The sequence below is a fragment of the Aquarana catesbeiana genome, linkage group LG01, assembly GCF_042186555.1.
Source record: "Aquarana catesbeiana isolate 2022-GZ linkage group LG01, ASM4218655v1, whole genome shotgun sequence".
NCBI lineage: Eukaryota > Metazoa > Chordata > Amphibia > Anura > Ranidae > Aquarana > Aquarana catesbeiana.
In genome coordinates, this window is record NC_133324.1 from 991,658,881 (window position 1) to 991,764,976 (window position 106,096).

General features: G+C 54.1%; 1 protein-coding gene across 1 annotated transcript; it reads left to right on the forward strand.

The window, feature by feature from the left end:
• Positions 1-2,153: 2,153 nt before the first annotated feature.
• Positions 2,154-102,296, forward strand: LOC141124071 (rho guanine nucleotide exchange factor 39-like; the record flags this gene model as incomplete). Its single annotated transcript, XM_073612174.1, is given in 7 exon segments — positions 2,154-2,225; positions 16,975-17,127; positions 40,485-40,579; positions 43,380-43,500; positions 66,840-66,958; positions 91,965-92,035; positions 102,168-102,296. Coding segments are annotated over 6 exon segments (667 nt in total), but the record flags the coding sequence as incomplete, so codon positions are not given.
• Between the last annotated feature and the right edge of the window lie 3,800 nt (positions 102,297-106,096).

Here is a 106,096-nt window from a genome sequence, read left to right on the forward strand (position 1 = left end):
GTCCGGAGAAGTCTGGTGGAATGTACGATAATCGGAACGTTAGTACAGAGCTTTTGAGAGCTGATCATGACAATTTTTCGTATGATAGCAGATTGTATGATTTCTGTTTAATCGGTACAGTTGTCGTCTGAAAATACATTAAAACACACGACATCACTTCCTATATTTGTTCTGTTGTGCGAGAATTTTCCTAACTTTAGTAAATTTTTCATATTTGATATTTGACTAGAATGCAAAAAAACCTGACGATCGCATGTCCGATATTCGGATGATGTGTACATTAAGAAAATGTCAGGAAAGACCTACGAGAACAGCAGAACTTTATTTGGGGCAATCAGAGGCACAAATGATGTTCAGTGTATACCGAGTCCGATAATTGTGAACACGGCGACATCCCCCGATATAAGAGGGGTGCACTCATGTGACCAGAGGAGTTTACTTCACCTATACAGTGTATAGGTGAGATATATATATATATATACAGTGTATAGGTGAGATATATATATATATACAGTGTATAGGTGAGATATATATATATATATACAGTGTATAGGTGAGATATATATATATATACAGTGTATAGGTGAGATATATATATATATACAGTGTATAGGTGAGATATATATATATATACAGTGTATAGGTGAGATATATATATATATATACAGTGTATAGGTGAGATATATATATATATACAGTGTATAGGTGATCTATATATATATATACAGTGTATAGGTGAGATATATATATATATACAGTGTATAGGTGAGATATATATATATATACAGTGTATAGGTGATCTATATATATATATACAGTGTATAGGTGATCTATATATATATATACAGTGTATAGGTGAGATATATATATATATACAGTGTATAGGTGAGATATATATATATATACAGTGTATAGGTGAGATATATATATATATACAGTGTATAGGTGAGATATATATATATATACAGTGTATAGGTGATCTATATATATATATACAGTGTATAGGTGAGATATATATATATATACAGTGTATAGGTGAGATATATATATATATACAGTGTATAGGTGATCTATATATATATATACAGTGTATAGGTGATCTATATATATATATACAGTGTATAGGTGAGATATATATATATATACAGTGTATAGGTGAGATATATATATATATACAGTGTATAGGTGATCTATATATATATATACAGTGTATAGGTGATCTATATATATATATACAGTGTATAGGTGAGATATATATATATATACAGTGTATAGGTGATCTATATATATATATACAGTGTATAGGTGAGATATATATATATATACAGTGTATAGGTGAGATATATATATATATACAGTGTATAGGTGATCTATATATATATATACAGTGTATAGGTGATCTATATATATATATACAGTGTATAGGTGAGATATATATATATATACAGTGTATAGGTGAGATATATATATATATACAGTGTATAGGTGAGATATATATATATATACAGTGTATAGGTGAGATATATATATATATACAGTGTATAGGTGATCTATATATATATATACAGTGTATAGGTGAGATATATATATATATACAGTGTATAGGTGAGATATATATATATATACAGTGTATAGGTGATCTATATATATATATACAGTGTATAGGTGATCTATATATATATATACAGTGTATAGGTGAGATATATATATATATACAGTGTATAGGTGAGATATATATATATATACAGTGTATAGGTGATCTATATATATATATACAGTGTATAGGTGATCTATATATATATATACAGTGTATAGGTGAGATATATATATATATACAGTGTATAGGTGAGATATATATATATATACAGTGTATAGGTGAGATATATATATATACAGTGTATAGGTGAGATATATATATATACAGTGTATAGGTGATCTATATATATATATATACAGTGTATAGGTGATCTATATATATATATACAGTGTATAGGTGATCTATATATATATATACAGTGTATAGGTGAGATATATATATATATATATATATATATATATATATATATACACAGTGGAGGATCTCTCCGGTAGGGGTCGCTGTGTCTCTCTGTCTCTCGGGTTGTAGTTCTCCTCCCGGTCGGAGGTGTCGCTGTGGAGAAGATTTCTGATATTTCTGATCACGTGACGGAGCCGGAAGTGATTTGATCGGAGCGGCGGGAAGATCGGTGAGTGAAGATCGGAGAGAGATCGGAGGAGAGGAGGGGGCGGGGAGAGATCGGAGGAGGGGGCGGGGAGAGATCGGAGGAGGGGGCGGGGAGAGATCGGAGAAGAGGAGGGGGCGGGGAGAGATCGGAGGAGGGGGCGGGGAGAGATCGGAGGAGGGGGCGGGGTGACTCCTCTGTGTGCGAAGATCTGAGATGAGGAGGAAATGAGAAGACTGCGAGTCTATAGAGGGCGGAGATATCACTGCCCCGCCCCCTTCACCCTCACAGCCCCGCCCCCTTCACCCTCACAGCCCCGCCCCCTTCACCCTAACAGCGCCTTCTCTTCCCATCACACCCCTCCCCTTCTCATTACAGCTCCTCCCCTTCACAGCCACACCCCTTCTCATTACAGCTCCTCCCCTTCACAGCCACACCCCTTCTCATTACAGCTCCTCCCCTTCACAGCCACGCCCCTTCTCATTACAGCTCCTCCCCTTCACAGCCACGCCCCTTCTCATTACAGCTCCTCCCCTTCTCATTACAGCTCCTCCCCTTCACAGCCACACCCCTTCTCATTACAGCTCCTCCCCTTCACAGCCACGCCCCTTCTCATTACAGCTCCTCCCCTTCACAGCCACACCCCTTCTCATTACAGCTCCTCCCCTTCACAGCCACGCCCCTTCTCATTACAGCTCCTCCCCTTCTCATAACAGCGCCTCCCCTTCACAGCCACGCCCCTTCTCATTACAGCCCCTCCCCTTCACAGCCACGCCCCTTCTCATTACAGCTCCTCCCCTTCTCATAACAGCTCCTCCCCTTCACAGCCACGCCCCTTCTCATTAAAGCCCCTCCCCTTCTCATTACAGCTCCTCCCCTTCACAGCCACACCCCTTCTCATTACAGCTCCTCCCCTTCACAGCCACGCCCCTTCTCACTAAAGCTCCTCCCCTTCTCATTACAGCTCCTCCCCTTCACAGCCACGCCCCTTCTCATTACAGCTCCTCCCCTTCACATTACAGCTCCACAGCCACGCCCCTTCTCATTAAAGCTCCTCCCCTTCTCATTACAGCTCCTCCCCTTCTCATAACAGCGCCTCCCCTTCACAGCCACGCCCCTTCTCATTACAGCTCCTCCCCTTCACAGCCACGCCCCTTCTCATTACAGCTCCTCCCCTTCTCATAACAGCTCCTCCCCTTCACAGCCACGCCCCTTCTCATTAAAGCCCCTCCCCTTCTCATTACAGCTCCTCCCCTTCACAGCCACACCCCTTCTCATTACAGCTCCTCCCCTTCACAGCCACGCCCCTTCTCACTAAAGCTCCTCCCCTTCTCATTACAGCTCCTCCCCTTCACAGCCACGCCCCTTCTCATTACAGCTCCTCCCCTTCACATTACAGCTCCACAGCCACGCCCCTTCTCATTAAAGCTCCTCCCCTTCTCATTACAGCTCCTCCCCTTCTCATAACAGCGCCTCCCCTTCACAGCCACGCCCCTTCTCATTACAGCTCCTCCCCTTCACAGCCACGCCCCTTCTCATTACAGCTCCTCCCCTTCTCATAACAGCTCCTCCCCTTCACAGCCACGCCCCTTCTCATTAAAGCCCCTCCCCTTCTCATTACAGCTCCTCCCCTTCACAGCCACACCCCTTCTCATTACAGCTCCTCCCCTTCACAGCCACGCCCCTTCTCACTAAAGCTCCTCCCCTTCTCATTACAGCTCCTCCCCTTCACAGCCACGCCCCTTCTCATTACAGCTCCTCCCCTTCACATTACAGCTCCACAGCCACGCCCCTTCTCATTAAAGCTCCTCCCCTTCTGATTACAGCTCCTCCCCTTCACAGCCACACCCCTTCTCATTACAGCTCCTCCCCTTCACAGCCACACCCCTTCTCATTACAGCTCCTCCCCTTCTCATTACAGCTCCTCCCCTTCACAGCCACACCCCTTCTCATTACAGCTCCTCCCCTTCTCATTACAGCTCCTCCCTTTCACAGCCACGCCCCTTCTCATTAAAGCTCCTCCCCTTCTCATTACAGCACCTCCCTTTCACAGCCACACCCCTTCTCATTACAGCTCCTCCCTTTCACAGCCACGCCCCTTCTCATTAAAGCTCCTCCCCTTCTCATTACAGCTCCTCCCCTTCACAGCCACACCCCTTCTCATTACAGCTCCTCCCCTTCTCATTACAGCTCCTCCCCTTCACAGCCACGCCCCTTCTCATTACAGCTCCTCCCCTTCACATTACAGCTCCACAGCCACACCCCTTCTCATTAAAGCCCCTCCCTTTCTCATTACAGCACCTCCCTTTCACAGCCACGCCCCTTCTCATTAAAGCTCCTCCCCTTCACATTACAGCTCCTCCCCTTCACAGCCACGCCCCTTCTCATTACAGCTCATCCCCTTCACAGCCACGCCCCCTTCTCATAACAACTCCTCCCCTTCACAGCCACGCCCCTTCTCATTACAGCACCTCCCTTTCACAGCTCCTCCCCTTCACATTACAGCTCCTCCCCTTCACAGCCACGCCCCTTCTTATTACAGCTCCTCCCCTTCACAGCCATGCCCCTTCTCATTAAAGCCCCTCCCCTTCTCATTACAGCACCTCCCTTTCACAGCCACACCCCTTCTCATTACAGCTCCTCCCCTTCACAGCCACGCCCCTTCTCATTACAGCTCATCCCCTTCACAGCCACACCCCTTCTCATTACAGCTCCTCCCCTTCACAGCCACGCCCCTTCTCATTAAAGCCCCTCCCCTTCTCATTACAGCTCATCCCCTTCACAGCCACACCCCTTCTCATTACAGCTCCTCCCCTTCACAGCCACGCCCCTTCTCACTAAAGCTCCTCCCCTTCTCATTACAGCTCCTCCCCTTCACAGCCACGCCCCTTCTCATTACAGCTCCTCCCCTTCACATTACAGCTCCACAGCCACGCCCCTTCTCATTAAAGCTCCTCCCCTTCTGATTACAGTTCCTCCCCTTCACAGCCACACCCCTTCTCATTACAGCTCCTCCCCTTCACAGCCACACCCCTTCTCATTACAGCTCCTCCCCTTCTCATTACAGCTCCTCCCCTTCACAGCCACACCCCTTCTCATTACAGCTCCTCCCCTTCACAGCCACACCCCTTCTCATTACAGCTCCTCCCCTTCTCATTACAGCTCCTCCCCTTCACAGCCACACCCCTTCTCATTAAAGCCCCTCCCTTTCTCATTACAGCACCTCCCTTTCACAGCCACGCCCCTTCTCATTAAAGCTCCTCCCCTTCACATTACAGCTCCTCCCCTTCACAGCCACGCCCCTTCTCATTACAGCTCATCCCCTTCACAGCCACGCCCCCTTCTCATAACAACTCCTCCCCTTCACAGCCACGCCCCTTCTCATTACAGCACCTCCCTTTCACAGCTCCTCCCCTTCACATTACAGCTCCTCCCCTTCACAGCCACGCCCCTTCTTATTACAGCTCCTCCCCTTCACAGCCATGCCCCTTCTCATTAAAGCCCCTCCCCTTCTCATTACAGCACCTCCCTTTCACAGCCACACCCCTTCTCATTACAGCTCCTCCCCTTCACAGCCACGCCCCTTCTCATTACAGCTCATCCCCTTCACAGCCACACCCCTTCTCATTACAGCTCCTCCCCTTCACAGCCACACCCCTTCTCATTACAGCCACACCCCTTCTCATTACAGCTCCTCCCCTTCACAGCCACACCCCTTCTCATTACAGCTCCTCCCCTTCTCATTACAGCTCCTCCCCTTCACAGCCACACCCCTTCTCATTACAGCACCTCCCTTTCACAGCCACGCCCCTTCTCATTAAAGCTCCTCCCCTTCTCATTACAGTTCCTCCCCTTCACAGCCACACCCCTTCTCATTACAGCTCCTCCCCTTCTCATTACAGCTCCTCCCCTTCACAGCCACGCCCCTTCTCATTACAGCTCCTCCCTTTCACAGCCACACCCCTTCTCATTACAGCTCCTCCCCTTCACAGCCACACCCCTTCTCATTACAGCTCCTCCCCTTCTCATTACAGCTCCTCCCCTTCACATTACAGCTCCTCCCCTTCACAGCCATGCCCCTTCTCATTAAAGCCCCTCCCCTTCTCATTACAGCACCTCCCTTTCACAGCCACACCCCTTCTCATTACAGCTCCTCCCCTTCAGAGGCCACACCCCTTCTCATTACAGCACCTCCCTTTCACAGCCACACCCCTTCTCATTACAGCTCCTCCCCTTCACAGCCACACCCCTTCTCATTACAGCTCCTCCCCTTCTCATTACAGCTCCTCCCCTTCACATTACAGCTCCTCCCCTTCACAGCCATGCCCCTTCTCATTAAAGCCCCTCCCCTTCTCATTACAGCACCTCCCTTTCACAGCCACACCCCTTCTCATTACAGCTCCTCCCCTTCACAGCCACACCCCTTCTCATTACAGCTCCTCCCTTTCACAGCCACGCCCCTTCTCATTAAAGCTCCTCCCCTTCTCATTACAGCTCCTCCCCTTCACAGCCACACCCCTTCTCATTACAGCACCTCCCTTTCACAGCCACGCCCCTTCTCATTAAAGCTCCTCCCCTTCTGATTACAGCTCCTCCCCTTCACATTACAGCTCTTCCCCTTCACAGCCACGCCCCTTCTCATTACAGCTCCTCACCTTCTCATTACAGCTCCTCCCCTTCACAGCCACACCCCTTCTCATTACAGCTCCTCCCCTTCTCATTACAGCTCCTCCCCTTCAGAGGCCACACCCCTTCTCATTACAGCACCTCCCTTTCACAGCCACACCCCTTCTCATTACAGCTCCTCTCTTTCTCATTACAGCTCCTCCCCTTCACAGCCACGCCCCTTCTCATTAAAGCCCCTCCCCTTCTCATTACAGCTCCTCCCCTTTACAGCCACACCCCTTCACATTACAGCTCCTCCCCTTCACAGCCACGCCCCTTCTCATTACAGCTCATCCCCTTCACAGCCACACCCCTTCTCATTACAGCTCCTCCCCTTCACAGCCACACCCCTTCTCATTACAGCTCCTCCCCTTCACAGCCACACCCCTTCTCATTACAGCACCTCCCTTTCACAGCCACACCCCTTCTCATTACAGCTCCTCCCCTTCACAGCCACACCCCTTCTCATTACAGCTCCTCCCCTTCTCATTACAGCCCCTCCCCTTCACAGCCATGCCCCTTCTCATTAAAGCCCCTCCCCTTCTCATTACAGCTCCTCCCCTTCACAGCCACACCCCTTCTCATTACAGCTCCTCCCCTTCACAGCCCCACCCCTTCTCATTACAGCTCCTCCCCTTCACATTACAGCTCCTCCCCTTCACAGCCACGCCCCTTCCCACTAAAGCTCCTCCCCTTCTCATTACAGCCCCTCCCCTTCACAACCACGCCCCATTCTCATAACAGCCCCTCCCCTTCACAACCACAACCCCTTCTCATTACAGCCCCGCCCCCTTCACCCTCACAGCCCCGCCCCCTTGACCCTAACAGCGCCTTCTATTCCTATCACACCCCTCCCCTTCTCATTACAGCTCCTCCCCTTCACAGCCACGCCCCTATTTATTACAGTTCCTCCCCTTCACAGCCACGCCCCCTTCTCATACCAGCTCCTCGTCATCACAGCCACGACCCCTTCTCATTAAAGCTCCTCCCCTTCTGATTACAGCTCCTCCCCTTCACAGCCACACCCCTTCTCATTACAGCTCCTCCCCTTCACAGCCACGCCCCTTCTCATTACAGCTCCTCCCCTTCACATTACAGCTCCACAGCCACACCCCTTCTCATTAAAGCCCCTCCCTTTCTCATTACAGCACCTCCCTTTCACAGCCACACCCCTTCTCATTACAGCTCCTCCCCTTCACAGCCACGCCCCTTCTCATTACAGCTCATCCCCTTCACAGCCACACCCCTTCTCATTACAGCTCCTCCCCTTCACAGCCACACCCCTTCTCATTACAGCCACACCCCTTCTCATTACAGCTCCTCCCCTTCACAGCCACACCCCTTCTCATTACAGCTCCTCCCCTTCTCATTACAGCTCCTCCCCTTCACAGCCACACCCCTTCTCATTACAGCACCTCCCTTTCACAGCCACGCCCCTTCTCATTACAGCTCCTCCCCTTCACAGCCACACCCCTTCTCATTACAGCTCCTCCCTTTCACAGCCACACCCCTTCTCATTACAGCTCCTCCCCTTCACAGCCACACCCCTTCTCTTTACAGCTCCTCCCCTTCTCATTACAGCTCCTCCCCTTCACAGCCACACCCCTTCTCATTACAGCACCTCCCTTTCACAGCCACGCCCCTTCTCATTAAAGCTCCTCCCCTTCTGATTACAGCTCCTCCCCTTCACATTACAGCTCTTCCCCTTCACAGCCACGCCCCTTCTCATTACAGCTCCTCACCTTCTCATTACAGCTCCTCCCCTTCACAGCCACACCCCTTCTCATTAAAGCCCCTCCCCTTCTCATTACAGCTCCTCCCCTTCACAGCCACACCCCTTCTCATTACAGCTCCTCCCCTTCACAGCCACGCCCCTTCTCATTACAGCTCCTCCCCTTCTCATAACAGCGCCTCCCCTTCACAGCCACGCCCCTTCTCATTACAGCCCCTCCCCTTCACAGCCACGCCCCTTCTCATTACAGCTCCTCCCCTTCTCATAACAGCTCCTCCCCTTCACAGCCACGCCCCTTCTCATTAAAGCCCCTCCCCTTCTCATTACAGCTCCTCCCCTTCACAGCCACACCCCTTCTCATTACAGCTCCTCCCCTTCACAGCCACGCCCCTTCTCACTAAAGCTCCTCCCCTTCTCATTACAGCTCCTCCCCTTCACAGCCACGCCCCTTCTCACTACAGCTCCTCCCCTTCACATTACAGCTCCACAGCCACGCCCCTTCTCATTACAGCTCCTCCCCTTCTCATTACAGCTCCTCCCCTTCACAGCCACACCCCTTCTCATTACAGCTCCTCCCCTTCACAGCCACACCCCTTCTCATTACAGCTCCTCCCCTTCTCATTACAGCTCCTCCCCTTCACAGCCACACCCCTTCTCATTACAGCTCCTCCCCTTCTCATTACAGCTCCTCCCTTTCACAGCCACGCCCCTTCTCATTAAAGCTCCTCCCCTTCTCATTACAGCACCTCCCTTTCACAGCCACACCCCTTCTCATTACAGCTCCTCCCTTTCACAGCCACGCCCCTTCTCATTAAAGCTCCTCCCCTTCTCATTACAGCTCCTCCCCTTCACAGCCACACCCCTTCTCATTACAGCTCCTCCCCTTCTCATTACAGCTCCTCCCCTTCACAGCCACGCCCCTTCTCATTACAGCTCCTCCCCTTCACATTACAGCTCCACAGCCACACCCCTTCTCATTAAAGCCCCTCCCTTTCTCATTACAGCACCTCCCTTTCACAGCCACGCCCCTTCTCATTAAAGCTCCTCCCCTTCACATTACAGCTCCTCCCCTTCACAGCCACGCCCCTTCTCATTACAGCTCATCCCCTTCACAGCCACGCCCCCTTCTCATAACAACTCCTCCCCTTCACAGCCACGCCCCTTCTCATTACAGCACCTCCCTTTCACAGCTCCTCCCCTTCACATTACAGCTCCTCCCCTTCACAGCCACGCCCCTTCTTATTACAGCTCCTCCCCTTCACAGCCATGCCCCTTCTCATTAAAGCCCCTCCCCTTCTCATTACAGCACCTCCCTTTCACAGCCACACCCCTTCTCATTACAGCTCCTCCCCTTCACAGCCACGCCCCTTCTCATTACAGCTCATCCCCTTCACAGCCACACCCCTTCTCATTACAGCTCCTCCCCTTCACAGCCACGCCCCTTCTCATTAAAGCCCCTCCCCTTCTCATTACAGCTCATCCCCTTCACAGCCACACCCCTTCTCATTACAGCTCCTCCCCTTCACAGCCACGCCCCTTCTCATTACAGCTCCTCCCCTTCACATTACAGCTCCACAGCCACGCCCCTTCTCATTAAAGCTCCTCCCCTTCACAGCCACACCCCTTCTCATTACAGCTCCTCCCCTTCACAGCCACACCCCTTCTCATTACAGCTCCTCCCCTTCTCATTACAGCTCCTCCCCTTCACAGCCACACCCCTTCTCATTACAGCTCCTCCCCTTCACAGCCACACCCCTTCTCATTACAGCTCCTCCCCTTCTCATTACAGCTCCTCCCCTTCACAGCCACACCCCTTCTCATTACAGCTCCTCCCCTTCTCATTACAGCTCCTCCCTTTCACAGCCACGCCCCTTCTCATTAAAGCTCCTCCCCTTCTCATTACAGCACCTCCCTTTCACAGCCACACCCCTTCTCATTACAGCTCCTCCCTTTCACAGCCACGCCCCTTCTCATTAAAGCTCCTCCTCTTCTCATTACAGCTCCTCCCCTTCACAGCCACACCCCTTCTCATTACAGCTCCTCCCCTTCTCATTACAGCTCCTCCCCTTCACAGCCACGCCCCTTCTCATTACAGCTCCTCCCCTTCACATTACAGCTCCACAGCCACACCCCTTCTCATTAAAGCCCCTCCCTTTCTCATTACAGCACCTCCCTTTCACAGCCACGCCCCTTCTCATTAAAGCTCCTCCCCTTCACATTACAGCTCCTCCCCTTCACAGCCACGCCCCTTCTCATTACAGCTCATCCCCTTCACAGCCACGCCCCCTTCTCATAACAACTCCTCCCCTTCACAGCCACGCCCCTTCTCATTACAGCACCTCCCTTTCACAGCTCCTCCCCTTCACATTACAGCTCCTCCCCTTCACAGCCACGCCCCTTCTTATTACAGCTCCTCCCCTTCACAGCCATGCCCCTTCTCATTAAAGCCCCTCCCCTTCTCATTACAGCACCTCCCTTTCACAGCCACACCCCTTCTCATTACAGCACCTCCCTTTCACAGCCACGCCCCTTCTCATTAAAGCTCCTCCCCTTCACATTACAGCTCCTCCCCTTCACAGCCACGCCCCTTCTCATTACAGCTCATCCCCTTCACAGCCACGCCCCCTTCTCATAACAACTCCTCCCCTTCACAGCCACACCCCTTCTCATTACAGCCACACCCCTTCTCATTACAGCTCCTCCCCTTCACAGCCACACCCCTTCTCATTACAGCTCCTCCCCTTCTCATTACAGCTCCTCCCCTTCACAGCCACACCCCTTCTCATTACAGCACCTCCCTTTCACAGCCACGCCCCTTCTCATTAAAGCTCCTCCCCTTCTCATTACAGTTCCTCCCCTTCACAGCCACACCCCTTCTCATTACAGCTCCTCCCCTTCTCATTACAGCTCCTCCCTTTCACAGCCACACCCCTTCTCATTACAGCTCCTCCCCTTCACAGCCACACCCCTTCTCATTACAGCTCCTCCCTTTCACAGCCACGCCCCTTCTCATTAAAGCTCCTCCCCTTCTCATTACAGCTCCTCCCCTTCACAGCCACACCCCTTCTCATTACAGCACCTCCCTTTCACAGCCACGCCCCTTCTCATTAAAGCTCCTCCCCTTCTGATTACAGCTCCTCCCCTTCACATTACAGCTCTTCCCCTTCACAGCCACGCCCCTTCTCATTACAGCTCCTCACCTTCTCATTACAGCTCCTCCCCTTCACAGCCACACCCCTTCTCATTACAGCTCCTCCCCTTCTCATTACAGCTCCTCCCCTTCAGAGGCCACACCCCTTCTCATTACAGCACCTCCCTTTCACAGCCACACCCCTTCTCATTACAGCTCCTCTCTTTCTCATTACAGCTCCTCCCCTTCACAGCCACGCCCCTTCTCATTAAAGCCCCTCCCCTTCTCATTACAGCTCCTCCCCTTTACAGCCACACCCCTTCACATTACAGCTCCTCCCCTTCACAGCCACGCCCCTTCTCATTACAGCTCATCCCCTTCACAGCCACACCCCTTCTCATTACAGCTCCTCCCCTTCACAGCCACACCCCTTCTCATTACAGCTCCTCCCCTTCACAGCCACACCCCTTCTCATTACAGCACCTCCCTTTCACAGCCACACCCCTTCTCATTACAGCTCCTCCCCTTCACAGCCACACCCCTTCTCATTACAGCTCCTCCTCTTCTCATTACAGCCCCTCCCCTTCACAGCCATGCCCCTTCTCATTAAAGCCCCTCCCCTTCTCATTACAGCTCCTCCCCTTCACAGCCACACCCCTTCTCATTACAGCTCCTCCCCTTCACAGCCCCACCCCTTCTCATTACAGCTCCTCCCCTTCACATTACAGCTCCTCCCCTTCACAGCCACGCCCCTTCCCACTAAAGCTCCTCCCCTTCTCATTACAGCCCCTCCCCTTCACAACCACGCCCCATTCTCATAACAGCCCCTCCCCTTCACAACCACAACCCCTTCTCATTACAGCCCCGCCCCCTTCACCCTCACAGCCCCGCCCCCTTGACCCTAACAGCGCCTTCTATTCCTATCACACCCCTCCCCTTCTCATTACAGCTCCTCCCCTTCACAGCCACGCCCCTATTTATTACAGTTCCTCCCCTTCACAGCCACGCCCCCTTCTCATACCAGCTCCTCGTCATCACAGCCACGACCCCTTCTCATTACAGCTCCTCCCCTTTACAGCCACGCCCCTTCTCATTACAGCACCTCCCCTTCACAGCCACGCCTCTTCTCATTAAAGCTCCTCCCCTTCTGATTACAGCTCCTCCCCTTCACAGCCACACCCCTTCTCATTACAGCTCCTCCCCTTCACAGCCACGCCCCTTCTCATTACAGCTCCTCCCCTTCACATTACAGCTCCACAGCCACACCCCTTCTCATTAAAGCCCCTCCCTTTCTCATTACAGCACCTCCCTTTCACAGCCACACCCCTTCTCATTACAGCTCCTCCCCTTCACAGCCACGCCCCTTCTCATTACAGCTCATCCCCTTCACAGCCACACCCCTTCTCATTACAGCTCCTCCCCTTCACAGCCACACCCCTTCTCATTACAGCCACGCCCCTTCTCATTACAGCTCCTCCCCTTCACAGCCACACCCCTTCTCATTACAGCTCCTCCCTTTCACAGCCACACCCCTTCTCATTACAGCTCCTCCCCTTCACAGCCACACCCCTTCTCTTTACAGCTCCTCCCCTTCTCATTACAGCTCCTCCCTTTCACAGCCACACCCCTTCTCATTACAGCTCCTCCCCTTCAGAGGCCACACCCCTTCTCATTACAGCACCTTCCTTTCACAGCCACACCCCTTCTCATTACAGCTCCTCCCCTTCTCATTACAGCTCCTCCCTTTCACAGCCACGCCCCTTCTCATTAAAGCTCCTCCCCTTCTCATTACAGCTCCTCCCCTTCACAGCCACACCCCTTCTCATTACAGCTCCTCCCCTTCTCATTATAGCTCCTCCCCTTCACAGCCACACCCCTTCTCATTACAGCTCCTCCCCTTCACAGCCACACCCCTTCTCATTACAGCACCTCCCTTTCACAGCCACACCCCTTCTCATTACAGCTCCTCCCCTTCACAGCCACACCCCTTCTCATTACAGCTCCTCCCCTTCTCATTACAGCTCCTCCCCTTCACATTACAGCTCCTCCCCTTCACAGCCACGCCCCTTCCCACTAAAGCTCCTCCCCTTCTCATTACAGCCCCTCCCCTTCAGAACCACGCCCCATTCTCATAACAGCCCCTCCCCTTCACAACCACAACCCCTTCTCATTACAGCCCCGCCCCCTTCACCCTCACAGCCCCGCCCCCTTGACCCTAACAGCGCCTTCTATTCCTATCACACCCCTCCCCTTCTCATTACAGCTCCTCCCCTTCACAGCCACGCCCCTATTTATTACAGTTCCTCCCCTTCACAGCCACGCCCCCTTCTCATACCAGCTCCTCTTCATCACAGCCACGACCCCTTCTCATTACAGCTCCTCCCCTTTTCAACCACGCCCCCTTCTCATTAGAGCTCCTCCCCTTCACAACCACGCCCCATTCTCATAACAGCCCCTCCCCTTCACAACCACGCCCCATTCTCATAACAGCCCCTCCCCTTCACAACCACGACCCCTTCTCATTACAGCCCCGCCCCCTTCACCCTCACAGCCCCGCCCCCTTGACCCTAACAGCGCCTTCTCTTCCCATCACACCCCTCCCCTTCTCATTACAGCTCCTCCCCTTCACAACCACCCCCCTATTCATTACAGTTCCTCCCCTTCACAGCCACGCCCCCTTCTCATAACAACTCCTCCCCTTCACAGCCATGCCCCTTCTCATAATAGCTCCTCCCCTTCACAGGCACGCCCCTATTCATTACAGTTACTCCCCTTCACAGCCATGCCCCCTTTTCATAACAACTCCTCCCCTTCACAGCCATGCCCCTTCTCATAATAGCTCCTCCCCTTCACAACCACGCCCCTATTCATTACAGTTCCTCCCCTTCAAAGCCACGCCCCCTTTTCATAACAACTCCTCCCCTTCACAGCCACGCCCCCTTCTCATAACAGCTCCTCCCCATCACAGCCACGACCCCTTCTCATTACAGCTCCTCCCCTTCTCATTACAGCCCCGCCCCCTTGACCCTAACAGCGCCTTCTCTTCCCATCACACCCCTCCCCTTCTCATTACAGCTCCTCCCCTTCACAGCCACGCCCCTATTCATTACAGTTCCTCCCCTTCACAACCACGACCCCTTCTCATTACAGCACCGCCCCCTTGACCCTAACAGCGCCTTCTCTTCCCATCACACCCCTCCCCTATTCATTACAGTTCCTCCCCTTCACAGCCACGCCCCCTTCCCATAACAACTCCTCCCCATCACAGCCACGACCCCTTCTCATTACAGCTCCTCCCCTTAACAGCCACGCCCCCTTCTGGGTACAGCTCCTCCCCTTAACAGCCACGCCCCCTTCTGGGTCCAGCTCCTCTCCTTCACAGCCACGCCCCCTTCTCATAACAACTCCTCCCCATCACAGCCACGACCCCTTCTCATTACAGCCCCTCCCCTTCACAGCCACGCCCTTTCTCATTACAGCTCCTCAACTTCTCATTACAGCCCCTCCCCTTCACAACCACGCCCCATTCTCATAACAGCCCCTCCCCTTCACAGCCACGACCCCTTCTCATTACAGCCCCTCCCCTTCACAACAATGCCCCATTCTCATAACAGCCCCTCCCCTTCACAGCCACGCCCCTTCTAACAGCTCCTCACCTTCACAACCACGCCCCCTTCTCATTACAGCTCCTCCCCTTCACAACCACACCCCCTTCTGGGTACAGCTCCTCCCCTTCACAACCACGCCCCATCCTCATAACAGCCCCTCCCCTTCACAACCACGCCCCATCCTCATAACAGCCCCTCCCCTTCACAGCCACGCCCCTTCTCCTAACAGCTCCTCACCTTCACAATCACGCCCCCTTCTTGTTACAGCTCCTCCCCTTCACAACAACGCCCCCTTCTGGGTACAGCTTCTCCCCTTCACAACCATGCCCCTTTTTGGGTACAGCTCCTCCCCTTCACAGCCATGCCCCATTCTCATAACAGCTCCTCCCCTTCACAGCTACGCCCCTATGCATTACAGCTCCTCCCCTTCACGACCACGCCCCCTTCTCATAACAGCTCCTCCCCTTCACAGCTACGCCCCTATGCATTACAGCTCCTCCCCTTTCACAACCACGCCCCCTTCTCATAACAGCTCCTCCCCTTCACAGCTACGCCCCTATTCATAACAGCTCCTCCCTTTACAGCCACGCCGCTTGTTAGAGCTCCTTCCCTTCACATCCACACCCCTTCTCATTACAGCTCCTCCCCTTCTCATTACAGCCCCTTCACAACCACGCCCCCTTCTCATAACAGCTCCTCCCCTTCACAGCCACGCCTCTTCTCAGTACAGCTCCTCCCCTTCACAGCCACTCCCCTTTCTCCTAACAGCTCCTCCCCTTCACAACCACGCCCCCTTCTCGTTACAGCTCCTCCCCTTCACAACCACGCCCCCTTCTGGGTACAGCTCCTCCCCTTCACAGCCATGCCCCCTTCTCATAACAGCTCCTCCCCTTCACAGCCACGCCCCTACTCATTATAGCTCCTCTTTACAACCACGCCCCTTCACATAACAGCTCCTCCCCTTCACAGCCACGCCTCTTCTCCTTACAGCTTCTCCCCTTCACAACCACGCCCCCTTCTGGGTACAGCTCCGCCCCTTCAAAGCCATGCCCCTTCTCATAACAACTCCTCCCATTCACAGCCACGCCCCTACTCATTACAGCTCCTCCCCTTCATAGACACGCCCCTTCTCATTACAGCCCCTCCCCTTCACACCCTCCCCTTCTCATTACAGCACCTTCACAACCACACCCCATTCTTATTACAGCTCCTCCCCTTCACAGCCACGCCCCTACTGATTACAGCTCCTTCCCTTCACAGCCACACCCCCTTCTCATAACAGCTCCTCCCCTTCACAGCCATGCCCCCTTCTTGTTACAGCCCCTCCCGTTCACAACCACGCCCCCTTCTGGGTACAGCACCTCCCCTTCACAGTCACGCCCCCTTCTGGGTACAGCTCCTCCCCTTCACAGCCACGCCCCTTCTCATAACCGCTCCTCCCCTTAAAACCACGCCCCCTTCTCAGTACAGCTCTCCCCTTCACAGCCATGCCCCCTTCTCATTACAGCTCCTCCCCCTTCACATTAGATTTGGTAATGGGGGGAACTGAACCATCCGGTATTATGATGGGCGGTGCTCGGTGTTCCGGTAGCCAATCATTGTAGAGATTCTCCTGATTGTTGTTTTCCTTGTATTCAGGTCAGGTGACCTCCGGGTGGGATGGAGGCGGGGCGGACAGAAAACACGGTGGAGGGTCAGCGGCAGCGCTGGGAGAGGAAGAGGAGCCGCACCGCCCGAGATCTACTGATGACAGAGCAGCAATACTTGGAACAGCTGGAACTGATCAACAAGGTGAGACCCCATATTCTTCATGTATGAGATTGGGGTCCCCTCCTCATAGACACTGGGGTCCCCATCATAGAGACTGGGGTCCTCCCATCATAGAGCCTGGGGTCCCCTCCTCATAGACACTGGGGTCCCCTCTTCATAGAGACTGGGGTCCCCCCCGTCAGAGACGGAGACCGGGGTCCCCCATCATAGAGACCGGGGTCCCCTCATCATAGAGACCGGGGTCCCCTCATCATAGAGACTGGGGTCCCCCATCATAGAGACCGGGGTCCCCTCCTCATAGAGACCGGGGTCCCTCCATCATAGAGACTGGGGTCTCCTTCTCATGGAGACCGGGGTCCCTCCATCATAGAGACCGGGGTCCCCCATCATAGAGACTGGGGTCTCCTTCTCATGGAGACCGGGGTCCCTCCATCATAGAGACTGGGGTCCCTCCATCATAGAGACTGGGGTCTCCTTCTCATGGAGACCGGGGTCCCTCCATCATAGAGACTGGGGTCTCCTTCTCATGGAGACCGGGGTCCCCTCTTAATAGAGACTGGGGTCCCCTCTTCAGAGACTGGGGTCTCCTCCTCATAGACACTGGGGTCCCCTCTTCATAGAGACCGGGGTCTCCCCATCATAGAGACCGGGGTCTCCCCATCATAGAGACCGGGGTCCCCCCAGCATAGAGACTGGGGTCCCCTCTTCATAGAGACCGGGGTCTCCTCCTCATACAGACCGGGGTCCCCTCATAGAGACTGGGGTCCCCTCTTCATAGAGACCAGGGTCCCCTGATCATAAAGACCGGGGTCCCCCCATCATAAAGACCGGGGTCCCCCCATCATAGAGACTGGGGTCTCCTCCTCATAGAGACCGGGGTCCCCCCATCATAGAGACTGGGGTCCCCCCATCATAGAGACCGAAGTCCCCCCATCATAGAGACCGGGGTCCCCTCTTCATAGAGTCCGGGGTCCCCTCTTCATAGAGCCTGGGGTCCCCTCTTCATAGAGACCGGGGTCCCCTTTTCATAGAGACCAGGGTCCCCCCATCATAGAGACCGGGGTCCCCCCATCATAGAGACTGGGGTCTCCTCCTCATAGAGACTGGGGTCTCCTCCTCATAGACACTGGGGTCCCCTCTTCATACAAACTGGGGTCTCCTCCTCATAGAGACTGGGGTCCCCCCATCATAGAGACCGAAGTCCCCCCATCATAGAGCCTGGGGTCCCCTCTTCATAGAGACTGGGGTCCCCTCTTCATAGAGACTGGGGTCCCCTCCTCATAGACACTGGGGTCCCCCCATCATAGAGACCGGGGTCCCCCCATCATAGAGACCAGGGTCCCCTCTTCATAGAGACTGGGGTCCCCTCCTCATAGAGACCGGGGTCCCCTCATCATAGAGACCGGGGTCCCCTCATCATAGAGACTGGGGTCCCCTCCTCATAGAGACCGGGGTCCCCTCATCATAGAGACCGGGGTCCCCCCATCATAGAGACTGGGGTCCTCCCATCATAGAGACTGGGGTCCCCTCTTCATAGAGACTGGGGTCCCCCCATCATAGAGACTGGGGTCCCCTCTTCATAGAGACTGGGGTCTCCTCCTCATAGACGGAGACTGGGGTCCCCTCCTCATAGAGACTGGGGTCCCCCCATCATAGAGACCGGGGTCCCCTCCTGATAGAGACTGGGGTCCCCCATCATAGAGACTGGGGTCCCCTCTTCATAGAGACTGGGGTCCCCTCTTCATAGAGACTGGGGTCCCCCCATCATAGAGACCGGGGTCCCCTCTTCATAGAGACTGGGGTCCCCCCATCATAGAGACCGGGGTCCCCTCTTCATAGACGGAGACTTGTGTCCCCCCATCATAGAGACTGGGGTCCCCTCTTCATAGAGACCGGGGTCCCCCCATCATAGAGATTGGGGTCCTCCCATCATAGAAACTGGGGTCCCCCATCATAGAGACTGGGGTCCCCTCTTCATAGAGACTGGGGTCCCCCCATCATAGAGACCGGGGTCCCCTCTTCATAGAGACTGGGGTCCCCCCATCATAGAGACTGGGGTCCCCTCTTCATAGAGACTTGTGTCCCCCCATCATAGAGACTGGGGTCCCCTCTTCATAGAGACCGGGGTCCCCCCATCATAGAGATTGGGGTCCTCCCATCATAGAAACTGGGGTCCCCCATCATAGAGACTGGGGTCCCCTCTTCATAGAGACTGGGGTCCCCCCATCATAGAGACCGGGGTCCCCTCTTCATAGAGACTGGGGTCCCCCCATCATAGAGACTGGGGTCCCCTCTTCATAGAGACTTGTGTCCCCCCATCATAGAGACTGGGGTCCCCTCTTCATAGAGACTGGGGTCCCCTCATCATAGAGACTGGGGTCCTCTCTTCATAGAGACTGGGGTCCTCTCTTCATAGAGACTGGGGTCCCCTCTTCATAGAGACTGGGGTCCTCTCTTCATAGAGACTGGGGTCTCCTCCTCATAGACGGAGACTGGGGTCCCCCCATCATAGAGACTGGGGTCCCCTCTTCATAGAGACTGGGGTCCCCCCATCATAGAGACCGGGGTCCCCTCTTCATAGAGACTGGAGTCCCCCCATCATAGAGACTGGGGTCCCCCCATCATAGACGGAGACTGGGGTCCCCCCATCATAGAGACTGGGGTCCCCTCATCATAGAGACTGGGGTCCCCTCTTCATAGAGACTGTGGTCCCCCATCATAGAGACTGGGGTCCCCTCATCATAGAGACTGGGGTCCCCTCTTCATAGAGACTGGGGTCCTCTCTTCATAGAGACTGGGGTCCCCCCATCATAGAGACTGGGGTCCCCCCATCATAGAGACTGGGGTCCCCTCATCATAGAGACTTGGGTCCTCTCTTCATAGAGACTGGGGTCCCCCCATCATAGAGACTGGGGTCCCCCCATCATAGAGACCAGGGTCCCCTCTTCATAGAGACTGGAGTCCCCCCATCATAGAGACTGGAGTCCCCCCATCATAGAGACTGGAGTCCCCCCATCATAGAGACTGGGGTCCCCCCATCATAGAGACCGGGGTCCCCCCATCATAGAGACTGGGGTCCTCTCTTCATAGAGACTGGGGTCTCCTCCTCATAGATGGAGACTGGGGTCCCCTCATAGATGGAGACTGGGGTCCCCTCATAGATGGAGACTGGGGTCCCCTCATAGATGGAGACTGGGGTCCCCTCATTGATGGAGACTGGGGTCCCCTCATAGACGGAGACTGTGGTCCCCTCTTCATAGAGACTGGGGTCCCCTCTTCATAGAGACTGGGGTCCCCTCCTCATAGAGACCGGGGTCCCCCCATCATAGAGACCGGGGTCCCCCATCATAAAGACCGGGGTCCCCCCATCATAAAGACCGGGGTCCCCCCATCATAGAGACCGGGGTCCCCCCATCATAGAGACCGGGGTCCTCTCTTCATAGAGACTGGGGTCCCCTCTTCATAGAGACTGGGGTCCTCTCTTCATAGAGACTGGGGTCTTCTCCTCATAGACGGAGACTGGGGTCCCCTCATCATAGACGGAGACTGGGGTCCCCTCCTCATAGACGGAGACTGGGGTCTCCTCCTCATAGACGAAGACTGGGGTCTCCTCCTCATAGACGAAGACTGGGGTCTCCTCCTCATAGACGGAGACTGGGGTCCCCTCGTCATAGACGGAGAGTGGGGTCCCCTCCTCATAGACGGAGACTGGGGTCCCCTCATCATAGATGGAGACTGGGGTCCCCTCCTCATAGACGGAGACTGGGGTCCCCTCCTCATAGACGGAGACTGGGGTCCCCTCCTCATAGACGGAGACTGGGGTCCCCTCCTCATAGACGGAGACTGGGGTCCCCTCCTCATAGATGGAAAGTGGGGTCCCCTCCTCATAGACGAAGACTGGGGTCTCCTCCTCATAGACGGAGACTGGGGTCCCCTCCTCATAGACGGAGACTGGGGTCCCCTCGTCATAGATGGAGACTGGGGTCCCCTCGTCATAGATGGAGACTGGGGTCTCCTCATAGATGGAGACTGGGGTCCCCTCATAGACGGAGACTGGGGTCCCCTCTTCATAGAGACTGGGGTCCCCCCATCATAGAGACTGGGGTCCCCTCGTCATAGAGACTGGGGTCTCCTCATAGAGACTGGGGTCCCCTCTTCATAGGGACTGGGGTCCCCTCATCATAGAGACTGGGGTCCCCTCATCATAGAGACCGGGGTCCCCCCATCATAGAGACTGGGGTCCTCTCTTCATAGAGACTGGGGTCCCCCCATCATAGAGACTGGGGTCCCCTCTTCATAGAGACTGGGGTCCCCTCGTCATAGAGACTGGGGTCCCCTCGTCATTGACGGAGACTGGGGTCCCCTCGTCATAGACGGAGACTGGGGTCCCCTCGTCATAGATGGAGACTGGGGTCCCCTCGTCATAGACGGAGACTGGGGTCTCCTCCTCATAGACGGAGACTGGGGTCTCCTCCTCATAGACGGAGACTGGGGTCTCCTCCTCATAGATGGAGAGTGGGGTCCCCTCCTCATAGACGAAGACTGGGGTCTCCTCCTCATAGATGGAGAGTGGGATCCCCTCTTCATAGACGGAGACTGGGGTCTTCTCCTCATAGACGGAGACTGGGGTCCCCTCATCATAGACGGAGACTGGGGTCCCCTCATCATAGACGGAGAGTGGGGTCCCATCCTCATAGACGGAGACTGGGGTCTCCTCCTCATAGACGGAGACTGGGGTCTCCTCCTCATAGATGGAGAGTGGGGTCCCCTCCTCATAGACGGAGACTGGGGTCTCCTCATAGATGGAGAGTGGGGTCCCCTCGTCATAGACGGAGACTGGGGTCTCCTCCTCAGAGATGGAGATTGGAGTCCCCTCGTCATAGACGGAGACCGGGGTCCCCTCGTCATAGATGGAGACCGGGGTCCCCTCATCATAGACGGAGACTGGGGTCCCCTCCTCATAGATGGAGACTGGGGTCCCCTCCTCATAGATGGAGACTGGGGTCCCTCCTCATAGATGGAGACTGGGGTCTCCTCCTCATAGACGGAAAGTGGGGTCCCCTTGTCATAGACGGATGTTGGGATCCCCTGGAGGAGTTCTGTACACAGTTGGTATACAGACAGAAGTCAGGTTTTAGGCATCCTCTGCAAGAAATAGGTCATTTTTGGTAAGATACTCTATAAGGGTTAATGACTTAGGATGCCGACTCTTTTCTCATCAGAACCCTGACATTCCATTACCATTCATAATCAGTCATGTACATCAACTAACAGGAGATCGATTGAAATCCCTGTACATTGATCACCTAGAGGGAGGTCCACCATTACTACAACCTTAAAGGGTGACGAGAAGCTCACCTGGAAGAACCTTCTCCCCTGTCATCCATATTGAAGTAAATACCCAGCTGAGGGCTCATCCTACAATACTGGAACCTTACAAACCAGAGTCCCACTCAACTGCCAGATGATCGACTCACCGCGCCGCAAAACCCCCCCGTCCCTTCATCACCACCGTCCCCTCATCACCCCCGTCCCTTCATCACCACCGTCCCCTCATCACCCCCGTCCCTTCATCACCACCGTCCCCTCATCACCCCCGTCCCTTCATCACCCCCGTCCCTTCATCACCCCCGTCCCTTCATCACCACCGTCCCTTCATCACCCCCGTCCCCTCATCACCACCGTCCCTTCATCACCCCCGTCCCTTCATCACCCCGGTCCCCTCATCACCCCCCTCCCTTCATCACCCCCGTCCCTTCATCACCACCGTCCCTTCATCACCCCCGTCCCTTCATCACCACCGTCCCTTCATCACCACCGTCCCTTCATCACCCCCGTCCCTTCATCACCACCGTCCCTTCATCACCCCCGTCCCTTCATCACCACCATCCCTCCATCAACTTCTCCGTTCATGAGACCTCTGCAGGTCCTTCACAGTTATTCTCTTACTTTCACCCCCTTCAGAAATCTATGCTGTGCTGCTCAGACTCCCGTCTCGGGTAAGACTCCCGTCTCGGGTAAGACTCCCGTCTCGGGTAAGACTCCCGTCTCGGGTAAGACGCCCCTCTCGGGTAAGACGCCCCTCTCGGGTAAGACTCCCCTCCTCGGGTAAGACTCCCGTCTCGGGTAAGACGCCCCTCTCGGGTAAGACGCCCCTCTCGGGTAAGACGCCCCTCTCGGGTAAGACTCCCCTCTCGGGTAAGACGCCCGTCTCGGGTAAGACTCCCCTCTCGGGTAAGACTCCCCTCTCGGGTAAGACTCCCCTCTCGGGTAAGACTCCCCTCTCGGGTAAGACGCCCGTCTCAAGTAATACGCCCGTCGCGGGTAAGACTCCCCTCTCGGGTAAGACTCCCCTCTCGGGTAAGACTCCCCTCTCGGGTAAGACTCCCATCTCGGGTAAGACGCCCCTCTCGGGTAAGACTCCCGTCTCGGGTAAGACTCCCGTCTCGGGTAAGATGCCCATCTCGGGTAAAACGCCCCTCTCGGGTAAGACGCCCGTCTCGGGTAAGACGCCCGTTTCGGGTAAGACGCCCGTCTCGGGTAAGACGCCCCTCTCTGGTAAGACTCCCCTCTCTGGTAAGACGCCCGTCTCGGGTAAGACGCCCGTCTCGGGTAAGACGCCCGTCTCGGGTAAGACTCCCCTCTCGGGTAAGACGCCCGTCTCGGGTAAGACTCCCCTCTCGGGTAAGACGCCCCTCTCTGGTAAGACGCCCCTCTCTGGTAAGACGCCCGTCTCGGGTAAGACTCCCGTCTCGGGTAAGACTCCCGTCTCGGGTAAGACGCCCCTCTCGGGTAAGACTCCCCTCCTCGGGTAAGACTCCCGTCTCGGGTAAGACGCCCCTCTCGGGTAAGACGCCCATCTCGGGTAAGACGCCCCTCTCGGGTAAGACGCCCCTCTCGGGTAAGACTCCCCTCTCGGGTAAGACGCCCGTCTCGGGTAAGACTCCCCTCTCGGGTAAGACTCCCCTCTCGGGTAAGACGCCCGTCTCAAGTAATACGCCCGTCGCGGGTAAGACTCCCCTCTCGGGTAAGACTCCCCTCTCGGGTAAGACTCCCCTCTCGGGTAAGACTCCCATCTCGGGTAAGATGCCCATCTCGGGTAAGACGCCCCTCTCGGGTAAGACTCCCGTCTCGGGTAAGACTCCCATCTCGGGTAAGACGCCCATCTCGGGTAAAACGCCCCTCTCGGGTAAGACGCCCGTCTCGGGTAAGACGCCCGTCTCGGGTAAGACGCCCGTCTCGGGTAAGACGCCCGTCTCGGGTAAGACGCCCCTCTCTGGTAAGACTCCCCTCTCTGGTAAGACGCCCGTCTCGGGTAAGACTCCCCTCTCGGGTAAGACGCCCGTCTCGGGTAAGACTCCCCTCTCGGGTAAGACTCCCCTCTCGGGTAAGACGCCCCTCTCGGGTAAGACTCCCCTCTCGGGTAAGACTCCCGTCTCGGGTAAGACGCCCCTCTCGGGTAAAACGCCCCTCTCGGGTAAGACGCCCGTCTCGGGTAAGACGCCCCTCTCGGGTAAGACGCCCCTCTCTGGTAAGACTCCCCTCTCTGGTAAGACGCCCGTCTCGGGTAAGACGCCCGTCTCGGGTAAGACTCCCCTCTCGGGTAAGACGCCCCTCTCGGGTAAGACGCCCCTCTCGGGTAAGACGCCCCTCTCGGGTAAGACGCCCCTCTCTGGTAAGACGCCCCTCTCTGGTAAGACGCCCCTCTCTGGTAAGACGCCCCTCTCTGGTAAGACTCCCCTCTCGGGTAAGACGCCCCTCTCTGGTAAGACTCCCCTCTCGGGTAAGACGCCCCTCTCGGGTAAGACTCCCCTTTAGGGTAAGACACCCCTCTCGGGTAAGACTCCCGTCTCGGGTAAGACTCCCCTCTCTGTTAAGACTCCCGTCTCGGGTAAGACGCCCATCCCTGGTAAGACGCCCCTCTCGGGTAAAACGCCCCTCTCGGGTAAGACGCCCATCTCGGGTAAGACGCCCCTCTCGGGTAAGACTCCCGTCTCGGGTAAGACTCCCGTCTCGGGTAAGACTCCCATCTCGGGTAAGACGCCCATCCCTGGTAAGACGCCCCTCTCGGGTAAAACGCCCCTCTCGGGTAAGACGCCCCTCTCGGGTAAGACTCCCCTCCTCGGGTAAGACTCCCGTCTCGGGTAAGACTCCCGTCTCGGGTAAGACGCCCCTCTCGGGTAAGACGCCCCTCTCGGGTAAGACGCCCGTCTCGGGTAAGACTCCCCTCTCGGGTAAGACTCCCCTCTCGGGTAAGACGCCCGTCTCAAGTAATACGCCCGTCGCGGGTAAGACTCCCCTCTCGGGTAAGACTCCCCTCTCGGGTAAGACTCCCATCTCGGGTAAGACGCCCCTCTCGGGTAAGACTCCCGTCTCGGGTAAGACTCCCATCTCGGGTAAGACGCCCATCTCGGGTAAAACGCCCCTCTCGGGTAAGACGCCCGTCTCGGGTAAGACGCCCGTCTCGGGTAAGACGCCCGTCTCGGGTAAGACGCCCCTCTCTGGTAAGACGCCCCTCTCTGGTAAGACGCCCGTCTCGGGTAAGACGCCCCTCTCGGGTAAAACGCCCATCTCGGATAAGACGCCCCTCTCGAGTAAGACACCCCTCTCCGGTAAGACTCCCCTCTCGGGTAAGACTCCCGTCTCGGGTAAGACTCCCATCTCGGGTAAGACGCCCATCTCAGGTAAAACGCCCCTCTCGGGTAAGACGCCCCTCTCGGGTAAGACGCCCCTCTCTGGTAAGACTCCCCTCTCGGGTAAGACGCCCGTCTCGGGTAAGACGCCCGTCTCGGGTAAGACTCCCGTCTCGGGTAAGACGCCCGTCTCGGGTAAGACGCCCGTCTCGGGTAAGACGCCCGTCTCGGGTAAGACGCCCCTCTCTGGTAAGACGCCCCTCTCTGGTAAGACGCCCCTCTCTGGTAAGACTCCCCTCTCGGGTAAGACGCCCCTCTCGGGTAAGACTCCCCTTTAGGGTAAGACGCCCTTCTCGGGTAAGACTCCCGTCTCGGGTAAGACTCCCCTCTCTGGTAAGACTCCCGTCTCGGGTAAGACGCCCATCCCTGGTAAGACGCCCCTCTCGGGTAAAACGCCCCTCTCGGGTAAGACGTCCATCTCGGGTAAGACGCCCCTCTCGGGTAAGACTCCCGTCTCGGGTAAGACTCCCATCTCGGGTAAGACGCCCATCTCGGGTAAAACGCCCCTCTCGGGTAAGACGCCCGTCTCGGGTAAGACGCCCGTCTCGGGTAAGACGCCCGTCTCGGGTAAGACGCCCCTCTCTGGTAAGACTCCCCTCTCTGGTAAGACGCCCGTCTCGGGTAAGACGCCCCTCTCGGGTAAGACTCCCCTCCTCGGGTAAGACTCCCGTCTCGGGTAAGACGCCCCTCTCGGGTAAGACGCCCATCTCGGGTAAGACGCCCCTCTCGGGTAAGACGCCCCTCTCGGGTAAGACTCCCCTCTCGGGTAAGACGCCCGTCTCGGGTAAGACTCCCCTCTCGGGTAAGACTCCCCTCTCGGGTAAGACGCCCGTCTCAAGTAATACGCCCGTCGCGGGTAAGACTCCCCTCTCGGGTAAGACTCCCCTCTCGGGTAAGACTCCCCTCTCGGGTAAGACTCCCATCTCGGGTAAGATGCCCATCTCGGGTAAGACGCCCCTCTCGGGTAAGACTCCCGTCTCGGGTAAGACTCCCATCTCGGGTAAGACGCCCATCTCGGGTAAAACGCCCCTCTCGGGTAAGACGCCCGTCTCGGGTAAGACGCCCGTCTCGGGTAAGACGCCCGTCTCGGGTAAGACGCCCGTCTCGGGTAAGACGCCCGTCTCGGGTAAGACGCCCCTCTCTGGTAAGACTCCCCTCTCGGGTAAGACGCCCGTCTCGGGTAAGACTCCCCTCTCGGGTAAGACGCCCGTCTCGGGTAAGACTCCCCTCTCGGGTAAGACGCCCCTCTCGGGTAAGACTCCCCTCTCGGGTAAGACTCCCGTCTCGGGTAAGACGCCCATCTCGGGTAAGACGCCCATCTCGGGTAAGACGCCCGTCTCGGGTAAGACGCCCCTCTCGGGTAAGACGCCCCTCTCGGGTAAGACGCCCCTCTCTGGTAAGACTCCCCTCTCTGGTAAGACGCCCGTCTCGGGTAAGACGCCTGTCTCGGGTAAGACTCCCCTCTCGGGTAAGACGCCCCTCTCGGGTAAGACGCCCCTCTCGGGTAAGACGCCCCTCTCTGGTAAGACGCCCCTCTCTGGTAAGACTCCCCTCTCGGGTAAGACGCCCCTCTCTGGTAAGACTCCCCTCTCGGGTAAGACGCCCCTCTCGGGTAAGACTCCCCTTTAGGGTAAGACACCCCTCTCGGGTAAGACTCCCGTCTCGGGTAAGACTCCCCTCTCTGTTAAGACTCCCGTCTCGGGTAAGACGCCCATCCCTGGTAAGACGCCCCTCTCGGGTAAAACGCCCCTCTCGGGTAAGACGCCCATCTCGGGTAAGACGCCCCTCTCGGGTAAGACTCCCGTCTCGGGTAAGACTCCCATCTCGGGTAAGACGCCCATCCCTGGTAAGACGCCCCTCTCGGGTAAAACGCCCCTCTCGGGTAAGACGCCCCTCTCGGGTAAGACTCCCCTCCTCGGGTAAGACTCCCGTCTCGGGTAAGACTCCCGTCTCGGGTAAGACGCCCCTCTCGGGTAAGACGCCCCTCTCGGGTAAGACGCCCGTCTCGGGTAAGACTCCCCTCTCGGGTAAGACTCCCCTCTCGGGTAAGACGCCCGTCTCAAGTAATACGCCCGTCGCGGGTAAGACTCCCCTCTCGGGTAAGACTCCCATCTCGGGTAAGACGCCCCTCTCGGGTAAGACTCCCGTCTCGGGTAAGACTCCCATCTCGGGTAAGACGCCCATCTCGGGTAAAACGCCCCTCTCGGGTAAGACGCCCGTCTCGGGTAAGACGCCCGTCTCGGGTAAGACGCCCCTCTCTGGTAAGACTCCCCTCTCTGGTAAGACGCCCGTCTCGGGTAAGACGCCCCTCTCGGGTAAAACGCCCATCTCGGATAAGACGCCCCTCTCGAGTAAGACACCCCTCTCGGGTAAGACTCCCCTCTCGGGTAAGACTCCCGTCTCGGGTAAGACTCCCATCTCGGGTAAGACGCCCATCTCGGGTAAAACGCCCCTCTCGGGTAAGACGCCCCTCTCGGGTAAGACGCCCCTCTCTGGTAAGACTCCCCTCTCGGGTAAGACGCCCGTCTCGGGTAAGACGCCCGTCTCGGGTAAGACGCCCGTCTCGGGTAAGACTCCCGTCTCGGGTAAGACGCCCGTCTCGGGTAAGACGCCCGTCTCGGGTAAGACGCCCGTCTCGGGTAAGACGCCCCTCTCTGGTAAGACGCCCCTCTCTGGTAAGACGCCCCTCTCTGGTAAGACTCCCCTCTCGGGTAAGACGCCCCTCTCGGGTAAGACTCCCCTTTAGGGTAAGACGCCCTTCTCGGGTAAGACTCCCGTCTCGGGTAAGACTCCCCTCTCTGGTAAGACTCCCGTCTCGGGTAAGACGCCCATCCCTGGTAAGACGCCCCTCTCGGGTAAAACGCCCCTCTCGGGTAAGACGTCCATCTCGGGTAAGACGCCCCTCTCGGGTAAGACTCCCGTCTCGGGTAAGACTCCCATCTCGGGTAAGACGCCCATCCCTGGTAAGACGCCCCTCTCGGGTAAAACGCCCCTCTCGGGTAAGACGTCCATCTCGGGTAAGACGCCCCTCTCTGGTAAGACTCCCCTCTCTGGTAAGACGCCCGTCTCGGGTAAGACGCCCGTCTCGGGTAAGACGCCCGTCTCGGGTAAGACGCCCGTCTCGGGTAAGACTCCCCTCTCGGGTAAGACGCCCCTCTCTGGTAAGACGCCCCTCTCTGGTAAGACTCCCCTCTCGGGTAAGACTCCCCTCTCGGGTAAGACGCCCCTCTCGGGTAAGACTCCCCTTTAGGGTAGGACGCCCCTCTCGGGTAAGACTCCCGTCTCGGGTAAGACTCCCCTCTCTGGTAAGACTCCCCTCTCTGGTAAGACTCCCGTCTCGGGTAAGACGCCCATCCCTGGTAAGACGCCCCTCTCGGGTAAGACGCCCCTCTCGGGTAAGACTCCCCTCTCGGGTAAGACTCCCCTCGGGTAAGACTCCCCTCTCGGGTAAGACTCCCCTCGGGTAAGACTCCCCTCTCGGGTAAGACTCCCCTTTAGGGTAAGACGCCCCTCTCTGGTAAGACTCCCGTCTCGGGTAAGACTCCCCTCTCTGGTAAGACTCCCCTCTCTGGTAAGACTCCCCTCTCTGGTAAGACGCCCCTCTCTGGTAAGACGCCCCTCTCGGGTAAGACTCCCCTCTCGGGTAAGACTCCCCTCTCGGGTAAGACGCCCCTCTCGGGTAAGACGCCCCTCTCGGGTAAGACTCCCCTCGGATAAGACGCCCCTCTTGGGTTGAACGCAGCTTCGTAAAATTATCTATTCTGGACTGAAGCACCCTCTAGCTTTTAGAATTCCTTTTCTTAATCGTACATCACGGGACACAGAGCCATAGTAGTTACTATGTGGGTTATAGTCCACCTTCAGGTGATGGACACTGGCACACCCTAACACAGGAAGTCCACTCCCTATATAACCCCTCCTACTACTGGGAGTACCTCGGTTTCTTTCTCGAACATCACGGGACACAGAGCCACAGTAATTACTGATGGGTTATATAGGTATCACTGGTGATTGGACACTGGCATACCCTATCAGGAAGTTCAACCCCCTATATAATCCCTCCCCCTTGCAGGGATACCTCAGTTTTTACGCCAGTGTCTTAGGTGTTGGACGTGTAAAGATGTCCTGTGCTGAGCTCCAAAGGGAATATCCTAAGATCCTATACTGGGGCAAGCCAGGCGAACCGGATCCATTCAAAGTGTCTTTTCATGGCCGAATTGAATGGTACCCGGGCCTCGTGTCCGAAGAAACGAGGTTTTACCCGTAATGCTTCTCTTTTTAGAGAGCTGGACCCCGCAGATCAGAAAATGGCTTTAAACTTCCTAATTTCTGGCGAGGTGCTTTACGGTCCCAGAACTGTTGGATCCCCCTACTGATGGGGGCCCCAGTCTCTGACGGTTTTTCAAACGGAGCCCACCGTGAGAGGTGAAGATTGGGTCTGTGTAAACAGCACCCTGCGGCTGGATAAGGTAAGAGGAGATTCCACAGAATTTTTGAGTTCTAGTGGCTTTTCTCCTTTAAGGTAAATGCATGCTATGCCTATTGTGACCACCGGGGGCTGCCAAGAGCACAAACCTACACATGCTGACTGACTGTCTCAGGTGTTCAGTGCTGATTATGTCCCAGCGTCTCAAGCAAGCTGCAAACAGGTAAGGTGGAAAGGGGGATTTCTCATGTTTGAATGTTCCCCCCCAGGCTAGAGAGGGGCCACAGGGGTCTAGAAAGTGGTTATACCACCCGGGCTCTGCGGCCTAATGGCCACCATCTCTGAATCTAGCCGTTCAGGCAGATCTTGTTACCAGCCTCCCTCCTTCCCCCCCCCCCATCCCCAGCCTTTCTCCAGAAGCATGACAGGAGAGTCGGCCAGCGCGGGAAGCGCTCGTTTTTTTCAAAACTCGAGGGGGGGGGGGGTTGGCGGTAGAGGAGGGAGCGGGACGTCAGCACAGAGTGTTTAGACTCCCACTCAGGCCAGCTGCAGGCTATTAGAGGCACTCTGTACAGGTGCACTCAGCCTTCTGAGAGACACAGAGCTGACTGTCACATGTAAGGTGGGACACAGGCATTCTCCTAGGCAGCATTTACTGAAGTAACACCAGACTGAGCATTGGGTAGCAAGGCTTTTAGCCAGACTACATCGCTCAGCGGGCAGTGTTCATTTATATACCTCACACCTTGTTGCTTTGCACTATGGGTAGAAGAGGTTCAAGCACCCCAGGAACCAGAGACACTAGGGGATCTCGTTCAGGTTCTGAGGGCCCCCTGTCGGCAGCATCCTCCCCCCTAAAGATGGGCCAGGCACGGCTAGCCGGGGAGAGCCATCGGGGTCAGGGGCTACACCTGCTTCTGGCACTTCAGCCCCTGTATATATTACACAAGAGGTTTTTTCCTCAACCATTAATGGTCTAGAGGAAAGATTAATGGCCGTGATTACGTCTTCACTCAGTGGAAGAAAACGCACTAGGCTTTCCTCTGTTCCCCAAGACCCTCAGACAGAGGAGCCCTGGGATAAAGGAGATGAATCCCTTTCAGAGGATCGGGATGGGACGGATGATTCCTCTTCGGAGGAATCAGGTGGAGAGGGACCCTCTGCGACTTCCCAAGAGGAGAAAGTCTTAGTGCAGATCCTCACTGGATTGGTCCGCTCCACATTTAAGTTGCCCATACCTGAAACTGCTAAAGAATCCTCTTCTGCTTTGGGGTCACTGAAACCTTTCCAAGCAGCACAGGCTTTTCCTGTTCATACTTTACTTGAAAAGCTCATTTATTCTGAGTGGGATCACCCAGACAAACGTTTTTTTCCGCCGAGAAAGTTTTCAACACTTTATCCGATGGAAGAAAAGTTTATTAAAATGTGGGGAATACTGGCTATTGATGCCGCCATTTCCTCCGTAGATAATAGCCTGACTTGTCCTGTAGACAATGCTCAGATGCTCAGAGATCCTGTAGATAAAAGGATGGAATCCCTATTGAAGGATGTTTTCTCCTTAGCAGGATCAGTGGCCCAACCTGCAGTAGCAGCGATTGGAGTCTGTCAATACTTAAGAGACCATGTTAAGCAGGTCATCAAAGTATTACCTGAACAGCAGGCCCAGGGGTTTGCTAACCTTCCAGCGGCCTTATGCTTTGTGATTGACGCCATTAGAGATTCTATCGTGCAAACCTCCCGTCTTTCACTGGGGTTGGTGCATATACGTAGAATCCTATGGTTGAAAAATTGGTCAGCCGAAGCACCATGTAAGAAGCTACTGGCTGGGTTTCCATTTCGTGGTGCAAGGTTGTTTGGAGAGGACTTGGATAACTATATCAAGAGAATCTCTTGTGGGAAAAGCACTCTCTTACCTGTCACGAAGAAGAGTAAGCGTCCCTCTTTCAAACGGACTCTTTCCCCAGCGCCGGGGGCTTCAGCCTCCAGGCAGTCTCGACGGCCACCTCCATCGGGGTCCAGAGACAAGAGTCAACCCCAGGGACAAAAGAAGTCCTGGGGAAAGAAGCCTACTAGGCAAAACACTAAGACCTCTGCATGAGGGGGCGCCCCCGCTCACTTGAGTGGGGGGAAGACTGCGACAGTTCTCAGAGCTCTGGCACGAGGACTTCCAGGACAGATGGGTAGTCTCCACGGTAACCTTAGGGTACAAGCTGGAGTTTCAGGAATTCCCTTCTCCTCGGTTCCTCAGATCAAATGTTCCCAGAGACCCAGAGAAGAAGCAGTCGCTCCTTCTAGCGTTAGAGCGACTTTTGTCGCAGGAGGTCATTATGATAGTTCCCGCAAAGGACCAGGGATTGGGCTTCTATTCCAACCTTTTTACGGTCCAAAAGCCAAATGGGGATGTCAGGCCCATTTTGGACTTAAGAGATCTGAACCGATTCCTAAGGATTCAATCCTTCCGCATGGAATCAATTCGAACAGTAGTTCCCACCCTGCAGGGAGGAGAATTTTTGGCATCAATAGACATCAGAGATGCATATCTGCATGTGCCCATTTTTCCTGCTCATCAGAAGTTTCTGCGCTTCGAGGTAGGAGGGCGCCATTTCCAGTTTGTGGCTCTGCCTTTCGGGATAGCCACTGCACCTCGAGTGTTCACAAAGATCTTGGCTCCTCCTCTGGCCAGATTAAGGGCTCAGGGTATAGCTGTCATAGCATACCTAGACGACCTGCTCTTGATAGACCGGTCGGTAGCCTCTTTGAAGGGAAACTTGAGGACCACGGTCAGGTATCTAGAACATCTGGGTTGGATCCTCAACTTAGAAAAATCTTTACTAAAACCAGTAAGAAGACTGGAGTATTTAGGTCTGATTATAGATACAAGCCAGGAGAAGATATTTCTACCCCAGGCAAAGATCATTGCTTTGAGAGAGCTGATTCTGACAGTAAGGACCAAGAAGGGTCCCTCAGTCCGCCTTTGTATGAGGCTACTAGGGAAGATGGTGTCTTCATTCGAAGCAGTTCCCTATGCTCAGTTTCACTCAAGAATGCTGCAACACAGTATTCTGTCGACCTGGAACAAGAAGGTTCAGGCATTAGACTTTCCGATGCACCTGTCGCATGCGGTGCGTCAGAGCCTCAATTGGTGGCTCATACCCGAAAACCTGCAGAAGGGGAAATCCTTTCTACCGGTTACCTGGACGGTGGTAACAACAGATGCCAGTCTGTCAGGTTGGGGAGCAGTTCTGGAACAGGCTGCGGTCCAAGGGGTATGGTCCAAGACAGAGAGGACCTTACCCATCAACATTCTGGAGATCCGGGCGATACATCTAGCTCTAAAAGCCTGGACTATCAGGCTACAGGGTTGTCCGGTCAGGATCCAGTCCGACAATGCCACAGCAGTGGCTTATGTCAATCATCAGGGAGGCACCCGGAGCCGAGCTGCTCAAAAAGAGGTGAACCAGATCTTAGTCTGGGCAGAGATGCATGTGCCATGCATATCGGCAGTTTTCATCCCGGGAATAGAGAATTGGCAGGCGGACTATCTAAGTTGCCAGCAGTTACTTCCAGGGGAATGGTCTCTGCATCCCGACGTCTTTTGGGCTATATGCCAAAGATGGGGGGTCCCAGATGTAGATCTCTTTGCATCCCGATTCAACAAAAAGACAGACAGATTTGTGGCAAGGACAAAAGATCCTCTTGCATGCGGGACGGATGCGTTGGTGATTCCGTGGCATCAGTTCTCACTGATTTACGCATTCCCGCCTATTCTGCTACTATCACGACTCCTTCGCAGGATCAGGCAGGAAAGGAAGTCGGTACTTCTGGTGGCCCCCGCTTGGCCCAGAAGGACTTGGTATGCAGAAATAGTAAGGATGACGGTAGGTTCCCCGTGGACCCTACCAGGACGCCCAGACCTGTTATCTCAAGGTCCAGTGTTCCATCCTGCCTTACAAACGCTAAATTTGATGGTTTGGCTATTGAGACCCACGTTCTGAAGAGTCGTGGGCTCTCAGGTCCTGTCATATCTACCTTGATTAATGCAAGGAAGCCAGCTTCCAGAATGATTTATCATAGAGTCTGGAAGGCTTATATAACCTGGTGTGAATCCAGAGGTTGGCATCCCAGGAAATATGTCATAGGTAGAATCCTTGATTTTCTACAGATGGGATTAGAGATGAAGCTGGCCTTGAGTACCATCAAGGGCCAGGTCTCTGCTTTATCAGTATTATTTCAGCGGCCACTTGCTTCGCATTCTTTGGTCCGAAACTTTATGCAGGGGGTGATGCGTCTTAATCCTCCGGTTAAAGCGCCCCTAAACCCCTGGGACTTGAATTTGGTCCTGGCTGTGTTACAGAAATGGCCTTTTGAACCAATAAGTCAGATTCCTTTGGTCTTGTTGACAAGGAAATTAATTTTTCTGGTGGCCATCTCTTCTGCTAGAAGAGTATCAGAATTAGCAGCTCTTTCCTGTAAGGAGCCTTATTTGATTATACACAAGGATAGAGTGGTACTACGCCCTCATCCTAGTTTTTACCGAAGGTGGTTTCTGATTTTCATTTAAACCAAGACATTGTTCTACCTTCCTTTTTTCCAGATCCCTGTTCTCCGGAAGAGAGATCTCTACATTCGTTGGATGTAGTAAGAGCAGTTAAGGCCTATCTAGGGGCAACTACTCAGATCCGCAAGACGGATGTTTTGTTTGTGCTGCCAAAGGGTCCCAATAGAGGACAGGCAGCGTCAAAAGCTACCATTTCTAAATGGATTCGACAATTGATCATTCAAGCTTACGGTTTGAAACGGAAGATTCCTCCGTTTCAGATCAGGGCACATTCCACAAGGGCTATTGGTGCTTCTTGGGCAGTGCATCACCGGGCCTCTATGGCTCAGATCTGCAAGGCCGCAACTTGGTCTTCAGTTCATACATTCACCAGATTTTATCAGGTGGATGTGAGAAGGCATGAGGATATCGCCTTTGGGCGTAGTGTGCTGCAGGCAGCGGTACAGGGTCCTCAGGTCTGATTGCACCCTACTTGGTCGTGGTTCCCCCCCCTCAGGTAGCATTGCTCTGGGACATCCCATCAGTAATTACTGTGGCTCTGTGTCCCGTGATGTTCGAGAAAGAAAATAGGATTTTTTAAAACAGCTTACCTGTAAAATCCTTTTCTTTCGAAGGACATCACGGGACACAGAGGTCCCGCCCCTCTTCTAATACACTATATTGCTTGGCTACAAAACTGAGGTATCCCTGCATGGGGGAGGGATTATATAGGGGGTTGAACTTCCTGATTAGGGTGTGACCAGTGTCCAATCACCAGTGATACCTATATAACCCATCAGTGATTACTGTGGCTCTGTGTCCCGTGATGTCCTTCGAAAGAAAAGGATTTTACAGGTAAGCTGTTTTAAAAAATCCTATTTTTTTCGCCAGTGTCTTAGATGTGCTGTGCTGAGCTCCACTTAAAGATTCCTTTGCTGGGGCAGGCCATGCACCCGGATCCATTCAAAGTGCCTTTTCTAGGCCGAATTGAATGGTACCCGGGCCTCGTATCTGAAGAAACAAGGTTTTGCCTGTAACGCTTCTCTTTTTAGAGAGCTGGACCCCGGGATCCAGTGCTTTGGTGTTTTCAGCCATAAAGTTCTACTGGTGGGGTGCTTTACGGGTCCAGGAGTGTGGGTTCCCCGAGGGTCCCCGGTTACTGAAGGTTTGGTAACGGAGCCCACCGTGAGAGGAGAATCATATCCTAACTTGGGTAGAAAACAATATACCTTGCCTATTGGCAGTCTTCATTCCAGGAATAGAGAATTGGCAGGCGGACTACTTGAGTCGCCAACAGTTGCTCCCGGGAGAATGGTCTCTTCACCCCGACATCTTCCTGACAATATGTCAAAAATGGTGAATTCCGGAGGTGGATCTGTTTGCGTCCACGTTCAACAAAAAGATCGACAACTTTGTGTCAGAAACAAAAGATCGGCTGGCATGCGGAACAGATGCCCTGGTATTCCCGTGGAATCAGTTTTCACTGATATATGCATTTCCTCCTGTTCTGCTGCTCCCACGACTTCTTCGCAGGATCTAACAGGAAGGGAAGTCGGTGATTCTTGTGGCCCCGGTGTGGCCCAGGAGATCTTGGTATGCAGAGATCATAAATATGGTAGTAGGGGTCCCATAGACCCTACCACCACGTCCAGACCTTCTCTCACAAGGTCCGGTATTCCATCCTACCTTAAAAACGCTAAATGTAATGGTTTGGCTATTGAGACCCACATTCTGAAGAAGCGTGGGCTGTCAGGTTCAGTGGTGTCTACCTTGGTTAATGCAAGGAAGCCGGCCTCCAGAGTCATATTGTCAGGCCACCTGAGACCAGGTGACAGATGCAATCCGTAGGAGTCAGGAGTGCACCGCTAAGGTAGTGGACCCTAGGACTGACTGCTGCGGATTGAACCCTGGGAGGTTCAGAAAGCAGGTCTACTGGATCACTGACACAGATCCCACTGGGAGCTAGAGCATAGATTCCCCAAGGCATGGAGTCTAAGAGCCAGCAGGTGTTCACCAAAGCCTCTAGTGGTGAGGATGGACTGCGCTGCAGTCTGGCTCCAGGTCGCGGCCCCCAGGGTCTTACAGCTCACGCTCACGATAGACTACAGGAGATAGAGGAAGGAAGCAGCAGGCTGGAACAACAAGGATAGTAAGGGGATAAGGCAAAGTTGGGGCAACTAGCAGACAAGGACAACAGAGTATATGCCAAAGGTTCAGGTTCACAGGCAAATAGGGATAGTCAGGGACACGCCAAAAGGTCAGGGTCACGAGCAAACAGGAATAGTCGAGAACATGCCAAGGTCGGTAACAGAGACAAACGTAGAGCATACGGGAAACAGGAAGCCAAACACACAATGGTTGATCAGCCAGGTTGGCTTGCAATGCCCAGGTTAATATAGTGTTCCTAATTAGAGGCTGAGGTGGAGCTATGCTGAGGGAAGATTATATATGCAGTCAGGTGAAGGTGGCTGGCCTCTAAAGGAACACATGGAGAGAGGTAAGCTGACAGACACACATTACTGCATAACTATGACACATATATTTTAGAGTGTGGAAAGCATATGTCTCCTGGTGTGAATCCAGGGGTTGGCACCCCAGGAAGTATGTCATAGGTAGAATAGTTGACTTTCTACAGATGGGGTTAGAAATGAAGCTGGTCTTGAGTACTATCAAAGGACAGGTTTCGGCCTTGTCAGTATTATTTCAACGACTACTTGCTTCACATTCTTTGGTTCGTAGATTTATTCAGGGGATAACGCGGCTTAATCCTCCGGTTAGGTCACCCCTGAACCCTTGGGACTTGAATTTAGTTCTGTCGGCATTACAGAAACAGCCTTTTGAGCCGATACCACATATTCCCCTGGTCCTCCTGACAAGGAAACAATTTTTTCTGGCAGCCATATCTTCTGCAAGAAGGGTATCAGAGTTGGCTGCTCTTTCTTGTAAAGAGCCATATTTAATTATTTACAAGCATAAGATAGTATGGCGTCCTCATCCTAATTTTCTACCGAAGGTAGTGTCAGGTTTTCATCTAAACCAGGATACATTTTTCCCAGAACCCTGTTCTAAGGAAGAAAAATCACTACATTCTCTGGATGGAGTGAGAGCAGTCAAAGTCTATTTAAGGACGATTGCTCAGATTGGGAAAACGGATGTTTTGTTTGTGTTGCCTGAAGGTCCTAAAAGAGGACAGGCGGCATCGAAATCTACTATTTCTAAATAGATTTGACAAGTAATTATTCAAGCTTATGGTTTAGAGAGGAAAATTCCACCTTTTCAAATTAAAGTGCACTCCACCAGGGCTGTGCTTCTTGGGCAGTGCATCACCAGGCCTCCATGGCTCAAATCTGCAAGGCCTCAACTTGGTCTTCTGTCCATACATTTGCCAGATTCTATCAGGTAGATGTAAAAGGTCATGAGGATATCGCCTTTGGGCACAGTGTACTGCAGGCAGCAGTATAAATCCTCTGATCTCATGGTGCCTTAATTCTGTTGTGTCTCCCTCCCCTCAGTTGGCATTGCTCGGCCCCCAGCCATCCATTGGAGTTCGGCCCCCAGCCATCCATTGGGGCTCGGCCCCCACCCATCTATTGGAGCTCAGCCCCCACCCATCTATTGGAGCTCCGCCCCCAGCCACCCATCGGAGCTCAGCCCCCACCCATCTATTGGAGCTCCGCCCCCAGCCACCCATCGGAGCTCGGTCCCCAGCCACCCATCGGAGCTCGGCCCCCAGCCATCCATTGGAACTTGGCCCCCAGCCATCCATTGGAGCTCGGCCCCCAGCCATCGATTGGAGCTCGGCCCCCAGCCATCGATTGGAGCTAGGCCCCCAGCCACCCATTGGAGCTCGGCCCCCAGCCATCCATTGGAGCTCAGCCCCCAGCCATCCATTGGAGCTCGGCCCCCAGCCACCCATTGGAGCTCGGCCCCCAGCCATCCATTGGAGCTCGGCCCCCAGCCATCCATTGGAGCTCGGCCCCCAGCAATCCATTGGAGCTCGGCCCCCAGCCACCCATCGGAGCTCGGCCCCCAGCCATCCATTGGAACTCGGCCCCCAGCCATCCATTGGAACTTGGCCCCCAGCCATCGATTGGAGCTTGGCCCCCAGCCATCGATTGGAGCTCGGCCCCCAGCCATCCATTGGAGCTCGGCCCCCAGCCATCCATTGGAGCTCGGCCCCCAGCCATCCATTGGAGCTCGGCCCCCAGCCATCCATTGGAGCTCGGCCCCCAGCCATCCATTGGAGCTCGGCCCCCAGCCATCCATTGGAGCTCGGCCCCCAGCCATCCATTGGAGCTCGGCCCCCAGCCATCCATTGGAGCTCGGCCCCCAGCAATCCATTGGAGCTCGGCCCCCAGCCACACATTGGAGCTCGGCCCCCAGCAATCCATTGGAGCTCGGTCCCCAGACACACATTGGAGCTCGGCCCCCAGCCATCCATTGGAACTCGGCCCCCAGCCATCGATTGGAACTCGGCCCCCAGCCATCCTTTGGAGCTCGGCCCCCAGCCATCCATTGGAGCTCGGCCCCCAGCCATCGATTGGAGCTAGGCCCCCAGCCATCGATTGGAGCTCGGCCCCCAGCCACCCATTGGAGCTCGGCCCCCAGCCATCCATTGGAGCTCGGCCCCCAGCCATCCATTGGAGCTCAGACCCCCAGCCATCCATTGGAGCTCGGCCCCCAGCCATCCATTGGAGCTCGGCCCCCAGCCATCCATTGGAGCTCGGCCCCCAGCCATCCATTGGAGCTCAGCCCCCAGCCATCCATTGGAGCTCGGCCCCCAGCAATCCATTGGAGCTCGGCCCCCAGCCACACATTGGAGCTCGGCCCCCAGCTACCTATCGGAGCTCGGTCCCCAGACACACATTGGAGCTCAGCCCCCAGCCATCCATTGAAACTTGGCCCCCAGCCACACATTGGAGTTCAGCCCCCAGCCACACATTGGAGCTCGGCCCCCAGCCACACATTGGAGCTCGGCCCCCAGCCATCCATTGGAACTTTGCCCCCAGCCATCCATTGGAGCTCGGCCCCCAACCATCTATTTGAGCTCAGCCCCCAGACATCCATTGGAGCTCGGCCCCCACCCAACGATTGAAATATGTCCCCCAGCTTTAGTAATGAATAGGGTGAGTGGTGCACATGCTCAGTAGGCTCAGAACACAGATGTGACTTCTCTGTGCCAAGGCAGGCTGCACAGTAGAGGTCTCCAGAGCTGGGATGAAGGTAAGTATTAGGGGTGGGGCTTCCACCAAGGTGGATGGAAAGGACATGTACACCTGATAGTGGGAGCTCGGATCTGATGTGGAGGACATTGTCCCATCATCCTGCAATATATGGAGTGAACATTTAAAGCGGAACTAAACCCATCAATTTACCTGATCTAACAAGGCATAGCATGAATGATAAATGTCACAGTTGCTTGTGCTCTCAACTGAACTATCAAGCCATAAGATGGCTGGCGTCATAGCTGATCACATGTGCAGCACCATGGCAACTGCAGATCAAACAAGATGGCAGCTTCCTTAGTTGTAGAGGAGAGGAGGGTTTAGTTCCACTAGGAAACAGATCTGTGTATAGATGTCACTCACCACGCCGGCACCACCGCGAGGAGCCTTATATTACTCAAAAGTGACAGTTATTTTCAGCCAATGACATCCAAATATGAAAGTTGTTCATCTGATAAAGCTTTGTGAATGAAGCCGGATCTCTCTTTTGCTTCCAGTATTACGATGAGGTCTTCAGAGCGCGCTGCGGAAACCTAAAAATCGCCCAGCAGGGTATATGCGGCACAATTCCCAGCATCCTCCAAGTCCACAGGTAAGAGCCGAGGGGGAGGAGATTGGGTGAGAACAGTTATAGTCGGGGGTTGGACAGGTCATAGGAGGGGGAGGAGATTGGGTGAGAACAGTTATAGTCGGGGGTTGGACAGGCCACAGGAGGAGGAGGAGATTGGGTGAGAACAGTTATAGTCGGGGGTTGGACAGGTCACAGGAGGAGGAGGAGTTTGGGTGAGAACAGTTATAGTAGGGGGTTGGACAGGTCACAGGAGGAGGAGGAGATTGGGTGAGAACAGTTATAGTCGGGGGTTGGACAGGTCACAGGAGGAGGAAGAGATTGGGTGAGAACAGTTATAGTCGGGGGTTGGACAGGTCACAGGAGGAGGAGGAGATTGGGTGAGAACATTTATAGTCGGGGTTGGACAGGTCACAGGAGGAGGAGGAGATTGGGTGAGAACAGTTTTAGTCGGGGATTGGACAGGTCACAGGAGGAGGAGGAGATTGAGTGAGAACAGTTATAGTCGGGGGTTGGACAGGTCACAGGAGGAGGAGGAGGAGATTGGGTGAGAACAGTTATAGTCGGGGGATGGACAGGTCACAGGAGGGGGAGGAGATTGGGTGAGAACAGTTATAGTCGGGGGTTGGACAGGTCACAGGAGGAGATTGGGTGAGAACATTTATAGTCGGGGGTTGGACAGGTCACAGGAGGGGGAGGAGTTTGGGTGAGAACAGTTATAGTCGGGGGTTGGACAGGTTACAGGAGGGGGAGGAGATTGGGTGAGAACAGTTATAGTAGGAGGTTGGACAGGTCACAGGAGGGGGAGGAGATTGGGTGGAGAACAGTAATAGTCGGGGGTTGGACAGGTCACAGGAGGGGGAGGAACTTGGGTGAGAACAGTTATAGTAGGAGGTTGGACAGGTCACAGGAGGGGGAGGAGATTGGGTGGAGAACAGTAATAGTCGGGGGTTGGACAGGTCACAGGAGGGGGAGGAACTTGGGTGAGAACAGTTATAGTAGGAGGTTGGACAGGTCACAGGAGGAGGAGGAGATTGGGTGAGAACAGTTATAGTCGGGGGTTGGACAGGTCACAGGTGGAGGAGGAGCTTGGGTGAGAACAGTTATAGTAGGAGGTTGGACAGGTCACAGGAGGAGGAGGAGATTGGGTGAGAAGTGAACAGTTATAGTAGGGGGTTGGACAGGTCACAGGTGGAGGAGGAGCTTGGGTGAGAACAGTTATAGCAGGAGGTTGGACAGGTCACAGGAGGAGGAGGAGATTGGGTGGAGAACAGTAATAGTCGGGGGTTGGACAGGTCACAGGAGGGGGAGGAGATTAGGTGGAGAACAGTAATAGTCGGGAGTTGGACAGGTCACAGGAGGGGGAGGAACTTGGATGAGAACAGTTATAGTAGGGGGTTGAACAGGTCACAGGTGGAGGAGGAGCTTGGGAGAGAACAGTTATAGTCGGGGGTTGGACAGGTCACAGGTGGAGGAGGAGCTTGGGTGAGAACAGTTATAGTAGGAGGTTGGACAGGTCACAGGAGGAGGAGGAGCTTGGGTGAAAACAGTTATAGTCGGGGGTTGGACAGGTCACAGGAGGGGGAGGAGATTGGGTGAGAACAGTGATAGTCGGGGGTTGGACAGGTCACAGGAGGAGGAGGAGCTTGGATGAGAACAGTTATAGTCGGGGGTTGGACAGGTCACAGGTGGAGGAGGAGCTTGGGTGAGAACAGTTATAGTAGGAGGTTGGACAGGTCACAGGAGGAGGAGGAGCTTGGGTGAAAACAGTTATAGTCGGGGGTTGGACAGGTCACAGGTGGAGGAGGAGCTTGGGTGAGAACAGTTATAGTCGGGGGTTGGACTGGTCACAGGAGGGGGAGGAGATTGGGTGGAGAACAGTTATAGTAGGGGGTTGGACAGGTCACAGGTGGAGGAGGAGATTGGGTGAGAACAGTTATAGTAGGGGGTTGGACAGGTCACAGGAGGGGGAGGAGATTGGGTGAGAACAGTTATAGTAGGGGGTTGGACAGGTCACAGGAGGGGGAGGAGATTGGGTGGGGAAGCAGTGACTCTGTATTATGTTGTAGGTCTCTTCTGATGTCTCTGGTGGGAGGAGGGCGGAGCAGTGACTCTGTGAGGGTGGAGTTGTGACAGTGTGGGGGCGGAGCAGTGACAGTGTGGGGGCGGAGCAGTGACAGTGTGGTGGCAGAGCAGTGACAGTTTAGGGGCGGAGCAGTGACTCTGTATTATGTTGTAGGTCTCTTCTGATGTCTCTGGTGGGAGGAGGGCGGAGCAGTGACTGTGTGGGGGCGGAGCAGTGAATGTGTGGGGGCGTAGCAGTGACTGTATTATGTTGTAGGTCTCTTCTGATGTCTCTGGTGGGAGGAGGGCGGAGCAGTGACAGTTTGGGGGTGGAGCAGTGACAGTTTGGAGGTGGAGCAGTGACAGTATTATGTTGTAGGTCTCTTCTGATGTCTCTGGTGGGAGGAGTGCGGAGCAGTGACTCTGTGAGGGTGGAGCAGTGACAGTTTGGGGGCGGAGCAGTGACAGTGTAGGGTGGAGCAGTGACTGTGTGGGGGCGGAGCAGTGTCTGTGTGGGGGCGAAGCAGTGACTCTGTGAGGGCGGAGCAGTGACAGTATTATGTTGTAGGTCTCTTCTGATGTCTCTGGTGGGAGGAGTGCGGAGCAGTGACTCTGTGAGGGTGGAGCAGTGACAGTTTGGGGGCGGAGCAGTGACTCTGTGGGGGCGGAGCAGTGACTCTGTGAGGGCGGAGCAGTGACAGTGTGGGGGCGGAGCAGTGACTGTGTGGGGGCGGAGCAGTGACTCTGTATTATGTTGTAGGTCTCTTCTGATGTCTCTGGAACGGAACTCGTCTGGCTCTGGATTTGAGAAGTTCTCACAGTATTTGCACCTGTATAAGAAGCACGCGGACTGCATAGACGCCACTCGTTGTGCAGTGCAGGTATTCACCATATAACTTTCCATAACATTAATATATCCCTTCCTAGGGAAGAGGGGGCAGAAAGCCTGCTTCACAATTGTGGGTGATATCTGTGACTGTACAGGTGAGGAGTGATATTTCTGACGTACAGTTGAGGGGGTTGGATCTCTGGTTGTAGAGGGGGTTGGATCTCTGGTTGTAGAGGTGAGGGGGTTGGATCTCTGGTTGTAGAGGTGAGGGGGTTGGATCTCTGGTTGTAGAGGTGAGGGGGTTGGATCTTTGGTTGTAGAGGTGAGGGGGTTGGATCTCTGGTTGTAGAGGTGAGAGGGTTGGATCTCTGGTTGTAGAGGTTGGATCTCTGGTTGTAGAGGTGAAGGGGTTGGATCTCTGGTTGTAGAGGTGAAGGGGTTGGATCTCTGGTTGTAGAGGTGAGAGGGTTGGATCTCTGGTTGTAGAGGTGAGGGGGTTGGATCTCTGGTTGTAGAGGTGAGGGGGTTGGATCTCTGGTTGTAGAGGTGAGGGGGTTGGATCTCTGGTTGTAGAGGTGAGGGGGTTGGATCTCTGGTTGTAGAGGTGAGGGGGTTGGATCTCTGGTTGTAGAGGTGAGGGGGTTGGATCTCTTTTTGTAGAGGTGAGGGGGTTGGATCTCTGGTTGTAGAGGTTGGATCTTTGGTTGTAGAGGTGAGGGGCTTGGATCTCTGGTTGTAGAGTTGAGGGGGTTGGATCTCTGGTTGTAGAGGTGAGGGGGTTGGATCTCTGGTTGTAGAAGTTGGATCTCTGGTTGTAGAGGTGAGGGGATTGGATCTCTGGTTGTAGAGGTGAGGGGGTTGGATCTCTGGTTGTAGAGGTGAGGGGGTTGGATCTCTGGTTGTAGAGGTTGGATCTCTGGTTGTAGAGGTGAAGGGGTTGGATCTCTGGTTGTAGAGGTGAAGGGGTTGGATCTCTGGTTGTAGAGGTAAGGGGGTTGGATCTCTGGTTGTAGAGGTGAGGGGGTTGGATCTCTGGTTGTAGAGGTGAGGGGGTTGGATCTCTGGTTGTAGAGGTGAGAGGGTTGGATCTCTGGTTGTAGAGGTTGGATCTCTGGTTGTAGAGGTGAGGGGGTTGGATCTCTGGTTGTAGAGGTGAGGGGGTTGGATCTCTGGTTGTAGAGGTGAAGGGGTTGGATCTCTGGTTGTAGAGGTGAAGGGGTTGGATCTCTGGTTGTAGAGGTGAGAGGGTTGGATCTCTGGTTGTAGAGGTGAGGGGGTTGGATCTCTGGTTGTAGAGGTGAGAGGGTTGGATCTCTGGTTGTAGAGGTTGGATCTCTGGTTGTAGAGGTGAGGGGGTTGGATCTCTGGTTGTAGAGGTGAGGGGGTTGGATCTCTGGTTGTAGAGGTGAAGGGGTTGGATCTCTGGTTGTAGAGGTGAAGGGGTTGGATCTCTGGTTGTAGAGGTGAGAGGGTTGGATCTCTGGTTGTAGAGGTGAGGGGGTTGGATCTCTGGTTGTAGAGGTTAGGGGGTTGGATCTCTGGTTGTAGAGGTGAGGGGGTTGGATCTCTGGTTGTAGAGGTGAGGGGGTTGGATCTCTTTTTGTAGAGGTGAGGGGGTTGGATCTCTGGTTGTAGAGGTTAGGGGGTTGGATCTCTGGTTGTAGAGGTGAGGGGGTTGGATCTCTGGTTGTAGAGGTGAGGGGGTTGGATCTCTTTTTGTAGAGGTGAGGGGGTTGGATCTCTGGTTGTAGAGGTTGGATCTTTGGTTGTAGAGGTGAGGGGCTTGGATCTCTGGTTGTAGAGTTGAGGGGGTTGGATCTCTGGTTGTAGAGGTGAGAGGGTTGGATCTCTGGTTGTAGAGGTTGGATCTCTGGTTGTAGAGGTGAGGGGATTGGATCTCTGGTTGTAGAGGTGAGGGGGTTGGATCTCTGGTTGTAGAGGTGAGGGGGTTGGATCTCTGGTTGTAGAGGTGAAGGGGTTGGATCTCTGGTTGTAGAGGTGAAGGGGTTGGATCTCTGGTTGTAGAGGTGAGGGGGTTGGATCTCTGGTTGTAAAGGTGAGGGGGTTGGATCTCTGGTTGTAGAGGTGAGGGGGTTGGATCTCTGGTTGTAGAGGTGAGGGGGTTGGATCTCTGGTTGTAGAGGTGAGGGGGTTGAATCTCTGGTTGTAGAGGTGAGGGGGTTGGATCTCTGGTTGTAGAGGTGAGGGGGTTGGATCTCTTTTTGTAGAGGTGAGGGGGTTGGATCTCTGGTTGTAGAGGTTGGATCTCTGGTTGTAGAGGTGAGGGGCTTGGATCTCTGGTTGTAGAGTTGAGGGGGTTGGATGTCTGGTTGTAGAGGTGAGGGGGTTGGATCTCTGGTTGTAGAGGTTGGATCTCTGGTTGTAGAGGTGAGGGGATTGGATCTCTGGTTGTAGAGGTGAGGGGGTTGGATCTCTGGTTGTAGAGGTGAGGGGGTTGGATCTCTGGTTGTAGAGGTTGGATCTCTGGTTGTAGAGGTGAGGGGGTTGGATCTCTGGTTGTAGAGGTGAGGGGGTTGGATCTCTGGTTGTAGAGGTGAGGGGCTTGGATCTCCGGTTGTAGAGGTGAGGGGTTTGGATCTCTAGTTGTAGAGGTGAGGGGCTTGGATCTCTGGTTGTAGAGGTGAGGGGCTTGGATCTCTGGTTGTAGAGGTGAAGGGGTTGGATCTCTGGTTGTAGAGGTGAGGGAGTTGGATCTCTGGTTGTAGAGGTTGGATCTCTGGTTGTAGAGGTGAAGGGGTTGGATCTCTGGTTGTAGAGGTGAAGGGGTTGGATCTCTGGTTGTAGAGGTGAGAGGGTTGGATCTCTGGTTGTAGAGGTGAGGGGGTTGGATCTCTGGTTGTAGAGGTGAGGGGGTTGGATCTCTGGTTGTAGAGGTGAGGGGGTTGGATCCCTGGTTGTAGAGGTGAGGGGGTTGGATCCCTGGTTGTAGAGGTGAGGGGGTTGGATCTCTGGTTGTAGAGGTGAGGGGGTTGGATCTCTGGTTGTAGAGGTGAGGGGGTTGGATCTCTGGTTGTAGAGGTGAGGGGGTTGGATCTCTTTTTTGTAGAGGTGAGGGGGTTGGATCTCTGGTTGTAGAGGTTGGATCTCTGGTTGTAGAGGTGAGGGGCTTGGATCTCTGGTTGTAGAGTTGAGGGGGTTGGATCTCTGGTTGTAGAGGTGAGGGGGTTGGATCTCTGGTTGTAGAGGTTGGATCTCTGGTTGTAGAGGTGAGGGGATTGGAACTCTGGTTGTAGAGGTGAGGGGGTTGGATCTCTGGTTGTAGAGGTGAGGGGGTTGGATCTCTGGTTGTAGAGGTGAGGGGGTTGGATCTCTTTTTGTAGAGGTGAGGGGGTTGGATCTCTGGTTGTAGAGGTTGGATCTCTGGTTGTAGAGGTGAGGGGCTTGGATCTCTGGTTATAGAGTTGAGGGGCTTGGATCTCTGGTTGTAGAGTTGAGGGGGTTGGATCTCTGGTTGTAGAGGTGAGGGGGTTGGATCTCTGGTTGTAGAGGTTGGATCTCTGGTTGTAGAGGGGAGGGGGTTGGATCTCTGGTTGTAGAGGTGAGGGGGTTGGATCTCTTTTTGTAGAGGTGAGGGGGTTGGATCTCTGGTTGTAGAGGTTGGATCTTTGGTTGTAGAGGTGAGGGGCTTGGATCTCTGGTTGTAGAGTTGAGGGGGTTGGATCTCTGGTTGTAGAGGTGAGAGGGTTGGATCTCTGGTTGTAGAGGTTGGATCTCTGGTTGTAGAGGTGAGGGGATTGGATCTCTGGTTGTAGAGGTGAGGGGGTTGGATCTCTGGTTGTAGAGGTGAGGGGGTTGGATCTCTGGTTGTAGAGGTTGGATCTCTGGTTGTAGAGGTGAAGGGGTTGGATCTCTGGTTGTAGAGGTGAAGGGGTTGGATCTCTGGTTGTAGAGGTGAGGGGGTTGGATCTCTGGTTGTAAAGGTGAGGGGGTTGGATCTCTGGTTGTAGAGGTGAGGGGGTTGGATCTCTGGTTGTAGAGGTGAGGGGGTTGGATCTCTGGTTGTAGAGGTGAGGGGGTTGAATCTCTGGTTGTAGAGGTGAGGGGGTTGGATCTCTGGTTGTAGAGGTGAGGGGGTTGGATCTCTTTTTGTAGAGGTGAGGGGGTTGGATCTCTGGTTGTAGAGGTTGGATCTCTGGTTGTAGAGGTGAGGGGCTTGGATCTCTGGTTGTAGAGTTGAGGGGGTTGGATGTCTGGTTGTAGAGGTGAGGGGGTTGGATCTCTGGTTGTAGAGGTTGGATCTCTGGTTGTAGAGGTGAGGGGATTGGATCTCTGGTTGTAGAGGTGAGGGGGTTGGATCTCTGGTTGTAGAGGTGAGGGGGTTGGATCTCTGGTTGTAGAGGTTGGATCTCTGGTTGTAGAGGTGAGGGGGTTGGATCTCTGGTTGTAGAGGTGAGGGGGTTGGATCTCTGGTTGTAGAGGTGAGGGGCTTGGATCTCCGGTTGTAGAGGTGAGGGGTTTGGATCTCTAGTTGTAGAGGTGAGGGGCTTGGATCTCTGGTTGTAGAGGTGAGGGGCTTGGATCTCTGGTTGTAGAGGTGAAGGGGTTGGATCTCTGGTTGTAGAGGTGAGGGAGTTGGATCTCTGGTTGTAGAGGTTGGATCTCTGGTTGTAGAGGTGAAGGGGTTGGATCTCTGGTTGTAGAGGTGAAGGGGTTGGATCTCTGGTTGTAGAGGTGAGAGGGTTGGATCTCTGGTTGTAGAGGTGAGGGGGTTGGATCTCTGGTTGTAGAGGTGAGGGGGTTGGATCTCTGGTTGTAGAGGTGAGGGGGTTGGATCCCTGGTTGTAGAGGTGAGGGGGTTGGATCTCTGGTTGTAGAGGTGAGGGGGTTGGATCTCTGGTTGTAGAGGTGAGGGGGTTGGATCTCTGGTTGTAGAGGTGAGGGGGTTGGATCTCTGGTTGTAGAGGTGAGGGGGTTGGATCTCTTTTTTGTAGAGGTGAGGGGGTTGGATCTCTGGTTGTAGAGGTTGGATCTCTGGTTGTAGAGGTGAGGGGCTTGGATCTCTGGTTGTAGAGTTGAGGGGGTTGGATCTCTGGTTGTAGAGGTGAGGGGGTTGGATCTCTGGTTGTAGAGGTTGGATCTCTGGTTGTAGAGGTGAGGGGATTGGAACTCTGGTTGTAGAGGTGAGGGGGTTGGATCTCTGGTTGTAGAGGTGAGGGGGTTGGATCTCTGGTTGTAGAGGTGAGGGGGTTGGATCTCTTTTTGTAGAGGTGAGGGGGTTGGATCTCTGGTTGTAGAGGTTGGATCTCTGGTTGTAGAGGTGAGGGGCTTGGATCTCTGGTTATAGAGTTGAGGGGCTTGGATCTCTGGTTGTAGAGTTGAGGGGGTTGGATCTCTGGTTGTAGAGGTGAGGGGGTTGGATCTCTGGTTGTAGAGGTTGGATCTCTGGTTGTAGAGGGGAGGGGATTGGATCTCTGGTTGTAGAGGTGAGGGGGTTGGATCTCTGGTTGTAGAGGTGAGGGGGTTGGATCTCTGGTTGTAGAGGTGAGGGGGTTGGATCTCTGGTTGTAGAGGTGAGGGGGTTGGATCTCTGGTTGTAGAGGTGAGGGGCTTGGATCTCTGGTTGTAGAGGTGAGGGGCTTGGATCTCCGGTTGTAGAGGGTGAGGGGTTTGGATCTCTAGTTGTAGAGGTGAAGGGCTTGGATCTCTGGTTGTAGAGGTGAGGGGCTTGGATCTCTGGTTGTAGAGGTGAGGGGGGTTGGATCTCTGGTTGTAGAGGTGAGGGGGTTGGATCTCTGGTTGTAGAGGTGAGGGGGTTGGATCTCTGGTTGTAGAGGTGAGGGGGTTGGATTTCTGATTGTAGAGGTGAGGGGGTTGGATCTCTAGTTGTAGAGGTTGGTTCTCTGGTTGTAGAGGTGAGGGGGTTGGATCTCTGGTTGTAGAGGTGAGGGGGTTAGATCTCTGGTTGTAGAGGTGAGGGGGTTGGATCTCTGGTTGTAGAGGTGAGGGGGTTGGATCTCTGGTTGTAGAGGTGAGGGGGTTGGATCTCTGGTTGTAGAGGTTGGTTCTCTGGTAGTAGGATGAGGGGGTTGGATTTTTGGTTGTAGATGTGAGGGAGTTGGATCTTTGGTTGTAGATGTGAGGGGGTTGGATTTCTGGATGTAGAGGTGAGGGGGTTGGATCTCTGGTTGTAGAGGTGAGGGGGTTGGATCTCTGGTTGTAGAGGTGAGGGGGTTGGATCTCTGATTGTAGAGGTGAGGGGGTTGGATCTCTGGTTGTAGAGGTTGGTTCTCTGGTTGTAGAGGTGAGGGGGTTGGATCTCTGGTTGTAGAGGTGAGGGGGTTGGATCTCTGGTTGTAGAGGTTGGATCTCTGATTGTAGAGGTTGGATCTCTGGTTGTAGAGGTGAGGGGGTTGGATCTCTGGTTGTAGAGGTGAGGGGGTTGGATCTCTGATTGTAGAGGTGAGGGGGTTGGATCTCTGGTTGTAGAGGTTGGATCTCTGGTTGTAGAGGTGAGGGGGTTGGATCTCTTTTTGTAGAGGTGAGGGGGTTGGATCTCTGGTTGTAGAGGTTGGATCTCTGGTTGTAGAGGTGAGGGGCTTGGATCTCTGGTTGTAGAGTTGAGGGGCTTGGATCTCTGGTTGTAGAGTTGAGGGGGTTGGATCTCTGGTTGTAGAGGTGAGGGGGTTGGATCTCTGGTTGTAGAGGTTGGATCTCTGGTTGTAGAGGGGAGGGGATTGGATCTCTGGTTGTAGAGGTGAGGGGGTTGGATCTCTGGTTGTAGAGGTGAGGGGGTTGGATCTCTGGTTGTAAAGGTGAGGGGGTTGGATCTCTGGTTGTAGAGGTGAGGGGCTTGGATCTCCGGTTGTAGAGGTGAGGGGGTTGGATCTCTAGTTGTAGAGGTGAAGGGCTTGGATCTCTGGTTGTAGAGGTGAGGGGCTTGGATCTCTGGTTGTAGAGGTGAGGGGGGTTGGATCTCTGGTTGTAGAGGTGAGGGGGTTGGATCTCTGGTTGTAGAGGTGAGGGGGTTGGATCTCTGGTTGTAGAGGTGAGGGGGTTGGATTTCTGATTGTAGAGGTGAGGGGGTTGGATCTCTAGTTGTAGAGGTTGGTTCTCTGGTTGTAGAGGTGAGGGGGTTGGATCTCTGGTTGTAGAGGTGAGGGGGTTAGATCTCTGGTTGTAGAGGTGAGGGGGTTGGATCTCTGGTTGTAGAGGTGAGGGGGTTGGATCTCTGGTTGTAGAGGTGAGGGGGTTGGATCTCTGGTTGTAGAGGTGAGGGGGTTGGGTCTCTGGTTGTAGAGGTGAGGGGGTTGGATCTCTGGTTGTAGAGGTGTGGGGGGTTGGATCTCTGGTTGTAGAGGTGAGGGGGTTGGATCTCTGGTTGTAGAGGTTGGTTCTCTGGTAGTAGGATGAGGGGGTTGGATTTTTGGTTGTAGATGTGAGGGAGTTGGATCTATGGTTGTAGATGTGAGGGGGTTGGATCTCTGGTTGTAGAGGTGAGGGGGTTGGATTTCTGGATGTAGAGGTGAGGGGGTTGGATCTCTGGTTGTAGAGGTGAGGGGGTTGGATCTCTGGTTGTAGAGGTGAGGGGGTTGGATCTCTGGTTGTAGAGGTGAGGGGGTTGGATCTCTGATTGTAGAGGTGAAGGGGTTGGATCTCTGGTTGTAGAGGTTGGTTCTCTGGTTGTAGAGGTGAGGGGGTTGGATCTCTGGTTGTAGAGGTGAGGGGGTTGGATCTCTGGTTGTAGAGGTTGGATCTCTGGTTGTAGAGGTTGGATCTCTGGTTGTAGAGGTGAGGGGGTTGGATCTCTGGTTGTAGAGGTGAGGGGGTTGGATCTCTGGTTGTAGAGGTTGGATCTCTGGTTGTAGTGTTATGGAAATGATTAAGAGCTCCAATCGAGCTCAAGGTTATCTGCTGCTGTCTCTAATTGGAAAGTGCTGATATGCATGCATATAAAGTAAACACTCTGAGACACGCTCAGCTCCGTTACTTCTTACACTTCTAATTTTATTCAAGGCGGTGCTAATGTTTTATACACACAAATACGTCATTGCTATGTTAGTCTAATAGGTACATCTCATTGGTTGAGAAGAAAAAGAAAATGGAGAATCTTCATAACGAGGTCTGGCTGTCCTTGGTTTTATCTTCAGTTCCGCGTTCTTCTGATGTGTGGGATGTAGGGGGTACCCGCCATCTTGAGAAAATATAGGAACAGAGCTAATCTGTATACTTATATAATGAGTAAGGAGAAAAATATGTATGCACATAAGAAAATAGACATTTTCAGATTACTATTATTATTATTTACATCACATTCCTTCACAATCCCCCCTAAAATGACTATTTTCTCTTTTCTGTCCCTAATACTAAAGGTCCCACTTTGGCCTGGCCCTTCTCCTCAGCAACTCTTTTAGGCTGTATATAGAATTGGGCAGCAACTGTTCACTTCCCTCCTCGATACAGCTGGAGAGGTGCAGTCAGGCGCTATCTATCCCTATAACCCTATAGGATTGTGAGATTATGGACAGGGAGTGACTGTAGAGGAGTGAAGGGTTTGTCATCTTCCATCATAAGGAGGTCCTCTTCTTCTTGGTGGAGAAATGTAGGTGTGCTATTGTCTACAGCCTTGCTCATTAACTTTTTACGAAAGGTAGAATACAGCATACAATCAGGGCTAAAAGAACCAGGATTATTAATACCCTTACCCCTATCTGGACGAGCACCTTCTGCCACCCACTCATCCAGCTAAAGTATTGGTCCCATGGGTCTGCGATACCTGAGTTCTTCTTCAACTCCAGTGACAGATCTTCTAATTTCTTTATAGCTAGAGTAACCTTACCATTTGAGCCAGTATTATCAGGAATGTATGTACAACAGGTTCCCGTTTTTTCCTATGATTTTACAAAACACCTCCTTTCCCAACTAGCACCATGTCTAAGGCCATCCGGTCCTGGAATGTCATGTAGGAAGTGGGGGCTAACTGGTCAGCAATTCCCTGGAGGGCATCTTTAGTGTAATTTACAAATCTCTGTTGGTTATAATATGTGTAGTGTCAGGTCACCTAGAGGCTGGGTGACAGATGCACACCGTTGGGATCAGGAGTGCACCGCAAGGTAGTGGACCCTACGGCTGACTGCTGCGGATTGAACCCTGGGAGGTTCGGGAAGCAGGTCTACTGGATCACTGACACAGATCCCACTGGGAGCTAGAGCATAGATTCCCCAGGGCGCGGAGTCTAAGAGTCAGCAGGTGTTCACCAGAGCCTTTAATGGTAAGGATGGACTGTGCTGCAGTCTGGCTCCAGGTCGCGGCCCCCAGGGTCTCACAGCTCACGCTCACGGTAGACTACAGGAGAAGAGGAAGGAGGCAGCAGGCTGGAACATCAGGGTCACAGGCAAACAGGGATGGTCGGGAACACGCCAAAGTCGGTAACAGGAATCAGAAGTATGAAACACAGCAAGTACACACAGAGGCTAACACACAATGGTTGATCAGCACTGCTGGCTTGCGGTGCACAGGTTAATATAGGGTTCCCTGATAGGGCCTGGGGTGGGGCCATGCTTAGAGGAGAGGTTACAAAAGCAGTCAGGTGAGGGTCAGCTGGTCTCTAGGTATGAACACATGGAGACAGGTATGCTGATCGACAAACTCTATTGCATAACCATGACATGTAGTTAATCCAATCTACATTCTTGCTGACAGTTGTTATGGGGATCAAAGACTCAAAACCAGCTTTTACCTGATCCCTGGCTTTAAACTGATCAGGGACCCCCCTTGTAACCCCTATGACATGTATGTATACATGAGGATCAAAGCTTCCGGAGAGAGCTGCTCGCTTCCTCCTCTGACTGTGTGCTGGGTCAGTGCATGTATCAGGGGTATCTTTGGTTAGGATATGGGGCTTTCTATTTTCATCTTTTTTGTCTAATGCACTCTGTGGTCGCCCGCCCCCACAGAAACTACAACTCTGTCCCCAGTAACTGTCTGTGTGGCATACATATATGTCCTTACCGTCAGGGATATCACTGTACCAATGGCATCACCATGAAGGGTCAAGGTACTATGTCACAGTAATCTAAGGTAAAGGTGGTCACATGTGTACCTGAAGAGTTACACTAAAACGTAATTATGTTATCATTTTTGTGATGGCCACCTCCTGGGCCCCTCCCCCCTAGATCAAACAGAAAAAGGATATGCAGCACCCGAAAACACGCTCTCCTGCAGTGATAAGCGTGCATTCAGGTGTTCTTTCTGGCCAACTTGACTGAGGTGGCTGTGGTCACCAAAACTTGGAATGGACCATCATAACTTGGCTCAAGGATCTCCAGACAGTAGTTGGTGTGTTCCTGTATCTAATTCAGGATCTGGAATGGAAGAAAACACCTGGACATGCATTCAGGTTAATTCTCGTGATAATGTGGTTACATAATTAGTCAACACATCAGACTGTAACTGTAACTGTTGTGGAAAGTAACAACCAAGTCTGGGAGCTGAACCAAACAAAATTTCATAAGGGGATAGAGCATGTTTCCCCCGGGGGTGTGTCTTACACTGAACAGGGCAATAGGCTAACTGTCTGGCCAACTCATGTTAGTCTCTTGGGCCATCTTTAACATCCTGTTTTTAGTGTCCCGTTCATCCTTTCTACCTTCCCGCTACTTTGAGGGTGGTATGGGATGTGTAGTGCCAACTGAACCCCCAGTGCTGCCCAAATCTCTTTAGTAAGGGTTGTTGTTAAGGCTGGTCCCTGATCTCTCAATATCACCTCTGGGACCCCAAATCTACATACTATCTCACTTAGTAGTTTCTTAGCTGTGGTCCTGGCAGTCGTGACCACTTCCACTAGGGCGTATTCGAATCTGCCACTTCTTGGCACTTGAGAATGATCAATTTGCATCCTCTGGAATGGGGTATAGGGCTTTTGCCAGGTGCTTCTTCTGTGCTTTTTCTGTGCATCCTGGGTTACATTTGGTGCAGATAATGCATGATCTGCAGAAGTTGTCGGTCAGTGGAGTAACTCTTGGTGCAACACTTGTTGATAAGAGAGTTCATAAAAGTCTTTGTCAAGTGGGCAGCTCCATGTGTCCATTGCACCACAGCTGGGTACATACTCCTGGGTAGACAAGGCTTGTTGTTGCACTCGAATAGTCCATTTCTGAGAGTTCCTCCTCTCCGTTTCCAGCTTTCCTTCTTATCCGGACTTGCTGTTTCCTGTAGTTCTTTTAGATAAACTCTGTCCACTGGGAAAGTCTGTAAGGTAAGCACGGGGTGGTCTTCTTCTACCACCCTGCTGTCCACTTCCCGTGGACCACCAGCTGTCTGTTTGGTAGCTGAATTGGCTAGATGATTGCCTCAAGCTTCCTTTGAGTTCATTTTGTCGTGTGCTTTACTCAGAATAGTCACTTGGGTTGGGAGAAGCAAGGCATCAATTTTTCACAGGTGTTCCTGCAGCCGTCAGGAATCCTCTGTCCTAGATAACACCATAATCATGGGCAATGCTGAAAGCATATCTTGGCTCTTTTTCCCTCTGTCCATTTACATGCTGTAGTAAGTGCTTACAGCTCTGCCTCCTGTGCAGACATCACCGGTGGTAAGGCTTCAGCTTGTAGAACAGTGTTTTCAGTGGTGACCGCGTGTCCTGTGTGGTCATGGGGTGACAAGTCAAGACTCTACTCCTCCTCCTGCTTTCCCCCCTCGAGAAGTGGAAGAAGGGTGGTAGGGTTCAGTGTTTGACAACTGAATAGAGTAATGCTGTCCAATAGGAGGGAACACAGGAGTCTCAAGTGTCTGGTAGTGGACAAGTGTTTCGGCTGGATCTTGGTTGAATATGGCAACAACGTCATGGGGAGCAAGCAGAACGAGGCAGTGTCCGAGGACCAAGTTCAAAGTTTTGTCAAGCAAGGCTTGTGTAGCAAAGCCAGCTCACAGACACAATAGGGCTCCTCTTACTACCGCATCCAGCCGACAGGAATAATATCCTATGGGGCGTAGGCTGATGCCGTGTGATTGTGTGAGTACACCTGCAGCATGTCCCAGACGTTCGGATACAAAGAGCTTGAGCGTTTTGTCGTAGTCTGGGAGCCCTAGCGCCGGGGGTGGCGCACTTAAAGGCTTCAAACTTTAGATATTTCTTCAGGAGACATCTGGAAGGGTCTGATTGCAGAGCATCAGTAGGAAGGCTTCTGGAATCCATGCTCTGCACTAGGAAATTAGTCCAAGGAAGGCATGAAGGGATTTCTGACCTTGTGGCAGTGGGATGTCAGAGATTACTTGCACCCTGTCTTCAGTGGGGTGTCGTGTCCCATGGGACAAACAGTGTCCAAGGAAAATGACAGGTGTTGAGCACCACTGCAATTTGGGCTTTGAGGTTCTGCAGCCCTGGTTGGCAAGATAGCACAACAGGTTTCTTAGGTGACTTCAACAGGGAGTAAGTCAGCTGCACAAAAGGAGAAGGTCATCAACACGTTGGAAGAGAATCACTTCCGGGTGTTCCTCTTGTCATGTGTCAAGGATGATAGCCATAGCTTTTGCAAACTGGCTTGGAAAGTTCTGTGCCCCTTGTGGCACAACTGTTTAGGTATGTTGCCGTTTCTTTCCGTGGATGAATGCGAAAAGGTACCAGCAGGAGTGGTGAGGGTGGACACTGAAGAAAGCGTTTGTAAGGTCCACCTCTGTGAGGTATTTTGCAGTCAAAGGCATCCACAGCAGGTACCTGGTTCTCCTTTAGGGGTTCTCTTCTTGGGGTTATTGTGGTTTCCGGGGCAATGAAGCGCCCTCTTTTAGCTTGACTGAAACTGGTGGCACCTTTAAGTGACCGTTGTCTTCCGGTCCTGTGGACCATAGGCACGCAGGGATTCTGTCAAGTACTTCCTGCAGTATTGAACTTGAAGTTTTTTCTTCATTAAGTGTCATCAGGAGAGGCAGAGAACACAAGGCAGATGAGTCTTCTAAAGATAGGGGAGTGTGTAACTTCATCCCCCCTTCAGGCGTGTCCTGATTGAGGCCTGTAGTCTGGACAACACATCAGCTCCTAGTAGATTCAAGGGACATGTAGAGGACACCAGAAAAATGGCAAGCAAATCAGGAAGTGGACTGGAGCGGGGCACCCCATCCATTCCTACGCAGGAAACATCAATAGTGGAAAGGAAAGAATTATTAGGCAGATTCACCGCCCTCAACACACTTTTGGCTGCACCCCTGTCAATGAGGAAAGTGGTAGGTTTTTGTCTGGGACATCTTGGGGCTCTGCATTCTTTTCTGAAGTGACCCCGTTTCCCACAGTTGTAACAGGTGATCCTTTCCCTGGTATTGGGCAGTGGTGGTGGACTAGTGTAGGCGGGATCTTCGTCATGGGTTACCATGAGGGGCGTTGTTTTTTTACCTTTTTGATTTTCTATACCTCTGGTCACCAACAATAAATCAGACATTTTCATTGAATGGTATTCAGGGCGGGCCACCATCAGGTCTTTTCTGATATCCTCTCTGAGCCCTGAAACAAAAGCAGTTGATAACATGTGTGTGTGTGCCTTTATGAGTCTAGCATGATACTTCTTCACAGACTCCCCTTTATCTTGGGTAATATCTTGGATTGTGGTGGTCTGATCCGTCAACTTCTCCTTTGCCCAGTCGTGGAGTTGTGCACAGAACTCCACGCCTGAGGTGTAGGAAGTGGCACTTGTCAGGCAGGCATCATTGAAGGCCGTCTGCATGACTGGCCAAAAGACATATCCTGCTTTGATTTGGCATAGGCTGATCAAGTCTCTCCAGGCAGCTGAGTAAGTTTCTTGTATCTGCACTATCCTGTGGTAGAAGGGAATTGGCTGCTTCTCTGGGTCAGGCAGACTTGTCACTAAGGCCGCTGCTTGTGATAGAGTAAAAGCGACACACATCACTGGTGCCCCTTCTGGTAACCGAGACTGTTGTTGGGGCGGGGGCTGGCAACAGGCACTGTTCCTTACGGTTGCCAGCATGTGTTTGAGATCCTCTCGGAACTGAGAGTCTGGAGCCGGATTGGGGGTTAAATCAGTGGGTGGCTTTGCTGCCTGCTGTTGGGCTTCCCACTCAGATGCTTCTTCATCATTAACATATCCGGCCTTGGAATGTGATGCTTCCGTATTGGGGAAGACAGATGTGTGGTACGAACCATCCTGGTTTAAAACAGGGAGGGCTGGGTACAGGCTGTGGTCAAGCTTACTGGGTGTACCAAGATGGCCGCTAGCAGGAAGTGCACTGGGCTGGGTAGAAAGTGAAGGCATGGGTGCACTAAGATGGCCGCCGGGCTTAGTTGTCACAGTGGGTTGTGCTTGGGTGGTGAGAAAGGAGTGGTTGTTAGACGGAGGGCAGTGCCGTCCCTCCCCTCCTTTTGTTTCAAATTCCAACATAGCGTGGTAATTTCACATACTGTATCATCGACTCTGTGATACACATACATAATACAATCGCCATCTTTCTTAACTTCCTTTATCCCATTTTCTTTATCACACAGGATTTTTCTCCCTGTTTCTTCAGCAACATAACTTTCGCCACTTCTTTCAACTTTAACTATTTCAACATCTGCTTCTCTCCTTTTTTGTAATATCACTTTCTTTACAATCACACTTTCTGTTTCTCGGCTAACGGCTTGATAGGAGAATACATACAACCAAGGGGTTAATATTTTTCTCAGCGTTCTTTATCAACAAATTCCTTCAGGTGGGGGCACATACTGCGCTCCAAGTTGCTACTGTTTGCTATAACCCTGTAATGTACGGTTAATCTCAGAACAAGAACAAACACGTCAGGGGTAGTGAGGAGCAACGGCCCGCGACCCAACAGATCCCCCGGGCAGCCCCCCCTCCGACCTTAACCAGTCCCCAACCCCTCTCATACATAGCGAACAGTAAACCACAAATACACTCACGACAGGACATTACACCTGCCACTCTTCGAACTGCAAAATTTCAGCAGGCTCAGATAACCCCAGGGGCAGACATCACCCCCTTAAAACCCAGTTAAAGGCCGTCATTACAGTTACCTCCCAGAGGCCGACAGCACATCTGGGGGTGACACATCTGTAATGCTTTCAGACTGCAACGCCAGCAGCTGAGATTTCCTTTTAAAGATCCGACAAATCCTTGAGTAACCCGTCCTATAACCGACTGCCACAATAACCCATCTCATCCCAGAGGCCGACAACTCTTCTGGAGATGAGAACACACATGTAGCACTTTTAGACTGCTGAGTTTCGTAGCCCAAAGAATGGCAGACAGTGAACAAATACAGTCAGCAGAAACCCATCAGCAGGTTCGTTAAAACAACCTCAGGCGAGGAAATACCTGCCTCTAAGACAGTCTCAGCATACCGACAGAATCCAGCCGTCAACCGAAAGATAAGAGAGTCGTACAGTGGTAAGAATATAAATCAAACTTACCGTACTATTAGGGCTGCGCAAAGACCCCCTCTGTTATCTTTCAATTAATGCCCGAATGCTTGTCGCGGTATGGCTTCGGCTGTAGCCTGAGGTCCCGGGTTTCGGCACCATCTGTTAAGGAAATGATTAAGAGCTCCAATCGAGCCCAAGGTTATCTGCTGCTGTCTCTAATTTGAAAGTGTTGTATGCATATAAAAGTAAACACTCTGAGACACGCTCAGCTCCGTTACTTCTTACACTTCTAATTTATTCAAGGCGGTGTTAATGTTTTATACACACAAATACGTCATTGCTATGTTAGTCTAATAGGTACATCTCATTGGTTAAGATAAAAAAAGAAAATGGAGAATCTTCATAACGAGGTCTGGCTGTCTTTGGTTTTATCTTCAGTTCCGCGTTCTTCTGATGTGTGGGATGCAGGGGGTACCCGCCATCTTGAGAAAATATAGGAACAGAGCAAACCTGTATACTTATATAATGAGTAAGGAGAAAAACATGTATGCACATAAGAAAATAGACATTTTCAGATTACTATTATTATTATCTACATCACATTCCTTCACAGGGAGAAGCAAGGCATCAATCAAGTTTTCACAGGTGTTCCTGCAGCCATCAGGAATCCTCTGTCCTAGATAACACCATTATCATGGGCAATGCTGAAAGCATATCTTGAGTCCATATGAATGTTGGCTCTTTTTCCCTCTGCCCATTTACATGCTGTAGTAAGTGCTTACAGCTCTGCCTCCTGTGCAGACATCACCGGTGGTAAGGCTTCAGCTTGTAGAACAGTGTTTTCAGTGGTGACCGCGTGTCCTGTGTGGTCATGGGGTGACAAGTCAAGACTCTACTTCTCCTCCTCCTTTCCCCCCTCGAGAAGTGGAAGAAGGGTGGTAGGGTTCAGTGTTTGACAACTTAATAGAGTAATGCTGTCCAGTAGGAGGGAACACAGGAGTCTCAAGTGTCTGGTAGTGGACAAGTGTTTCGGCTGGACCTTGGTTGAATATGGCAACAACGTCATGGGGAGCAAGCAGAACGAGGCAGTGTCCGAGGACCAAGTTCAAAGTTTTGTCAAGCAAGGCTTGTGTAGCAAATCCAGCTCGCAGACACAATAGGCCTCCTCTTGCTACCGCATCCAGCCGACAGGAATAATATCCTACGAGGCGTAGGCTGATGCCGTGTGATTGGGTGAGTACACCTGCAGCATGTCCCAGACGTTCGGATACAAAGAGCTTGAGCGTTTTGCCGTAGGCTGGGAGCCCTAGCGCCTGAGATGGCACACTTGAGGGCCTCAAACTTAGATATTTCTTCAGGAGACATCTGGAAGGGTCTGATTGCAGAGCATCAGTAGGAAGGCTTCTGGAATCCATGCTCTGCACTAGGAAATTAGTCCAAGGAAAATGACAGGTGTTGAGCACCACTGCATTTTGAGCTTTGAGGCTCTGCAGCCCTGGTTGGCAAGATAGCACAACAGGCTTTCTGAGGTGACTTCAACAGGGGGTAAGTCAGCTGCACAAAAGGAGAAGGTCATCAACATGTTGGAAGAGTATCATTTCCGGGTGTTCCTCTTGTCATGGATGATAGCCATAGCTTTTGCAAACTGGCTTGGAAAGTTCTGTGCCCCTTGTGGCACAACTGTTTAGGTATGTTGCCGTTTCTTTCCGTGGATGAATGCGAAAAGGTACCAGCAGGAGGGGTGAGGGTGGACACTGAAGAAAGCGTTTGTAAGGTCCACCTCTGTGAGGTATTTTGCAGTCAAAGGCATCCACAGCGGGTACCTGGTTCTCCTTTAGGATTCTCTTCTTGGGGTTATTGTGGTTTCCGGGGCAATGAAGCGCCCTCTTTTAGCTTGACTGAAACTGGTGGCACCTTTAAGTGACCGTTGTCTTCCGGTCCTGTGGACCATAGGCACGCAGGGATTCTGTCAAGTACTTCCTGCAGTATTGAACTTGAAGTTTTTGCTTCATTAAGTGTCATCAGGAGAGGCAGAGAACACAAAGCAGATTAGTCTTCTAAAGATAGGGGAGTATATAACTTCATCCCCCCTTCAGGCGTGTCCTGATTGAGGCCTGTAGTCTGGACAACACATCAGCTTCTAGTAGATTCAAGGGACATGTAGAGGACACCCCAAATCTGGCAAGCAAATCAGGAAGTGGACTGGAGCGGGGCACCCCATCCATTCTTACGCAGGAAACATCAAAAGTGGAAAGGAAAGAATTATTAGGCAGGTTCACCGCCCTCAACACACTTTTGGCTGCACCCCTGTCAATGAGGAAAGTGGTAGGTTTTTTGTCTGGGACATCTTGGGGCTCTGCATTCTTTTCTGAAGTGACCCCGTTTCCCACAGTTGTAACAGGTGATCCTTTCCCTGGTATTGGGCAGTGGTGGTGGACTAGTGTAGGCGGGATCTTCGTCATGGGTTACCATGAGGGGCGTTGGTTTTTTACCTTTTTGATTTTCTATACCTCTGGTCACCAACAATAAATCAGACATTTTCATTGAATGGTATTCAGGGCGGGCCACCATCAGGTCTTTTCTGATATCCTCTCTGAGCCCTGAAACAAAAGCAGTTGATAACATGTGTGTGTGTGCCTTTATGAGTCTAGCATGATACTTCTTCACAGACTCCCCTTTATCTTGGGTAATATCTTGGATTGTGGTGGTCTGATCCGTCAACTTCTCCTTTGCCCAGTCGTGGAGTTGTGCACAGAACTCCACGCCTGAGGTGTAGGAAGTGGCACTTGTCAGGCAGGCATCATTGAAGGCCGTCTGCATGACTGGCCAAAAGACATATCCTGCTTTGATTTGGCATAGGCTGATCAAGTCTCTCCAGGCAGCTGAGTAAGTTTCTTGTATCTGCACTATCCTGTGGTAGAAGGGAATTGGCTGCTTCTCTGGGTCAGGCAGACTTGTCACTAAGGCCGCTGCTTGTGATGGAGTAAAAGCGACATACATCACTGGTGCCCCTTCTGGTAACCGAGACTGTTGTTGGGGCGGGGGCTGGCAAGAGGCACTGTTCCTTACGGTTGCCAGCATGTGTTTGAGATCCTCTTTGAACTGTGAGTCCGGAACTGGATTGGGGGTTAAATCAGTGGGTGGCCTTGCTGCCTGCTGTTGGGCTTCCCACTCAGATGCTTCTTCATCATTAACATATCCGGCCTGGGAATGTGATGCTCCCGTATTGGGGAAGACAGGTGTGTGGTATGAACCATCTTGGTTTAAAACAGGGAGGGCTGGGTACAGGCTGTTTAAGCTTACTGGGTGTACCAAGATGGCCGCCGGCAGGAAGTGCAGTGGGCTGGGTAGAAAGTGAAGGCATGGGTGCACTAAGATGGCCGCTGGGCTGAGTTGTCACAGTGGGTTGTGCTTGGGTGGTGAGAAAGGAGTGGTTGTTAGACGGAGGGCAGTGCTGTCCCTCCCCTCCTTTGTTTCAAGTTCCAACATATCATCAGCTCTGTGATACACATACATAATACAATCGCCATCTTTCTTAACTTCCTTTATCCAATTTTCTTTATCACACAGGATTTTTCTCCCTGTTTCTTCAGCAACATAACTTTCGCCACTTCTTTCAACTTTGTTAACTATTTCAACATCTTATCTCCTCTTCGCTATCACATTCTTTTCTCTCTCTGTTTCTCGGCTAATGGCTTGAGAGGAGAATACATACAACCAAGGGGTTAATATTTTTTCTCAGTGTTCTTATCAACAAATTCCTTCGGTAGGGGCACATAAGACTAATGTACGGTTAATCTCAGAACAAGAACAAACACATCAGGGGTAGTGAGGAGCAACGGCCCGCGACCCAACAGATCCTTCGGGTAGCCTCCTTCTCTGACTTTCACCAGTCCCCAACCCCTCTCATGTATAGCAAACAGTAAACCACAAATACACTCAGGACAGGACATTACACCTGCCACTCTCTGAACCGTAAAGCCTCAGCAGGCTAAGATAACCACAAGGGCAGACCACCCTGCAAAAATAGACCCGTTTATAGACGTTTTTTTCTACAGCTCTACACCAAGAGGCCGACAACTCGTCTTGGGGTGAGACTTCTGTAACACTTTCAGACTGCAAAGCCAGCAGCTGAGATAACCCTCAAAGGTTCATCGAACCCAGAGTAACCTGTCTATAAACGTTTGCCACAAGGGAAACCATCTCATCCCAGAGGCCGAAAGCTCATCTGGAGATGAGACCACACATTCACACATGTAGCACTTTTAGACTGCTGAGTTTCGTAGCCCAAAGAATGGCAGACAGTGAACAAATACAGTCAGCAGAAACCCATTGACAGGTTCGTTAAACAACCTCAGGCGAGGAAATACCTGCCTCTAAGACAGTCTCAGCATACCGACAGAATCCAGCCGTCAACCGAAAGATAAGAAAGTCGTACAGTGGTAAGAATATAAATCAAACTTACCGGTACTGTTAGGGCTGCGCAAACCCCACTCTCATCAATCGATTAACGCCCGAATGCTTGTCGCGGTATAGCTTCGACTGTAGCCTGAGGTCCCGGGTTTCGGCACCATCTGTTATGGAAATGATTAAGAGCTCCAATCGAGCTCAAGGTTATCTGCTGCTGTCTCTAATTTGAAAGTGTTGATATGCATGCATATAAAGTAAACACTCTGAGACACGCTCAGCTCCGTTACTTCTTACACTTCTAATTTATTCAAGGCGGTGCTAATGTTTTATACACACAAATACGCCATTGCTATGTTAGTCTAATAGGTACATCTCATTGGTTCAGAAGAAAAAGAAAATGGAGAATCTTCATAACGAGGTCTGGCTGATCTTGGTTTTATCTTCAGTTCCGCGTTCTTCTGATGTGTGGGATGCAGGGGGTACCCGCCATCTTGAGAAAATATAGGAACAGAGCTAATCTGTATACTTATATAATGAGTAAGGAGAAAAATATGTATGCACGTAAGAAAATAGACATTTTCAGATTATTATTATTATTATTTACATCACATTCCTTCACAGTAGAGGTGAGGGGGGTTGGATCTCTGGTTGTAGAGGTGAGGGGGTTTAATCTCTGGTTGTAGAGGTTGGATCTCTGGTTGTAGAGGTGAGGGGGTTGGATCTCTGGTTGTAGAGGTTGGTTCTCTGGTTGTAGAGGTTGGTTCTCTGGTTGTAGAGGTGAGGGGGTTTAATCTCTGGTTGTAGAGGTTGGATCTCTGGTTGTAGAGGTTGGATCTCTGGTTGTAGAGGTGAGGGGGTTGGATCTCTGGTTGTAGAGGTGAGGGGGTTGGATCTCTGGTTGTAGAGGTGAGGGGGTTGGATCTCTGGTTGTAGAGGTGAGAGGGTTGGATCTCTGGTTGTAGAGGTGAAGGGGTTGGATCTCTGGTTGTAGAGGTTGGATCTCTGGTTGTAGAGGTGAGGGGGTTGGATCTCTGGTTGTAGAGGTGAGGGGGTTAGATCTCTGGTTGTAGAGGTTGGATCTCTGGTTGTAGAGGTAGGGGGGTTGGATCTCTGGTTGTAGAGGTGAGGGCGTTGGATCTCTGGTTGTAGAGGTTGGTTCTCTGGTTGTAGAGGTGAGGGGGTTGGATCTCTGGTTGTAGAGGTGAGGGGGTTGGATCTCTGGTTGTAGAGGTGAGGGGGTTTAATCTCTGGTTGTAGAGGTTGGATCTCTGGTTGTAGAGGTGAGGGGGTTGGATCTCTGGTTGTAGAGGTGAGGGGGTTGGATCTCTGGTTGTACAGGTGAGGGAATTGGATCTCTGGTTGTAGAGGTTGGATCTCTGGTTGTAGAGGTGTGGGGGTTGGATCTCTGGTTGTAGAGGTGAGGGGGGTTGGATCTCTGGTTGTAGAGGTGAGGGGGTTGGATCTTTGGTTGTAGAGGTGAGGGGGTTGGATCTCTGGTTGTAGAGGTGAGGGGGTTGGATCTCTGGTTGTAGAGGTGAGGGGGTTGGATCTCTGGTTGTAGAGGTGAGGGGGTTGGATCTTTGGTTGTAGAGGTGAGGGGGTTGGATCTCTGGTTGTAGAGGTTGGATCTCTGGTTGTAGAGGTGAGGGGGTTGGATCTCTGGTTGTAGAGGTGAGGGGGTTGGATCTCTGGTTTTACAGGTGAGGGGGTTGGATCTCTGGTTGTACAGGTGAGGGGCTTGCATCTTTGGTTGTAGAGGTGAGGGGGTTGGATCTCTGGTTGTAGAAGTGAGGGGGTTGGATCTCTGGTTGTAGAGGTGAGGGGGTTGGATCTCTGGTTGTACAGGTTGGATCTCTGGTTGTAGAGGTGAGGGGGTTGGATCTCTGGTTTTACAGGTTGGATCTCTGGTTGTAGAGGTGAGGGGGTTGGATCTCTGGTTGTAGAGGTTGGTTCTCTGGTTGTAGAGGTAAGGGGGTTGGATCTCTGGTTGTAGAGGTGAGGGGGTTTCATCTCTGGTTGTAGAGGTTGGATCTCTGGTTGTAGAGGTGAGGGGGTTGGATCTCTGGTTGTAGAGGTGAGGGGGTTGGATCTCTGGTTGTAGAGGTTGGTTCTCTGGTTGTAGAGGTGAGGGGGTTGGATCTCTGGTTGTAGAGGTGAGGGGGTTTAATCTCTGGTTGTAGAGGTTGGATCTCTGGTTGTAGAGGTGAGGGGGTTGGATCTCTGGTTGTAGAGGTGAGGGGGTTGGATCTCTGGTTGTAGAGGTGAGGGGGTTGGATCTCTGGTTGTAGAGGAGAGGGGGTTAGATCTCTGGTTGTAGAGGTTGGATCTCTGGTTGTAGAGGTGGGGGGGTTGGATCTCTGGTTGTAGAGGCGAGGGGGTTTAATCTCTGGTTGTAGAGGTGAGGGGGTTGGATCTCTGGTTGTAGAGGTCAGGGGGTTGGATCTCTGGTTGTAGAGGTTGGTTCTCTGGTTGTAGAGGTGAGGGGGTTGGATCTGTGGTTGTAGAGGTGAGGGGGTTTAATCTCTGGTTGTAGAGGTTGGATCTCTGGTTGTAGAGGTGAGGGGGTTGGATCTCTGGTTGTAGAGGTGAGGGGGTTGGATCTCTGGTTGTAGAGGTGAGGGGGTTGGATCTCTGGTTGTAGCGGTTGGATCTCTGGTTGTAGAGGTGAGGGGGTTGGATCTCTGGTTGTAGAGGTGAGGGGGTTGGATCTCTGGTTGTAGAGATGAGAGGGTTGGATCTCTGGTTGTAGAGGTGTGGGGGTTGGATCTCTGGTTGTAGAGGCGAGGGGGTTGGATCTCTGGTTGTAGAGGCGAGGAGGTTGGATCTCTGGTTGTAGAGGTGTGGGGGTTGGATCTCTGGTTGTAGAGGTGAGGGGGGTTGGATCTCTGGTTGTAGAGGTGAGGGGGTTGGATCTCTGGTTGTAGAGGTGAGGGGGTTGGATCTCTGGTTGTAGAGGCGAGGGGGTTGGATCTCTGGTTGTAGAGGTGTGGGGTTGGATCTCTGGTTGTAGAGGTGAGGGGGGTTGGATCTCTGGTTGTAGAGGTGAGGGGGTTGGATCTCTGGTTGTAGAGGTGAGGGGGTTGGATCTTTGGTTGTAGAGGTGAGGGGGTTGGATCTCTGGTTGTAGAGGTGTGGGGGTTGGATCTCTGGTTGTAGAGGCGAGGGGGTTGGATCTCTGGTTGTAGAGGTTGGATCTCTGGTTGTAGAGGCGAGGGGGTTGGATCTCTGGTTGTAGAGGTGAGGGGGGTTGGATCTCTGGTTGTAGAGGTGAGGAGGTTGGATCTCTGGTTGTAGAGGTGAGGGGGTTGGATCTCTGGTTGTAGAGGTTGGATCTCTGGTTGTAGAGGTGAGGGGGGTTGGATCTATGGTTGTAGAGGTGAGGGGGGTTGGATCTCTGGTTGTAGAGGTGAGGGGGTTGGATCTCTGGTTGCAGAGGGGGTTTAATCTCTGGTTTTAGAGATGAGGGGGTGGGGTCTCTGGCTGTACAGGTGTGGGTGGCTTTGTGATGCCAATCCTTGGTTGGACATCTGAAGGTGGTATTTTATGAGGGTATAATGTTCCCTTTCCTGAATGAGAAGTGTGAGTGGGTGCCCGGACAAGCCGGACCCGTATCTCTATGGAAATGCTGGACCCATCGCTCTGGATTCATGTTTTTATTCTAGACCCAGACAAAGAAGAATAAATCTTTTGCGCGATTTAAGAAATTGCAAGAATCGCGTCCAGAATTTCAAGGCCAAACCCTGGAAGAGCTTCTGGAACTTCCTCTTCATCGATTGGTCAGGTAAGTTGTCTTGTGTAAAAGTTCAGAAATGTCTGCTGTCACCACGTGTGAGTGATAAAATCCTACAAACAGACCTCGCACCTGAACCCAGAACTGACTGGACTTGTTGGACCCTAGAGCCCATACCCAATTTTTAAAGATGTTTAAATGGTTTGTTTGGACCTTTCGCCTCCCCCTTCTGCCCCGTGTCACCCCTTTATCCTCTCCCTTCTTCCCCGTGTCACCCCTTTCTCCTCTCCCTTCTTCTCCGTGTCACCCCTTTATCCTCTCCCTTCTTCCCTGTGTCACCCCTTTCTCCTCTCCCTTCTTCCCCATGTCACCGCTTTCTCCTCTCCCTTCTTCTCCGTGTCACCCCTTTCTCCTCTCCCTTCTTCTCCGTGTCACCCCTTTCTTCTCTCCCTTCTTCCCCGTGTCACTCCTCTCTCCTGTCCCTTCTTCCCTGTGTCACCCCTTTCTCCTCTCCCTTCTTCTCCGTGTCACCCCTTTCTCCTCTCCCTTCTTCCCCGTGTCACCCCTTTATCCTCTCCCTTCTTCCCTGTGTCACCCATTTATCCTCTCCCTTCTTCCCCGTGTCACCCCTTTCTCCTCTCCCTTCTTCCCCGTGTCACCCCTTTATCCTCTCCCTTCTTCTCCGTGTCACCCCTTTCTCCTCTCCCTTCTTCCCCGTGTCACCCCTTTATCCTCTCCCTTCTTCTCCGTGTCACCCCTTTCTCCTCTCCCTTCTTCTCCGTGTCACCCCTCTCTCCCTTCTTCTCTGTGTCACCCCTTTATCCTCTCCCTTCTTCCCCGTGTCACCCCTTTATCCTCTCCCTTCTTCTCCGTGTCACCCCTCTCTCCTCTCCCTTCTTCTCCGTGTCACCCCTCTCTCCCTTCTTCTCTGTGTCACCCCTTTCTCCTCTCCCTTCTTCCCCGTGTCATCCCTCTCTCCTCTCCCTTCTTCCCCGTTTCACCCCTTTCTCCTCTCCCTTCTTCCCCGTGTCACCCCTCTCTCCTCTCCCTTCTTCTCTGTGTCACCCCTTTCTCCTCTCCCTTCTTCTCCGTGTCACTCCTCTCTCCTCTCCCTTCTTCCCTGTGTCACCCCTTTATCCTCTCCCTTCTTCCCCGTGTCACCCCTTTCTCCTCTCCCTTCTTCCCCGTGTCACCCCTTTCTCCTCTCCCTTCTTCTCCGTGTCACCCCTCTCTCCTCTCCCTTCTTCTCCGTGTCACCCCTTTATCCTCTCCCATCTTCCCCGTGTAACCCCTCTCTCCTCTCCCTTCTTCCCCGTGTCACCCCTCTCTCCTCACCCTTCTTCCCCGTGTCACCCCTTTCTCCTCTCCATTCTTCCCAGTGTCACCCCTTTATCCTCTCCCTTCTTCTCCGTGTCACCCCTTTATCCTCTCCCTTCTTCCCCGTGTCACCCCTTTCTCCTCTCCCTTCTTCCCCATGTCACCCCTTTCTCCTCTCCCTTCTTCTCCGTGTCACCCCTCTCTCCTCTCCCTTCTTCTCCGTGTCACCCCTTTATCCTCTCCCTTCTTCCCCGTGTCACCCCTTTATCCTCTCCCTTCTTCCCCTGTAACCCCTCTCTCCTCTCCCTTCTTCCCCGTGTCACCCCTCTCTCCTCTCCCTTCTTCCCCGTGTCACCCCTCTCTCCTCTCCCTTCTTCCCCGTGTCACCCCTCTCTCCTCTCCCTTCTTCCCTGTGTCACCCCTTTCTCCTCTCCCTTATTCCCCGTGTCACCCCTCTCTCCCTTCTTCTCTGTATCACCCCTCTCTCCTCTCCCTTCTTCCCCGTGTCACCCCTCTCCCTTCTTCTCTGTGTCACCCCTCTCTCCTCTCCCTTCTTCCCCATGTCACCCCTTTCTCCTCTCCCTTCTTCCCCGTGTCACCCCTCTCTCCCTTCTTCTCCGTGTCACCCCTCTCTCCTCTCCCCTCTTCCCCGTGCCTACCCGTTTATCCTCTCCCTTCTTCCCTGTGTCACCCCTCTCTCCTCTCCCTTCTTCTCCGTGTCACCCCTTTCTCCTCTCCCTTCTTCTCCGTGTCACCCCTCTCTCCTCTCCCTTCTTCCCCGTGTCACCCCTCTCTCCTCTCCCCTCTTCCCCGTGTCACCCCTCTCTCCTCTCCCTTCTTCCCTGGGTCACCCCTCTCTCCTCTCCCTTCTTCTCCGTGTCACCCCTTTCTCCTCTCCCTTCTTCCCCGTGTCACCCCTCTCTCCTCCCCCTTCTTCCCCGTGTCACCCCTCTCTCCCTTCTTCCCCGTGTCACCCCTCTCTCCCTTCTTCTCTGTGTCACCCCTTTCTCCTCTCCCTTCTTCCCCGTGTCACTCCTCTCTCCTCTCCCTTCTTCCCCGTGTCACCCCTTTCTCCTCTCCGTTCTTCCCCGTGTCACCCCTCTCTCCTCTCCCTTCTTCCCCGTGTAACCCCTCTCTCCTCTCCCTTCTTCTCTGTGTCACCCCTTTCTCCTCTCCCTTCTTCCCCGTGTCACCCCTTTCTCCTCTCCCTTCTTCTCCGTGTCACCGCTTTCTCCTCTCTCTTCTTCTCCGTGTCACCCCTTTCTCCTCTCCCTTCTTCCCCGTGTCACCCCTTTATTCTCTCCCTTCTTTCCCGTGTCACCCCTTTCTCCTCTTCCTTCTTCCCCGTGTCACCCCTTTATCCTCTCCCTTATTCTCCGTGTCACCCCTTTATCCTCTCCCTTCTTCCCTGTGTCACCCCTCTCTCCTCTCCCTTCTTCTCCGTGTCACCCCTTTATCCTCTCCCTTCTTCCCCGTGTCACCCCTTTCTCCTCTCCCTTCTTCCCCGTGTCACCCCTTTCTCCTCTCCCTTCTTCTCCGTGTCACCCCTCTCTCCTCTCCCTTCTTCTCCGTGTCACCCTTTTATCCTCTCCCTTCTTCCCCGTGTCACCCCTTTCTCCTCTCCCTTCTTCCCCATGTCACCCCTTTCTCCTCTCCCTTCTTCTCCGTGTCACCCCTCTCTCCTCTCCCTTCTTCTCTGTGTCACCCCTTTATCCTCTCCCTTCTTTCCCGTGTCACCCCTTTCTCCTCTCCCTTCTTCCCCGTGTCACCCCTCTCTCCTCTCCCTTCTTCCCCGTGTCACCCCTCTCTCCTCTCCCTTCTTCCCCGTGTCACCCCTCTCTCCTCTCCCTTCTTCCCCGTGTCACCCCTCTCTCCCTTCTTCTCTGTGTCACCCCTCTCTCCTCTCCCTTCTTCCCCGTGTCACCCCTTTCTCCTGTCCCTTCTTCCCCGTGTCACCCCTCTCCCTTCTTCTCTGTGTCACCCCTCTCTCCTCTCCCTTCTTCCCCGTGTCACCCCTTTCTCCTCTCCCTTCTTCCCCGTGTCACCCCTCTCTCCCTTCTTCTCCGTGTCACCCCTCTCTCCTCCCCCTTCTTCCCCGTGTCACCCCTCTCTCCCTTCTTCTCTGTGTCACCCCTTTCTCCTCTCCCTTCTTCCCCGTGTCACTCCTCTCTCCTCTCCCTTCTTCCCCGTGTCACCCCTTTCTCCTCTCCGTTCTTCCCCGTGTCACCCCTCTCTCCTCTCCCTTCTTCTCTGTGTCACCCATTTCTCCTCTCCCTTCTTCCCCGTGTCACCCCTTTCTCCTCTCCCTTCTTCCCCGTGTCACCGCTTTCTCCTCTTTTTTCTTCTCCGTGTCACCCCTTTCTCCTCTACCTTCTTCTCCGTGTCACCCCTTTCTCCTCTCCCTTCTTCCCCGTGTCACCCCTTTATTCTCTCCCTTCTTTCCCGTGTCACCCCTTTCTCCTCTCCCTTCTTCCCCGTGTCACCCCTTTATCCTCTCCCTTCTTCTCCGTGTCACCCCTTTATCCTCTCCCTTCTTCCCCGTGTCACCCCTCTCTCCTCTCCCTTCTTCTCCGTGTCACCCCTTTATCCTCTCCCTTCTTCCCCGTGTCACCCCTTTCTCCTCTCCCTTCTTCCCGTGTCACCCCTTTCTCCTCTCCCTTCTTCCCCGTGTCACTCCTCTCTCCTCTCCCTTCTTCCCCGTGTCACCCCTTTCTCCTCTCCGTTCTTCCCCGTGTCACCCCTCTCTCCTCTCCCTTCTTCTCTGTGTCACCCATTTCTCCTCTCCCTTCTTCCCCGTGTCACCCCTTTCTCCTCTCCCTTCTTCCCCGTGTCACCGCTTTCTCCTCTTTTTTCTTCTCCGTGTCACCCCTTTCTCCTCTACCTTCTTCTCCGTGTCACCCCTTTCTCCTCTCCCTTCTTCCCCGTGTCACCCCTTTATTCTCTCCCTTCTTTCCCGTGTCACCCCTTTCTCCTCTCCCTTCTTCCCCGTGTCACCCCTTTATCCTCTCCCTTCTTCTCCGTGTCACCCCTTTATCCTCTCCCTTCTTCCCCGTGTCACCCCTCTCTCCTCTCCCTTCTTCTCCGTGTCACCCCTTTATCCTCTCCCTTCTTCCCCGTGTCACCCCTTTCTCCTCTCCCTTCTTCCCGTGTCACCCCTTTCTCCTCTCCCTTCTTCTCCGTGTCACCCCTCTCTCCTCTCCCTTCTTCTCCGTGTCACCCTTTTATCCTCTCCCTTCTTCCCCGTGTCACCCCTTTATCCTCTCCCTTCTTCCCCGTGTCACCCCTCTCTCCTCTCCCTTCTTCCCCGTGTCACCCCTCTCTCCTCTCCCTTCTTCCCCGTGTCACCCCTCTCTCCTCTCCCTTCTTCTCCGTGTCACTCCTTTCTCCTCTCCCTTCTTCCCCGTGTCACCCCTCTCTCCCTTCTTCTCTGTGTCACCCCTTTCTCCTCTCCCTTCTTCCCCATGTCACCCCTCTCTCCTCTCCCTTCTTCTCCGTGTCACCCCTTTCTCCTCTCCCTTCTTCTCCGTGTCACCCCTCTCTCCTCTCCCTTCTTCTCCGTGTCACCCCTTTCTCCTCTCCCTTCTTCCCCGTGTCACCCCTTTCTCCTCTCCCTTTTCCCCCGTGTCACCCCTTTCTCCTCTCCCTTCTTCTCCGTGTCACCCCTCTCTCCTCTCCCTTCTTCTCCTCGTCACCCCTCTCTCCTCTCCCTTCTTCTCCGTGTCACCCTTTTATCCTCTCCCTTCTTCCCCGTGTCACCCCTTTATCCTCTCCCTTCTTCCCCGTGTAACCCCTCTCTCCTCTCCCTTTTCCCCCGTGTCACCCCTTTCTCCTCTCCCTTCTTCTCCGTGTCACCCCTCTCTCCTCTCCCTTCTTCTCCGTGTCACCCCTCTCTCCTCTCCCTTCTTCTCCGTGTCACCCTTTTATCCTCTCCCTTCTTCCCCGTGTCACCCCTTTATCCTCTCCCTTCTAACCCGTGTAACCCCTCTCTCCTCTCCCTTCTTCCCCGTGTCACCCCTCTCTCCTCTCCCTTCTTCCCCGTGTCACCCCTCTCTCCTCTCCCTTCTTCCCCGTGTCACCCCTCTCTCCCTTCTTCTCTGTGTCTCCCCTCTCTCCTCTCCCTTCTTCCCCGTGTCACCCCTTTCTCCTCTCCCTTCTTCCCTGTGTCACCCCTCTCTCCCTTCTTCTCCGTGTCACCCCTCTCTCCTCTCCCTTCTTCCCCGTGTCACCCCTCTCTCCTCTGCCTTCTTCCCCGTGTCACCCCTCTCTCCTCTCCCTTCTTCTCCGTGTCACCCCTCTCTCCTCTCCCTTCTTCTCCGTGTCACCCTTTTATCCTCTCCCTTCTTCCCCATGTCACCCCTTTATCCTCTCCCTTCTTCCCCGTGTAACCCCTCTCTCCTCTCCCTTCTTCTCCGTGTCACCCCTCTCTCCTCTCCCTTCTTCCCCGTGTCACCCCTCTCTCCTCTCCCTTCTTCCCCGTGTCACCCCTTTCTCCTCTCCCTTCTTCCCCGTGTCACCCCTCTCTCCCTTCTTCTCCGTGTCACCCCTCTCTCCTCTGCCTTCTTCCCCGTGTCACCCCTCTCTCCTCTCCCTTCTTCTCCGTGTCACCCCTTTCTCCTCCCCCTTCTTCCCCGTGTCACCCCTCTCTCCCTTCTTCCCCGTGTCACCCCTCTCTCCCTTCTTCTCTGTGTCACCCCTTTCTCCTCTCCCTTCTTCCCCGTGTCACCCCTTTCTCCTCTCCCTTCTTCCCCGTGTCACCCCTCTCTCCTCTCCCTTCTTCCCCGTGTCACCCCTCTCTCCTCTCCCTTCTTCCCCGTGTCACCCCTCTCTCCTCTGCCTTCTTCTCCGTGTCACCCCTCTCTCCTCTCCCTTCTTCTCCGTGTCACCCCTTTCTCCTCTCCCTTCTTCCCCGTGTCTACCCTCTCTCCTCTCCCTTCTTCCCCGTGTCACCCCTCTCTCCCTTCTTCTCTGTGTCACCCCTTTCTCCTCTCCCTTCTTCCCCGTGTCACCCCTTTCTCCTCTCCCTTCTTCCCCGTGTCTCCCCTCTCTCCTCTCCCTTCTTCCCCGTGTCACCCCTCTCTCCCTTCTTCTCTGTGTCACCCCTTTCTCCTCTCCCTTCTTCCCCGTGTCACCCCTTTCTCCTCTCCCTTCTTCCCCGTGTCACCCCTTTCTCCTCTCCCTTCTTCCCCGTGTCACCGCTTTCTCCTCTCTCTTCTTCTCCGTGTCACCGCTTTCTCCTCTCCCTTCTTCTCCGTGTCACCCCTTTCTCCTCTCCCTTCTTCCCCGTGTCACCACTTTATTCTCTCCCTTCTTTCCCGTGTCACCCCTTTCTCCTCTCCCTTCTTCCCTGTGTCACCCCTTTATCCTCTCCCTTCTTCCCTGTGTCACCCCTTTATCCTCTCCTTTCTTCCCCGTGTCACCCCTCTCTCCTCTCCCTTCTTCCCCGTGTCACCCCTTTATCCTCTCCCTTCTTCTCCGTGTCACCCCTCTCTCCTCTCCCTTCTTCCCCGTGTCACCCCTCTCTCCTCTCCTTTCTTCCCCGTGTCACCCCTTTCTCCTCTCCCTTCTTCTCCGTGTCACCCCTCTCTCCTCTCCCTTCTTCCCCGTGTCACCCCTTTATCCTCTCCCTTCTTCCCCGTGTCACCCCTTTATCCTCTCCCTTCTTCCCCGTGTAACCCCTCTCTCCTCTCCCTTCTTCTCTGTGTCACCCCTCTCTCCTCTCCCTTCTTCTCCGTGTCACCCCTTTCTCCTCTCCCTTCTTCTCTGTGTCACCCCTTTCTCCTCTCCCTTCTTCCCCGTGTCACCCCTTTCTCCTCTCCCTTCTTCCCCGTGTCACCCCTCTCTCCTCTCCCTTCTTCCCCGTGTCACCCCTCTCTCCTCTCCCTTCTTCCCCGTGTAACCCCTCTCTCCTCCCCCTTCTTCCCCATGTCACCCCTCTCTCCTCTCCCTTCTTCCCCGTGCACCCCTCTCTCCTCTCCCTTCTTCTCCGTGTCACCCTTTTATCCTCTCCCTTCTTCCCCGTGTCACCCCTCTCTCCTCTCCCTTCTTCCCCGTGTCACCCCTTTCTCCTCTCCCTTCTTCCCCGTGTCACCCCTCTCTCCCTTCTTCTCCGTGTCACCCCTCTCTCCTCTCCCTTCTTCCCCGTGTCACCCCTTTCTCCTCTCCCTTCTTCCCCGTGTCACCCCTCTCTCCCTTCTTCTCCGTGTCACCCCTCTCTCCTCTCCCTTCTTCTCCGTGTCACCCCTTTCTCCTCTCCCTTCTTCCCCGTGTCACCCCTCTCTCCTCCCCCTTCTTCCCCGTGTCACCCCTCTCTCCCTTCTTCCCCGTGTCACCCCTCTCTCCCTTCTTCTCTGTGTCACCCCTTTCTCCTCTCCCTTCTTTCCCATATCACCCCTCTCTCCTCTCCCTTCTTCCCCGTGTCACCCCTCTCTCCCTTCTTCTCTGTGTCACCCCTTTCTCCTCTCTCTTCTTCCCCGTGTCACCCCTTTCTCCTCTCCCTTCTTCCCCGTGTCTCCCCTCTCTCCTCTCCCTTCTTGTCTGTGTCACCCCTTTCTCCTCTCCCTTCTTCCCCGTGTCACCCCTCTCTCCTCTCCCTTCTTCCCCGTGTCACCCCTTTCTCCTCTCCCTTCTTCCCCGTGTCACCCCTCTCTCCTCCCCCTTCTTCTCTTTGTCACCCCTTTCTCCTCTCCCTTCTTCCCCGTGTCACCCCTTTCTCCTCTCCCTTCTTCCCCGTGTCACCCCTTTCTCCTCTCCCTTCTTCTCTGTGTCACCCCTTTCTCCTCTCCCTTCTTCCTCGTGTCACCCCTCTCTCCTCTCCTTTCTTCCCCGTGTCACCCCTTTCTCATCTCCCTTCTTCCCCGTGTCACCCCTCCCTCCTCTCCCTTCTTCCCCGTGTCACCCCTCTCTCCTCTCCCTTCTTCCCCGTGTAACCCCTCTCTCCTCCCCCTTCTTCTCCGTGTCACCCCTCTCTCCTCTCCCTTCTTCCCCATGTCACCCCTCTCTCTTCTTCCCCCTGTCACCCCTCTCTCCTCTGCCTTCTTCCCCGTGTCACCCCTCTCTCCTCTCCCTTCTTCTCCGTGTCACCCCTCTCTCCTCTCCCTTCTTCTCTGTGTCACCCTTTTATCCTCTCCCTTCTTCCCCGTGTCACCCCTTTATCCTCTCCCTTCTTCCCCGTGTAACCCCTCTCTCCTCTCCCTTCTTCCCCGTGTCACCCCTCTCTCCTCTCCCTTCTTCCCCGTGTCACCCCTCTCTCCTCTCCCTTCTTCCCCGTGTCACCCCTTTCTCCTCTCCCTTCTTCCCCGTGTCACCCCTCTCTCCCTTCTTCTCCGTGTCACCCCTCTCTCCTCTGCCTTCTTCCCCGTGTCACCCCTCTCTCCTCTCCCTTCTTCTCCGTGTCACCACTTTCTCCTCTCCCTTCTTCCCCGTGTCACCCCTCTCTCCTCCCCCTTCTTCCCCGTGTCACCCCTCTCTCCCTTCTTCCCCGTGTCACTCCTCTCTCCCTTCTTCTCTGTGTCACCCCTTTCTCCTCTCCCTTCTTCCCCGTGTCACCCCTCTCTCCTCTCCCTTCTTCCCCGTGTCACCCCTCTCTCCTCTCCCTTCTTCCCCGTATCACCCCTCTCTCCTCTGCCTTCTTCCCCGTGTCACCCCTCTCTCCTCTCCCTTCTTCTCCGTGTCACCCCTTTCTCCTCTCCCTTCTTCCCCGTGTCTCCCCTCTCTCCTCTCCCTTCTTCCCCGTGTCACCCCTCTCTCCCTTCTTCTCTGTGTCACCCCTTTCTCCTCTCCCTTCTTCCCCGTGTCACCCCTTTCTCCTCTCCCTTCTTCCCCGTGTCTCCCCTCTCTCCTCTCCCTTCTTCCCCGTGTCACCTCTCTCTCCCTTCTTCTCTGTGTCACCCCTTTCTCCTCTCCCTTCTTCCCCGTGTCACCCCTCTCTCCTCTCCCTTCTTCCCCGTGTCACCCCTTTCTCCTCTCACTTCTTCCCCGTGTCACCCCTCTCTCCTCCCCCTTCTTCTCTGTGTCACCCCTTTCTCCTCTCCCTTCTTCCCCGTGTCACCCCTTTCTCCTCTCCCTTCTTCCCCGTGTCACCGCTTTCTCCTCTCTCTTCTTCTCCGTGTCACCGCTTTCTCCTCTCCCTTCTTCTCCGTGTCACCGCTTTCTCCTCTCCCTTCTTCTCCGTGTCACCCCTTTCTCCTCTCCCTTCTTCCCCGTGTCACCACTTTATTCTCTCCCTTCTTTCCCGTGTCACCCCTTTCTCCTCTCCCTTCTTCCCCGTGTCACCCCTTTATCCTCTCCTTTCTTCCCCGTGTCACCCCTCTCTCCTCTCCCTTCTTCCCCGTGTCACCCCTTTATCCTCTCCCTTCTTCTCCGTGTCACCCCTCTCTCCTCTCCCTTCTTCCCCGTGTCACCCCTCTCTCCCCTCTCCTTTCTTCCCCGTGTCACCCCTTTCTCCTCTCCCTTCTTCTCCGTGTCACCCCTCTCTCCTCTCCCTTCTTCCCCGTGTCACCCCTTTATCCTCTCCCTTCTTCCCCGTGTCACCCCTTTATCCTCTCCCTTCTTCCCCGTGTAACCCCTCTCTCCTCTACCTTCTTCCCCGTGTCACCCCTTTATCCTCTCCCTTCTTCTCTGTGTCACCCCTCTCTCCTCCCCCTTCTTCCCCGTGTCACCCCTCTCTCCTCTCCCTTCTTCCCCGTGTAACCCCTCTCTCCTCCCCCTTCTTCCCCATGTCACCCCTCTCTCCTCTCCTTTCTTCCCCGTGTCACCCCTTTCTCCTCTCCCTTCTTCTCCGTGTCACCCCTCTCTCCTCTCCCTTCTTCCCCGTGTCACCCCTTTATCCTCTCCCTTCTTCCCCGTGTCACCCCTTTATCCTCTCCCTTCTTCCCCGTGTAACCCCTCTCTCCTCTCCCTTCTTCCCCGTGTCACCCCTTTATCCTCTCCCTTCTTCTCTGTGTCACCCCTCTCTCCTCCCCCTTCTTCCCCGTGTCACCCCTCTCTCCTCTCCCTTCTTCCCCGTGTAACCCCTCTCTCCTCCCCCTTCTTCCCCATGTCACCCCTCTCTCCTCTCCCTTCTTCCCCGTGTCACCCCTCTCTCCTCTCCCTTCTTCCCCGTGTCACTCCTTTCTCCTCTCCCTTATTCCCCGTGTCACCCCTTTCTCCTCTCCCTTCTTCTCCGTGTCACTCCTTTCTCCTCTCCCTTCTTCCCCGTGTCACCCCTCTCTCCCTTCTTCTCTGTGTCACCCCTTTCTCCTCTCCCTTCTTCCCCGTGTCACCCCTTTCTCCTCTCCCTTCTTCCCCGTTTCACCCCTCTCTCCCTTCTTCTCCGTGTCACCCCTTTCTCCTCTCCCTTCTTCCCCGTGTCACCCCTCTCTCCTCTCCCTTCTTCCCCGTGTCACCCCTTTCTCCTCTCCCTTCTTCCCCGTTTCACCCCTCTCTCCCTTCTTCTCCGTGTCACCCCTTTCTCCTCTCCCTTCTTCCCCGTGTCACCCCTCTCTCCTCTCCCTTCTTCCCTGTGTCACCCCTCTCTCCTCTCCCTTCTTCCCCGTGTCACCCCTCTCTCCTCTCCCTTCTTCCCCGTGTCACCCCTCTCTCCTCTGCCTTCTTCCCCATTTCACCCCTCTCTCCTCTCCCTTCTTCTCCGTGTCACCCCTTTCTCCTCTCCCTTCTTCCCCGTGTCTCCCCTCTCTCCTCTCCCTTCTTCCCCGTGTCACCCCTCTCTCCCTTCTTCTCTGTGTCACCCCTTTCTCCTCTCCCTTCTTCCCCGTGTCACCCCTCTCTCCTCTCCCTTCTTCCCCGTGTCACCCCTCTCTCCTCTCCCTTCTTCCCCGTGTCACCCCTCTCTCCTCTCCCTTCTTCCCCGTGTCACCCCTCTCTCCTCTCCCTTCTTCCCCGTGTCACCCCTCTCTCCTCTCCCTTCTTCCCCGTGTCACCCCTCTCTCCTCCCCCTTCTTCTCTGTGTCACCCCTTTCTCCTCTCCCTTCTTCTCCGTGTCACCCCTTTCTCCTCTCCCTTCTTCCCCGTGTCACCACTTTCTCCTCTCTCTTCTTCTCCGTGTCACCGCTTTCTCCTCTCCCTTCTTCTCCGTGTCACCCCTTTCTCCTCTCCCTTCTTCCCCGTGTCACCCCTTTCTCCTCTCCCTTCTTCCCCGTGTCATCCATTTATCCTCTCCTTTCTTCCCCGTGTCACCCCTCTCTCCTCTCCCTTCTTCCCCGTGTCACCCCTTTATCCTCTCCCTTCTTCTCCTTGTCACCCCTCTCTCCTCTCCCTTCTTCCCCGTGTCACCCCTCTCTCCTCTCCTTTCTTCCCCGTGTCACCCCTTTCTCCTCTCCCTTCTTCTCCGTGTCACCCCTCTCTCCTCTCCCTTCTTCCCCGTGTCACCCCTTTATCCTCTCCCTTCTTCCCCGTGTCACCCCTTTCTCCTCTCCCTTCTTCTCCGTGTCACCCCTCTCTCCTCTCCCTTCTTCCCCGTGTCACCCCTTTATCCTCTCCCTTCTTCCCCGTGTCACCCCTTTATCCTCTCCCTTCTTCCCCGTGTCACCCCTTTATCCTCTCCCTTCTTCTCTGTGTCACCCCTCTCTCCTCTCCCTTCTTCTCCGTGCCACCCCTTTCTCCTCTCCCTTCTTCTCTGTGTCACCCCTTTCTCCTCTCCCTTCTTCCCCGTGTCACCCCTCTCTCCTCTCCTTTCTTCCCCGTGTCACCCCTTTCTCCTCTCCCTTCTTCCCCGTGTCACCCCTCTCTCCTCTCCCTTCTTCTCCGTGTCACCCCTCTCTCCTCTCCCTTCTTCCCCGTGTCACCCCTCTCTCCTCTCCCTTCTTCCCCGTGTCACTCCTTTCTCCTCTCCGTCATTCCCCGTGTCACCCCTTTCTCCTCTCCCTTCTTCTCCGTGTCACTCCTTTCTCCTCTCCCTTCTTCCCCGTGTCACCCCTTTATCCTCTCCCTTCTTCCCCGTGTCACCCCTCTCTCCCTTCTTCTCTGTGTCACCCCTCTCTCCTCTCCCTTCTTCCCCGTGTCACCCCTTTCTCCTCTCCCTTCTTCCCCGTGTCACCCCTTTCTCCTCTCCCTTCTTCCCCGTTTCACCCCTCTCTCCCTTCTTCTCCGTGTCACCCCTCTCTCCTCTCCCTTCTTCCCCGTGTCACCCCTCTCTCCTCTCCCTTCTTCCCCGTGTCACTCCTCTGCCTTCTTCCCCGTGTCACTCCTCTCCCTTCTTCCCCGTGTAACCCCTCTCTCCTCTCCCTTCTTCCCCGTGTCACCCCTCTCTCCTCTCCCTTCTTCCCCGTGTCACCCCTCTCTCCCCTCTTCTCTGTGTCACCCCTTTATCCTCTCCCTTCTTCCCCGTGTCACCCCTCTCTCCTCTCCCTTCTTCCCCGTGTCACCCCTCTCTCCTCTCCCTTCTTCCCCGTGTCACCCCTCTCTCCTCTCCCTTCTTCCCCGTGTCACCCCTTTCTCCTCTCCCTTCTTCCCCCTGTCACCCCTCTCTCCTCTCCCTTCTTCCCCGTGTCACCTCTCTCTCCTCTCCCTTCTTCCCCGTGTCACCCCTCTCTCCTCTCCCTTCTTCCCCGAGTCACCCCTCTCTCCTCTCCCTTCTTCCCCGAGTCACCCCTCTCTCCTCTCCCTTCTTCCCCGTGTCACCCCTCTCTCCTCTCCCTTCTTCCCCGTGTCACCCCTCTCTCCTCTCCCTTCTTCCCCGTGTCACCCCTCTCTCCCTTCTTCTCTGTGTCTCCCCTGTCTCCTCTCCCTTCTTCCCCGTGTCACCCCTTTCTCCTCTCCCTTCTTCCCTGTGTCACCCCTCTCTCCCTTCTTCCCCGTGTCACCCCTCTCTCCTCTGCCTTCTTCCCCGTGTCACTCCTCTCCCTTCTTCCCCGTGTAACCCCTCTCTCCTCTCCCTTCTTCCCCGTGTCACCCCTCTCTCCTCTCCCTTCTTCCCCGTGTCACCCCTCTCTCCCCTCTTCTCTGTGTCACCCCTTTATCCTCTCCCTTCTTCCCCGTGTCACCCCTCTCTCCTCTGCCTTCTTCCCCGTGTCACCCCTCTCTCCTCTCCCTTCTTCTCCGTGTCACCCCTCTCTCCTCTCCCTTCTTCTCCGTGTCACCCTTTTATCCTCTCCCTTCTTCCCCGTGTCACCCCTTTATCCTCTCCCTTCTTCCCCGTGTAACCCCTCTCTCCTCTCCCTTCTACCCCGTGTCACCCCTCTCTCCTCTCCCTTCTTCCCCGTGTCACCCCTCTCTCCTCTCCCTTCTTCCCCGTGTCACCCCTTTCTCCTCTCCCTTCTTCCCCGTGTCACCCCTCTCTCCCTTCTTCTCCGTGTCACCCCTTTCTCCTCCCCCTTCTTCCCCGTGTCACCCCTCTCTCCCTTCTTCCCCGTGTCACCCCTCTCTCCCTTCTTCTCTGTGTCACCCCTTTCTCCTCTCCCTTCTTCCCCGTGTCACCCCTCTCTCCTCTCCCTTCTTCCCCGTGTCACCCCTCTCTCCTCTCCCTTCTTCCCCGTGTCACCCCTCTCTCCTCTCCCTTCTTCCCCGTGTCACCCCTCTCTCCTCTGCCTTCTTCCCCGTGTCACCCCTCTCTCCTCTCCCTTCTTCTCCGTGTCACCCCTTTCTCCTCTCCCTTCTTCCCCGTGTCTCCCCTCTCTCCTCTCCCTTCTTCCCCGTGTCACCCCTCTCTCCCTTCTTCTCTGTGTCACCCCTTTCTCCTCTCCCTTCTTCCCCGTGTCACCCCTCTCTCCTCTCCCTTCTTCCTCGTGTCACCCCTTTCTCCTCTCCCTTCTTCCCCGTGTCACCCCTCTCTGCTCCCCCTTCTTCTCTGTGTCACCCCTTTCTCCTCTCCCTTCTTCCCCGTGTCACCCCTTTCTCCTCTCCCTTCTTCCCCGTGTCACCGCTTTCTCCTCTCTCTTCTTCTCCGTGTCACCGCTTTCTCCTCTCCCTTCTTCCCCGTGTCACCCCTTTCTCCTCTCCCTTCTTCCCCGTGTCACCACTTTATTCTCTCCCTTCTTTCCCGTGTCACCCCTTTCTCCTCTCCCTTCTTCCCCGTGTCACCCCTTTATCCTCTCCCTTCTTCCCCGTGTCACCCCTTTATCCTCTCCCTTCTTCTCCGTGTCACCCCTCTCTCCTCTCCCTTCTTCCCCGTGTCACCCCTCTCTCCTCTCCTTTCTTCCCCGTGTCACCCCTTTCTCCTCTCCCTTCTTCTCCGTGTCACCCCTCTCTCCTCTCCCTTCTTCCCCGTGTCACCCCTTTATCCTCTCCCTTCTTCCCCGTGTCACCCCTTTATCCTCTCCCTTCTTCCCCGTGTCACCCCTCTCTCCCTTCTTCTCCGTGTCACCCCTCTCTCCTCTCCCTTCTTCCCCGTGTCACCCCTTTCTCCTCTCCCTTCTTCCCCGTGTCACCCCTTTCTCCTCTCCCTTCTTCCCCGTTTCACCCCTCTCTCCCTTCTTCTCCGTGTCACCCCTCTCTCCTCTCCCTTCTTCCCCGTGTCACCCCTCTCTCCTCTCCCTTCTTCCCCGTGTCACTCCTCTGCCTTCTTCCCCGTGTCACTCCTCTCCCTTCTTCCCCGTGTAACCCCTCTCTCCTCTCCCTTCTTCCCCGTGTCACCCCTCTCTCCTCTCCCTTCTTCCCCGTGTCACCCCTCTCTCCCCTCTTCTCTGTGTCACCCCTTTATCCTCTCCCTTCTTCCCCGTGTCACCCCTCTCTCCTCTCCCTTCTTCCCCGTGTCACCCCTCTCTCCTCTCCCTTCTTCCCCGTGTCACCCCTCTCTCCTCTCCCTTCTTCCCCGTGTCACTCCTTTCTCCTCTCCCTTCTTCCCCCTGTCACCCCTCTCTCCTCTCCCTTCTTCCCCGTGTCACCTCTCTCTCCTCTCCCTTCTTCCCCGTGTCACCCCTCTCTCCTCTCCCTTCTTCCCCGAGTCACCCCTCTCTCCTCTCCCTTCTTCCCCGTGTCACCCCTCTCTCCTCTCCCTTCTTCCCCGTGTCACCCCTCTCTCCTCTCCCTTCTTCCCCGTGTCACCCCTCTCTCCCTTCTTCTCTGTGTCTCCCCTGTCTCCTCTCCCTTCTTCCCCGTGTCACCCCTTTCTCCTCTCCCTTCTTCCCTGTGTCACCCCTCTCTCCCTTCTTCCCCGTGTCACCCCTCTCTCCTCTCCCTTCTTCCCCGTGTCACTCCTCTGCCTTCTTCCCCGTGTCACTCCTCTCCCTTCTTCCCCGTGTAACCCCTCTCTCCTCTCCCTTCTTCCCCGTGTCACCCCTCTCTCCTCTCCCTTCTTCCCCGTGTCACCCCTCTCTCCCCTCTTCTCTGTGTCACCCCTTTATCCTCTCCCTTCTTCCCCGTGTCACCCCTCTCTCCTCTGCCTTCTTCCCCGTGTCACCCCTCTCTCCTCTCCCTTCTTCTCCGTGTCACCCCTCTCTCCTCTCCCTTCTTCTCCGTGTCACCCTTTTATCCTCTCCCTTCTTCCCCGTGTAACCCCTCTCTCCTCTCCCTTCTACCCCGTGTCACCCCTCTCTCCTCTCCCTTCTTCCCCGTGTCACCCCTCTCTCCTCTCCCTTCTTCCCCGTGTCACCCCTTTCTCCTCTCCCTTCTTCCCCGTGTCACCCCTCTCTCCCTTCTTCTCCGTGTCACCCCTTTCTCCTCCCCCTTCTTCCCCGTGTCACCCCTCTCTCCCTTCTTCCCCGTGTCACCCCTCTCTCCCTTCTTCTCTGTGTCACCCCTTTCTCCTCTCCCTTCTTCCCCGTGTCACCCCTCTCTCCTCTCCCTTCTTCCCCGTGTCACCCCTCTCTCCTCTCCCTTCTTCCCCGTGTCACCCCTCTCTCCTCTCCCTTCTTCCCCGTGTCACCCCTCTCTCCTCTGCCTTCTTCCCCGTGTCACCCCTCTCTCCTCTCCCTTCTTCTCCGTGTCACCCCTTTCTCCTCTCCCTTCTTCCCCGTGTCTCCCCTCTCTCCTCTCCCTTCTTCCCCGTGTCACCCCTCTCTCCCTTCTTCTCTGTGTCACCCCTTTCTCCTCTCCCTTCTTCCCCGTGTCACCCCTCTCTCCTCTCCCTTCTTCCTCGTGTCACCCCTTTCTCCTCTCCCTTCTTCCCCGTGTCACCCCTCTCTCCTCCCCCTTCTTCTCTGTGTCACCCCTTTCTCCTCTCCCTTCTTCCCCGTGTCACCCCTTTCTCCTCTCCCTTCTTCCCCGTGTCACCGCTTTCTCCTCTCTCTTCTTCTCCGTGTCACCGCTTTCTCCTCTCCCTTCTTCCCCGTGTCACCCCTTTCTCCTCTCCCTTCTTCCCCGTGTCACCACTTTATTCTCTCCCTTCTTTCCCGTGTCACCCCTTTCTCCTCTCCCTTCTTCCCCGTGTCACCCCTTTATCCTCTCCCTTCTTCCCCGTGTCACCCCTTTATCCTCTCCCTTCTTCTCCGTGTCACCCCTCTCTCCTCTCCCTTCTTCCCCGTGTCACCCCTCTCTCCTCTCCTTTCTTCCCCGTGTCACCCCTTTCTCCTCTCCCTTCTTCTCCGTGTCACCCCTCTCTCCTCTCCCTTCTTCCCCGTGTCACCCCTTTATCCTCTCCCTTCTTCCCCGTGTCACCCCTTTATCCTCTCCCTTCTTCCCCGTGTCACCCCTTTATCCTCTCCCTTCTTCCCCGTGTCACCCCTTTATCCTCTCCTTTCTTCCCCGTGTCACCCCTTTCTCCTCTCCCTTCTTCTCCGTGTCACCCCTCTCTCCTCTCCCTTCTTCTCCGTGTCACCCTTTTATCCTCTCCCTTCTTCCCCGTTTCACCCCTTTATCCTCTCCCTTCTTCCCCGTGTCACCCCTCTCTCCCTTCTTCTCTGTGTCACCCCTTTCTCCTCTCCCTTCTTCCCCGTATCACCCCTCTCTCCTCTCCCTTCTTCCCCGTGTCACCCTCTCTCCCTTCTTCTCTGTGTCACCCCTTTCTCCTCTCTCTTCTTCCCCGTATCACCCCTCTCTCCTCTCCCTTCTTCCCCGTGTCACCCCTCTCTCCCTTCTTCTCTGTGTCACCCCTTTCTCCTCTCCCTTCTTCCCCGTGTCTCCCCTCTCTCCTCTCCCTTCTTCCCCGTGTCACCCCTCTCTCCCTTCTTCTCTGTGTCACCCCTTTCTCCTCTCCCTTCTTCCCCGTGTCACCCCTCTCTCCTCTCCCTTCTTCCCCGTGTCACCCCTTTCTCCTCTCCCTTCTTCCACGTGTCACCCCTCTCTCCTCCCCCTTCTTCTCTGTGTCACCCCTTTCTCCTCTCCCTTCTTCCCCGTGTCACCCCTTTCTCCTCTCCCTTCTTCTCTGTGTCACCCCTTTCTCCTCTCCCTTCTTCCCCGTGTCACCCCTCTCTCCTCTCCTTTCTTCCCCGTGTCACCCCTTTCTCCTCTCCCTTCTTCCCCGTGTCACCCCTCTCTCCTCTCCCTTCTTCCCCGTGTAACCCCTCTCTCCTCCCCCTTCTTCCCCATGTCACCCCTCTCTCCTCTCCCTTCTTCCCCGTGTCACCCCTTTCTCCTCTCCCTTCTTCCCCGTGTCACCCCTCTCTCCTCTCCCTTCTTCTCCGTGTCACCCCTCTCTCCTCTCCCTTCTTCTCCGTGTCACCCCTCTCTCCTCTCCCTTCTTCTCCGTGTCACCCTTTTATCCTCTCTCTTCTTCCCCGTGTCACCCCTTTCTCCTCTGCCTTCTTCCCCGTGTCACCCCTCTCTCCTCTCCCTTCTTCTCCGTGTCACCCTTTTAACCTCTCCCTTCTTCCCCGTGTCACCCCTTTATCCTCTCCCTTCTTCCCCGTGTCACCCCTCTCTCCTCTCCCTTCTTCCCCGTGTCACCCCTCTCTCCTCTCCCTTCTTCCCCGTGTCACCCCTCTCTCCTCTCCCTTCTTCCCCGTGTCACCCCTTTCTCCTCTCCCTTCTTCCCCGTGTCACCCCTCTCTCCCTTCTTCTCCGTGTCACCCCTCTCTCCTCTGCCTTCTTCCCCGTGTCACCCCTCTCTCCTCTCCCTTCTTCTCCGTGTCACCCCTTTCTCCTCTCCCTTCTTCCCCGTGTCACCCCTCTCTCCTCCCCCTTCTTCCCCGTGTCACCCCTCTCTCCCTTCTTCCCCGTGTCACCCCTCTCTCCCTTCTTCTCTGTGTCACCCCTTTCTCCTCTCCCTTCTTCCCCGTGTCACCCCTCTCTCCTCTCCCTTCTTCCCCGTGTCACCCCTCTCTCCTCTCCCTTCTTCCCCGTATCACCCCTCTCTCCTCTGCCTTCTTCCCCGTGTCACCCCTCTCTCCTCTCCCTTCTTCTCTGTGTCACCCCTTTCTCCTCTCCCTTCTTCCCCGTGTCTCCCCTCTCTCCTCTCCCTTCTTCCCCGTGTCACCCCTCTCTCCCTTCTTCTCTGTGTCACCCCTTTCTCCTCTCCCTTCTTCCCCGTGTCACCCCTTTCTCCTCTCCCTTCTTCCCCGTGTCTCCCCTCTCTCCTCTCCCTTCTTCCCCGTGTCACCCCTCTCTCCCTTCTTCTCTGTGTCACCCCTTTCTCCTCTCCCTTCTTTCCCGTGTCACCCCTCTCTCCTCTCCCTTCTTCCCCGTGTCACCCCTTTCTCCTCTCCCTTCTTCCCCGTGTCACCCCTCTCTCCTCCCCCTTCTTCTCTGTGTCACCCCTTTCTCCTCTCCCTTCTTCCCCGTGTCACCGCTTTCTCCTCTCTCTTCTTCTCCGTGTCGCCGCTTTCTCCTCTCCCTTCTTCTCCGTGTCACCCCTTTCTCCACTCCCTTCTTCCCCGTGTCACCACTTTATTCTCTCCCTTCTTTCCCGTGTCACCCCTTTCTCCTCTCCCTTCTTCCCCGTGTCACCCCTTTATCCTCTCCTTTCTTCCCCGTGTCACCCCTCTCTCCTCTCCCTTCTTCCCCGTGTCACCCCTTTATCCTCTCCCTTCTTCTCCGTGTCACCCCTCCCTCCTCTCCCTTCTTCCCCGTGTCACCCCTCTCTCCTCTCCTTTCTTCCCCGTGTCACCCCTTTCTCCTCTCCCTTCTTCTCCGTGTCACCCCTCTCTCCTCTCCCTTCTTCCCCGTGTCACCCCTTTATCCTCTCCCTTCTTCTCTGTGTCACCCCTCTCTCCTCCCCCTTCTTCCCCGTGTCACCCCTCTCTCCTCTCCCTTCTTCCCCGTGTAACCCCTCTCTCCTCCCCCTTCTTCCCCATGTCACCCCTCTCTCCTCTCCTTTCTTCCCCGTGTCACCCCTTTCTCCTCTCCCTTCTTCTCCGTGTCACCCCTCTCTCCTCTCCCTTCTTCCCCGTGTCACCCCTTTATCCTCTCCCTTCTTCCCCGTGTCACCCCTTTATCCTCTCCCTTCTTCCCCGTGTAACCCCTCTCTCCTCTCCCTTCTTCCCCGTGTCACCCCTTTATCCTCTCCCTTCTTCTCTGTGTCACCCCTCTCTCCTCCCCCTTCTTCCCCGTGTCACCCCTCTCTCCTCTCCCTTCTTCCCCGTTTAACCCCTCTCTCCTCCCCCTTCTTCCCCATGTCACCCCTCTCTCCTCCCCTTTCTTCCCTGTGTCACCCCTCTCTCCTCTCCTTTCTTCCCCGTGTCACCCCTTTCTCCTCTCCCTTCTTCCCCGTGTCACCCCTCTCTCCTCTCCCTTCTTCCCCGTGTAACCCCTCTCTCCTCCCCCTTCTTCCCCATGTCACCCCTCTCTCCTCTCCCTTCTTCCCCGTGTCACCCCTCTCTCCTCTCCCTTCTCCCCGTGTCACTCCTTTCTCCTCTCCCTTATTCCCCGTGTCACCCCTTTCTCCTCTCCCTTCTTCTCCGTGTCACTCCTTTCTCCTCTCCCTTCTTCCCCGTGTCACCCCTCTCTCCCTTCTTCTCTGTGTCACCCCTCTCTCCTCTCCCTTCTTCCCCGTGTCACCCCTTTCTCCTCTCCCTTCTTCCCCGTGTCACCCCTCTCTCCCTTCTTCTCCGTGTCACCCCTCTCTCCTCTGCCTTCTTCCCCGTGTCACCCCTCTCTCCTCTCCCTTCTTCTCCGTGTCACCCCTTTCTCCTCTCCCTTCTTCCCCGTGTCACCCCTCTCTCCTCCCCCTTCTTCCCCGTGTCACCCCTCTCTCCTCTGCCTTCTTCCCCGTGTCACCCCTCTCTCCTCTCCCTTCTTCTCCGTGTCACCCCTTTCTCCTCTCCCTTCTTCTCTGTGTCACCCCTTTCTCCTCTCCCTTCTTCCCCGTGTCACCCCTCTCTCCTCTCCCTTCTTCCCCGTGTCACCCCTCTCTCCTCTCCCTTCTTCCCCGTGTCACCCCTCTCTCCTCTCCCTTCTTCCCCGTTTCACCCCTCTCTCCTCTCCCTTCTTCCCCGTGTCACCCCTCTCTCCTCTCCCTTCTTCCCCGTGTCACCCCTCTCTCCTCCCCCTTCTTCTCTGTGTCACCCCTTTCTCCTCTCCCTTCTTCCCCGTGTCACCCCTTTCTCCTGTCCCTTCTTCCCCATGTCACCACTTTCTCCTCTCTTTTCTTCTCCGTGTCACCGCTTTCTCCTCTCCCTTCTTCTCCGTGTCACCCCTTTCTCCTCTCCCTTCTTCCCCGTGTCATCCATTTATCCTCTCCTTTCTTCCCCGTGTCACCCCTCTCTCCTCTCCCTTCTTCCCCGTGTCACCCCTTTATCCTCTCCCTTCTTCTCCGTGTCACCCCTCTCTCCTCTCCCTTCTTCCCCGTGTCACCCCTCTCTCCTCTCCTTTCTTCCCCGTGTCACCCCTTTCTCCTCTCCCTTCTTCTCCGTGTCACCCCTCTCTCCTCTCCCTTCTTCCCCGTGTCACCCCTTTATCCTCTCCCTTCTTCCCCGTGTCACCCCTTTCTCCTCTCCCTTCTTCTCCGTGTCACCCCTCTCTCCTCTCCCTTCTTCCCCGTGTCACCCCTTTATCCTCTCCCTTCTTCCCCGTGTCACCCCTTTATCCTCTCCCTTCTTCCCCGTGTCACCCCTTTATCCTCTCCCTTCTTCTCTGTGTCACCCCTCTCTCCTCTCCCTTCTTCTCCGTGTCACCCCTTTCTCCTCTCCCTTCTTCTCTGTGTCACCCCTTTCTCCTCTCCCTTCTTCCCCGTGTCACCCCTCTCTCCTCTCCTTTCTTCCCCGTGTCACCCCTTTCTCCTCTCCCTTCTTCCCCGTGTCACCCCTCTCTCCTCTCCCTTCTTCCCCGTGTAACCCCTCTCTCCTCCCCCTTCTTCCCCGTGTCACCCCTCTCTCCTCTCCCTTCTTCCCCGTGTCACCCCTCTCTCCTCTCCCTTCTTCCCTGTGTCACTCCTTTCTCCTCTCCCTTATTCCCCGTGTCACCCCTTTCTCCTCTCCCTTCTTCCCCGTGTCACCCCTTTATCCTCTCCCTTCTTCCCCGTGTCACCCCTCTCTCCCTTCTTCTCTGTGTCACCCCTTTCTCCTCTCCCTTCTTCCCCGTGTCACCCCTTTCTCCTCTCCCTTCTTCCCCGTTTCACCCCTCTCTCCCTTCTTCTCCGTGTCACCCCTCTCTCCTCTCCCTTCTTCCCCGTGTCACCCCTCTCTCCTCTCCCTTCTTCCCCGTGTCACTCCTCTGCCTTCTTCCCCGTGTCACTCCTCTCCCTTCTTGTCCGTGTCACCCTTCTCTCCTCTCCCTTCTTGTCCATGTCACCCCTCTCTCCTCTCCCTTCTTCCCCGTGTCACCCCTCTCTCCTCTCCCTTCTTCCCCGTGTCACCCCTCTCTCCCTTCTTCCCCGTGTCACCCCTCTCTCCTCTCCCTTCTTGTCCATGTCACCCCTGTCTCCTCTCCCTTCTTCCCCGTGTCACCCCTCTCTCCTCTCCCTTCTTGTCCGTGTCACCCCTCTCTCCTCTCCCTTCTTCCCCGTGTCACCCCTCTCTCCTCTCCCTTCTTGTCCGTGTCACCCCTCTCTCCTCTCCCTTCTTCCCCGTGTCACCCCTCTCTCCTCTCCCTTCTTCCCCGTGTCACCCCTCTCTCCTCTCCCTTCTTGTCCGTGTCACCCTTCTCTCCTCTCCCTTCTTCCCTGTGTCACCCCTCTCTCCTCTCCCTTCTTGTCCCTGTCACCCCTCTCTCCTCTCCCTTCTTCCCCGTGTCACCTCTCTCTCCTCTCCCTTCTTCCCCGTGTCACCCCTCTCTCCTCTCCCTTCTTCCCCGAGTCACCCCTCTCTCCTCTCACTTCTTCTCCGTGTCACCCCTCTCTCCTCTCCCTTCTTCCCCGTGTCACCCCTCTCTCCCTTCTTCCCCGTGTCACCCCTCTCTCCTCTCCCTTCTTCCCCGTGTCACCCCTCTCTCCTCTCCCTTCTTCCCCGTGTCACCCCTCTCTCCCTTCTTCCCCGTGTAACCCCTCTCTCCTCTCCCTTCTTCCCCATGTCACCCCTTTCTCCTCTCCCTTCTTCCCCGTGTCACCCCTTTCTCCTCTCCCTTCTTCCCCGTGTCACCCCTCTCTCCTCTCCCTTCTTCCCCGTTTCACTCCTCTCCCTTCTTGTCCTTGTCACCCCTTTCTCCTCTCTCTTCTTCCCCGTGTCACCCCTCTCTCCTCTCCCTTCTTCCCCGTGTCACCACTCTCTCCTCTCCCTTCTTCCCCGTGTCACCCCTCTCTCCTCTCCCTTCTTCCCCGTGTCTCCCCTCTCTCCCTTCTTCCCCGTGTCACCCCTCTCTCCTCTCCCTTCTTGTCCATGTCACCCCTCTCTCCTCTCCCTTCTTCCCCGTGTCACCCCTCTCTCCTCTCCCTTCTTGTCCGTGTCACCCCTCTCTCCTCTCCCTTCTTCCCCGTGTCACCCCTCTCTCCTCTCCCTTCTTCCCCGTGTCACCCCTCTCTCCTCTCCCTTCTTGTCCGTGTCACCCCTCTCTCCTCTCCCTTCTTCCCCGTGTCACCCCTCTCTCCTCTCCCTTCTTGTCCGTGTCACCCCTCTCTCCTCTCCCTTCTTCCCCGTGTCACCCCTCTCTCCTCTCCCTTCTTGTCCATGTCACCCCTCTCTCCTCTCCCTTCTTCCCCGTGTCACCCCTCTCTCCTCTCCCTTCTTCCCCGTGTCACCCCTCTCTCCTCTCCCTTCTTCCCCGTGTCACCCCTCTCTCCTCTCCCTTCTTGTCCGTGTCACCCTTCTCTCCTCTCCCTTCTTGTCCATGTCACCCCTCTCTCCTCTCCCTTCTTCCCCGTGTCACCCCTCTCTCCTCTCCCTTCTTCCCCGTGTCACCCCTCTCTCCCTTCTTCCCCGTGTCACCCCTCTCTCCTCTCCCTTCTTGTCCATGTCACCCCTCTCTCCTCTCCCTTCTTCCCCGTGTCACCCCTCTCTCCTCTCCCTTCTTGTCCGTGTCACCCCTCTCTCCTCTCCCTTCTTCCCCGTGTCACCCCTCTCTCCTCTCCCTTCTTGTCCGTGTCACCCCTCTCTCCTCTCCCTTCTTCCCCGTGTCACCCCTCTCTCCTCTCCCTTCTTCCCCGTGTCACCCCTCTCTCCTCTCCCTTCTTGTCCGTGTCACCCTTCTCTCCTCTCCCTTCTTCCCCGTGTCACCCCTCTCTCCTCTCCCTTCTTGTCCGTGTCACCCCTCTCTCCTCTCCCTTCTTCCCCGTGTCACCCCTCTCTCCTCTCCCTTCTTCCCCGTGTCACCCCTCTCTCCTCTCCCTTCTTGTCCGTGTCACCCTTCTTTCCTCTCCCTTCTTGTCCGTGTCACCCTTCTTTCCTCTCCCTTCTTCCCCGTGTCACCCCTCTCTCCTCTCCCTTCTTGTCCGTGTCACCCCTCTCTCCTCTCCCTTCTTGTCCGTGTCACCCTTCTCTCCTCTCCCTTCTTCCCTGTGTCACCCCTCTCTGCTCTCCCTTCTTGTCCGTGTCACCCCTCTCTCCTCTCCCTTCTTGTCCGTGTCACCCCTTTCTCCTCTCCCTTCTTCCCTGTGTCACCCCTCTCTCCTCTCCCTTCTTCCCCGTGTCACCCTTCTCTACTCTCACTTCTTGTCCGTGTCACCCCTCTCTCCTCTCCCTTCTTGTCCGTGTCACCCCTCTCTCCTCTCCCTTCTTCCCCGTGTCACCCCTTTCTCCTCTCCCTTCTTCCCCGTGTCACCCCTCTCTCCTCTCCCTTCTTCCCCCTGTCACCCTTCTCTCCTCTCCCTTCTTGTCCGTGTCACCCTTCTCTCCTCTCCCTTCTTGTCCGTGTCACCCTTCTCTCCTCTCCCTTCTTCCCCGTGTCACCCCTCTCTCCTCTCCCTTTTTGTCCGTGTCACCCTTCTCTCCTCTCCCTTCTTCCCCGTGTCACCCCTCTCTCCTCTCCCTTCTTGTCCGTGTCACCCTTCTCTCCTCTCCCTTCTTCCCCGTGTCACCCCTCTCTCCTCTCCCTTCTTCCCCGTGTCACCCTTCTCTCCTCTCCCTTCTTCCCCGTGTCACCCCTCTCTCCTCTCCCTTCTTCCCCGTGTCACCCCTCTCTCCTCTCCCTTCTTCCCCGTGTCACCCCTCTCTCCTCTCCCTTCTTGTCCGTGTCACCCCTCTCTCCTCTCCCTTCTTCCCCGTGTCACCCTTCTCTCCTCTCCCTTCTTCCCCGTGTCACCCCTCTCTCCTCTCCCTTCTTGTCCGTGTCACCCCTCTCTCCTCTCCCTTCTTGTCCGTGTCACCCTTCTCTCCTCTCCCTTCTTCCCCGTGTCACCCCTCTCTCCTCTCCCTTCTTGTCCGTGTCACCCTTCTCTCCTCTCCCTTCTTCCCCGTGTCACCCCTCTCTCCTCTCCCTTCTTGTCCGTGTCACCCCTTTCTCCTCTCTCTGTCCTTTTTTTTTTCTCACGCTCTTTTCTGCTCCGCCATTGATCTCCCCCCCACCCCCCCACCACTCCGCTCTCTCCCTCACACATTGCTCTTCTCCTCTGATGTCTTGTTTGCAGATATCGGCATTATCTGACAGATCTGGTTGGGAATAATTTTCCTGGAAGTACGGAGTTTGTACAGCTGAATGGTGAGTACATCCCGGTCATACTATCTGAGATACTATGTGCACCTCTGCAGGGGCCCACACCTCCCCGATATACCTTCATAACCCTCCAGGTCCAGGACATTCTGCATCAGCAAAGTTCTGACACGTCTCACAGGTTCTAGAGGTACCCAGACTGACCTCCTCACCTGCATTACCCTCTATAGAAACCAGTCAGTCCACCAACCATGACAGATCTCCAACCATTCCTGAGATGAATGAATGAATGAATGAATGATTTGTAAAGCGCAGCAAATGCGAACTGAATCGCCTCAAGGCGCTGAGGTACATTCTCTGTTGTCAGCTTGTTAGAAGAGGAAGGTCTTTAGTTTTTTCCTGAAGGCCTGGTGGTTTTCTTCCATGCGGATGTTGGTAGGAAGAGCATTCCATTGTTGGGGTCCTTGGATTGCGAATCTTCGTTCTCCCTTTGCTTTGTAGCGGTATTTGGGTATGATAAGGAGGTTTTGGTTGGCTGATCGAAGACTGCGATTCGGTGTGTAGTGTTTTATTTTCTCCCGGAGATATAGCGGAGCATTTCCTGTTTGAAGATGAGATCTAAAGTGTGTCCTGACCCATGGGTGGGAGAATTTATCAGTTGTTGAAGGTCGAGTTCTTCCATTTGGTTGACGCAGGCGGTTGCGATGGCGTCTTGGGCAGAATTTGCCCACAGGTTAAAATCCCCAAGTACCAGAAGGTTTTTGGTTTTCAAGGTGTGTATTGAGAAAAATTCAGTGAGCGGCGTAAGGAGATTGGTCTTTGGTCCTGGTGGTCTGTAGCATAGTAGTATGTGAATGGTGTCCTGAGGTGTTGTTTGAAGATGTAGTGAGAGTGTTTCCATGAAAGGCACTGGGTTCTGTAAGTTTGGTTTGGTGAACCCAAGATGTGATTTGAAAATCACTGCTAGGCCTCCTCCTTTTTTTCCGATTCTATGCTCGGTTAGGATACTGTAGTTCTTGGGCACCAGTTCAGTTAGGATGGTGTTGCAGTCAGGTGTTAGCCAGCTTTCTGTAATGAAGAGGCAATCAATGTTATTTTCGATGATGAAGTCATGGATTTCCAGCCTGTGCTTGACTGCAGATCTGGTGTTGATCAGGGCGCATGCTAGTTGTTGCGGTTGGATCGGTGTCTCCCTGCATTTCCTGGTTGATTGAGGGTTGGTCCTTAGTAATTGTTCTTTTTTTAATCTTTTTTGAGTGGCGGTCGGTAAAGTTACGGCAGTGTTTCTCAGCCTGTGGATGGTGTCTGCTGTGTATTTGAAGTTGCACATGATGAGGAAGACGGCGTTGCTTGTAGGAAGGGTGTTCTGATGGTGGTACTGATGTGGTGGTGATGATGCACTTGCAGGCGGATGGAGGGGTCCGATGACTACCCACTGCTACTGGAGCGGTGTGGTGACGGGCTGGAGTTGGTGCGGAGGTGCGGCTACCTACCCCCCTGTCGTTGATCCAGAGGACATCCTCGCTCTGTCGTTGATCCTCATAGGACATCCTCGCTGTGTCTTTGAAGGACATCCTCCTCTCTGTGTCTTTGTAGGACATCCTCCTCGCTGTGTCTTTATAGGACACCTTCGCTGTGTCTTTATAGGACACCTTCGCTGTGTCTTTGTAGGATACCCTCTCTGTGTCTTTGTAGGACATCCTCCTCTCTGTGTCTTTGTAGGACATCCTCACTGTGTCTTTGTAGGACATCCTCACTGTGTCTTTGTAGGACATCCTCGCTGTGTCTTTGTAGGACATCCTCCTCGCTGTGTCTTTGTAGGACATCCTCCTCGCTGTGTCTTTGTAGGACATCCTCCTCGCTGTGTCTTTGTAGGACACCCACGCGGTGTCTTTGTAGCACATGCTCCTCGCTGTGTCTTTGTAGCACATGCTCCTCACTTTGTCTTTGTAGGACATCCTCCTAGCTGTGTTTTTGTAGGACATCCTCCTCGCGGTGTCTTTGTAGGACATCCTCCTCGCTGTGTCTTTGTAGGACACCCACGCGGTGTCTTTGTAGGACATGCTCCTCGCTGTGTCTTTGTAGGACATGCTCCTCGCTGTGTCTTTGTAGGACATCCTCCTTCCATGTGTCTTTGTAGGACATCATCCTCGCTGTGTCTTTGTAGGACATCCTCGCTGTGTCTTTGTAGGACATCCTTGCTGTGTCTTTGTAGGACATCCTCGCTGTGTCTTTGTAGGACATCCTCCTCGCTGTGTCTTTGTAGGACACCCTCGCATTGTCTTTGTAGGACATCCTCCTCGCTGTGTCTTTGTAGGACATCCTCCTCACTGTGTCTTTGTAGGACACCTTCGCTGTGTCTTTGTAGGACATCCTCGCTGTGTCTTTGTAGGACATCCTCCTAACTGTGTCTTTGTAGGACATCCTCCTCGCTGTGTCTTTGTAGGACATCCTCCTCGCTGTGTCTTTGTAGGACATCCTCGCTGTGTCTCTGTAGGACATCCTCCTCGCTGTGTCTTTGTAGGACATCTTCGCTGTGTCTTTGTAGGACATCCTCCTCACTGTGTCCTTGTAGGACATCATCCTCGCTGTGTCTTTGTAGGACATCCTCCTCGCTGTGTCTTTGTAGGACATCCTCCTCGCTGTGTCTTTGTAGGACATCCTCCTTGCTGTGTCTTTGTAGGACATCCTCCTTGCTGTGTCTTTGTAGGACATCTTCCTTGCTGTGTCTTTGTAGGACATCCTTGCTGTGTCTTTGTAGGATACCCTCTCTGTGTCTTTGTAGGACTTCCTCCATGCTGTGTCTTTGTAGGATACCCTCTCTGTGTCTTTGTAGGACAGCCTCTTCACTTTTATCTTTGTAGGACATCCTCGCTGTGTCTTTGTAGGACACCCTCTTTGCTGTGTCTTTGTAGGATACCCTCTATGTGTCTTTGTAGGACTTCCTCCTCGCTGTGTCTTTGTAGGACATCCTCCTCGCTGTGTCTTTGTAGGACATCCTCCTCGCTGGGTCTTTGTAGGACATCCTCCTCGCTGTGTCTTTGTAGGACATCCTCCTCGCTGTGTCTTTGTAGGACATCCTCCTCGCTGTGTCTTTGCAGGACATCCTCCTCGCTGTGTCTTTGTAGGATACCCTCTCTGTGTCTTTGTAGGACTTCCTCCTCGCTGTCTCTTTGTAGGACTTCCTCCTCGCTGTGTCTTTGTAGGACATCCTCCTCGCTGTGTCTTTGTAGGACATCCTCCTCGCTGTGTCTTTGTAGGACATCCTTGCTGTGTCTTTGTAGGATACCCTCTCTGTGTCTTTGTAGGACTTCCTCCTTGCTGTGTCTTTGTAGGATACCCTCTCTGTGTCTTTGTAGGATACCCTCTCTGTGTCTTTGTAGGACAGCCTCTTCACTTTTATCTTTGTAGGACATCCTCGCTGTGTCTTTGTAGGACACCCTCTTTGCTGTGTCTTTGTAGGATACCCTCTCTGTGTCTTTGTAGGACTTCCTCCTCGCTGTGTCTTTGTAGGACATCCTCCTCGCTGTGTCTTTGTAGGACATTCTCCTCGCTGTGTCTTTGTAGGACATCCTCCTCGCCGTGTCTTTGTCGGACATCCTCCTCGCTGTGTCTTTGTAGGACATCCTCCTTGCTGTGTCTTTGTAGGACATCCTTGCTGTGTCTTTGTAGGATACCCTCTCTGTGTCTTTGTAGGACTTCCTCCTCGCTGTGTCTTTGTAGGACATCCTCCTCACTGTGTCTTTGTAGGACATCCTCCTCGCTGTGTCTTTGTAGGACATCCTCCTCGCTGTGTCTTTGTAGGACATCCTCCTCGCTGTGTCTTTGTAGGACATCCTCCTCGCTGTGTCTTTGTAGGACATCCTCCTCGCTGTGTCTTTGTAGGACATCCTCCTTGCTGTGTCTTTGTAGGACATCCTCCTTGTAGGACATCCTCATCTCTGTGTCTTTGTAGGACATCCTCCTCTCTGTGTCTTTGTAGGACATCCTCCTCGCTGTGTCTTTATAGGACACCTTCGCTGTGTCTTTATAGGACACCTTCGCTGTGTCTTTGTAGGATACCCTCTCTGTGTCTTTGTAGGACATCCTCCTCTCTGTGTCTTTGTAGGACATCCTCACTGTGTCTTTGTAGGACATCCTCCTCGCTGTGTCTTTGTAGGACATCCTCGCTGTGTCTTTGTAGGACATCCTCCTCGCTGTGTCTTTGTAGGACATCCTCGCTGTGTCTTTGTAGGACATCCTCCTCGCTGTGTCTTTGTAGGACATCCTCCTCACTGTGTCTTTGTAGGACATCCTCCTCGCTGTGTCTTTGTAGGACACCCACGCGGTGTCTTTGTAGCACATGCTCCTCGCTGTGTCTTTGTAGCACATTCTCCTCACTATGTCTTTGTAGGACATCCTCCTAGCTGTTTTTTTGTAGGACATCCTCCTCGCGGTGTCTTTGTAGGACATCCTCCTCGCTGTGTCTTTGTAGGACACCCACGCGGTGTCTTTGTAGGACATGCTCCTCGCTGTGTCTTTGTAGGACATCCTCCTTCCATGTGTCTTTGTAGGACATCATCCTCGCTGTGTCTTTGTAGGACATCCTTGCTGTGTCTTTGTAGGACATCCTTGCTGTGTCTTTGTAGGACATCCTCGCTGTGTCTTTGTAGGACATCCTCGCTGTGTCTTTGTAGGACATCCTCCTCACTGTGTCTTTGTAGGACACCTTCGCTGTGTCTTTGTAGGACATCCTCGCATTGTCTTTGTAGGACATCCTCCTCGCTGTGTCTTTGTAGGACATCCTCCTCACTGTGTCTTTGTAGGACACCTTCGCTGTGTCTTTGTAGGACATCCTCGCTGTGTCTTTGTTGGACATCCTCGCTGTGTCTTTGTAGGACATCCTCCTAACTGTGTCTTTGTAGGACATCCTCCTCGCTGTGTCTTTGTAGGACATCCTCCTCGCTGTGTCTTTGTAGGACATCCTCCTCGCTGTGTCTTTGTAGGACATCCTCCTCTCTGTGTCTTTGTAGGACATCCTCACTGTGTCTTTGTAGGACATCCTCCTCGCTGTGTCTTTGTAGGACATCCTCCTCGCTGTGTCTTTGTAGGACATCCTCCTCGCGTCTTTGTAGGACATCCTCCTCGCTGTGTCTTTGTAGGACATCCTCCTCGCTGTGTCTTTGTAGGACATCCTCCTCGCTGTGTCTTTGTAGGACATCCTCCTCGCTGTGTCTTTGTAGGACATCCTCCTCGCTGTGTCTTTGTAGGACACCCACGCGGTGTCTTTGTAGCACATGCTCCTCGCTGTGTCTTTGTAGCACATGCTCCTCACTGTGTCTTTGTAGGACATCCTCCTAGCTGTGTTTTTGTAGGACATCCTCGCTGTGTCTTTGTAGGACATCCTCCTCGCTGTGTCTTTGTAGGACATCCTCCTCGCGGTGTCTTTGTAGGACATCCTCCTCGCTGTGTCTTTGTAGGACACCCACGCGGTGTCTTTGTAGGACATGCTCCTCGCTGTGTCTTTGTAGGACATGCTCCTCGCTGTGTCTTTGTAGGACATCCTCCTTCCATGTGTCTTTGTAGGACATCATCTTCGCTGTGTCTTTGTAGGACATCCTCGCTGTGTCTTTGTAGGACATCCTTGCTGTGTCTTTGTAGGACATCCTCGCTGTGTCTTTGTAGGACATCCTCCTCGCTGTGTCTTTGTAGGACACCTTCGCTGTGTCTTTGTAGGACATCCTCGCATTGTCTTTGTAGGACATCCTCCTCGCTGTGTCTTTGTAGGACATCCTCCTCACTGTGTCTTTGTAGGACACCTTCGCTGTGTCTTTGTAGGACATCCTCGCTGTGTCTTTGTAGGACATCCTCCTAACTGTGTCTTTGTAGGACATCCTCCTCGCTGTGTCTTTGTAGGACATCCTCCTCGCTGTGTCTTTGTAGGACATCCTCGCTGTGTCTCTGTAGGACATCCTCCTCGCTGTGTCTTTGTAGGACATCTTCGCTGTGTCTTTGTAGGACATCCTCCTCACTGTGTCCTTGTAGGACATCATCCTCGCTGTGTCTTTGTAGGACATCCTCCTCGCTGTGTCTTTGTAGGACATCCTCCTCGCTGTGTCTTTGTAGGACATCCTCCTTGCTGTGTCTTTGTAGGACATCCTCCTTGCTGTGTCTTTGTAGGACATCTTCCTTGCTGTGTCTTTGTAGGACATCCTTGCTGTGTCTTTGTAGGATACCCTCTCTGTGTCTTTGTAGGACTTCCTCCATGCTGTGTCTTTGTAGGATACCCTCTCTGTGTCTTTGTAGGACAGCCTCTTCACTTTTATCTTTGTAGGACATCCTCGCTGTGTCTTTGTAGGACACCCTCTTTGCTGTGTCTTTGTAGGATACCCTCTATGTGTCTTTGTAGGACTTCCTCCTCGCTGTGTCTTTGTAGGACATCCTCCTCGCTGTGTCTTTGTAGGACATCCTCCTCGCTGGGTCTTTGTAGGACATCCTCCTCGCTGGGTCTTTGTAGGACATCCTCCTCGCTGTGTCTTTGTAGGACATCCTCCTCGCTGTGTCTTTGTAGGACATCCTCCTCGCTGTGTCTTTGCAGGACATCCTCCTCGCTGTGTCTTTGTAGGATACCCTCTCTGTGTCTTTGTAGGACTTCCTCCTCGCTGTGTCTTTGTAGGACTTCCTCCTCGCTGTGTCTTTGTAGGACATCCTCCTCGCTGTGTCTTTGTAGGACATCCTCCTCGCTGTGTCTTTGTAGGACATCCTTGCTGTGTCTTTGTAGGATACCCTCTCTGTGTCTTTGTAGGACTTCCTCCTTGCTGTGTCTTTGTAGGATACCCTCTCTGTGTCTTTGTAGGATACCCTCTCTGTGTCTTTGTAGGACAGCCTCTTCACTTTTATCTTTGTAGGACATCCTCGCTGTGTCTTTGTAGGACACCCTCTTTGCTGTGTCTTTGTAGGATACCCTCTCTGTGTCTTTGTAGGACTTCCTCCTCGCTGTGTCTTTGTAGGACATCCTCCTCGCTGTGTCTTTGTAGGACATTCTCCTCGCTGTGTCTTTGTAGGACATCCTCCTCGCTGTGTCTTTGTAGGACATCCTCCTCGCTGTGTCTTTGTAGGACATCCTCCTTGCTGTGTCTTTGTAGGACATCCTTGCTGTGTCTTTGTAGGATACCCTCTCTGTGTCTTTGTAGGACTTCCTCCTCGCTGTGTCTTTGTAGGACATCCTCCTCGCTGTGTCTTTGTAGGACATCCTCCTCGCTGTGTCTTTGTAGGACATCCTCCTCGCTGTGTCTTTGTAGGACATCCTCCTCGCTGTGTCTTTGTAGGACATCCTCCTCGCTGTGTCTTTGTAGGACATCCTCCTCGCTGTGTCTTTGTAGGACATCCTCCTTGCTGTGTCTTTGTAGGACATCCTCCTTGTAGGACATCCTCATCTCTGTGTCTTTGTAGGACATCCTCCTCTCTGTGTCTTTGTAGGACATCCTCCTCGCTGTGTCTTTATAGGACACCTTCGCTGTGTCTTTATAGGACACCTTCGCTGTGTCCTTGTAGGATACCCTCTCTGTGTCTTTGTAGGACATCCTCCTCTCTGTGTCTTTGTAGGACATCCTCACTGTGTCTTTGTAGGACATCCTCCTCGCTGTGTCTTTGTAGGACATCCTCGCTGTGTCTTTGTAGGACATCCTCCTCGCTGTGTCTTTGTAGGACATCCTCGCTGTGTCTTTGTAGGACATCCTCCTCGCTGTGTCTTTGTAGGACATCCTCCTCGCTGTGTCTTTGTAGGACATCCTCCTCGCTGTGTCTTTGTAGGACACCCACGCGGTGTCTTTGTAGCACATGCTCCTCGCTGTGTCTTTGTAGCACATTCTCCTCACTATGTCTTTGTAGGACATCCTCCTAGCTGTTTTTTTGTAGGACATCCTCCTCGCGGTGTCTTTGTAGGACATCCTCCTCGCTGTGTCTTTGTAGGACACCCACGCGGTGTCTTTGTAGGACATGCTCCTCGCTGTGTCTTTGTAGGACATCCTCCTTCCATGTGTCTTTGTAGGACATCATCCTCGCTGTGTCTTTGTAGGACATCCGTGCTGTGTCTTTGTAGGACATCCTTGCTGTGTCTTTGTAGGACATCCTCGCTGTGTCTTTGTAGGACATCCTCGCTGTGTCTTTGTAGGACATCCTCCTCGCTGTGTCTTTGTAGGATACCTTCGCTGTGTCTTTGTAGGACATCCTCGCATTGTCTTTGTAGGACATCCTCCTCGCTGTGTCTTTGTAGGACATCCTCCTCACTGTGTCTTTGTAGGACACCTTCGCTTTGTCTTTGTAGGACATCCTCGCTGTGTCTTTGTAGGACATCCTCGCTGTGTCTTTGTAGGACATCCTCCTAACTGTGTCTTTGTAGGACATCCTCCTCGCTGTGTCTTTGTAGGACATCCTCCTCGCTGTGTCTTTGTAGGACATCCTCGCTGTGTCTCTGTAGGACATCCTCCTCGCTGTGTCTTTGTAGGACATCCTCCTCTCTGTGTCTTTGTAGGACATCCTCACTGTGTCTTTGTAGGACATCCTCCTCGCTGTGTCTTTGTAGGACATCCTCGCTGTGTCTTTGTAGGACATCCTCCTCGCTGTGTCTTTGTAGGACATCCTCCTCGCTGTGTCTTTGTAGGACATCCTCCTCGCTGTGTCTTTGTAGGACATCCTCCTCGCGGTGTCTTTGTAGCACATGCTCCTCGCTGTGTCTTTGTAGCACATGCTCCTCACTGTGTCTTTGTAGGACATCCTCCTAGCTGTGTTTTTGTAGGACATCCTCGCTGTGTCTTTGTAGGACATCCTCCTCGCTGTGTCTTTGTAGGACATCCTCCTAGCGGTGTCTTTGTAGGACATCCTCCTCGCTGTGTCTTTGTAGGACACCCACGCGGTGTCTTTGTAGGACATGCTCCTCGCTGTGTCTTTGTAGGACATCCTCCTTCCATGTGTCCTTGTAGGACATCATCCTTGCTGTGTCTTTGTAGGACATCCTTGCTGTGTCTTTGTAGGATACCCTCTCTGTGTCTTTGTAGGACTTCCTCCTCGCTGTGTCTTTGTAGGACATCCTCCTCGCTGTGTCTTTGTAGGACATCCTCGCTGTGTCTCTGTAGGACATCCTCCTCACTGTGTCTTTGTAGGACATCTTCGCTGTGTCTTTGTAGGACATCCTCCTCACTGTGTCCTTGTAGGACATCATCCTCGCTGTGTCTTTGTAGGACATCCTCCTCGCTGTGTCTTTGTAGGACATCCTCCTCGCTGTGTCTTTGTAGGACATCCTCCTCGCTGTGTCTTTGTAGGACATCCTCCTTGCTGTGTCTTTGTAGGACATCCTCCTTGCTGTGTCTTTGTAGGACATCCTTGCTGTGTCTTTGTAGGATACCCTCTCTGTGTCTTTGTAGGACTTCCTCCTCGCTGTGTCTTTGTAGGATACCCTCTCTGTCTTTGTAGGACAGCCTCTTCACTTTTATCTTTGTAGGACATCCTCGCTGTGTCTTTGTAGGACACCCTCTTTGCTGTGTCTTTGTAGGATACCCTCTCTGTGTCTTTGTAGGACTTCCTCCTCGCTGTGTCTTTGTAGGACATCCTCCTCGCTGTGTCTTTGTAGGACATCCTCCTCGCTGTGTCTTTGTAGGACATCCTCCTCGCTGTGTCTTTGTAGGACATCCTCCTCGCTGTGTCTTTGTAGGACATCCTCCTCGCTGTGTCTTTGTAGGACATCCTCCTCGCTGTGTCTTTGTAGGACATCCTCCTCGCTGTGTCTTTGTAGGACATCCTCCTCGCTGTGTCTTTGTAGGACATCCTCCTCGCTGTGTCTTTGTAGGACATCCTCCTCGCTGTGTCTTTGTAGGACATCCTCCTCGCTGTGTCTTTGTAGGACATCCTCCTCGCTGTGTCTTTGTAGGACATCCTCCTCGCTGTGTCTTTGTAGGACATCCTCCTCGCTGTGTCTTTGTAGGACATCCTCCTTGCTGTGTCTTTGTAGGACATCCTCCTCGCTGTGTCTTTGTAGGACATCCTCCTCCATGTGTCTTTGTTGTGCTCTGGTATGTTTAGCTCCTCCTGATCATGGTTGGTGTTCCGGCTGTTACCCGCTGTGCCCGTGTTGGCCCCACTCCCCTCATAAGGCCTCCTCCACCCCATCCAGAAGACAACTAGAATAATATTCCTTCTCTCACAGGCGCTCTTCAGGCGGTTTCTGCAGCGTGTCAGTACATAGAAAACGCTCAGCAACTTCAGGAGAACGAGATCCAGCTTCAGAGAGTTCAGAAACTGCTAAAAGGGAGAAGAGTCCGAATTGCCACCCCAGGTGAGGTCATATGATGTTTCTGCAGGAGTGTCCAATCAGATAGTTCTTATGTATCTATGGGACTGCAGGATTGTCCAATCAGATTATTCCTATGTACACTATATTACTGGGACGCCAGCCTTTACACACACACATGACCTTTAATGACATCCCAGTCTTAGTCCGGAGGGTTCAATTTTGAGTTGACTCCGCCCTTTGCAGCTATAACAGCTTCACCTCTTCTGGGAAGGCCGTCCACAAGGTTTAGGAGGGTGTCTATGGGAAGTTTGACCATTCTTCCAGAAGAGCATTTGTGAGGTCAGGTACTGATGAGAAGGCTTGGCTCACAGTCTCCACTCTAATTCATCCTGAAGGTGTTCTATGGGGTTAAGGTCAGAACTCTGTGCAGGCCAGTCAAGTTCCTCCACCCCAAACTCGCTCATCCATGTCTTTATGGACCTTGCTTTGTGCTCTGGTGTGCAGTCATGTTGGAACAGGAAGGGGCCGTCCCCAAACTCTTCCCACAAAGTTGGGAGCATGAAATTGTCCAAAATGTCTTGGTATGATGACGCCTTAAGAGTTCCCTTCACTGGAACTAAGGGGCCCAACCCCTGAAAAACAACCCCACACCATAATCCCCCCTCCCCCCACACCATAATCCCCCCTCCCCCCTCACCATAATCCCCCACCCCCCACACCATAATCCCCCCTCCACCCCTCACCATAATCCCCCCTCCCCCCACACCATAATCCCCCCTCCACCCCACATCATAATCCCCGATCCCCCCACACCATAATCCCCCCTCCACCCCCCACACCATAATCCCCCCTCCACCCCTCACCATAATCCCCCTCCACCCCCCACACCATAATCCCCCCTCCCCCCCACACCATAATCCCCCCTCCCCCCCACACCATAATCCCCCCTCCCCCCACACCATAATCCCCCCTCCACCCCCCACACCATAATCCTCCCTCCACCCCTCACCATAATCCCCCTCCACCCCTCATCATAATCCCCCCTCCACCCCACACCATAATCCCCCCTCCCCCCCACACCATAATCCCCCCTCCACCCCCACACCATAATCCCCCCCCACACCATAATCCCCCCTCCACCCCTCACCATAATCCCCCTCCACCCCTCACCATAATCCCCCCTCCCCCCACACCATAATCCCCCACACCATAATCCCCCCTCCCCCCACACCATAATCCCCCCTCCACCCCCACACCATAATCCCCCCCCACACCATAATCCCCCCTACACCCCTCACCATAATCCCCCTCCACCCCTCACACCATAATCCCCCCTCCACCCCACACCATAATCCCCCTCCACCCGTCACCATAATCCCCCCTCCACCCCTCACCATAATCCCCCTCCACCCCTCACACCATAATCCCCCCTCCCCCCACACCATAATCCCCCCTCCACCCCACACCATAATCCCCCTCCACCCCTCACCATAATCCCCCCTCCCCCCACACCATAATCCCCCACACCATAATCCCCCCTCCCCCCACACCATAATCCCCCTCCACCCCCACACCATAATCCCCCCCCACACCATAATCCCCCCTCCACCCCTCACCATAATCCCCCTCCACCCCACACCATAATCCCCCCTCCACCCCACACCATAATCCCCCCTCCACCCCCACATCATAATCCCCCCTTCACCCCCCACACCATAATCCCCCCTCCCCCCAACACCATAATCCCCCCTCCCCCCCCACACCATAATCCCCCCTTCACCCCCCACACTATAATCCCCCCTCCACCCCACACCATAATCCCCCCTTCACCCCCCACACCATAATCCCCCCTCCACCCCCCACACCATAATCACCCCTCCACTCCACACCATAATCCCCCCTTCACCCCCCACACCATAATCCCCCCTCCACCCCCCACACCATAATCCCCCTCCACCCCTCACCATAATCCCCCCTCCACCCCTACATCAAAATCCCCCTCCACCCCACATCATAATCCCCCCTCCACCCCACATCATAATCCCCCCTCCACCCCACACCATAATCCCCCCTCCACCCCACATCATAATCCCCCCCTCCACCCCCACACCATAATCCCCCTCCACCCCCCACACCATAATCCCCCCTTCACCCCCCACACCATAATCCCCCTCCCCCACACCATAATCCCCCTTCACCCCACACCATAATCCCCCCTCCACCCCCCACACCATAATCCCCCCTCCCCCCACACCATAATCCCCCCTCCCCCCACACCATAATCCCCCTCCACACCATACCATAATCCCCCTCCCCCCACACCATAATCCCACCCCACACCATAATCCCCCCTCCACCCCCCACACCATAATCCCCCCTCCCCCCACATCATAATCCCCCCCTCCATCCCACATCATAATCCGCCTCCACCCCACACCATAATCCCCCCAACACCATAATCCCCCCTCCCCCCAACACCAAATCCACCCTCCCCCCACACCATAATCCCCCTCCACCCCCCACACCATAATACCCCCTCCACCCCACACCATAATCCCCCCTCCACCCCCACACCATAATCCCCCCTCCACCCCCCACACCATAATCCCCCCCTCCCCCCAACACCATATTCCCCCCTCCCCCCACACCATAATCCCACCCCACACCATATTCCCCCCTCCACCCCCACACCATAATCCCCCTCCACCCCCCACACCATAATCCCCCCTCCCCCCACATCATAATCCCCCCTCCACCCCACACCATAGTCCCCCCTCCACCCCACATCATAATCCCCCCTCCCCCCACACCATAATCCCCCTCCACACCACACCATAATCCCCCCCAACACCATAATCCCCCCCTCCCCCCACACCATAATCCCACCCCACACCATAATCCCCCCTCCACCCCCCACACCATAATCCCCCCTCCACCCCCCACACCATAATCCCCCCTCCACCCCCCACACCATAATCCCCCCTCCCCCCAACACCATTTTCCCCCCTCCCCCCACACCATAATCCCACCCCACACCATAATCCCCCTCCACCCCCCACACCATAATCCCCCTCCACCCCCACACCATAATCCCCCCTCCCCCCACATCATAATCCCCCTCCCACCCCACATCATAATCCCCCCTCCCCCCACACCATAATCCCCCTCCACACCATACCATAATCCCCCCCAACACCATAATCCCCTCCCCCCACACCATAATCCCCCCTCCACCCCCACACCATAATCCCCCTCCACCCCCCACACCATAATCCCCCCTCCACCCCCACACCATAATCCCCCCTCCACCCCCACACCATAATCAACAACAACAAAATACACCCCCCCCAGGGGCGGCGGCTCCGCAACAACAACAAAATACACCCCCCCTTGGGCGGCGGCTCCGCAACAACAGCAAAATACACCCCCTAGGGGCGGCGGCTCCGCAACAACAAAATATATACCCCCTAGGGGCGCCGTCTCTGCAACAACAGCAAAATACACCCCCTAGGGGCGGCGGCTCCGCAACAACAAAATACACCCCCTAGGGGGCGGCGGCTCCACAACAACAACAACAAAATACACCCCCTAGGGGCGGCGGCTCCACAACAACAAAAATATACACCCCCTAGGGGCGGCGGCTCCACAACAACAAAAATATACACCCCCTAGGGGCGGCGGCTCCGCAACAACAAAAATATACACCCCCTAGGGGCGGCGGCTCCGCAACAACAAAATACACCCCCTAGGGGCGGCGGCTCCACAACAACAACAACAAAATACACCCCCTAGGGGCGGCGGCTCCGCAACAACAAAATACACCCCCTAGGGGCGGCGGCTCC